Source organism: Perna viridis, chromosome 12, assembly GCF_037379345.1.
Source record: "Perna viridis isolate PV_CMFRI_1.1 ecotype Kerala chromosome 12, ASM3737934v1, whole genome shotgun sequence".
Lineage (NCBI taxonomy): Eukaryota > Metazoa > Mollusca > Bivalvia > Mytilida > Mytilidae > Perna > Perna viridis.
Window position 1 is genome coordinate 18,844,113 of NC_142456.1, and position 144,179 is coordinate 18,988,291.

Below are 144,179 nucleotides of genomic sequence, written 5' to 3' on the forward strand. Positions count from 1 at the left end.
GTTGATGCTCTGGCCTACTCCCAGACCCCACGTGGGTCCGAGAGCGTTTCCCCACTCTAACTATTTGGGAGTACGTCAACGTGTAGAGATCAGCTAAATGACTTATTTGTATTTTATTTATTTGTAATCTGTCAATGTTCTCAACTTTACTTTATGATATTTACTGCTGCCATTGTGTTAGCTACAGTTAATAGATATTATAGGGATGACACAATAGTTATATCCTAAAAGATGAATGGTGCACATGTCTCTAGTCTAGTTTGCAATAGTTTGACTGCTTAAACAGTTACCGGCAATACAGATGCAGATTTGGTGCTCAGGATTTAAGTCTCTCTTATTTATATTGGATAAAACAGGACTCTTATAACAACATGTTAGCTAATGCATTATCATATTGTTTATTTGAATACATATAGCTCTACCGTACCTTATTTGAATACATATAGCTCTGTCCTTCATAGGCAAAGACTAAAATCATATTACATTGCAGTAAATTTCCAAACTACCGTATCAATATTGTTTATGAAATAAATTACACAGTAACTATATTTTGTAGATTTTTAATGGCACATATTGGTGGGTATTATTTTTAGCAGTTCAAAATATATCTGGCTTTAAATACTTTTAATGGTGCTAAAATTTCATTTAGTGGATGCTTCTCTTGTGTTTGTTCTGTCCACCATGAAATTAGCAAAAATCAGTACATCATTTAAATTAATAAACATTGTATATAATAATGTTGCATAAAGTTTATGACTGATGTCTGACACTTTTAGCTGCCTAATATCATGATATCCTTTCTGAATAAGTAACTGCATAATATATTTTTCATTAAGTTTTAAAAATAATTGAATGAATTATTGCAACTTTGTAAAGGGTATTATATGATTTTATTAGTACATATAATAGTTTTATGACACCACTATTCAAATGGCCAGTTCACACCAGTTGGTATTTTGATAATGTTTATTTATACGTTTGTGCTTTCTGCTCATTTTCTTAAACATTGAAACCTGTAAACCTGTCTTAAAAAAAACTAAAAAAATTACGAACATGTCTAAATCAGACTTTTTAAAATTCCCTTTATACATGTTATAAGAGTTGGATTATCTATTTTGATTCTGTGTAAACAGCACACCTGTTTAAGGAGGTAGACTTAGGGTAAGGAACATTACTCTAGAAATTAGTGATATGTTTGTATCATATTCAATTTCACCAAAGCCAACCAAGCTTCCATTTGAAATAGAATAAAATCAGTCCAAGTTACTTTGATGCTTACATGAGATTGATGTAAAATGGTGAATACAAACGTTCCAATGATTTCTAAAAATCTTGTCCCTTACCCAAGGTCTACCTCCTTAAACCAAACAAACTAATTAGTAAACAGTCAAAAATAGATTTGGTTAAGAAGGGTTTCACTATTTGTATGTTCATAGTCAAGGAATAAAAACAAGACTTCCTTAGCTTTTGGTAAAATGGGTTATAATTTCATTGGAATGCATTGAAATGTATCAGAAGCCACAATATTTTAATTTTTGAAAAAATATCCTACATACCCAATGATAAAAACATCAAATAAAGATGATTTAAAATGGAGAAGACTACTTTGAGTGAAGGTATATTGTCAGATTGGCATGTTTTATATTTTTTCCCATTTTGCCTGATTCTAACTTAGACTTGTACTTTATTGACTATTTAGTATAAAAACAGTGCAATATATATTTTTTTGTATGTCATTGTTTGGTTGCATTTCTATATTAATTTAGCTTTAAAGAACATATTAACCTCATTTCATGATTGTGATTGTTCATGTTAGTTGTTTGACATCATTTTGGTATAATCATATCATGTGTATATCTAAGATATTTACGAACAATATAATGCTGTAACTAAGTTGCAACAAGAATACTAATGTATTTTTATTTTGGAGATTACCGCCCTTGTCTTTGAAGTGTGGGAGTCATTTTATAATTTAGTATGTAGATGGTATGTGTTTACCACAATATAACTCCTTGGAGTTTTCCTTATTTAAAATCCTACTCTTTTAAATCTCATCATACATGACTTTCTTGAATGTCACAAAAATACACCTGTTGACCAATTTGATTGTGTTATGTTGTCTAAATCTTATGTTACCTTTTAAACTAGTCGTAAATTCTTGATTTGAGAAAGAACAGTTTCAAGATTACAGAAGTCTTTAAATTCTTTAATAAAAAATGATCAAGTAGTAATTATAATCTTATTTTCTATGTATGAAAAACCTCACGACATTTATTCCAGCTTATATGACGTACCAAAGAGATAGATCAGGACTTTTGAGTAGCTTATGTTCACACACCCGAATACAAATAACAATAAAATAAAATATGTTAAACCTTTGAAAATAAACAATTATCAGCGTGGATTGTATATATGAATTAGGTTAATACAAAATGACACAGAATATTGAAGTCCAAGTGAAAAACAAGCACTTTTTGCGGATGTTATGGACTTGATTTCTAGTATATACATCCTGTGGAAAATAAGAAAATAATTCACGACTAAGTCCTCCTTATGGTTAAATATGGATATCGAGGAAACAATTTCATGAAACTATTATGCGGAAATTTTGCTGTTCGAATTCAAAATGATAAGATATTTATGTTCTATGAGTTGAGTTGTGTGATTTGTAATTTAATCAATGGTGTTTTGTATTTCAAAAGAAAAAATAACATGGATCAATGTACAATTGCATTCACTGTACTTAGGTTTACGGTGACAGTATTTCTTTACCAAAAAGGTATGTATTTAGGAATTCAGTTTGATAGACTTTTTCATTTTCGTGTTTGGCATTGTAATTTCTAAAATGGGACAGCTTGGGTAACAAGTCTGAAAGGGTAGAAAATTAATCTGGATTTGAAGTTACTCGGGTTCAAACGTAAGTGGGATATAAACCTCTTCTCCACCAGTTGCAACCACGTGGTATGTAAGGAAGAGTAATCAAAGGAACCAAGATTCCAGTAGAAATTAAAAGAACAAGAATGAACCAGATGTCCCGTTAGGGTCTGCGTCCTCTGCTTTTCTAGAGACACCCGCTGAGTTGTTCATAAAAGGTTAAGTCCAGGGTAGACGAAAGAGGAAAGGAAAACTATTACACGTTGAACAAAATCAGTTTTCATGGTGCAGATGGATACATCGTAACGATCCAAGAGTTCATGATGGCGACAATGAATCTTCTGTAGTGATGACTTCTATCTTGTAGCAACATAACCCTGTTCTTGAAGGATAATTGTAGAAGTCTAGCGCGATACAAAAAGTCTGCGTAGTTACATCAAGCTCCGGTAGCATAACGTATGAGTTGCGATATGAAAACTCCGTACGCAGGTGCTGACGGGATGTTGCCACAGATGAAAAGAAAGTTGACAAGAGAAAGAATGACGCGTTCTTGGCTTTGAGTGAATCAGAATATTGTCTTAATACGTTCAAGTTGAGTGACACACCCACAACCAAGCTGTTGCTTCATTAAAGTTCAGCTCAACGTATCGCTTTTGGTGTAAAGCAAGGTCTTTCCGACTTAAGTTTTTAACGTGCTCACCAATGAACATATGAGAACATTAGTCAATGTTCATATTTTTCTGTATGTTAATGTTGTAATGTAATTTTCTCTGCACTGCAGTTACGCTGTTTGCTAAAATGATTTGACAAATAGTACTATGCTCATTACTGTCTAGAATTTTTAGCATGCAATTCTCACTGTGTTCAAAAGGTGATACATGTAGCCATAGGTTTGAGAATGAAAGTCGAAAATATTATGATTTTCGACTGCGCATTCCTCGTCGTCGGGCCATTCTATACTCCGAAATAGGTCGATCTCATGGAGCGAGGTACTAAAGTAATAGTTGTTTTAATAATTAATTATTGTAATCATGTAATCACTGCAGATTTCTTGCGCCTATCCACATTCATATGTTTGTCATTAATGAGTCTTTGTGTCGTTATATAACTTTTTAGTTTGTTATCGTTCAGTTAACGCGGACTTTATTACTTTGTTGTCGGGACCTTTAGAGCTTACTTAAAGATGTGTTTACACTTTTTGGAGACCTTTTGGTGATCTCTGAAAGTATTTATTATTACCTATTTAGGCTTTGCGTAGGTGCAATTGTTACGTTTCACCATCATATCCGTTCCTTTTTTTTTCTGTAAGTGACGTCACACCTCAATCGATCACGGTGACACCTAGATTGGCGCGGGAAATTCAAATAAATTCCCTTATAATAAATGATTGCGATTAGTTAGTAAAAAAATCAAATACTGAAGTCTTCAAAGTCGCTAATCGTCAAATATTCTCTGCCACTGATTTTGGTTTGCCTCAACATCCGAAATGGCACGAATGCGATATGCTCAAGAAACTGTAAACGTCAATTGTGGATCACAGCCCTTTTTGTGACCTTTTTTTAAATGTATCGTTGATGGACAGATGACAGAAATGTCAATAACATGACTTTTTGTATTTTTTTAAAATTCTGTAATAGTTTTAAGTTTTCTTGTATGTAGTTATTTTATCCAACGGTTTACGAGACAGAATTTACAACATCAACAAAAACAAAAAAGTCAGTTTCTTTAATTTCACAAAATAATTAGAAATATATATACATGTATGTGGACTGAATTTTATTTATTAATCGATGTCATTGGTATACACGTTGCGCATATTAATTCATTCAAATGCATACTGACTAAGATTGAACTAGTACCTATTTTTTTAATGATATACGGTTTTAAGTGTCCTAAAACATTATTCTAATTGTCACGGTCTGAAAAGTCTGGATCGGAATGTCCGCCGGCATTCACAAGGAATTATGGGTTGTCATGGTCTGAAATTTTTCGAGTCGAATTGTCCGGCATAGGTAAATATGGATCTTATAAACTGCGAAACGTCTTAAAAGATTTATTTCATTTAATTTCGTTTCATTCTGTTTCGATTTGTGTTGTTTAAATTTGTTTTTATTTTGTTCTGATCAATTATTTCGTATTGTTCCGTTGATTCTTTTTTTTTATCGATTCTTTTCGTTTCGTATTGTTTCGCAATTTATAAGTACCCAAGAATTATGAATAATATTGATGAAGTAATTTTCGTGAATATCTGGATGCCAGCCATACTGCAGACTATTTTGGCCAAACCTATCTTGGAAAAGCTATGATTCGATTCATATTTAATCATCCAATCTAGCGAATATTTTCCGAGACTGGTTTAGTTTTCAATCGCATTTACAAAGTATACGCAAAAGAAGCTGCCATGTTGCTATTTTTCAGCTTCTGAAAATGAATGTACACACCGGATATTGTAAAGAAATATGATTAGTTACTAGAGAAATAAATCACGGAATTTCCATTTTATCATTGTTTGACAATTGGCTGACCATTTATGGCGATATTTTTTCTCTAGCTGTCACTCGGGCATTCAGGAGTAAAAATGCGGCATAAATGGCCAGCCCGTGGTAAAACAGTGATAAAATGGACATTCCGTGATTTATTTTGATTCTAATAAGACAAGTATTAGCTTTCCAAAAAGGCTTGCAAAATATTTAATAAATATGTTAGCTCACATATATAATGTGTAGGTCAAGATAATTAGAAGTTTGCATATTGGTAAACATATAATTTAGGTTGGTACAGAATCTTTTAGCAATGAATTTTATACGCAACTAGACATCGATAAGATGGCCACCTTTTCTATGGGCCCGCGAAGGAGGACCAACTCTCTATTTGCCTTTGTCACATGCATACCATTAATTGTAGATAGTGGATAAGTGTGTGAGGAAATATTTTGAAAATAAAAAAGAAATAGAAAATAAAATAATTTGACCTTCAGGTCAAAAAGCCTCTCATATAAGACAACAAATGTTACAGCCGGAACAAGAAATTACTAGTAAAAATCAATAATTCAATGTCAACGTCCAAGGACATCATCAATGGTAGGAGACACTATGCTTTGAGGTGATCTACCCACATGCCAAATATCAAAAGACTATCTCATACGACAAAAAAGTTACAGATCGGACAAGAAATTACCATGCAAAAATCAATAATTTAACCTCAAGGTCAACGTTCAAGGCCGATCGTCATCATTAATGGTGCACGACAACTTGTCCTTAAGTGATCTATCCACATGCAAAATATCAAAATCATATCTCATAAGACAAATGAATTACAGCTCAGAAAAGAAATTACCATTTAAAATCAGTAATTTATCCTCAAGGTCAAAGGTCATAAGCGATGGTACGCGACACCGTCTTGAGGTGATCTAACCACATGCCAAATATCAATACCTATCTAAAAAGACGAAAGAGTTACAATCAGGACAAGCTTTTGTAACAGACGGACGGACAGGGCAATAACTATCTGGCGACTGCCACTTTTTGTGGCGGGCCCTAATAATTCTGTAAAATACTTGGTTGCTGCTCTCATCTGGTCTACGAAGTATGTTTTATACTATTTTGAGAGGAAATATTCAAAGTAAGGTTGATGTGGTAGTTCATTTCTTCTCCATGTAAACAATTTGCCTAGTCTGAACTTTGACTCTGTGAATAAAGTGTTATTGGTAGGTCATTTAGGTGGGATGTTGACAGACTTATCAATTCAGATATGTCGGGAGCATACCTAATATCTGAGAAACCAGGTAGGACATTAAAAGGATGAACATTTGGTTATCTGATTCCAATTTTTCAGTATATCTGTACATTTTTATGCTTAGGTGTATAACAAATATTGTAGAATTTTTTGTTTGTAAGAACTTTTATACTTAATACCATAATGAATTAAAAGTTTGTGTTTGAAATACAAACTTAAAGTTTGCGGAACCTTTGTAGGTCAAAGTTATCTCTCTTTATGGGATGCTAACATTCTATTTTAGCTGGGATTGCATCTTGGAAATTCAAGTTTGATGTTTTTAACAAGGGTGAATATATTTTAAGCTTGATATTTAGGTCAAATCGACCCTTTTTTGTTTGATAGTTATTTCACAGTATATGATGGCAGTGCGCCTATTATCTGAGAAATCAAGTCAGATGTAATACTGTTCCTATAGCATTACATTTTACATACGTGTAAATTAAAAACCATTTCACCTTAAAATATAGGTCTTGTGACTTCAATATGGGGACAATGTTGGCCAGTCTACGAAAGATATATATATATATCAATCAGCAAAAAATTACTATGGCATTGTCACTTGTTTGTAACGGTGGTTTCACATCTTGCTACTGCGTGTGGTTTCACGCGTTGACGACCTAGTGACAACCGTCAATTGAATTTTCGTTGTATTTTCTGCGATGTTGGTCGCTTTCGCTACATTTCACATTTTTAGTATTTAAGCGTTTATTATCTGTAGAAAACACATATGTACATATACACATATCTAGATGGAGATTTCCAGGGAAGATGTGTCGCCTGCTTTCTATGTATTCAGTGAACAAAAAGTAGATGAGCCACCTTCATGAAAACGGTACTATATGATAAAACATCCTGTAAAATTTTCCATAAAACACCTAAGCGTAAAATACATAAGTATTCCGTAAACATAAAGTAGATGAGTGACAGCCATGAAAATGTTATACACGCCATAGAACTATGGGATAAAACATTCTGTAAACTATATAAGCTCTACTGTATGTGGCTGCTGAGAAAACTGCGATGAAAATTTTGTACATGTGTAAAATAGCTAGGTGTATTCAAGTGGTATTTGACCAGTGAAGTGGACGCGGGAATTGTAAACTATGTAATGCCAACAATGAAATCACGGCCACAAAAGTACTTTGCATAACTTGACCATACCTTGATGTATATTTCCCTAAAAACTCGCATCTTACCTATTCTTTCTTCTTAAATTTATGCATTTGATGCAAACAATCTTGAAGCCGATTGAAAAGGGCTGGTCTGATGGAACCGAATTACTTGACAGAAGAATCAAGGGAACCAAGGTTATAGCGGTAATCAAAAGAATGTAATCCAGGGACAAAGACCAGACATAGAAAACAGACATACACAACAAAGAACATGAAGTAACTAAAATCATACACACAAAGTAACAAAAGCAAATGAGTAACTCGGACTCCACTAAAAACTGTTAGAGCGAGATGGCGTCCTTGGTTTTTATATACTTTTCGCTTCTAAGCCGGTGGTGCCGATTCACCTTCAGCCTGGTCACACGATCGAGTTCGGTTTAGGTATTACTCATGTGTCGTCATAGGATTCTGTGAACTTTGAATTGGTTTTACATATCTTTGATGAGATCAGTACCAGTTTGATTACTGGTTTACAAATTCTTGCACGTCTCTTGCTATAAATTATTTTGCCAGGGAACAGATCAAAACCGGAAGTCGTGTTAAATCTTAGATATGTCGCCTTGACGCCAGGCAATTACGGTACTTTTTTTTTTTTACATTTTCCTGACCTATTACAGTAACCTTAGACCTGCCATATTTGGCTGCATACTTAAAGCTATGTCAGCTGAAATGGTTGGTAAGGAAACGTGGTACCGGTACAACGCATGGACTGAAACGTTCCATTCATTTTCAATTATTATTGTTTTTTTTTCATACAGCCATGATGGCGCACTTGACGCATGAAAATCAAACATAGTTGTGGTCTCAAAAGACGTCATACTAGAATTTTCAATTATACCTTAATTGTAATTGTAATCATTTTTTGCTTATATGCTGAATGAAATAATTAAATGTTCACGGAATCAGAACACACAATTCGTATATAATTATAAACATTCAAAAAGTTTTTTTTTTTAATTTAATTGGTGCTAATCATCATAGCAGAACAGAATTATATATGAATACTAGGCAAATGCTTTTTGGAATATGAGTTAAAAACAAAAAATGAAGTAATTGTGTACTTTTTGTAATTGTTTTTTTTTTCTTGTTTGGATTTAGTTCTTAATATGTACTGAATGTTTCTGTTAGTAGGTAACTCTTTGAAATTGATGTACAGCATACCGGAATTTTCAATATTAATATAATTGAATATTTGTGTTTAAACATAATCTCATTCTATTTAGTTCAAGCTTCAACCAGTTCCAGGACAGTATTTGTCAAGCCAGGGACAACTGCACTTCTTCATTGTCCAGACAGAACAATCGGTATACCTACCTTTTGGTTAAGTGATAAGTATAAATGGCCAGTAGCGGATGGACAAACAGTGTCGAGCTATTCCCGTGAGGGGAAGTTTAAAGTAGAAGGCAATTTTTCCCAAGGTGAATACAATCTTGTAATAACAAATGTGGCAGCAGAGGATGTCGGAAAGTTCACTTGTGTAATTTCAAGAAATGGAAATCCAAGGCAATATGATATACACCTTGATCTCTTGGGTATGTACAACTGTTATTTTTAATCGTGTTTTACGTAGTTTCAGTTCCATTAAAATTATTATTTTGCTGTCAATTTTGTTTATCTGAAGTACAAATTTCGACGAAATTACCAAAATGGCTGTACAAGAATATTTTATTTGGTATTCCAATGACACTAAATTACATGAAGGTCAAAATAAAAGACGCATTTTTGAAAAAAAAATACTAATAAACTAAAAATTAGCTAATTGATGGTTTTTGTGTCAAACATTTTGTGTTATTTCTATAGAAACAATATTTTCATATACAATGTAACCTTCCAAGACCCTGAATAATCAGAAATTTGTTTAAATTTTAAAGTCCTTTCGTATCATTTTAAACTTGAAACTTGCTAAAAACCGAAACAGTTTTAGCAAGCTCCGAAGCAGTGTCTGACGTTCGAAGTTCATTCGCCCCGTGAAGGTCCAGGTGTCAAAAGAATAGGCCTGCAGCAGCGCTAAGCTTGTCGTAAAAGGCGACTAAATAGTGCTCAGGAACCTAGCCAGGGGCTAGGCGCTCTGCCCACAGAGCAGCTGGGTTGTGTGTCCCAGGTGGTGGAATGGGGTACCCCTGGCGTGTTACATGCTTGGGTGTCAGGCTATAATACGGAAAACCTGACCGCAAACCATAGTGGTGCACCGTATTGGGAAAGATGCCACGTTCCTCGCACGTTAAAGAACCCTGCTGTGGTATTCGATAGGAGTAGGAACCTTTGCGCTCCGCCACAGGAGTCTAAATTGCCCGACCTTACCCATCCCTCACTTTTTCTAGTGGCAATCAAAAGTTGTCGACCCTTTTATCCTTGTGTCCCATCCCATTTTTCATTTCATCATCATTTCATGTTCATTTTGTCATCCATTTCATGTTCATCGTCTGAATATAGCTGAAATACTGCTGCTCGGACGTTAAACACCAACAATCAATCAATCAATCAATCAATCAATCAATCAATCAATCGAAGTTCATTCTGATAAGAGAGGAAACAAACGACTACCGCTGCGTGGAGTTTGCAGTCTTATTTAGATGCCAAAAAGGAATTTGGGTTAGACAGGTTTGACTATCTAGTAACGTACTTTTTATTTACAACACACGTATGCAATACACACACACACACACACACACACACACACACACACACACACACACATATTTGTTTGTGGGTGTGGGTGTGTGAATTATACATGTATAATCGTTCCTATAGATAACTTACATTTTTTTCTGTTTTCTTGTAAAATTATACAGACATAAATATACCCATAGTGGTTTAACATTTTTTCGATGTGATATTTTGTAACGAACAGCAGGGGCCTGCGCGTGTTGAGCATACGTCATCATGTCAGATCAAGAGGTGTTTATCAATATATTCAAATCAGCTCAACATTCCATACATGGTATATTATACTTTTTGTAAGTTCGTCATTGCGATTTACTGTATACCCTAAAATTCCTTGTATGCATTAAAAAATTAACTTATATTTCAAAAACATAATTGATCAATGGGCTACTATGAAGGGGGCCCGGGTAAGAGGCATTTCTCACAAAAAAATCAGGGTTTCTCGAAGCTATATTAGGGATAAGACGTGTCCTAAGACTATTTTAGGATTCGTCTCTGTCCTAAGTCGTGTTCTCGAAGCCATCATAAGTTAAGACGAGTCGCAATTTTCATCCTAACTTTAGGACGACTAAATTGGTGTCTTAAGATCATATTATCGAAAAAATTACCACAGAATGACCGGCATGCGTCGGTTCAAACATATTTTAAAGGAATGTGCATGATTTTAAACTTTCACCTGAATGTTTTACGATTCAGTGACACTTTATTAAAAAAAATTCTGTTTCTAATACATGTATGTAACAATCGGTTTTTAAATCCACTCGCATGCATATGATTAGGAAGCAATCATTTGATTTTTTTGTCCACAAAAAAATGTGAAACAAAACTTTCTTGGAAAAAAAATCCATAGCTGCCGACGCCTCCCCCTCAATAATCAAATGGTTTTTGCCTTATCATATATGAATTTTTGTTTATTTGATATAACAATACCAACCATTTACCCGTATTTGATTTTTTTAAATAAAAATATGATAAAAATAATAATTTAAACATTTCACAAAATATACTTATGATGTCTTTATGACGTCTTAACTTTAGACATGTCTGAGATAGCTTCCACACACAACCTAACATTGTCATATTATGTTCCTACCTCCATTCTAAAGTTGGTCTTAGGACGTGACTTAGAACATATCTTAAGACAGCTTCGAGAACTCCACCCCAGATGATAATTAAATGCGCGCATGATCAAGAATTTCACCAGACACAGGATAAACAAAAACAGTAATGACGATTGATGACGTTATCATTCATTCATTCCAAAAGTAGGTCGGCACTTACTATCATGATATTTTTCTTCGACATTTAATAGATGAATGTCAAGGCTACGTGTGTATAAAGCCAGGTCATATCAATTGTTATTTTTGAATTTGTATCGAAGGCTTAATATTTTACCACCATTTTGAAATTCTATATACGAGTTTATGAATAGTTTGCAAAATAGTGAAAATTCCCTATATAATTGATGTAAGATGTTGTAAAAATTGTCCTTACTAAGTGTCAGTCTCTGTAAGAATCAGGCAGTGGGTGAAATATGGTATGAAAAAAATCTCATTTTTATGTAATTTGAATATTTGCACCATCATTATGAAGGAAAATAGAAAATATTTTCCATATCATGTTGGTGCATTGAGTTATAGTTCATTGAAATGCACTGATAATGAAAAATTCAAGGGCAGATAACTCCTCATTTTTCTAACATTCTATTGAAAATTTTCTGAGCGAAGCCAGTGATGCAGAGATTAAATAATGGTCTTTTCTAATAGGGAAAGTATCCCTGAGTTTTTTTATATTGTCTGATCGGTAGGGTTTTGACATTCTTGTTTCTGATTTTCTCATTTTGCCTGATTCTTACAAACACTTACACTTAACAGTCAATTATCTCAAAATCAAGTTTGATGACCTATTATTCATAAGTATGTTCATTCAGGGTAATCTTTGAGGAAAATAGGATAAATATTAGGTATGATTCACCTTAATTGTAGTGGCGCCGTCTAGAATGACAATCTCACACACCCAGAAGAGCAAATTATATAGCAAGGAAGGAAGTACACTGATACTAGCGTGCAAGGTTCACAGTGGACGACCATTAGAAACATTGTCGTGGATTCACGATGACAAAATTATATTTTCTGGGGGACCGGGGAGACTTGACCTCTCCCTATTAGCCAGTAGGTCACATCATCTGAAAAATTACACATGTTTGGCAAATAATTCAGCCTTTACTGAACCACTAAAGGAAACTGTTACGCTTGTAATTGCTTGTAAGTATAGGTTATTTAAGAGTAAAACTTCCAAGCTAGTTTCCATTGGAGTTGTGACTTGAACCGTTTAGAAATTAGGGGCCAAAGAGGGACCAGAAACAGGCATTTTCATGATATCCAGGCAATAACTTTATTATTAGTGAATTGATCTCGTTGAAATTGTGCGATGTCCCAAACAACAAAAAGAAGACTTTCTGTTGTTATGACCTATTCTCGTGAAAGAGTAATCAAGGGGACCAAGATTCTAGCGGAAATAAAAAGAATGTAATCCAGGGACAAAAACCAAACACGGAAAACAGACAAACACAATAAAGAACTTACAATGACCAAAATAAGACGTACAAAGCAACAAAAGTAAATGGGCAACTCGAACTCCAATAAAAAACTAGGAGCATGGACCAGAAGTACAGGTAGAGTAAGCATCCTCTGCTTTTTCTACAATAAACAAAACCAAGTCCAGTGTATATTTACACGACACATGACGAAACGTAATGTAGTAGGGTTAGAAACAGGGCAATACACAAAAATAAAACACTGTAGTGCATTCATTGGGTCACTTTCCGTCAACTTGTTTGATAAATGTCCGGAAAGTGAATAACATTATAAATGATAACACATAAAAGTATTCACACCATAAGACGCATAACAGAGTTCACATGGAACAACATTGCACTACATTTAAAAGAAATTGAAAGAAACTATATGCGTCTTGTGAGTAGTACATGTATCAACACTGCAAAAATGAATATAGTACATTTTGATTAGACTCTGATTCTCAAAAATACAGATGAACTACTAGATCAACTTTGCACTGTTCCACTCTTCCAGAATTTATATGATCCGGACGGCTTAAATGACTACGCAGTTCAAAATATAGAAAATTTAAAATACAATAATTCGGTCAAACTAACTTAGTAATTACAGTGTACTTTGTAAATTGATACAAAGGCTTTTGTGCGTCCCCAAATCACAAACAGGTGGTGTCAAACACTCGTACCTACATCGTCTGAATATAGCTGAAATATTGCTGCTCGGACGTTAAATCCCAACAAACAAACGTACCTACAGTACAGTATGAAAATCGTAACATAGTGCTACAGGAAGCATAAGCTATTATATCAGATTTATAAATGAATACAGTTTTAATTTTGCATTTTACACAATACGTTAGCACATATGTTTTAGTAAATCAGAATTTAGATATTTTGTCTTTTAAAAAACCGCAATTGGTTTTGTTTACAATAAATTGTGTTAAAGATATTTTTACCAACTAGCGCTCGTCAGATACTCGCTCCGATTGCACATCTGTACAAAACCATTCATTCCTATACTTACGCTAAAATCGTGAACTTTAGAGCTAGACAATTAAATAATTAGTCAAGAGAATGGAACACCAACCGACGATACTGGAAACTAAATAATGGAAAGGAACTAAATTCTACCAAATTTCACGATCACAACCAAAGCTCAAAAACCTCGACACATCTGGGTAGCCCAAACTTTGAATTGCCTCTGACAAGATTCCTGCCGAATAGTATCAATCTGAACTCAATAAAAATCGATACATAATACACCTGAGAAATGTCACAGCTGAACGAACCTGAACTACCTGAATCTACCCTAGTATAAATATACCTCGAATAAAATAAAATGACACACTACAATACAAATATAATCTATACTGAACTGTAAAATAATAAACACAACGAAAATGCACAAGTAAACATACATACAAAAATACCACCTTATCACACCCCAGCTGAAAAATGACGTCCCATCATTATAGGTAGTGTGGATGGATGACGTCTAGTGCTGAAAGGGCTGCTTTTCTGCTAAACCAGTGTCTACTAACAGAAGTTTCTGTGCTAAAGTTGTCAGATATTTAGTTTGTCAGATGTATGCCGCCACTATGGTTAACTAGCTCGACAGTATAGCTGCAATGCTGGTTTCAAACTGTCCAGAGCGAAACCAGGCTGGTTGTCTTTGCATCCTACCAGACCGTCCGTCATGTGTGTGGGATGTCTGTTCTGACTCCAGTATCATCACCAGAACTCTATCACCCTTCTGAATGGCGGCACTTCTAATGCGGATATCATATCCTTCCTCCTGGGTTGCCTGCGCCTTTCGTTATAACTCTGCTGCCAGTTGATAAGCCTAGGCTAATCTGTCACATGGATTCTGCACATACTTTGTCATTGGCGTCTTCTTGTTCTTGTATTGACCAAAACAAGGTCTAGTTGGAGGCGATGATATTGTCGAAACATAAGAAAATATGGTGCAGCTCCTGTGGACTCATGACAAGTACAGTTATAGGTCTGGACCATGGGTGCGATGTAATCCCTCCAGCTGGACTTCTGAAGCGGCTCAAGGGTACCCATCATGTTCATCAGGGTCCTCTTGAATCTCTCCAACATTCTGTTACCCATAGGATGGTATGGTCTTATTCTTGACGTCTTCATTCCAAGTAAAGCAGATAATTCCTGAATAACTTCGCTTTGGTCTGAATGATGTTTCCTTGGAATGCCGTAGTAGACGATAAGTCAAAAAGTGCCTTTGCAGTGGTTCTCGCTGTCTTATTCTTTGTTGGAATAGCATGAGCATAACTGGTAGTGTTCGGTTATAATAAGGAGGTGCTCACATCTACCCTTGGAACGCTCTAACTGTAAAAAATCAATACAGATAAGCTCAAGTTGAACAGTGGACTAGACACTGACTGTCACCAGACTGTGGCAAACGTCAAAGTCCATTTGCGTCTCCGTTCTTCTTACCAGGAAGGTACAAGGTGTCGAAGTTAAAAGCAGCGAGAGCAGCAAGCCATCTGTGTCATGTTGCGTCCAGTTTGGCTGTAGTAAGTACATACATCATAGGTTTGTTTTCAGTGAGTACTCTGAAGTCGCTCGCACACAAGTATTCCACTTCAAGACCAGGAATTCCAACTTAAGTGGTGGGTATCGCTTTTCAGACTCCTGCTCAATAGCTGATGACTCTCTTTACCCCTGTTGTTCCTGGTACAATACAGGTCCCAAACTAACTGACTCCCGAGGCATCGGTATGTACTTCATAAAGCAAGTCAGTACTGGCATATCCAAGAATGAGTGCAAACACAAGGAGTTCCTTCAAGTACTAGATGGCATGATCTTGCACTGGTACCTATTGCCATGGTTTCTGCTGATGCTTCTTCCATCTTTTGGATACAGGTGCTGACATCAGGTCAGTTAATTCTCTGTTCACTTTGATGTTACCAATGTTGATGTCGTCAAAACCATTAATTTCTAAACGTGAATATGAGTAACAAAGCTTATACGTCTACTGACCTATTTCACAGAATAAAGTCCTACAACTCCTATAAGATCTTTCCTTGTCAATACCAAACACTAATGAAACAAGAAGTATCATAGATATTTGTGACAGGGTATGATGATAAAAGATGTTAGTGCAGGTTGTTACTTCCCAAGGATTGTCAAGTGCACAACTCTATCACAACAACCACAATTATACATTAAACGTAGCTTTTATTATAAAGTTTATGTATCAATGTCAGAAACTTGTAATATGTTTAGTGACCCTCAATGTAATCTAACTTTTAAAATGCAGCACTGTACAATAAATCATCATAAGTACACATACATAAACAAAGAAAAACTATAGAAGTGACAGTAAACATATATACATACAAATGACATATACTAACACATACAAGTAATAAAGCTACCACATATTAACAAAAGAAAATCTGGTAAGGACTATGTGTGTCCATACTATACTCCGAGTAAGCAATGCGTAACTGCAACCTGGTTTTACAAACAATCAGTCATTAAAAAACAGATAAAGTCCAACTAAGACAAAAATGTATAGAATTTTTAACAAAAATATGCATAAGTGTGTGTGTGTATAGTTGACACTATCTGGTACTTCCGGTTGACCTTGACATCAGTGGAAACGCATCAAAAAGAAAACCGGGAAAGGGGGTAATTCAGGTATGAGGTCTATTAACAAACAGATAATTTCAACAATAACTCATCATAGTAACAATATCAATCATGTTTTACATAAATACCACAGATAGGCAGTTATAAATTTCAAACTTATTATGCAAAACTTTCAAAGTATTTTCTCAAAACTCAATTCATATTCCAGCACAAATATACCATGACAAAATAAAATAAGACTCTGCAACACAAATATAGTCTGCACTGAAATATAAGAAAATCAACACAATGAAAATACACAAGTAAACATACTAACCACAATACATCCTTACCACATTAATACAAGTCCTACATTTTTATTTGCAGACAACATCACATTATATATTGTCTTACCGGTAAATACATTTTTATATTGGCTGAATTGTCTAAATCTTACATGTAATATTCGTTTTTAATGACCGCGGCTGCACATCGTCTTATCATTTAATAGATAAACCAACTGTAGTTATCCTTGGCAATGATGTTCAAAAGGTAATAGAGGGATCCAGGGTGACACTTGAATGCAGTGTAGAAAGTAATCCAGCGGCGACACTTGTTGTTTGGAAGCGTGAAATCGACGATGGTTTTAACACTAAACTCAACAATATGTCTGTGCTAGATTTACTGTTGATTAATAGAAGAGATGCCGGAAATTATGTATGTGAATCTTTAAACAGCATTGGTAAAGGCTGGGACAGGATAAAACTAGATGTTCTATGTAGGTTTACATTATACCTATAAAATAACAATATTTTGGGGAAGTAAATGTGTGTAATTAATGTTCTTGTTTCAACATCTAGAGAAAAATTAATGATGAACCATTAATTAAATAAATAAATCCTTGCATGTCTGATGACACTGTTAATAAGGTATATCAATTTGGCTTTAACTAAAGAGCACACGAAAATTATCAAATTAAAATGATTAACATCAATACGAAATAACGACAGTTTCGAGATCTAGACAGAAAATATCAAAGCGAGCCTGATGATGTTCTGTTACGTAATATTGTCATACAAAACTGCCGATATGTTTTAGTATTACGGCATAAGAAACCATAGAAAATTAATTAAGTTGCCGATTACTTCTAAAAAATGACGTCCTTATAATGTAAAAAATATCTTACCATATATACCTTCCCATAGGCGATTCAAATGTATAGCATTTTTTTGTAATAAAAGATAAGAAATAATTTATGTTAGGTACGGTGTTCTCATTTACAAACGAGTTGGCCTTTATGTACGTGTTTTATATATTGTAACGCTCGGTATACAATTGTCGAATATAGAGACCCGGCCAATGTGTAAATGAGTATAACGCCATACGCTTGATTAAAAAAAGTACTATATAGATAGTAGCCACTTTCAGATTCACGTAGCTGTGTCCTACTATACTTACTGCGTCGAACGAGTAGGGAGGCAAACGTGAAAAGGCAATGACTATGCACACACACACAGGCAAATAATACTAGAACAAATCTACATATTGATAAAATAAATAAGGTTTTTCTAAATAGCAACACTCTGGACTGCATCAATCGAGATGCATTATTTTTTTCTCAAAAATACCATGTAAATTATTTAATACAAATAGCCAATGCACTGCGGATTGCCGGTTCAATTCAGTTTCGTCTAATGTTTTTCTCCGGTGATCTACCGCTTATGTATGTCCTTTTTTATTTTATCTTTCAGTTGATTAATTGCCTTTTCTGAATAAACGAGAACTTGAGTTACCCTTATCTATATCCACGACAATCGTTCATCCTCACGTGCAAAATCTTTGTTTTCCTAAAACAATCCTACTATTTTCAGTGTATGTTAGTTACTAGTATTACACGGCCAAATGTGCCACATATGATTATCATATGGTGCTCGATTTATGATAATCATATGGTAGTCGTATGACAATTATATGATATTTAACATTATGTAGTCATATGATTATCATATGATTCTCATATGATAATATGGGCTTGAAAAGATATGATAATCATATATTTGTGAAAAACACGTGATTTTAATATGATAACCATGCGATTATCATCTGTTAACTGAAACATATGATTATCATATGGTGCTCGATTCATGTGAATTTATATGATGCAAGCCATATGATTTTCATGTGTGGTACAATTGCCTGTGTAGACATGTCATGTTTATTTTATTCGAATACCAATATAAGCAACTTAAAATTCTTATGCAAATTTGTGTTGTTTTCTGACAAAATCACTACAAAAATATTCTGTCACTGCATTGGGTAACATACACTGAATTCCACTAAATAGTTGTGTAAACACGATTAATACGAATACAATTTTTATAGATCCCCCAGAAATTTCTTTCGTCTACCAGAACTATTCTACTTTCGACGAGATAAAACAAATAACTTGCCTACCTGCTGGAAACCCACAGAACTATACATTCTATAAGTGGGAGCACACATCGGAATTTGGAGAACATATTCGGTTTTTGAAGGGGAATGACGAAGGTGTTCTTAGTCTAGAAAATAGTTTACCAGGCAACTACTGGTACCAAGACTCCGGTTTCTACAAATGTTCAGTCAGCAATGGAATACCAGATATCAATGGCGTCTTTAACCAGTCAAAATCTGTGTTCCTGTCCATTTATGGTATGGTTATTTTTACATAAATTTTTCTCGCAATAAGTGTTTCAATTAAATAATATTTTTATTGAATTCCTTTTATTTTTCTTAAAATTGCTGCTCTTTTGGTAGACATGTAAATTTTACTGGGTTCGGAAAATTGGATTCAGCAACATCCGGCACAATGATATAATTATACCACTTAACTTTGGACAGTACATAACATTAGATATTAACGTGGAGAGACCGAGGTGTTCTTAGTATAGTCAACTTGTACAAAAATACCTGGCAACCCCTGAATGGTGCCAGTTTTTATATTTGATGAAATTGTAATGAAAGACCAGACACACATGCTTTCTGTAGTTCTGTTGAACACGCATACACCACAAATTAAATATAATAAGATTCGTATAAACAATATGAGTCATGATGACTTATATAATGTTTTAAGAAATCTAAAAACACTGTATCTACATTTTAAGTAGGGCAATATAAGTGACGCTAGCAGCATTACAGCATAATTGGTTATTTTTTTTCTAGGAAAGCCGATTATTTTGTCATTCCCAAACACTATCTATGGTATCATTGGTGAACTATTGACAGTTTTCCTTGACATATTGAGTGCACCAATGCTCGATGAGGTTTATATTGACAATCTGACATCTACACAATATTATACTAATGTCAACTTCAAAGCCCCGAGAGTCGTCTTGAAAGCTAAATTTCACAATGTGTCGACTAGAGCAACTGGGTATAGAGTTTCTATCGAAATTCTAAATTTGACCAGCGACTGGTTTAAGAAGACTATTATTGGAGTAAAAAACACTTTTGGAAAATCAGAGAATGTCATTGAAGTTAAAGAAGCTAGTACGTTTATTATTTTAGTTTTCTTAATATAAATCTTGAAAACGGATATTTTTGTGAGAAATTGATTGTACATGTTTTTTTTGAAATAAAGAAATCCTGCGTCGTATTCACAAATCAATTGAAGGGAAAATATATTTTACAAATTTTACAAGTAATACTCTAGCTAAAAATCATGCAAAAGGTGATACATATTTGGAACGCTTGCATGTTTTTATTTTTGATATCTTGATAAAACAGAATACAGAACTTAGTAAACAGAAATTAAATGTGGCTTTTCATATAACCCTTGGTCGAAGGTTTCTTTAAGTAATAATTATAGAATAAACAATGAAGGGAGATAACTCTGTACTGCAAATGACATTGAAATACAGTAAAAACCATATTTGGTTTTCTATGAGAATAATGTCCTTAGAATAGAGTGGTTGGGATGAATGATAAAAATAATAGTATCACAAATTTAGAATTTGCATGACTCGTACAAAGATTGCTACATAACTTGTTCAGTGACAGAAACTTTAACCCCTTGAAGTTCTATAAAACAAGTTTTAAAAACCTGATTCCAGAATCTTTTTTAATACTATATTAAATAAATAATTTTTGAATAACGTTCTTACCACACGAACTGTTTTATGCAAACAATAATGTGGCGTTATTCGACGTCTTAATCGTTTTTTTATCGTCTTTTTCAACGAAAATGTTTTTTTCTTATTTTCAAAGCAATTCCGGAAGAACCATTAAGCGTCAATGTTTCAGCCAAAGATATTAATCTAGTGGTCAAATGGCAACGAAACTTTGACGGTGGACTAAAACAGTCATTCTACATTGAATATAAGATCAAAACCAACGATCAATGGTCAATAATCAAATCTCTAAATAAGTCAACATCAGAAATATTGTCATGGACCATTAATGGGTTAAGACACGATCAATGGTACACTGTCCGTATGTTTTCTAGAAATAAACTTGGAGAAAGCAACAGGACTGAGGAAATCTACATCAAAACTAAAGGTATATTGTATAACCTATTTTTGCTGATTTACGGAATTCCAATTTTAGAACACATGTTGAAAAGAGTGCACGTCGTAAAATTGAATAACAGCAAAATTGAATTGACAACTTGAAGCGCAAAATATAATAATTGCTAACTGTTGATGTGGGCTAATACTATATACTATTTGAATGCCACGTGCTTAAATTAATGTATATACCTATATAATAAGACTAAACAAAATTACGTAAAGAGTCGAACCATTATATATCGTATAAGGTGTGATCTATTCAGAAAAAATTGACAAAAGAATTTGTGAAATTTGAATTTTGGTTAGCGATCACATTTAAACTTTTGTATGGAGTGCTGAACATATCAACAATACTTCTTGCTAATGTCCATTATTGCATTTGCATATGCCACAGTAATGAACATTTGGACAAAATATATACGCACATCAAATAAATTCTCGTGACATATTTATTTTCCAGGAAAATGGAATAGGATAACAATAACTATTATCATCACCGGATCTGCTGTAGCAGGACTGATTGTTCTTTTAGTTGTTATGTTTTGCTGCAGCAAATGTCAAATGCAAGGAAATCAAACGTTATCAAATCGCATAATCTCTCCTTCACAAGCTGATGACATTGACGAACATGTTTACCATGAAATTCAGGATGACTTAGTCCTACCAGCAGCAGATATAACTAGTTTGACTATACCGATAAGAAACCTATCTGGAATTTCCAAGCTAAAGACATTGCGTCAAGATACACATTCTGGTTATTTGACTCCGGACCCCTGCGCCAGAAAATCTGCCGAAAATGGAAACGAACATGAAATACCAAACAATACGGAAATTACGGAAGTAAACATATTAAGGAAGCTCCTGGCACATTCTAACAACCGGACTAACTCCGACTCATTTTCCGATGCAAGCATTAACGAAAAAGACAACAAACCACCCACCTATAACTCTTTGACACCTGACTGGAAAAACGAACCAAAGAAGGATGAATACTTGTACATATCCTAAAATTGTTATATCATTTTTTCCCTTTTAAATTGTACTTTGTTAGAGGTGGCTCTCGTTCATGACAGGCATGATTGTTGTCCTTGTGATTTTGTGACTCTGTAGAACAATGACAATAGTTTTACTCAATTTTATTATCAGCGATTGTTTGTTTGTATTTGTTAGAAAAAAAATCATATATAGATTTGTCAATTTCAAAATGCACAGTAAACTTCCAGTTTATGGACAAATGGGTAATGCTGATTTGGGGAATATAATTTTGGAAAGCCACTCATTGGTTATAAACGCTTCGTGTTGTATATAAATATAAAATGTCTACAATTAATAAAGAAACCATTAACTCTTTTCAGAAGATAAAGTTGTAAACTATCTAATAATTAAGCTTATTGGCCAGTGGGGAATGTGACAGGGAATGGAGAAAGTTAAAATAAAGTTGGTGCGAAGACGACTGTACAACGCCTGTAGCATGTGTAGTGATGATATCAGCAAACTTAAGGCAAAACAAACTTCAAAGATTATATGATAGGATTTATGCTCCTGAAGTTCCGTTTATAGATCCCAGGCACGACAGTTACACATCAACTGTGAAATATATTCATCATCAAACGTCCGGTATCCTCTATATATAGGTTAAGTTGTCTCTACAATTTAGAATTAATTTCTGTATAACAGATATGTGTAATCCTTCAAAGACGTATTATTCAAGTTGAAAGATAATACATCAACTAGAAAGTTGTCACTCTTTTCAGTTTTTCTGTAGTAGCCCTCTCAACATTTAGCCTCATGCAAATACAGAAACACAACGTCCAAAAGTGGTTCAAAATTTGTTTTCATAATTATTCCAATGCTCTGCTGAAACACCTGTTCTCCAAATTCGACAAAAATATTGTTCACTAGAAATACAAACATTTTAACAGTATCAGATTATACTAAGGATATCTTTTAGAAACAGTTTCGTTTTTCACAAAATAAGCTTTTTGTCTACTTTATACTAGATTGATAAGTTTTTACACGAGTTTCAATTGAAGATCTGGGATTTCGTCTACGAATGCGAGAAATTCCCTCTTTTTACGTTTGAAGTGCAGCGGAACGAGTGAAAAGACGAATTATTTCTCACATGGGTGAAAGAAATCCCATCTCTTCAACAGATAACGAGAGTAATAACGCATTTCTTCCGATTTACAGCCAAAAGCTGTGGAATAGCAATAAAGATCAATGAGTTATTTGCATAAAATATTTGTCGTATTACTGGGCGCGATTAACAGTTATCTCGAACATACCGTTTCATAGCAATTAATTCTTAAGGGTTTTTTTGTATAATTTGAATCTTTCAACATACACTGTCAGACAATGATGTGGACTTGCGTCCATAAAGTTTGATTAATTTATTCATGAACTTTCGGACTCTACTGGACTACTTGAAGTTTGCGAATTGCGATTGGCTATTTTACCAATGATAGACACGATCGCATGCACCTGTCTGTCATGGGCTGTCTGTCATAGAAAAACAACGAAAACGGAAAAAGAGCATATTTTCTAGACACCTGTCTTGTAGTTCACACTGAACTTGCTTCAGATTAGCAATCGTATTTTTTTAATACGCAAAATACAAATCACACTAACAGTGCGAATTTCGATATAAGGGACGACTTCTCATAAGCAGCATTAGAAAAAAAAATAGACGATTTAAATCCAAGTATTAATTCAATACAAGAAATACCAGAACAAGATATGTCGAAGTAGGAAGCCAAATTCTGTCCCAAGAGGTTCGACCAAGTGCAATACAATGAACAAATCCTTAGTGTTTTGGGAATTTTGATTTTGTAATACTGCTAAATACGATGAACAATATATGATATTTTGAATGATTTCTAATGATGGCTAGACAAAGTAGACAAATCATAATGTTATAAAAAGAAAGGCTATTACAAAAATGACAAGCCGTCTTTTGAATTTTTAAGAATCATCATATTCTAGTGTTCCCTGCAGCTTTTGATAAACGAAATGTGATCCTGGAAAAAAAGGTTTTTCTAGCATGATAGAGGGAAATTGAATGGCATATCATGCATTACATTCTATTTGGAGTAAATTATAATAAAATGGAAAGACGTGCTTAAAATAGTTCAAAAGGGAAAGGGCGCCCTCCTTAAACTTATATAGGGAGCACTAAAATCACACCTCTTGCAGTGAAAGCTTTATTGCTTCATTGTTAAATCTTTAAATTATGTTTTTTTTTTAAATTTTATTCTAATATTGACACTTTTGTTAATAAATTAAATATCAAGTAACCTTTTTACATTATGTCCTTCTTCCTGTCAATACTTGTTATCTTGACATTTGCACGAAGACCTTTTTCTTTGACATTTTATGATTTATTTTCACTAAATTACGTTGGACGTCTTCTTATCGATACTTTTGTCCGAGAAAAAAACTGAGCGTGCTTATCAGTTACTTTGGATTTTGATCTAGCTTTCATAGAGTGAGTTGGTTACAGCTTGTTGTCTTTTGTTTAAGTGTTTGTATTCTGTATCGATCTTAAATCCGAATTCCTCAGATTTTTATAGTTTTAATGTTGTATTTTTCGACCACTGTTCAAGGTTTTGGGGAGGGTTCAGCGATCACAAACATACTTTATGTGCCTGTCCCAAGCCAGGAACCTGTATTTTAGTGGTTGTCGTTGTTTTTAACGTTCATGGTTTTCCGATTGACGTTTTGTCTTTAGATTCGGTCGATTTTCGTAATTGTGGAATAGTAGGACGAAAACATTCTTCTCACTTCTTTCACTTGTTGACAAGAGTGAAAGATAGTGAATTTCATATTTCCTCGTTATCTACCCCGGACTTGACTTTTTATGAGCAACTCGGTGGGTGTTTCTAGAAAAGCAGAGGATGCTTACCCTGCCGGTGCACCTGGTCCATGCTCCCAGTTTTTAGTGGAGTCCGAGTTGCTCATTTACTTTTGTTACTTTGTATGTATGATTTTAGTTACTTTATGTTCTTTGGTGTGTATGTCTGTTTTCCTTGTCTGGTCTTTGTCCCTGGATTACATTCTTTTGATTACCGCTATAACCTTGGTTCCCTTGATTACTATTTGGTTTGTTTCAAGACGTATTGATTGATATTGATTTAAATATAGATTATTTTGTTCAAGTATTCGTTTTTACGATGAAGGTATTTTCTTTAAGTAAGCTAATTTAAATTAAGCAAAGTTGAATTTAACTCATTTATTTATTTATTTATTTATTTTTTGGTAACTAGTATTTAAATACATGAAAGACTGCTCAAAGTAAGTGTCCTTGTTAATGTTTTATTTATGCTTAATGTTTGAAGACTAAATGTATAGATATATGTATTGTAACTTTTATTAATCACTTTATTGTATATTTGGACATAGCTGCTGACAAGATTAAAGAGTAACTTAGGGATCCAAGGTTGTAGTGGTAATTAAAAGAATCTAATCCAGGTACAAAGACCAGACATGGAAAACAGACATACTCAACAAAGAACATAAAGTTACTAAAATCATACATACAAAGTTACAAACGCAAACGAGCAACTCAGACTCCAGTAAACACTAGGAGCATGACCCAGGTGCAAAAATGTAATATTAAAGTGAAGTTAGTTTGTTTAAGTCCCTTTCCATCGAATCCCTGTGAAAATGAAAGCAAGATAAACAGAAATAACAAAATTATGTAAAAGCGATACTTGAGATACGAAGATTCGAAGCACAGCATTATAGTAGTATAAGGAGTTTTGAAAGTGGCTTAGTTGTACATATGACAGACCTATCTATATACCTCTGATTGTCAGGACTAAGAGAACTAATTATATATTGTACATCGTGAGGTTTTTGTTGTTGCACCTATCGTTTTATAGTGATAATATGAGTTCTAATAACAAATAAAATATCAAATCCCTTGAAACACTTTTTATAAACAAATTCAAACTTTGTGTAATAAATACAAGTTGAAGACACCATTTTTCAGAAATTAATAAGTGAAGGAAATGTCTCTATCCACCGACAGCACAGCAGCAGCTAAAATGCGATTGACATACTCCGAAGGGACGACCCGTCAATCTGCAATGACGGTCACAAAATGCATTAGTCCATTCACAAGAAGGAATATAATCGCACGGCCCTGTAAGAAAAATTCACATAAAATAAACCTTTAATTTTCTAAAATAGTACAGAGATAATTAATTTGTAAAATTTAAAAGGTTCGTAGAAAAAATAAGTAACATTTGTATGAAAAAGTTAAAACGATTTTTATTTCTTAATGAATTGAAATAGTTCTTTCCTGATATATCAAATAAATTCGTGCAGGAATTTAAAATGAGGAAACAATTCTGAAAGCTAAGAACGTCTTATAGGATATTATTCAGTTTTGTTATGAGTATAAAATGCTCGGAAATAATGCACGAGTCTTTATTGCAGTGCAAAACTGTACTGGACAAGCCGCACATTCAAAAATAATACAGGATGTATAATAGAAAGCATTGAATTTTAAAAAAAATGAAACATAGTTATTCCATTTCACTGTGCTTGAATGGAAAAGAGACTCATTAAAATGTATTTGATACATTTAGTTTGAATCATTACAACCACTGGTACTCTCTATAGTGTATGGTAACATAATACTTAAATAAATATTAAGAAAGATGTGGTAAACCTACCAAGACCTTGGGTATTTGACAAAGACACTGCAACAACAAGTAGAAGTAGAACAGCAACAAGTTTCATACTGAGGTGTTGAGTCTGCAAAACAGAGGAAACAAAATTAAATGCAAACTTATTATGGATGAATATTTTTTCAGCCCTTAAGAATTTTGTTAAGCCAAATTATAATCATTAGTCGAAACAGAATTAAAGGTGGAAGGAAAAGGATGGAAAAAAATATGCAACAAGGTAGGCTCTTTCGTTTCATTGTTTGATCCTTGTTCGTCGTTGGTCTTTGATTGTATTGATTGTTCCTTTCTCGATGTTACTGTCATTTTAAATGATTCCGGTAACAATTAGATATTTATTTTAAATGAAAATTATCAGCCATATTCGCTCAGATAAAATTACTATATACAGATGCAAATTCTATATTTTTTCGCCCAAATTGTAATGGATATTTAACTGCATTAACTAAAATTGAAATTGATATTAAATACCTTTATATGTGGTTGCACACATTGCCTTTATAATGTTTAAATCAACTGTAGCTTGTGCAAATATTCTTTTTTTTTTATTTTGGTTATGTAATGAAATATATGAAATATTAAACTCCAAGAAAAATAAATAAAGCTTAGAAATAATGGGCAACAAGTAACATTTTAAATTTTCCTCCATAATACTGATTTTTATTATATTTTCAATGAAATCGAAATGAGTTGAACCTTCGTTTCTGTTGTAATTGTAGCCATTCATCATAACAAAACAAACGATCCGTATTCGTACGTCCAATCGGTCTTCCATTTAGTGGGAATCTCTATTATCCATCTCCGCGACAAACTAGGGCAATGAACACAAGTTTTTGAAAGAGCAATCAAGGGAAGTAAAGTTATAGCGGTATTCAAAAGAACCTAATCCAGGAACAAAGATCAGAAATGGAAAACAAAAAAAAAAAAGAACATAAAGTAACTAAAATCATACATACAAAGTAACAAAAGCAGATGAGCAATTCGGACTCCACTAAAAACTTGGAGCATGGACCAGGTGCACCGATAGGGTAAGAAGGTTTCAGGTTTTACCTGTATACGTATGTTTGTTTCATATGATATCAATATTATAATTACAAAGCGATATCATTAGCCATACTACCAATTATCAAATCTTCTTTTTATGCTTGAGTAAGAATGATATCTTGGATGCCATGTTCGTCATCCGTTTGAACTAAACAATGATTCGTCTGGGAACGGTGCGCTAAGATGTTCTACGGTCGAGGCATCTGGCATTTTGTTTCAACTTAGGTTTTTAAACATGTCTAAAATGTTGCACACAAAGATAGGTATAATGAAGCTATCTGGGAGATTTGTTTCGTGAAGAATATTATTGTCATAACGAGAACGTAGAATTCCGTAGAATAAATGCATCAAATATATACAAACAAAATATAAATTGTACTCTTTTCTCAAATAGTTAAACGAATAGGTATAGACTGTTGTAGGGCATAATTTGGTCGATGAAATGGAGATTTAAGTCGCCAAGAATTTTTAAAAATGGTTTTAAAGTCACCAATTCGTGTATTTTCAAGAGAAGTGAAGTCGCTGTGCAATGTGACCAAAGACAGATAACTCTGCCACTTAGGGTCATAAACAACCTTGCAAAATGGCGGCGAATTCGGTAGCGAAGAGAAAATTAAAACTAGCATAAGCTCACTAAATTTGCATCAATTTCAAGCAATCAAGGGAATAATATTTCACTCCTTTTGACAACTTGGATAATAAAAAAACCCAGCAAAACCTTTTTGAAAGAAACATATTCAACTTAAGAATTCGAAATTTGTGTTGAAATAATCATAAAAGATAAGGTGCATTTTTTGTACAGCTCACAGAAAAATGTATTACATCCCTTTCAGAGGCGGAATTTTTTTTCTTTGCTATAACTTGAGTTGACTGTGCATTCAAATTCATGTTTCCATGATTTACAATTAATGTAATGGATAATTTTAATGGAAAAGTCGAATAATTAGAAAATGATCTCCATTGCCGAAGAACGTCAGGATTTAACGAGTGGTGGAACTTGTTGGGACGTTTTGGTGGAGTAAAGTCCGAGAGTGTTATTACCAAATCAATTTCACATTTGAATTCAGACAATTTATAAACAAGGAACATTTGATAAAGTATTGTGATCTATATAATAAGATATTTTCCTACCTGAACGATTTATGTGACTGGTTTTAGTCAAGATGTGGATATGTCTGATACACTCATATACTATTTATACTTTTCGCGCCCATTGGTTCTATCAATCCATCAAAAACTTTCCAGAAAATGCAAAAATTGTATTCTCTTTACATTAATGTTGTCATAAATAATGATAAGAAATGTCCTAATAAAATGTGCAAAACAAATAATTTTTTAGGGTATACATTTAACACTTTACCACAACTGTCTTTTAAATATTTAACACCTTACCACAATTGTCTTTTATTTTGCAAAACTAAGATAGATAGCATATTCTTTATGAGTAATTCATTATACTTAGAATACCAGAATCTGTAGTCTAGTGGTTGTTGTTAGTTATGTTCATTGTTATTTGTTTTACGTTTTTTTCTTTAGATTAGGTCGATTTTTGTCATTTATAAATAGTTTTACATCATTTATTTTAAGGCGTTTTACAGCCTGCTTAATGGTAGGGGTTTCGCTCTTCATTGAGTACCGTATGTGAACCTGTCGAAATTTAATTGTTCTTTGCTTGGCATTTTGTGGGTGACTATCTCATTGCCAATCATACCACATCTATTTTCTGTTTTACAGTTTAAATAAATATTTTAAAATCGTCTGTTCACCATACCGTTGCACTTAGTCCATATCCACAAGTATGTTATAAAAAACATAACAATGTCAAAATTTTCTAAAACACTCTTATAAATATATTCGTGATCGATTCCAATCAAATTAAGAATTTTTTCTTCATCAGTACGTTATTTTGGTTACGTTTGAAACTTGGACTGTGGAGCAACCGACAGTGCCAACAAAGGTGTAGTGTGTTTAGAAAAAGAACAGAGATTTTATTGTATTATCAAAGTACCTATACCTCAAAATCCCCCGAAGTAACCATAGAAGTGTTTTTAAGGTTTGCCTTTTAAGATATTGTACCATCAAATTAATTTGATATGTGCTATGGAAAAATAGGGGGCAAATTTTCCAAACTTTTTCAAATACAAGCAATCAAAAAATATCTTCGTCACATAGCTTTTCGTTTGTTTTCTAGATGTAGTGAATATACTAGAGGAAAACAAGACCAAATTGAGGAAAATAATGTGCTATCCACTGTCTGGCTCTTACTTAGAATGATACTTAAGTGCTGCAAGTGCAAATAAAATTTTGAATTGTAATTTTTTACATTAAACATGATATATATGTATTGTCTCGTTAATAACGAACCAAAGAATCCGTGATATATTGTTGAAATGATAAAAAGTTAAGACTATATTTTAGTAAACAGGTGATCACTAATTTTTATACATCTCAATTACATAATAAGCTAGAGATCACAGAACAATGCATAACGATGCATTTAAGTATCAGTGTTTGCAAAAATCAGACAGGAGGTGATTCATGCATGTAAAAAAACCCACTAAATTCAAGTTTATTTCTTGTTCAGAAACCGCTATAGATCACATAACCAGTGATTGTTTTTCATTTGGGTGTTGCGCTTTTGAGATAAAATTTATATAGATTGTACATGAAATTAGTACTTTGCGAGAGTTATCGTTCTTATTTTGTTCGATTAGGTTGATTTCAATGGGAGATAGATGTATGATTTTCTCAAAAGTACAGATCTGAATATGGAAAAGACAACTTTCACGTAAAAAATAGAGCATATGTAGATTGAAAAAAGCATTGTCAGATTGGTGGGTTTTTCTTCATCGTGAATCACCTTAATACAGACAGTGTCTGAATTTTATAAAGACTGGTAATTAGTGTTTACAACATGCATTAATTCTCTTGATTTTAAAAGATATTTATTCCTTTTCTTGTTTGTAACCAGCTAACATCAACAAACTATTATTTCAAAGTATAAAAAAAGGTGAATTACTGTACTTTTTCCTATTTAAAAAATCATACATGACAACTTCGGCAAAAGCATCAAAGCATCAAATACGTGTAGAATAACAATAAAGTGATATTAAAATCTAAGTACAAGTCCAAAAGCGTGAAAACAGAAGACGGTCTTCATGATTTCAAGCGATCTCTAAACTTATGAACAGAAAAAAATAACAATAACCCTTTTGGGTTATATTTACCAGTCTGTCCTGGCCGTTTAAAACTGCTAAATATTTTGGTATTTTGGAAGGCACCCAAAATTTGTCATAAATACTGGTAAATTTATTTTTGTTACCAATGCTAGATGGTTTAATAACATCATACATAGGGATATCTATCATTTTTATTGTTTTTATCATGTAAGGATTTGAAATGTCGATAGACAAATGTTGTTTATGAATGGTTTTTTTCCGACAAATGGATAAAATATTCTCTGTAGGTCAACGTTTACCTTAGCACACCCTTCGTTGCTGTCACATACAAGTAGATACAATCCGGAAGGCGTCAAATTTAGTTGGTTGTCAATTTGTAAAAGAGGTAACCTTTCATGTATCATATAAGGGATATACACTTCAAATTGTGTTTTCGTCTTTTATTTAAATAAATTGACTAATATATACCTACACGGAAGAAATTGAACGATGTGTAGTCCTTCAACTGCTTGCTTGGTTTGTTAAAGTTCGATTGTTATCAGCAGTACCATCAACTCAAAGGAACTAGAAAAAACACTAAGGAGGCTATTTGGGGGAATACCATTCTGCAGGATGCCTTTCATAACATATATTATTAATCTCAATATAATATTAGATTTAAAACTGTATATTTTACTTCCACCAGAAAAGGGGAATATATTTATATTGAACGTATTTATTGTACGTTTAATGATTTTCGCTTAGCAATAAATCATTTACTACCTTATTTAATTTAATGTTTTAATTTATTCTTCAAACAAACGTGTTTTGAAAACAAATAGAAACTTGATAAAAAACAAGAGATAAAGGCACATTTATCAGGTCACGTGTCTTTAGTGAAATGCGTATTATGTAGTTTATATATTTATTAACCATTAGTCAATTTTTTAATTACAAAACTAATTACATGGTTGATATAATCTATAATAAAATCACTTTTTACCTATACAAGGAATATATATTATGGGTATCTATCATTATATATTCGTGTTATTTCAACTTTTGAAACAGTTGAGTATGTATGTGGAGGACACTCTTAAACTCGTAGAATGAGTTTAGAGTTACTTTGAAATATAATTCTGATTTTAGATTGTTAACTACTAACTTTGCTAAATCCTTGAGTAAAATTTTATGAAGTAATATTTGTCGTTCTACGAAATATTGCGGACAATAAAGATATAACGGTTCTTCATTTTCGTTTTTCTTTTGGTTTGTTTTTGGTTGTTTGTTTCTTTGGTTGTTTTGTTTTTGTTTTGGTTTGTTCCTGGTCCATTATCGTTACTAGATATTTTTGTGTTCTGCAATGTGACGATCTGGAATTTACATATCACAATATATCATTTTTTAGTATTACGCATTTGAGACATTTCAGTGGGATTCAAGGGAACATAAGTTATAATCGACTATTACAAATAATTTATAGATGATACAGATATCAAGGAAAAAATTAAGATAGTCTTATGTTCGAGATATATTTCCACAAAAATAATACTGTTCTTGTAGCCTTCAAATTCTTTATCTAGTATAAAACCGTAAATCAGTTGTCATCAGAATGGGCGTGAATGTCGAATGTAAAAGTCGTGTATTGAAAACATTGGAATATGCTGGACTATTTTGGGAAAATGATGTTTTGCAAGTATTTAAAACGAATTGTGTTGAATCGCAAATATTACAAAATTTAAGCATCAGTATATTGGAAGATATTTCTTTCGTTGAAGACAAAAATAACTACGATAATTGATAGTTGATAATTTTGGAATTTGTCAATGGTTTTCAATGGTTTCAATTTTTTTCAATAAAATTAGAAAACTTGTGAATATCACACTTGGTGATCCTCCCACTTCCCTCCACAGTAATTATAGTTGAAACCTGAAAGTCAATGAGACAAGGAAAACAAAACAGGAGTAGCACAATGGTACAAATTATCTTGCGATAAAATGAGTATTTCACTCAGTGATTTGGGAGGAAATGCGGATTAATTTTAGAGCTAGGTACGGACAAACAGACGGACAGCATGATCACTATATACTTTCCACTTTAAAAAAGCATTTTATTGAAAAACAAGATGATGGCGATGTACCCCCGGAAATCATTGATAACGAGTTAAGTTGTACCGTACGATACGTTTCAACAGATCGGTAACCCTACTTTATTTAGATTTCAACTCTACATGAGTTATCAGTTTTTGGTAAATATTGCATGTAACTAACCAATCGAGTTATGTTGTGCTTGTATTATTTCCATGTGGTTTTGCATTACAATGTTTCAAACAAAGGTATAACTAGTCTTCATTGTCAACTATCATGCGTACTCAAAGGATAATATAATGTACCCTTAAAGAGGTCGGGAGTTCAACTATTTAAGGACAATTGATTACCTATACACGTATAGGTGACGACCACTTAGGACCTTCCAATCAAGTGAATGAGATACCTGAATACGCCATAATTGCATGTTTACAATAAGTTGCTATCATTTCTTTTAAAATTATATTTTTTTGTACATTTTCATTTTTTACAATTTTAATATCTATGCGTCACGACTTTCATTATTGCCTCGTTATTGGCATCTAATATTAAAAGTAATTTCCATGAACCGATTAACCGTCAATTCATTATTTAGTTAATGACAAGTCTCGGAAGGAAGCATACGCCTCCGTAGAAAATGCTTTATCAAGTAATTACTCAAAAGTACAATCCTTACAGCGAGATTAAATTTCCATATTTGTCTTATGTGAGTAAGATAATCATATAAACCCAGTATGTATTTGAAATTAGAGTCGAAACTGGAACATAGTAATGGACAATTGTAATTAAAGCGATTGGTCATATGACACCATGTGAACGGAGTCTCTTGTTTTGGTCCTTATTTGGGCCAAAAGGCGTGACATTCTTAAGTACGTCATAATTCTTGTAGTCCTGACCTGTTTAATACTTTTGAATACGCGGTAAACAAATTATTGAGCAAATACAAGCGTTAAATTTAGATTGTTACTAAATTTGATTTATAATCTTATATACACGTACTTGTGACTTTGTAAGAATGAGTAACAAAGAAAACATTATGGTTCTTTCTTTGTATCAAACATCATTTTATAAAAAAGATCTACTTAATATAATTCATACAAAAATGTAATGTTAATAGCCAAATTAATGTTTTTTAATTTAGTTTTTTATTTTACTTCATTCTTATTATGCCATAGAGCTATTGAAGATATGTATTATAACTGTAAAAACACGTTTAGTAGTTGACACATATTTATTATTTCTTGCTACACATCATTCAAATATTTACTGTTGCACTTGCTTACCTAGTATCGAGAGAATGTCGGGAGTTTGCAAAAAGTTGTTTGTTTATCACCACATTTTGGTAGTGTTGTCGACCTGTTTAGTAGCAAATCCTTTTAGTAAATTTCAATTCATTTACTGTTGAATGCGATGTATTTTAAAACAACTGTTGGGAATTTGTTTTTATCTCTTTTTTTGACAAACAAGGAAATCGCAATTAAACACCGTCCTGATTCAACAATGCCCAGATGTACACGTGTTCTCTTTGCACAGTGAAATCATATAAACCAAATCCTGAAATCGTAATCAAACATTTTTAAAAGTTTGATATCAGCTAAACTGTATTTTGAAACTTTATAAACCGAGGCCTTTTTAAGTTGCTTTACGGATCCGCCGACCCAATATTTGTCAAAAGTGGCAGACAGTTAAGATTTCAAAATTTCATATTTTTTTTAAACACCGACCGTGTTTTCTTTTTGTAAATAAAAAAAATTGTCAATCCTTAAAACGCATGTCTTAAAATGATACTGATGACAGCATTTCAATGACGTAGATCGCAAAAGGCAGTTTTATTCGTTTCTCTGCCTTGTAATTCAATTCCCGTAGATGATATTGACCACGAAAGCAGCAGACGTTATTTATCCTCAAATGGTTCTATTGATACAGTTGCTTCGTTTTGTTTTTCTTATATAAAAGAGCTGCACCGGAATAAATAAACAGAGTTTATGGGTAGGACTCAACTTTTAACAGTTTCGGAAATAACAAATCCTCAATTGGATTATCATACATGAATTGGATGATGCTTCCAATCAAGGTTACAGTAGAAAATTTGTTCATTGTCAGAAGCATAAAAGAATATAGTAGACCTGATATTTACATTATCTTTTGTCACAAGATCTGTCAAATAATATGATTTAATCTGAAGAAACTGGACATCTTAAAAGAAATTGAGCTTTGCTTAAATTACTATCTATTCACAGATTTTTTTAATAAACCTTATACTAAAAATTGACATGAATGTATAATGATATAGGCGAATAAATTAACCAATCTACTAAAGGATAGTCTCCCAGTACAGTTATAATACACTATTTTACTGTTTATTTCAAACCTATCAAAATACATTATACTAGTCAGAAAAAAGAAAGAATTTTATATGTAGATGACACAATTCAAAAACTTGGTTTATTTTACTGGAACTACCCTAAACCAATTCAATATTAAACTTTTGAATGAAATATTCCAGATGAAGTGGACACAAATGTTGTATTGGTGAATTTACGGGTAATCTCATAACCAGCCCCTATCGAAACTTGAAACCAAGTCAGTTGAAATGACCAATAAAAAGAAAAACATATAAAGAGGTACTCCCACTAATAAGGACCTTACGCACAAGAGTCGAAATTACAATAGCCCATTCAGAAATGAGACTAACCTATTCCAAATAATTTTGCCGTCTTGGGAGGCAGAATCTTATTTTGTTAGGTCGCCTCCCTTCGAAGCATCAATGTCAGAATTATAAACATGCCTAACCGAACGTCGTGATTATCTGGATTAAGACTAGCTGAAATAATGAATGTTAGAACATGCAATCCAATGAACTTGAGCTTGAGAGGCTTTGGTGAAATTGAATATATTACAAATATATCACTGATTTCATGAGTTATGTCCCTTACCCTAGCTCTACCTCCTTAAGTATCGAGGAATTTGTAGACAAAGCGGGGAAAAAAAGGCCAAATGGAAAATCACTATAATTCAACACCAAAAGTATTTATACACAAGGAACCAAGCAGCAGCAAACTACTTTTATATAATAAAAAGTGTATTTATGTCTGATGTCAAATATTCTAATAATATAGTGTTGATGTGTATTTTTTTAAATATCCTTTCATTATATCCTGCGGAACTACACAGGCAGACATTTTTCACATGAAATTCATCTTAATCGAGCTTCACATGAAATTGACATGATTTTCACGTGAAATTTACTTAACATGAATTGCATGTGGACAACTTGTGTGAATATCACGTGAAGGCTCCATTCACATGAATTTCACGTGAACTCTGACATAAAATTTATTTGCTCAGTTCCGGTGAAAACTATGTGAAATTTATGTGAAAAGCATGTGAAATAAATTTTCCTGTGTATTTATTGTACCTAAATGGCACTTCCTAAATTAACTATTAAAATGTGACAGCCATTTTTTTCTTTACCTCCTCCTACCAGAAACTTATAATGTCCATAAACCAACACATAAAAAAGGTCCGAATTTTAAACCGAAAAGGGGATTCGGTTAAAACTGGTTTCACTATTTTTTTAATTGATGATTTAAAATTTTGTTTTGGTTATCACATACAGTTGATTTATGTTGGCAAAAAATCATGAAATCGTTTTTTATTTGCTTGGAACTAACATTTCATGATTGCTTTCATTTACAATTTGATAAATTACCAGTAAATTTGCGCTGTTTAATCTCCCATATTATTTATTGTTTTACACGGAAAAGTAAACTAGTTTTACTGTTTTTTTTTCTATTTTCAAAGAAAATATTTGTTTACTTCACGATTTGTCAAATGATGTTAAATGATTGCTCATAGTGATTGAAAGTAAAATGTGAACTTAAAAGTACATGCAATCTTAGTGTGGTTTTGGTTTGCCATCGATGAATAATTTAATTCAAAATGTAACAAATTTTCAAATTGGATTTAAAAAACATTGCGTCCTTCATCTTATTGACCAAATTTTGTTATGTGACTGTAATGTCATCAACCTTTTTAATGATTTACTCGTTAAATTTTTGTACTTCAATCTATTTATTAGACATGACTTTTACATTTCATCAACCTGTTTGGTGTCAGTCTTGTATTCTTTCCCATATAGGCTTCTATAGTAAACCTTAAATTTTCATGATTTTTTAAAAAATAGACAAGGAGCTTCAGTTTAACTTTTGACCATGTTTTTCAAATATTTATTTATCCTTTCTAGAAAAAGGCTTCTTCTACTTTCACTTTTGTGTTGAATTCATAAATAGACCCCTTTTCTGAAGCATCATTTTTATTGAAATTTTGTTTTTTCCAAAAAAAAAAAACAAAGTTTTTTGTGTCATAACTTGATATTGACCCTGCACCTTTGATGTAAATGATAATCATTTGCGTAAAAGCAAATCAAGAAAAGGCAAAAAGAAAGCGCACTACATTGTTCGGCCTCCATGTTTTGGCGTACAGCCGCTCCGGAATATGCAATACAAGACTGATACTATTGGAAATAACCCCTACGCATGTTATATAGTGTGCATCACGTGATTAAGGTTATGTCATCATAGAATTTATGTATAAATTCTCTTTGAAATAACCTCAATGCCCGCGGTGTGCACGCTCTACAAAATAAACTACGCAGGTTATTTAGTGTGCATCACGTGACTGAGGCTATGTCTTCATAGACTAAAATATGTAACAGTCATTCGTATATATATGTCGTACATATTGTAGTTTATAACAATTTCGCCCGCCTTCGATTGAACTTCTAAATATATGAAAAATTCTTTTTGAATATATATAGCATAGCTGGCCGTGTGGTCTAGGGCGCTGGACTTTGTACAGGCGGTGTTGACATAGATGTCACAGCGGGACTCGAACTCGTACCGCTGTGACAATTTGATCCGATGGAGTCGTCACATTCTGAGACGTATATATGAAGGTCTGAAAAATTTCAAACGATGTTATAACTGTCAAGTTTGCACAAATTCCAGCGCCCTAGACCACTCGGCCAGCTAGGCTATATAAAAAATATAGCTTTCGCTGGCCGGGTCATTCCTCCTCGTAGAATTAATCTGATTAATCTAGGGCTCTAACTTAGTACACGATGTATGGTAGTACGGGACAGTTCATCTAGTTGTAATTATGTAGGATAGAGGACCAAATTAAGGATGCATGTCACAACAAATCAATATTATACAAACGTCTCTATTCACTACAGTGATCCCTTGGATTAAATTGATACAGGGAAAATAACGAAAATTTATAGAAGGTTCTGAAAAATTCTCAATGATGTTAGAACTGTCAAATTTGCAAAGCAAATTTTTGGTCTTTCCCTCCGCGGGACAGTTCTAACATCGTTGGGAATTTTTCAAACCGTTCTATATATATATATATATATATATATATATATATATATATATATATATATATATACATATAAATATAGTCCCATAAGGACTAAGTCGTACATTGTCTTCATGTCAGTTTATCGGAACAAAATCTTACGGGGTGTGTTTCGAACTTACTAACCAATGCCGCGGACCGTGAATCTTAAAATTGTATGACTACTTAAAGGAGAAATCCAAGGTTTAAAAAAAGTATACATGTCAATGACAATATATAGAAAATAGACACAAATAACAAATAAAATGAATTTACTTAAATAAGAGTATCATGTTAAAAAAAAAATGAGCAAACCGGACTCCACTAAAAACAAACTGGGAACATAAACCAGGTACACCGGAGTACCGATAAGTGAAGGAGAAGTTGAGAATTCTTTCGGATTTATACATTAATACCCATAAATTATAATTAAGGATTATAACTAGATATGAAATATGAATATATTATCTTGTATAAAGAACTTTGGTTCGATTTACCCAGAAAAAACCGCGAAGATCTTGAAACAAGATAATATATTAGTTACATTCCTTATAATTGAATATTGTGGCAAAAACTGTGATAAATTCCTATTTATTTATTCCAATACACACTGTCTTTTTTCAGACAGAATTATGCATTGGTAAAAGTAGAGCGGTTAAGAATGACGTGTTAGAAAGTTCATGACTTTTCTTATTGATCAGGTGATAGGAAAATTTAGTATCCAAGACAAAATAAAAACGACGGCCTCTTTTCTAACAGTAAATATGGTCATACTAAGTATAAATTATTGAAAATTATATTGCAATGCACAATGCAACAATAATTTGTTTTTCGTGGTTTTCAAGTTAACAATGGTGGTTGATAGAGTAGTCAAAGGAACCAAAATTCTAGCGGAAATGAACAGAATGTAATCCAGTGACATAGACCAGATATGGGAAACGGACACATAACAAAGAACATGAAATACCAAAAGAAATAAGTACAAAGCCTCAAAAGTAAATGGGCAACTCGGACTCCACTTAAACTGGCAGCATGGACCAGGTGCACAGGGAGGGTAAGCGACAATGCTTTTCTATAAACACCCACTCATAAAAAGTCAAGTCCGAATTAACGGTGCAATATACATTCTACGAGTATTCACGAAATAACCATTTTATTGTATACCGATATAATTCAGTCCTATTTAAAATGAACTTCCGTCACCGATAACGTCACACATTTTTACTATATTTGCACTAATGCAATGTGGAAATTTATTGCACGCTGACGTTGTATTACTTTCTTTGGGGAAAATAATATTTCTATACAATAGTAGCGCTTATCATATACAGCTAAAATGAACACGTATTAAAGTTCTCCGTTTACAGACAAACTTTCTTCCCAGGATAGAAGAAAGAGTGAAGCTGAAAAAGTTATCTTTTTTTCATAACTTGTGTGAAAAAATCTTTAAATGACACATACATTATACTTACTTACATGAATAATAATAGATTGTATAAGTAGATATTTTTAAGACATCATGTACTACAAAATACAAGACATCTAGTTTTATGCCCTTCATGAGGACAAATAATTATATGTAGACCCATATAATTATAACAAGTTTAAAAACTGTAAGATTTGCTTTTGTTATAGAATCATTACATACCTGCACGTATTTCACTTTCAAAAAAATCACGTTTTGCTCTTCAAAAACAATGTACGTTTCCGTTTGTAGATGTCTATTTAAAAATCGAACTTCAGTTTGTTCGTATAATTTTGCAAAAGCCTTTTACAATGCCTTTAAATAATACGGCGTAGTACAACATGTTATACCTAATATAGTAATTATAGTGCTGGAGTAAAAACTTGGTTGTTTTTCTACAACAGAATTATCAACACAATTACCAAGGAAAGAAACTCATTTAGTATAAGTTCTTGTGAAAATCAAAATTCGCATGTCAATACCTAATCGACCTAAAATATATTTTCAATCAAAGATTCTTTCTGTATTTGACAATATTTGTATTTGATCTGTATCTTTGCATCACTGGGTTTGCTCAGAAATATTTCATTAGAATGTAAATGAGTTATCTGCCCTTGAAAATGTTCCTTTTCAGTGCATTTCAATAAACTGCTAACTCAATTTACCAAAATGATATAGAAAATCTTGTCTTTTTTTCTTTATTCTGATGGTGCAAATAGTCAAATCAAACTTGGAAGTGTATTTTTGTTATCCAAATAAAGCAAATGTATTATATCTGACGTGCATTAAGAATGCATTGAATTATATGCTGTCATGTAGCATTTATCTTGTATCATTACACCTTTTTTTCATTGTAATTGCTTTATTTCATTACTCTGGTATGAATGCATTGTAACTTCTGTATGAAACCGACTGATGTAACTGTTTCATTGGAGTGGTCAATGAAATATAAAGCTAAAATGGTTTGTTTGTTTGATAGAAATATGAAAGTGTATTAAAGTAAGAATATTTTCCCCACACTTGTAGGACGTGAATTCCCTTCCCTTCCCTACCTGATATAACTCTCGATTGTTTTTTCTTATATGTATATTGCTAGTGCTTAATGCGTTTGTGTTCTGTCTTCCTTCTATTCCTGCACTTTTATGAGGCTGAATTTGTAGTGATCTGATCCGAAAGAAAGAATATCGTGTGGCTAGATCCTTTAATCTCAGTTTCGCTATATAGATGACGTATTATCGTTAAACAATCCTAATTTTTGGGATTTGATACAACACATCTACCCCAAAGAACTTCAGATAAAGGATACTACAGAAACTGCGAAGTCAGCCTCATATCTTGACATACACTTAGATATCGATGGCAAAGGGAAACTATTGACCAAACTTCATGACAAACGTGATGACTTTTCATTCAAAATTATCAACTTTCCTTTCATCTGTGGCAACATCCCTTCAGCACCTGCGTATGGCGTGTTCATATCACAACTCACACGTAATGCCAGAGCTTGTCGAGACTACGCAGACTTTTTGTATCGCCCAAGAATTCTAACAAATAGGCTTCTGGCGCAGGGTTATGTTGCTACAAGATTGAAGTCATCACTACAAAAGTTTTATGGTCGTCATCATGAACTCCTAGATTATTACGGTGTATCCATCTGCGCTATGAAAACTAATTTGTTCGACGTGTCATAGTTTTCCTTTCCTCTTTCGTCTAACCCGGATTTGGCTTTTTATGATCAACTCGGCTCATAAAAGGAGGACAGACGACGCTTACCCTACCGGTGCACCTGGTCCATGTTCCCAGTTTTAGTGGAGTCCGAGTTGCTCATTTGCTTTTTTTACTTTGTACGTATGATTTAATTACTTTGTTGTGTATGTCTGTTTTCTATGTCTAGTCTTTGTCCCTGGATTACATTCTTTTGATTACCGCTATAACCTTGGTTCCCTTGATTACTCTTTCCATATCTTTAGTTTTTTAAAGAAGTTATGGAAGATGTGGCAAGGAATATCTCGGATCGTAAAACGCATAATGACACATTTCACTTCCGGTTTTTGTGAGAGTTCATATGGCTAGTGCTTTAGTGTCTTTGTTTGACATATTGTTTCCCATATCTTCAGTTTGTATGTGCAGACCCGTGCAGGTCCGAGTGTCAAAAGAATAGGCCTGCAGCAGCGCTAAGCTTGTCGTAAAAGGCGACTAAATAGTGCTCAGAACCCTAGCCGGGGGGCTAGTGCGCTATGCCCACAGAGCAACTGGGTTGTGTGCCCCAGGTGGTGGAATGGGGGTACCCCTGGCGTGTTACATGCTGGGGTTGTCAGGCTATAATACGGAAAACCTGACCGCAAACCATAGTGGTGCACCGTGTTGGGAAAGATGCCACGTTCCTCGCACCTTAAAGAACCCTACTGTGGTATTCTCCCGGAGTAGGAACCTTAGGGCTCCGCCACAGGAGGCTAAATTGCCCGACCCTACCCACCTCTCCCTATTTCCAGTGGCAATGAAAATTTGTCGACCCCGTTATCCTTGTGTCCCATCCCTTTTTCATTTCATCATCATTTCATGTTCATTTTATCATTCTTTCATGTTCATCGTCTGAATATAACTGAAATATTGCTACTCGGACGTTAAACCCCAACAATCAATCAATCAATTGTATGTCCAATCTTCTTTTTTTCATTTCGCTACATTATGTATGTAGATTGTCTTGTTTCTTGTGTTTACGTTTAAACCATGGTTTTAGAGTTTGACGTATTTGAATTGGTGACAAACTGCTGACGGTTCGATATTTTCCTCTGACGTTCTGTATTTGTGTATATTTTTCTTCGAATAATACGTACTTAAACAAAAACTACTACTAATGTACTATTGAAATGAGTATTTGGTGAAAACAGAGTTAATATGGGGCAGGTGAAACCTGTAAGAAGACGAAATTCAATATATTGATATTTATGTAGTTTTACAAATAGGATTTAATTTTCTTAATAAGATGAGGGCAAAATTTTGTTTTGTTAAAGATACGAAACAAGGAAACATCCTTACTCAGTATTAATGGTTAACTTCCTGTCAGAGTGAAATCGGGCTACCAGTACTTCTTAGGTCAAAAGTTAAATTCGTATTAATTACCATTATGAGGACTCTATAACCCAAACGACACAGATATGCTCTATTAGTTTATTCACCTTTTATTATGGTTTATTTTTAAGACTAGCCTTATGTTAAACTGAAAAGTGATATTGAAAACCTTGTTGCCAGTAACTCCGAGAAGTGTGAAGTACATGTCAGCAGATGTTAGAAGTATTATAGTTTTTGTGTTATCCTTCGAGTTACAGTGTTTTCTTGCATCTGAAATTCTAACAAAAACGTATATACTGTATTTTTGAATGCTTTTACAGGTTAACAAGCGAAATAAACGTTTTGAAATATAAAACTGAAGAGTAAAGTTGAATGGTTTAACGGCTAAGATCAGAAAAAAATACACGCATTGCTTCGTGAAAAATTATACGGTTGGTGGGTTTAATGTTTTATGTTTTTTTCTCAAAACTTACAAAGATTCAAAAAGCTTGTACAACAAAACTCGATGATTTCATATGTGATAGTTTTGTTCACTGTAATCTAAAGAAATATGATGTATTGGAAATATCTGTTATAGATACACAAGACAAATGATAAAAAATAACAATGTACTCGGATGACAATAATGTCTTCAATACATATTCAGTTAAATGGTAGTTGTCGAATCAATGGCTATAAATGCACATCGCATACATCAACAGCTGTAATGTACAAAACTGTTACAGTGTAAATTAGTTCAAGTGGAATATCATACAATAAAACACGCACAGAACATGGAATATATTGATGTAAAAAAACTAAAACTCACGTATTGCTTTTCAAAATCAATTTTTCAACTGAAAACCCGACTTAGCACAAAATGAACTGTGTTGTACTTGTTGCGTTAATTGTAAAATTTTCATTTGCTCTCACTATTGATGAGAATATTCCAGGCCATTTGAAACCTCTCGGACATCATGGAATACCAGTGAAAGACGGCATCGACGAATTGGTCAATTTTCCAATACCAAATGAGTTCTACAAAAATTATGCTGCCAACAGTAAACCGTTCATTGTAAGAGGTGTATTGCCATCTATCAATTTTCCTGCATACAAAAGATGGAATGACAAATACTTAAGGTACTGTATCAATGTTGTTTCCCGTGGAACATTATTTCTGTTATTTAGATAATTCCAGTGATTTTGACTTTTCCCTTTTTCAAATGCTGCTTATTATATAATCTTTGATTGATTGAATTGGATTGTGGTTAACCTATGATAGACAATTCATTAATTTCAATGCTTTGCGATAGTCCGACAAGCTAAGCCAGAGTTTATCTCGGAGAAACAAAAGCCAACATGTCAGTATGTTTTCCCTATGATACACGTATAATTATGACTAAGGACCCACCAGTTGTCACTCTATCTCTTATTCGCCGCATACGTGGTCGAGCAACAGCGATTGCAAATTTTAAAGTCTTTGGAATGTTCTCGCGTAATATCATATTTGCGATTTGGGAATATTTCATACGAACAAAGAGGTATAGCGTGAAGTTTTGTTCTGTAATAACTGCCTGTTTTTATTTTCATTCACAAATGTCTATAACAAAAATATATCTTTTACCCGGTATACGATATGATTGTTAAATGTTTCTTTAGTATCAGCTGTGTTCAAACATATTGTAAATTGGGAACTTTTTATATCGTATGTAGCGAATACAAAATTTAGAATACTTAAGTAGAAGACTTTAATAAAATCAGACAAAAGGTGATTCATGCATGTCAAAAACCTACCAAATTTACCGTAGCAGGGGACTTTTCAGGGCTGTTCCAGCAAAGGTACTTCTCGGGCCGAGCCGCATACTGCTTGATCTATCAAACATTTACAGACCACATAACCAGTCTTAGTTTGTCATTTAGGTGTTGTACTTTCGAGATAGAAATCATATCGATTATGTATGAAATTGGCATTTTGCAGGCGTTATCGTTCTTGATTTTTTTTTGAGTTCGTTGATTGAAGTGGGAGATGAATGTATGATTTTTTTTTCCAAAAAATCAGATCAAAATACAGGAAGGACTATCAATAGATAACAATATAGCATATGTAGACCGGAAAAGCATAATTTATTTGGTTTTTTGCTTCTAAACATTGAATCCCCTCTACTAAAGGTAGTGTCTGAATTTTATATGGACTAATACTTAAACAGTTGACGCTGTTGAGCTAGAGTTTATTCTTCTGTCTATTTTGTCATACTGGACACTTTCCTTTCAGAAAATCTACGTTTATCGCAGCATTTGAGCACGCTTCCACGAGATCACCGATGAGGGACTTATTAACACTTTGTCGCCTATCAATTTTCTCATCGATCAAAAAGCAAATGTCACGTTATTTCCAAAACACATGGTCAAACATTTATCATAAATCACGTGGTATGGGTACCAATGACAATATACGGGCTTTCTATGGCATATAAGTGTTTTGGCCTCATATATAGTCAAATGACTTTTCGATCTGTTTTTCGTCGTATCATTCTATATACAGTTGTATCATATAAGGTTTTATTTGAATTGTTTTCTTATTTCTTTATGGAAGAGAAAAGTATGGTAATGTGAATGTCAATGTCGAGGAAGGAAAGCGAGACATCCGGAGCAAAGATACGTATCAAATGCCGATGTCTAAGTATTTAGAAATTTACAAACAGGCCAAAATGTATATGGTACATTCTACAAAGGATATATTGAAAGGTAGAAATTCCAAATTATGTCTGAAAATACTATAAAAATGTCTCTATACATATCAGGATGTAGAGTTGTTAAATGTGAAAAAAAAACGTTTGTAATGTAAAATCCGGTGTTCGGATTTGTCATAAAACTAAATTCATGATATTTTGATACACAACAAGCTATATATGATCGATTCCATTGAGAAGAACGAACTTCTTTTCCATTAACCAGTACAAATCAGCATCACATATTGTTCTACTGGTTCGTTTGACACATTCTTGGTCAGTTGAGCCGATTCTAAGCTGAAAGACATGTCGTAATACAAGTCTGTGGATCAATAAACCCTTTCGGGTTAACTACGGTAAGCCGATGAGCATGCGTAATGTCTAATCCCGGAAGGTATATCTGGATACAACATGGGTATTTTCCTCGAGGAAGTGTATTTAAACGTGATCGCTGATTACTCCCCCTTTAACACGAAATGGTCTTGCATTAGCCAAAAATAAAAAACAACAACTCGGGTCGTCGTGAAAATAAGACAGTTCATTGAACCTGATTAAATTACTCATCACTGTGAGTCTATAAAAGAATTTTTTTTTTGACAATCAATTCAGAAACTAAAATGAACAGTACATATTTGCCATTTCGGTACTGTATGCAAGTCATTATTATAGTGCACTACAAATGACTTTCGGTGGCACATTGATCTCCAAATTGTGACATTTCCCAATTATTCAACTTGTAATGAGAAACAGAATTGATCAATGGTGGTACAGGAGTTTATCATTATTTAGAATGGATTAGTGAATTTCGTCATTATAATTTAAAATCATTATGTCTGTTTCTTAAGAAGAAATAATTTTGGGAACTAGATTCGAGTATTAATCAAATAGATACATTCCAAGGTTAAAGATTAGAAAAAAAAACACAAACACACAAGAAAGAACATGAAATAACTAAAATGACGTAACACAAACTAAAAGTAAACAAGCAACTCGGACTTCACTAAAATCTAGGACCATGAACCAGGTGCACCATGCAGTCAAGTAGGGTAAGCGTCCTTTGCTTTACAAGGAAAACTCACCGTTGTTGCTCATGTATTGTCACGGTCTGCAGAAGCGAAAGAGGAAAGGAAAATTACAACATGGTGAACATATGGTTTCTTATGGTGCAGATGGGTACACAATAACAGTTCACGAGTTCATAATGACGTCCATTAAACTTTTGTAGCCATAACTTTAATCTTTAAGCATCATAACCCAGTTTCAGATGCTTTTATTGTGAGACGTCTATCACAAATACCTTTAAATAGTTTTTAGGAATACATTGTAGTCACAAGCTTTGAAAGTAACATTTTTTAAAAGAATAGAAACTTAGGATTTATTCAACAATAAAAATGCAACGTTACATAAATGTATCTAAGAATTAAAATGAATTGCGGTAAACAATTTCAGATGATATTACGTTACCAATATCACTACAATGTGGTGGACTGCAGAACGCCGTTTCTGACGTCATTGTCTGGTTCAGTAATGGCGGAACCAAATCGAGTCTGCACTTAGATGAATATGAAAACATTAACTGTTTGTTGGATGGACAGAAAATGTTTGTCATGATCGATAAGGTAAAAAATGTCAAAGGTTAAAATGTACTGTTATTACAAATCTTTAAACTAAAAACAAAAAACGGAAACACCGGCCACATTGTACATTTAATACAGGTTCTTCTTATCACATATCATTTTTGTTAATGATCTTTGCAGAATAAATGTATCTCGTATGTCAAAAAGGTTACTTGACAACCATTTAAATAATGAAGGAGTAGAGGAGAAAAAATACTTGTGGAATAGGAAATATTTGGAAAGTACTTTGCTAGACATTTAAACAGAATAAAACTAAACTGTTCTGACTGTTATTTCTAATTTCCCAACCTAACATGCATCTCTTATGGGTAGTTTAGTGTAACGTAACTTTCTAAATGATATTAGGTTGTTTAGAAGGTTTATAAAAATGTAGCAGTTTTTGATAAGCTGTTGTGTCTGTGTTTGTTTGTTTGCTTATATTATTATTGTTATTTTTTTAGGAAGAGCTTTGTGTTTGTTTGTTTGTTTTGTTTGCTTGTTTCTGTTTTTATTGGCATGTGGCACAAACAAAAATGATGTTACTACCATTTGTTTTCTTTAATTGATTTATCTTCAACAATTTTTGACTGTTTAATCCCTTTAACCCCTTTTCCTATTACTATTGTTATAAATTCTACATCATTTTTAAAACGCAAATCCGCCAAACAATACCAATTCTTGATTGATATTAATTGACAACAACAGTATAAAGTCAAATGCATAATTCCTATTGAAGACTTATGTCCTTGGAAAATATTTGGGATATTACAATATTTGTGGTTTTCATATTTACCTATGTTTCATCCTTTACAGTGTTAGCAAGGATATATCCTCTTAGAGTCAACGAAGAATCTCTTTTAAAGTGTCGTGACCGTCATTGCGAACTGTAGGCATATCTTTCTAAAATAAGGTATATGCAATCAAAACTCAAAACCAAAGTATTGACATAGGATCCAAATCAAACACCAATATTTGTTATTGTAGCTACCATATTTAATACAAAGACAAGATTCAGTGTTTATGGCTTTCAAATGTAATTGTTTAATTCAAATTAACACTATATAAAACCGTTATTTCAGAAATACAGACCTGAAGTAGAATCACAATATTATAGTTCTATTGAATCAAAAAGTGAGGTTGATATTGATTCAGTTGACCTAGTTAAGTTCCCATGGTTACGTGAAGTTCCTTGGTTTCAAGTCAATTTAACGAAAGGAGATTGCCTGTACATACCAATACGGTAAATTCCGAAACATACTACTTTAATTCTTAGTTATCTCCCTTTGGTTTGTTTTCACCATACGTCTCCAACTAGTACAATTGTTAAGAATTCTTATTTCATACCATTAGGTAGATTTTCATCACTGTACGCACTGATAACTAATTTATTTGTGTGGATTCATTTTTTTTTCGCGTTTTGAAGAATGCCAAACCGATTTTGCATTTTACGGCCTCTTAACCGTGTCACTAACAGTCCCTCAGAGATTTATTTATTTTTGCGAATTTACTTCCTTACGAAAATAAATCGCTTGTAAAAAATGTACACAGTAACTGGCCAATGTCAATATATTGTTTTAAAAATTGGCATAAAATGGCACAACATTTTGAAATATTCAAATCTACTATATTTAGATATGGTATCTGGTATTAATTTAAGTATTTATCTCTTTACAGATGGTACCACTATGTCTATTCACCACCTGGGCGTAACTTAGCAATAAACTTTTGGTCACAAAATCTCCGATGGTTCAATGACACAGACTGTTGGGCTAAAGAGGAAAATTTAAAACCCCTTCCTCTCCAAAAACTCGAGATAAAGGGCGAAAACAATGCTAGCGATCAAGAATACTACCGGTAAGTAATTAAGGGCATATTAGCTTCTTACTTTCTTCTCAGGATAAGAACATATGTATAAATCAGGCAGAGGTACGTCATTATTTTTTAACTCGCTTTAGGCATTGGACATATCAGCACAATTTCTTTTGACAAAACCGATTTTCCTGAAAGGTAATTATTAGATATAGGAAATGGAAAAGGTAGAAAAAAATTTCAGTCCAGTTTTAACTTTTTTAAAACTACTTTTATGTCCAAGTCAATCTAGATCTACACTATGAAATGTATCTGAAACATCATAGTGGTTCATTGATCAGCTTTAAAACAGGTTTTAAGTAGCTGTCTTTGTAAGAATCATGCAAAATCTGAAAAATGTGATACACCCCAAAAAAGGCTACATATTTTTATTTTTGTAATTAAGTTGTTTTATGGGTCTATATTATGAAATGTGTAATTATTCATTCAAGTCTGCCTGCTCTTAGGAGATAATCAACACTGAGAATCCAATAGATTCTATTGTATTTGAGTGTCATTCACAGAGTTATCTCCCTTAATTTTGAATTCTACAGTGCATTCTATACAATTTTTATCTCCCATGAACACAGGTTATATGAAAAACCAAATGTTATTTTTTGTTAATTAAAGCATTTTAAACAAAATATCAAAAATAAAAATATGTAGGCTTTCCAGCCATGTATCACATTTTGCATGATTCTTAGCTGGAGTGCCATTTAAAACATCCCTAAAAATGAATTATATTTGTAAGACTCAGATGCATGTGTGGTTCCACAAAGGTGTCCGATTTCACAAGTAAGTCCGATCTTATTATGACGTCAATTTTTCAAATATGAAAACATCTTATATATGCATTGTACTATGACTATCACTCCACAAACCTGAATTCGATCGCATAAATATCAAACCCAACCGTAATGTCGTCTTTCGAGATAACCCTACACCCGAAGCTAATAATGCTGACGGGATATTACAACTACGCGGCACCGCTAAACTTTGTTCCATCGTCGGAAACACTATACTCCGCCGTCTTTCTGAGCATCTGACAATGTTTATTTATCGCGACAATGAAGTCAGCGTTTCTGGTTTTGAAACGTATTATCGGACACGTTTGTGAAATCGGGCATGTTTGTGGAACCGACCGGGCACATTTGTGAATCCTATCTTTATAACCTATAAACGCTATACAAGTCACCTATCTGTCAGAAATGCCTGTTCCAATTCCCGGTACATACAATGTCATTTCGATTTGTTGTTTGAACTTCCCTTTTTGTTTTGATATTGCCTATCGTCAATATCTTTGGTTATTTATTTTTTATTACCTTTAAATTGATTATAGGCGTTAACATTGCCCCATAATCACATTTATTTCTTACACAATATGTGAATTCATATCAGCAACTTCAGAAAGTCATAATGCCAGTACTTTTACGGTTAAATTAAGACTACTGTCAATAATTCTTCTAGAATTTGTTTTTGTAATTGCAGTGAATTATTCTTGAAAATATTTGAGGACGAAGAGACAGTGAGTCAATCCAACTTCATGTCAAGAATGCGAAAATATGCAGCCGGGGATATCACAGACATAATTCTTAGTGAGGTACATATAGTTAACTTGTATTTGTTTACAGTAACACATGTACATGTAAGGACGCAAACTGCACAACACAAAACATACAATACTGTAAAAAGAAAAAAGAAACAAATGAACTCGGGTATAGCGACCTAAATTGTATTCCTTCTTCTTTCTTGCAAGACTTGCTTAAACCTCGGTTAAATAAGGATTGATTATTGAATATATTTTTCTCTCTTCAATTGTCTCCCATCTAATAGAAAATAATCAGCTGTCGATTTCACAAATTATCGAAAGTGTAAAACTAGTCGTTTGTTTTTTTTTCGTTATAACAGAAAACATCATCCCTAGTAAACCACTTACTGTGGACGAATTCCACATAAGTTTCTTATTAGGCTGAAATATTGATTACATTATCCTGCATGGAGAAATGTAAGATCAAAAAAAGTTATTGTTTTTATTATTCATTTTAGGTATTTGAAATTATAGATGTTAATCACGATATGATTTTATCTATGTATGAGTTTTATGTTTGTGATACGGCTGCATTAGAAGAAATAGTTCCTGACGGAGAAATCGACAACCTGTTTGAAGGTCTATTTTCAAATGACGATGATTATCCAAGAAGTACTCAAATAATTATTACAAACAATGATGACGTGTCGTTTTTAATTAAAGAAAAGAATCACACCCAAAAATCGGAAACCAACAAACCAGACAACAATATAACTGATGACGTCACAAATAGGAAGTTGAAAGGCGAAACAAAAAAGGAACAAGGAGATATAAAAGAAGAGCTGTGATTAATATAGATATCAGATTTCCATACTGAAACTACAACAAACATGACATGCCAAACTTTTTCGTATTACTCTATGTTAGAATAAGGCAGTGTGTGAAATATGGTATAAACCCCACCATTTTCAAAGCGCAATTTTACTATTTGTAGAATAAAAAAATACAACATTTTCCATATCATTTTGACAAACTGAGTTACAAGTTCATTGAAAACGAATATTCCAAGGGCAGATAACTTTGTCACAAACCTCGTTTTTTCTCCAACATTCTATTTAGAAAATTTCTTGGCAAATCCAGTGATGCAGAAATCAAGTTTTTTCACATAGAGTAAGCATTCTTGGATGAAACTATAAAGTCAGATCAGTGGGTTTTTGACATGCATGCAAATCTCTGAGGTTTCCCATTTTGCCTGATTCTTTCAAGAAGTTATATGTACGCTTTCAAATATAAGTATATAGTAATTTTATTTGGAGTCATTACAATAGATTTCATTATATTAATATTATATTAATAAAATTTAATTTGATAAACCTAAACAGAAAAGGTAAGGCTTGTCTTAATTTACTCTTAATTATTGATTTATTATTCTGTTGTTATTTTTTTCTTATTCATAGGACAAGTGGCAGATTATAAACGCCATTATTATTCAACTTGTTATCTTATTTAAAGCAAGTTAAACTCGCCATTGATATTAGACTTTGTACTCATCCTTATAATAAAGGTACAATCACATGTGAATTTTAAAACAGTTCTTAACAGAATTATTATTATTTCTCTTATTAATGAAATGATGCAACGTTTAGCTAACAACAAGCATCATTAAACAAATTGATTGTAAGATACTTGATAATTCATATTAATTCTGGTAAGTTAACAATTCATATAACTTATGTTAATTTTACTATTCATATGACTTCTGGTAAGTTGACATGTCATATAACTTCTGGCAATTTGATTATTTATATAACTTCTGATAAGTTGACGTATTATATAACTTCTGGTAAGTTGACATGTCATATAACTTCTGGTAACTTGATAATTCATACAACTTCTGGTAAGTTGACGTATCATATAACTTCTGGTAAGTTGACATGTCATATAACTTCTGGTAAGTTGACATGTCATATAACTTCTGGTAACTTGATAATTCATACAACTTCTGGTAAGTTGACGTATCATATACCTTCTGGTAACTTGATAATTCATATAACTTCTTGTATTTATATAATTCAAATAAATATGGGCGGGTGGGTTGGCATACGGGAAATGGGTATGTTGCCTGAAAATGGTCATTTTTCGCGCTTGTTTGTCATTTACACCGGATGTGGTGCTCACCAGGAGTAAGACAGTATCCAAAGTGCATTTTTCCTAAAGCTTGTTCCCTCTGATCGTAATCAAAGCCAAATATTGTTCATTACAGTCGTAAGTGGAAGGTCAGGGGTCTCCAGAGGGGTCACTCATGAGAAAAACATAGGCTTTTTTGCAATTGTTGGCCTCAGATTGGCCTACAACCATAAGTGGTTAGTATATAGGGTTGACATCGTGGGAGTGGTGAGAGACATCATTATTCTATAGAAACCACATAAAATGAAGCACTATGGATCCATTCTGTTGTTGTAACAGGCCGAGAATTGAGCCATACACTTAACAAAATCACACCTTTTTGTGGCCTTCTTAACTCATGACCTCTTGTTCAGCTTTCAAGTCCTTATCTGTTATAAAACTCTGTATAAAATAGCCTCATTTCAAAGAACATTCACTCTTCTTGCATATGAAATGAAATTGTGGTTTTCAAAATTAAAAATGATATTGCCAGAACACAAAAATCGGAAAAAAAACCGTGAACGTACATATACGGTTCCCGCATGGTAAGGTTAGAAACGCTACTTTTTTTCCATAAAAAAGACATTGAGAGGTCATTATATAGGACATTCCGATATTTCAGAAACTTGATGGCCAGGAATTAGAAAATATGTATGGGCATAATACATGATAATATGTAGAAAAATGAAACGATATGTTCTGTGTTGCCACTGTAAAACAAAAGTCAACATTTCCCCCAATTCTTTTGTGTTTTCACAAATTGTTTTTGCTTTTTCAGGAAATAGTTTTTTATCTTCACAAAACTTGGCACACGTATATATCAATATTAGATGAATGCAATACATGTTTTGAAATATTACAGGCGACCGCCAATTGAAAATGGCTGTACTTCAAGATGTGACCCCAATATGAAAATAGTTCTAATTTAGTGGATTAAATGTTTTTTTTCTGCACGAGGTAACATGAATGAATTTACTGCACTAGGTAACACTAAAATGGCAAAAATAAAGTTAAAGTAGAAAACATGCAATTTGGGTGACTTGCTTCTATACTCGTTTATACACGTGTGTATTTTGCTGTGTATTTTGTTGTGTATGTCTGGTTTTCATGTCTGGTCTTTGTCCCTGTATTATATTCTTTTGATTACCGCTATAACCTTGGTTCCCTTGATTTCGTTATATAGACATATCTGTTTCATTTGTGTGCATGTGTATATGGATCGTCCCTATTTCTTGTTTTCACACTGTGCCCACGTGACTGGGTTCTGACGTCTCTAATGATTAAAAACAAATGAAAAAAAAGGTAAATTGAAAGAACTCTTCACTCTCATTATAATTTATCCGATCTTAATCCAGTTGACCTCAGTTGACCTTAATGTACATAAATAACTTATCAGAAATGAAAGTGAATGCAATCTCGCTTATCTGAATTCTTCATTTTCTAGTGTAACCAAAGTTAAGACTGAGACATTCTACAGACGCCAACAAACCTGATGTTTAAAGTATTTAAATTTAAATTATGAGAACATAAGTGAAAGTAGTAATTTGTAAAACTGTCCTTCAAATGACTACTCTTGTTCTCATTTTATCCATCGGAATGTTATCTTTCGAATAATAATCCATGAAGGTACATGTAAATCTAAATGTCTTGTAAAGGAAGTATACAAAAGATTAATTCAATGACAACGATAAATCATTGGATTAGTTTTTAAGTCAGTTGTGTGAAAAGAATTGAGTGATTGGTTTGTGTAAATCATCGAGTACATCTGTATCCTAGATATGCAGGTATTTGAGGAAATTTTAAAACACTTAAATTAAATATTCGAAACTTCCCGTGATTATCTGAATACACGTTCGATCAAAAGCTTCAACAAAGTAAATAGGATATGCTTATAAAACCCAGTTTTGACCCATCATATCAGGTTGTAAGATAGAAATCAAGTGAACTTGGATATGTGTAAAACTACTATGGTACGTAATATTGACCAAAAACTATAAATGTATAATTTCCACTGCAAAAATGTATGTTTAATTAAGTATGCGACCTTTTTATTAATGATACACGAAAAATTTATTATGAACTTATAATTATATGAACAGATGTAAAAAATATTCTTATGTATCATTTTTTTCAATGCTTGTTATTATTATTATTATTATTATTGTTATTATTATTTGATTCGACACTTTTTCATTGGTAACGAGCGAAGCAGCGCTTGAAATCATAACAAATGTATGGTGACTTTTTATTTCATTTTGATAAATAAAATACAAAGAGACATGGATGTTTCGGATGTACTTAAATTTTATTTTCTGTATTTGCCTTTTTTTTGCATGTTTTGAGAACTATCCACATTTTTACATATAGTTTCTATTTTTCAGGAACTTGTTGCTTATATAGTTATAAGTTGTATTTCTCTGGCATGGTCTCATACCGGATTTGAATGTTACTGTAATCTTAACCATCCTGAAGCATTTATTTTTAACTGTCCAAACAATCAAGGATATCCCATAGCTGCTTTGAGGATCCCGTATCCACTTTTAAGTGTTTTAATGAAAGATGTAGACTTACAATCACCATATTGTGTGCCAAAGCTTGCTAACATACAACCGCAAGGCTCATGGGTGCCGGTCTACATACAAGATCAGGTATGTGTCAATGCATTTTAGTTGTGATATGGAGCACTGTATTTCAAAACAGTTCCTTCTCGATACGTAAATCTTATTTTGTTTACTTACCTTTTTCTTTTTTTTTTTCTTGATTTTTTTTGTTTTTGTTTTTGTTTTTTGTTTTTTGTTGTTTTTGCTTTGATCTTTAGGTTTTTTTCATGTCGTTGGGTTTTACCAATGAAGAGGACTATTTAACCTATTTTACGGTTGTGTGTTTGTTTTGTTTAGTTTTTTTGGCTTCTTTATGAAATCTATTGTGTTTTCGTTTTGTTGTTCATTTTAAAACACTTTTAGGACACATGATGGGTAGAGCCAGATGAATTATTGCATTCGCACTCTTCTTCATCGTTCTTGTCACAAATTTTCTTTAAAAATAGAATAACATTAAGGTTATCTTCTTTTTGGCCGTGACTATAAAGAATTTAAAAAAAACATTAGCTGAACGTAGGGGTAAGAACGTCAATTTCAACATACACCTATATCTGTACTTCTATATTTATAAGAGCTTGAAAATATTTAGAAACGTCTTCACTGAGTTGAAATTATATTGGGTCTCCCAATTACATGTCATTTTTGGTCTTTCCTTTTTAGTTTAATTCCATGTGGATCCTGAAAAATTCGAAAGATCTTTTGGAGACAATCAGCTAAAGACTATTATCTGAATATAATAGCATTACAACCTATGATTTTTCAACACTGTATACTTCTATTCCCCATACGCAGTTAAAATCCCGACTTAAAAACATTGTACATCGTTGTTTTTTTGTTTTTTTTGTTTTTTTTTTCAAAAAAGATGGTACACCTAGATACAAATATATAGTTCTTGGTAGAGATTCCTCATACTTTGTAAGAAATAATTCCAAATCATCTTCCAAATATACAGAGGAAGATGTTCACAAAATGCTGGAATTTTTAATCGACAACATATTTGTCCAGTGTGATGGATGTGTTTTTCAACAAACGGTCGGCATTCCAATTGGAACAAATTGTGCTGACCTATTCCTTCACTTTTATGAATCTGACTTTATAGCTGAACTGATCCGAAAAAAGAATATCGTATGGCTAGATCCTTTAATCTCAGTTTCCGCTATATAGATGACGTATTATCTTCAAACAATCCTAATTTCGGGGATTTGATACATTGCATCTACCCCAAAGAACTTGAGATAAAGGATACTACAGACACTTTGAGGTCAGCCTCATATCTTTACCTACACTTAGAAATCGATGGTAAAGGAAAACTATTGACCAAACTTTACGACAAACGTGATGACTTTTCATTCAAATTTGTCAACTTTCCTTTCATTTGTGGCAACATCCCTTCAGCACCTGCGTATGGAGTGTTCATATCACAACTCATACGTTATGCCAGAGCTTGCCGAAACTACGCAGACTTTTTGTATCACGCTAGAACTCTAACAAATAGGCTTCTGGAAGAGGGTTATGTTGCTACAAGATTGAAGTCATCACTACAGAAGTTTTGTGGTCGTAATCATGAACTCGTGGATCGTTATGGTGTATTCATCTGCACCATTAGAACTGATTTATTCAACGGGTCATAGTTTTCCTTTCCTCGTTTGTCTACCCCGGACTTGACTTTTTATTAGCAATTAAGCGGGTGTTTCTAGAAAAGCAGAGGACGCTTACCCTACCGGTGCACCTAGTCTATGCTCCAAGTTTTATGGGAGTCCGAGTTGCTCATTTGCTTTAGTTACTTTGTATGTATGATTTTAGTCACTTTATGTTCTTTGTTGTGTATGTCTGTTTTCCATGTCTGGTCTTTGTCCCTTGATTACATTCTATTGATTACGCTATAACCTTGGTTTCCTTGATTACTCTTTCCTAATCTTGTCAAAACCTAAATAAATAGAAATAAAGACATTTTTTTCATTGTTGAAATTCTGATAAGACAACATATTACTGAAATCTGTTACTTTCCATCGAAAGAAAAAAACAACAATTCTGATACAGACAGAAACTTTTTGCCCTATGACGAAGCGTACAAAAATTTTCTGAAAGTTACAGAAAAATCCGGAACAAAAGCAATTGCTCATGATTTTTTTTATAAAACCATATGGGTATGTGTTTACATTTAAAAAAACTAAAATAGAAAGTATGAAATTTCTATTTGATATTTTTTAGCATTGTTATGCCTAAAAAGACCAAATAAGTCCAAATAACGTGCAATTTTTTACAAGAGTTGTTGCCCTTTGTGGAACAGAAACTAGACAGGTTATCAAATGAAACGCAGTGGAGCCGAAAGTAGCATTTTCAAATTTTTGATTAATTGAAAATTTTAAAACGAAACATGATTTTTTTTTTTTACAGCCAGGATATCTGGGTTATCTGGACAAAGATTCCGGATTTGAGCTAAAAACATGCCCAGGATATATGTCATTTAACCCAAGTAAGAAATTAACTGACAAGAAATAGTATATATTGATGTACGTATACATTTTAAATGTTTTAAACTGTTTAAATAAATATTATGGATTTCGGAAAAAGAAAAACTAACAACGAAAAACCACTTCGTTTTAAAACTTAATTTCTAATGCAAAATCTTCAATTTGAAAAAGAAAGAGATTGAATCTTGAATATCGTCATTTTCAAATTGTGTTACTCGAAAAATGATGTAAAATTTCATTTCAAAAGTCTTTTATTCACACAAGTCAAGCGTTTCGCAAAAGATTGAATACAATATTATGTAATACGGCTGTTTAATTATAATTATTGAAATTAGTAATCGTTACTAATAGTGATTTTCCCATTTTTCGAGAGGTCGCAATGTTCATAGAAGAAGAATATTATCTTTTTATCCAGTCCTGATTACATAATACGCTTACCCTACCGGTGCACCTGGTCCATGCTCCTAGTTTTAAGTGGCGTCCAAGTTGCTTATTTACTTGTCCTACTGTGTATGTGTTATTTCAGTTATTTTATGTTCTTTGTTGTGTGTGTCTATTATACATGTCTGGTATTTGTCCCTGGACTACATTTTGTTGATATCCGCTAGAATCTTAGTTCCCTTGTTTATTATTTTAAATCATATCTTAATTATCTATTGTAAAATTTAAATTCTACGCAAGTACGTACAAGGCCTTTAGTAACTAAAATGTCACTAGGTTGAGTAAACAATAAATATGAATATTTTCCTTTTGGAGAAAAATTATGCTAACTATTCTGATTATTTGACTATGAGTAATGTCCGTCATTTAATTTTGCAGAGTACACATATTCATACCAATCATTATGGTGTATTCATACGCACCATTTCAACAGATGTATGGTTAGGGTTCGCTTGATTTTCTGGAAATTTCATAAATTTCCCATCGGCGGGAAACTAAAAGGCAAAACGATGACGTGTGAAATTTCCAGAAAATCAAGCGAACCCTAACCATACCGGTACTCCTGTTCAATACTCCCATGCTCACATTTTTATGTGGCTCATTAATCTTTTTATCTATGTGTGTGTTTTTTTTTATTATATATATATATGTGTGTATTCTTTGTTAATTGTGTTTATTTTCCTTATGCTTGAATCATGTTTTTAATACCGTTCAAATACTTATTCCCTTAATTTCCTGTAATAAATATATCAAATTAAAAATTTACATTTTTTTATTGCCATAATTTCTGTGTTAAAACGAAAGCAATTTTGTTTATTTCACAGTGCCTTTCTTATATGTAATACTTGTACGTTTATAGAAAAAGGATTTTTGAATTAAAAATTCGATGAACCATTTCTCTTTTCTCCATCGCTAACTTTCAAGCCGATGTAATGTAAACCAGGATAATGCATGTACCCGTAAAAATGCTTCACTCTCTATAACTCTAGTGCGTGACTGGTAGTATTTTGTTTTTTTTTCTCTTTTCCTATTATGTTGAACACTTCAAAAATATAAGACATATCTAATTGTAATCATGAACTTGTGGGTAATTACTGTTCATCCATCTGCACTATGATAACGATTTATACACCGTGTCATAGCTATCCTAACCATTGTCGTCTTCCCCGGCTTTGACTTTTTATGAACAATTCGTCGGGTGTTTCTAGAAAAGCAAAGGACTCTTATCCTACCAGTGCATTTTGTCAATGCCCCCAGTTTTTAGAGGAGTCCGAGTTGCTCATTTACATTTGTTTCTTTGTACGTATTATTTTGGTTATTTCATGTTCTTTGTTGTTCGTGTTTGTTTTCCATGTCTAGTTTTTTATCCCTGGATTGCATTCTTTTAATTTTTCCTTGAATTATGGTTCCTTTAATTACTCGTACACTGTATTCATTGATGTATTATAACGATAGACATTAGCTTAATGCTTGAACCATGTGTTTTAGTAGCAGTCTTTATACAAATCAGACAGAAGGTGATTCGTGCGTGTCAAAAAAACCACCGAATTCACTTTTATTTCATATTTAGAATCAGTTACAGACCAAATGACCAATCATAGATTTTCATTTGAGTGTTGCGCTTTTGAGGTAAAATTTATACAGATTTACATGAAATTAGCACTTTACAAGAGCTACCGTTCTTGATTTCGTTCGATTTGGTTGATTTTAGTTGGAGATAAATGTATAGTTTTCTCAGAAGTAAAGATCTGAATATGGAAAAGACAACTATTTCGTAAAAATATAGCATATGTAAATTGAAAAAGCATTGTTTGTTTGGTGGGTTTTTCGTCACTATGAATTATTTTAATATGCACTTTTTTCGTAATTGTATATGGATTGGTACTTAAATAACACTCCTGATAAAAATCATGCAAAATGTGATACATGGCTGGAATATCGAATTTTTTATTTTTGATATTTAGTTTGAAATCTCATAGTAAACAAAAAGTAATATCTGCCTTTTCATATTACACTTATTACTGGGAGTTAAACAATATATAGAATGTACTGACGAATTCAAAATTAAGAACAGAAAGATTGGAAAGAATAATTATACACTTCATTATATAGACCTTTAAAGCAACTTCGAACAAAATATAGAAAAGTGTGACCTTTTTCGGAACGTATTACATATTACATAATTAGCATGATTCTTACACAGACTGCTACATAATACACTATTTTATTTTCAAGTCGTCATTAGTATAATAGATATGATTTAAATTATTCACACTAGCCGTTTGTTTATTTTTTTTCTTTTTTCAGACACTATGGTGAAATCTAATCTATGTAACCACAATATAACAAATACTCCAGGTATCGTTTATCATTATTGAGTAATTTTATTTTGTATAGCTATCCGCCAATGATTATCAATATTCATTCGTGCTTACTGTAATTCCATTCAGCAATTTGTTTCTTGATTTAAAATGACAACAGAAATGTACATAAATACAGAAAAAAAATAGGTCCCGCAAGTTGTTTTAAGTATCACTTGCCTCATGTTAAAACTTAATTACTGTTGATAATTTGTATTTGTCGGAAGGATTAGATTACTTGTTTCATTTAAAAAGAAACATAAATTACTTTTCTGTTTAGGTTTGATTGTGACAAAACCACAGGTAATGACAACACAAAGTCACAAGACAACAAAACCACAAGTGTGGATGCCACTAACTAGACCGCAAAGTCTGTCAACGAATAAACTACAATGGATTCCTCTAACTAGACCAGGGATGGCATCAAAGACAACAGTTTCACCTTGGCTTCAAATTACACACCCCAAAAAGCAGTGGATTCCCGTAAAACATTCAACAAGTATGTTTCCGAATTATTTGCGAATAAATTATTCTTGAAATCCATTTTATTAGACGAAAACATTAAACAATATTGAGGTTTCATAAATGCAAAACTTTAAAAAAAAAAAAAACCAAAAAAACTATTGTACTTTAATTCATAAACGTGTTCCTTCTTATTTAAAGCACATGTACATGGATATTATTTATGGAGGTAGATCTACGGTAAGTGACATAACTCTTGAAATCAGTGATCTGCTTATATAATTATCACCTTCACCAAAGCCTAGCAAGCTTTCATTTTATACCGAATAAAATTAGTTTAAGTTATTGTAATATTTATACGAGATTGATGTAAAATGCTGAATACAACGTTCCAATGATTTGTAAAAGTTGTGTCCCTTACCCTAGGTGTACCACCTTAAGCGTAGGGTACGAGTTGTTAAGCCCTATTTTCTTTTTCTTTCTTTTCTTCTTCATATTTGCTCAGTTCTAAAAGAAAATCGTTTTTGTCACCCTTTAAATGAATGTCCTTTTATCTAAACGTAACGTATTTGAACATTGGCTACATAACATTGTAGCTTCTTATTTCACAATATAGACATAATTGACATTTAAAATTATTCCTACTTTAAGCAAGATGTTATGGGCCTGATGTGGAAAGAGATATTAAGAAAAAACAAACAGTGTTCTTCCATTTAACACGGTCGTGTCCAGGGTCAGGCGCTGGTGCGGATGAAGTTACAGCAGCTGTTTATTGTAGTGCACCGCTTCCGATGAACTGGAAACCTGGGATTAAGGTAGGATTTTACTGTTTATTATCCAAATATCAGTTTAAATAATGATTTACAGCATATAGAAATTTGCAAAACTTTTTGGTACTTTTGTATTTAAAATAACCACTGGGTCGATGACACTGCTGATGGACCAAATGTATCAGAGGGTGTTCACCAACCCAGTGGTTAGATTTATCATATATAATCATTTCATATATGTTTAATCGGAATTTGCATTAATAAAAGCTTTATAAAACACCAAGGTGGCATTCCTTGTATTGCACATTATAAAACTTCTTGGTGCTGTATTTGGCTGTCTATTTCCATACCTAAGAATTTGAGAATTTATTGGGGATTTATATCTTCTTTTATATTGGCTCTTTTCACTGCTGATGAGGGGTTACTACTTGACACACGTGCACAGCATACCAAAATTTGCAATTTTATATGATTAGTTTTTTCTATTGAGATAATTTAAGAAATTAAGTTGGAACATTACCATTCCCCAGCCTTGATACGGGTTTTTGTTTAACTGGAGGAACCAAACTTTGATCTTTAAACTTGGTTTGGTTTAGGATTTTTTGGCTCCAATATACATTTCAATTGATTATTAAGAGATATCAAATAGAGTCTAGTTGAGAAATCTATTCGGATTATTTAGGGTTCGATTTGGACAGGGTTTTATTTCTTTACCATTTTCGTCCATTTTCAGGTTAATGGGAATTGTAACTCAATAAAAAAGTATACACCTGTATCTATTTTTAATGGAGGTCTTACAAATGGTGACGGCACGGCCATATTCATTGAATGTACACCTTTTGGAAAAATCAAGGTAAGTTTTAATGTTAAAACGGAGTTGTGGGGATCTTATCTTATACATTCAAACAGTTTGAAACTCATGCCTTGCTAACAGCCGCATTTGATTACATATAGATAGTAAAAATTTTGATTATCAATACAAAAATATATGTGATCAGTTCTTTATATTTTTTGTTTTGTTGTTTTGTAGGTGTTATTGTCTGTATTTGACACAAAGAAACACTTACAATGTCAATTGGTATTATATTTAAAGGCAGAAGAAATAACAATGCCTATACAGACGAGGATAAAATAATGGGGAAAAAAGGACAACATAAGACAAAGACATCACACAGAACAAATGAACTGAAAAGTACATAAAAAAAATATTTACATAACTTATAAAGTGAAAAATAATTGAATAAAGACGAAATAGTAAATATCAAATAATATATTATAAACAAAGATAAAGTAATTTTTATATTGATTGAAATATTGCAGGTTGTTCGTCAAACTTGTAAAAGCAGCACTTTAGAGATGGTAGAAATTGTTTCAACCCCAGACCTATATGTTGCTATGTGGTAACGGGTATCAGCGGTACACCATTTGTACATGTCTGGACGAAAAATGAATTTTATTTACGTTAAATAATAAAATAACAGTTTTTATTTGTGAAATATCAATAGAAGTACGCTCTGATTTAACATTAGAGGAGAGTCGATCCGTGTATGCAATCATGCTAATAAAATATCTCTTTTTGGTACATTCATGTATCATAACAATGATAATAACATCTGTTGAAATGAACTGTAGTAGTCCGTCCTTAATGGAATGACAAATACATAAGGTACAGTGAGACGTTTCTAAACTAAACCCAGTCTAAACTAGAAAATTTTTAAGTCCCTTTATATCAATTTAAATTTAATTCGAACCATTGTAAACCGAACTCCTGTCTAAACCGAACATCCAAAAGAGTTCTATTAAAACAGGTTTTTAAATGATAAGAATAATAAGTGATCCATAGTAGGTAGTAGTCTTTGTAGGAATAATGCAGTCTGTAAAATGTGATAAACCTAAAAAATGGTTTCATATTTTTGTTGTTGTTTTAAAGTTATAGGTCTATATGATGAAATGTATAATTATTCAACCCAATCTGTTCTTTTGGTTAAATCACTGACAAAACGTTATCTATGTAACGAGCAATGGGATAAAAGCACAAGTCCTTTCTTCTTTTTCTTTGCTCAAAGGTTTTCTAGTTTTTAATTACCATTAATATAATCTTTAAAAGGTAAATAAATAAACGTTGGTAAGATTATATTAGTTTACACGTTGAAAAAATGTTCACATTATAATTCGATCAAAGTGGGTTTATTACTATACTGGTATAGGAAATATATAGCATGATTCTCTAGTTTACAGCAATTTTATTTGTTGACGAGCAAGATGGCAGCAGGTGGTAAAGGTGTTATTTGTTCGCTAGTATTTTTTACGTTTTTGAACAATCAGCTCCTTTCTTTTGACAAAAAAGATGATCAGATATTTGGATATTCAAAGAAAGATAGTTTACAAGCTGATTTGACCAAATGTGTATCAATTAACAACAAAAACTTTTCATTGTCCTCGATTATGACCCTGATGAGTGTAAACAAACCAATATTGAAATCATCGTACAATAATAAGATAAACATTAACTTGTCATACAAAGAACCTTCGATAAAACTTTTTATGATTATAACGCTGCTAAAAAGTGGGGATATTCACCCGCAGCCCGGCCCAGCTTCAAAAAGTCAGACGAAAAAATCCAGAATACCAAAATTCCCTTGTTCCATTTGTCAGAAGGGGGTAATTGCTACAAGTAAGGCAGTACCCTGTGTCAGATGTAAACAAAAGATACACTTAAAGTGTACTAAATCGATTTCTTTGAGCCAGTATGAACAACTGGTAAAAAAACAACGTATCGATTAACTATGAATGCAACAAGTGCACATTATCGAACCTTCCTTTCGACGGATCAGATATCGAATTAGAAGATGATATAGTTAGTAATGAATCACACGGCATCACTAGCAGTCCTTCAAGAGAAGACAATGAATGCTATAATTCCTTTAAATCAAAAGGACTTCACTTCATTCACTGTAACACAAGATCGTTACTCCCAAAAATTTCTGAATTGAGAATTATTGCAGAAAAAACACGAGCTGCGACTATATCAATTACTGAGTCGTGGCTAGATAATTCCATTACGAATACCGAAATACACATAGACGGATACAGCTTAATTCGTTCTGACAGAAATAGAAATGGCGGTGGCGTTTGCATTTACATCAGGTCAAACCTTGCCTTTTCTGATAGAAATGACTTACATTCCGACAATATTGAGGCCATCTGGGTTGATATCCTCCTTCCACGATCTAAGCTAATTGTTATCGGCTGTGTTTATAGTCCTCCAAAGCAGAATGATTTTTGGAACAATTTGATGCAATCCTAAATAAACTTAACCCACAACATGAAATTTACATATTTGGAGATTTCAATATATGCTGGTTGCAAAATAACTCCAATGGGTACAAAAACTATAACAGTGTCCTCAGCCTACATAATATGAAACAGACTATTGATGAACCTACTAGAATAACAGACAAACATTCATCATTGTTAGATCACATTATCTGTAATATAAAAGAAAATATAAGCCAATCTGGTGTCACCCATTGGTTTAAGTGATCATTTATTGACATATTGTACAAGAAAGATATATAAAAAAAAAGTGACATTACTTTTGTGGACAACTCAATTAAGATTAGATCTACAAAACATTATGATAAAGATATTTTCACAGAGTTGCTGACCAAAGTAGACTGGTCAAAATTATATCTTTGTAGAAATGTTAACAAAGCTTGGAGCATTTTCAAAGATTTATTTTTATCTACATTAGATGAGGTAGCTCCGATAAGAGAAATAAAGGTTAAAAAGAAAACTGAATCTTGGATAACATCAGAAATACTTGAGTTAATATCAGAGAGAGATCAGTATTTTTCTATTTTTAAAAGATCAGGTTGTGATCAGGACTACTCAAATTACTGTAAACTGAGGAACAAGGTGCAAAGAATGATAAATAGTGTAAAATCTTGTTATTTTGAAAATAAGATAGAAGAGAATAAAAATAACCCCAAAAAATTATGGGAACAATTTAGAAATCTGGGTTATAGTAATAAGCAAAATGATACTTCAAAAATTGTTTTAAATATTGAAAACAGTAGCTGTCATGATTCTCGCACAATTGCCAATCATTTTAACAACTTCTTCACTACTGTAGCTGAAAAACTAGTTGTAAAACTGCCATCAGCTAAAGGGTTTTAAAATTACAGCTCAAATATTTTATAAAATTTTTATAGAAAGGTTTTCATGAATAATTTATGTTTAGAACTGTCTCCTGTTACGGAGGAATTTGTTTTTAAAGAACTACAATCTCTGAATATTACAAAGAGTACGGGTCTGGATGGTATTCCCTCACGATTTCTTAAAGACGGAGCACACGTTTTGAATAAACCTATTACATTTATTATAAACTTGTCTATTACCAGTGGCATGGTCCCTGATGACATGAAACAAGCACGTGTCTGTCCAATCTATAAGAAAAACAGCAGGTTGGATGTCGGTAATTACAGTCCTGTAAGCATACTAGTTGTGATATCAAAAATACTAGAAAAATCCATATATTCACAACTGGAGAGATATTTGGTAAAACATAACCTATTATACGACCTACAGTCAGATCTAACTACTCAACCGACACATGTCTAATACACCTACTAGACCATATAAAACACAAACATCTCATGGTTTATACACAGGAATGATTATGCTCGAACTACAAAAAGCATTCGACACAGTGGACCACAACATTCTCTGCCACAAATTAAAATCTCTTGGTGTCTCTTCCACAAAATGGTTTCAATCGTACTTATCAGATCGAAAACAAAAAGTCGTCATAAACAGAACAGAATCTGAATTTTTGAATGTAACCTGTGGCGTACCTCAGGGTAGTATATTAGGCCCTCTTTTATTTCTGTGCTATGTCAATGATATGACAACCAGTATCAGCTCACAATGCAAACTTTTATTATACGCTGATGACAGTGCAATCTTATACTCACATAGAGATCCCGGTATTATATCATCCAGACTGGGCCAGGAACTCCAGTCTTGTAGTCGATGGCTGGTGGACAATAAACTGTCGTTGCATTTGGGTAAGACAGAATGCATTATGTTTGGCTCCAAAAGAAAGTTAAAGAAACTTACCCGGTTTAGTGTAAAATGCAACGACCATACAATAGATTCACAGACAAGCCTAAAATATTTGGGTTTAAACATAGATCAATACTTGTCTGGGGAGTCTATAAATAAAAATATTGTCCAAAAGTCTAGCTCAAGACTGGGGTTCCTGTACCGAAATGCTAAATGTCTATCAGAGGAGTCCAGGAAGTCACTGAGTGTGGCACTTATTCAGTGCCACTTCGACTATGCATGTTCATCTTGGTATGCTGGTCTCAATAAAAAATTAAAAAATAAACTTCAGGTTGTTCAAAACAAAGTCATTCGATTTATTAAAAACCTGGACTCTAGACATAGCATAGATTTTAATATATTTAAAGACGTTGGTATTCTTAATGTGGAAAACAGGGTACGACAAATGAGGTTAAACCATGTTTATAAAATATTTAATAAAAAATCACCATCTTATATGAATTGTAATTTCACAAGAATTCGAGATTGTCATAACCATTTTACCAGATCTAGTGAAAATAATTTTTATGTTCCAATTATAAAGGGGCCAACTGTTCAATCTTTTTATTATAATGCAATTAAAGACAGGAACAATTTACCAGCAAATTTAAAGAGTTTAAAAAATTCAGATGCGTTCAAACTAGGAGTAAAAGATTTCTTATTTGATCAATTGAAGCAAGCTCGGCATAAATAGTTTCATTATGATATTGTAATACAGTGGTTTTTACTGTACGTCAGTACTTTGAGTGTTTGAAGATGAGTACTGGATGAGGATCATTATTACTGTTGCAGAGTGGCGCTTGCCGCCTGGACACTACCTTTGGTCAACAGCCATGAACTCTTCTTTGGACACTTAAAGTTTTTTAGATTTTATTTATAATACTAGTGATTTGTTTCCTTTTAAGATACCCTGCCAAAGTTTTGAATTGTTATACTTTTTGTTCACCTCTAAGATTTTTACTCTATGAGGACCCCATTGTAAATAAGCTATTTAGCTTTCATGGGTCATCCTTGATTAGATATCAACGTCTTGGGTTCTATATTTTTGACAGTTCAATTCTTTTATACTTTTAAAATTTTATAGACAATATATATTTGTATTTTATATTGTGTATATGTATGTTGTAAATTGTGTAACACATGTAATATGTTGATATTTAGTCGAAATAAATCATATCATATCATAACTAGATCAAATGGGATAAGGACTCTATACCGACCGATGCACCCAATCCATGCTCGCAAGTTGTAGTGCTATCCGGGGTTATCACTTGTACGTGCTGTTTGGTTATTTCAAGTTCTTTGTTGGGTGTGTCTATTCCCCCTGGTAGTCGCTATCCATGGATTATATTCTTTTGATTATTCTTTGATCCCCGTTCACTTGGTTTTTAATACAAACAAGTCTTCTTTGATTGATTATATCAGCGGGAAAATGCCAAGTGATTGCGACCCTCGATTGATATGGCCATACGGTTATCTCAAGTTTCATGAAAAATTGTACATCTTGAACAACATAAAAATGTTTCCACTACTACGTTAGGAAGTAAACTATTATTATAAAGTATTGACGAGAAAACATTAATTAATATGCATTCTAATATTATTACATACAAGACCAGATGAAAATTTATATATATAGTATATTTATATGTAGCCAAAATGCAATTTGTAATCCGGAGAGCACTAGAATAGACAGGTTTTAGAACAAAACCATCTTAAAATTACTCTAGATGTTTTTCAGTGTTTCATGTCGGTCTGTCTAATGGTGACAGATATCAACATTTCAGTATTTTGCTCGTTCTTCCATTGCAATCTTTTATCATTTAAATGTAGGAATTAACAACCGAAAACTCTCAGAAACCATAGTCGTGTATCATAATCTAAAAAGAAAGAACCATTGAAATCAATTTTAGGAAGGTGATTGCATACAAGTTCTGCGAGGGAAATGCAACTTTCATTGTAAGATATGGACTAGGTCTGGCAGTAGTTTTCGGGAATCGATATTATTGATTAGTTGAATAGTTCATATGATGTGTGCGACCTGAGGTGGTGCTGAGGAGATGTTGTTGAGCTCCACCCAATGATAATGTAGAAAGTAATAGATTGAATTCTTCGTCTGAAATTTTTTATTTATACTGGTGGTGGTGGTTGTGGTTGTGGAACCGGGTCCGGGTCTATTGGTGAAGGTGCTATTGTCGGGATGGAAGGTGTAGTTCTTGCAGTTCCTCCGGTAACTATGGGGGTCGCTGACGCATGAATTGTTGAAACAGATTGTGGATTCGAATTTAAAGTCCTTATGGAATCTGCAACTAACAATGATTATACTAACATTTATGTCGAATAAAATTCTTTATAAATAGTATATGCATTGTATGCCTATATTTTTGACTTAATTATTTCATACTATTTTGAATTTCAGTCTATCACAAATTAACATTAAAAATAAATCAGAATTTAATTTTTGTCAAATATAGAATATAGGAACAAACAATAAACGGAGTTTAAATTATAGTTCTAACAAATTCTCGCTATTGCAATTACAACCACAGAATAAAAAATCAATTTCAAAGGCATTAAATATCTGTTAGATATTGAAGTAGATCATGCATTCACAACTTTAAAGTGGTTTGGAATTTAGGTAGCTGTTTCTGTAAGAATCATGCAAAATCTGAAAAATGTGATTTACCCCACAAAAAAAGGCTACATATTTTTATTTTTGTAATTACGTTGTTTTATGGGTCTTTATTATGAAATGCGTAATTATTTTTTTCCAATCTGTCTGCTTTTAGGGGATAATTAACATTGAAATTCTAATAAATTGTATTTGAGTGTCATTTGCAGAGTTATCTCCCTTAATTTAGAAATCTACAGTGCTTTCTATATAATGTTTATCTCCTAAGAACACGGGATATAAGAAAAAACTGTATGTTAATTTCTGTTTACTATGGCGATTCAAACGCAATATCAAAAATAAAAATATGTAGGTTTTTCACCCATGCATCACATTTTGCACAATTCGAAGCTTGAGTGCTACCTAGGTCCTCCAATATCTGATGACATGAATCACCAAACAAGAGACTAAAAAATATAGCGTATTAACAGTGAAACTTTTTAAATCTCTTTTAAAATTTCCAATTCGTTCGGTTTAGACAGAAGTTCAGTTTCAGTTTCCAATTTCCAATTACATTTTATTTGATTAAATTAAATCTGATCGTTTATACTTCATCTGGCAAGATAGTTTATTTTCCACAAGTCCGCAATTCAAATAATGCCAAACTAAATTAGGCTTTAATGAAGGGACAATTCCTAGTTTTCGATAGAACATTAAATCATAAGAACTGTTTTGAATTTTTGACTAGGTAAAATGCTAGTATAATCAACTTTGGGTCAGTTAACGCTTGTTCATAAACCGCTTCAAGGTTCATGATGCGTAAACTGCTCAAAAGTTGGTTATTTTGCTAAACCTGGTTAAAAATTAAAAAAAAACAATTCTTAAATAAAAGGCTTACACTGATACATGCATTATTCGTGACTCGGTTTAGACATGTTTCTCGATACATTTGAACTTACATATCAATAAGTAGAACCATACAAAATAAAGAAAAAATTCCGTGAGTCTAACTTCTGAATCACTCTCTCCATTACCGCCTTGTTCAAACAATAGCATCCTTATGTCTTCTTGGCAGGATACATGCATACACGTTTTCATCAAGAGCAGAATGAGAACAGTCATGGTCACCATCTGTCAAGCGTAATAAGAAATATTATTATTTCAGTCAAATTAATTTTTTCGAAATAGATCAATGGAGGGGTTGTCTCTCATTCAGCATATTCAATGCTCATGATCATCTCAGGTTGTGATACAATAATCGAACCCTGTCGAACGAGAATGCTACGAATGATTCAATGTTTTGAATGAGGTGAGTATTATTTGACTAGATAAAACATTTATTAATAACTTTAATCAAGTACCAATCCATGTAAAATTCAGACTCTGCCGATGGTAAAGTGTTTCATAGTGTAGAAAACCCCACAAAAACGATGCTTTTTAAGTGCATGTATGCTATACTTTAACATAACGGTAATCATTTCTGCATTCAGATCTGCTCTTGTTAGAAAATCATACAATTGTCTAACACTAAAATAAACCAAATCAAGCCAAATCATGAAGGATAACTTTTGCGAAGTGACAATTTCATGTACAATCAATATAAGTTTTATCTCAAATGCGTAACAAACAAATAAAAAACTACGACTTGTTATGTGATCAGTAACTGTTTCTGAACAAAATATAAAACTTAATTCGATGGGGTTTTGACATACATGCTTGATTTTTATAAAGACTGATAATTAATTACACAGGGTACACTAAACGAAATACACACAATTGTACACAAACGTGAAAGTCTGTACAGAAAAAAATACAGCTTAGAGCCTAATTAAACCAGTATATATTCAGATGCTTCTGTCAACTCCGTGCCAAGATTATAATATTTGCAGTGGCTGTATTATTACTTTTCATCCCTTCATTATATATTAATTATCGGTACATCTTTTCTACAACAATCACATACACATTGATTACTCTTAAATATAAACTTCTACAATGTTTTTGATACATTAAATCTGTCCAAACTGACCCAAAATTGTTCCGTAAACTGGGCGGCCAGTGAAACCAAACACTTTTAACACTCCTTTTTTATCGTTTCAATGTATTTAGACCCTTAGTAAACCAAACGTTTGTCTGAACCAAGCCAATTTTAAAGTCCTTATGTATATTTTTGTAAGAATCAGCCAAATGGGAAAGATCAAAATCATTCATATCTGAAGCCACCGATCTGGAAATATAATTTCACTTAGGGATGCTTCTAATGCTCTAATTAAAAAAAAAACATTATTCGATCTCTGCATCACTGGCTTTTCTTTGACATTTTTCAATAGAAAGTTAGAAAAATGTGTTTTTTGACAGAGTTATCTGAGTTTGCAATGTTCATTTTCAGTGCATTTCAATAAACTTATAACACAATTTACCAAAATAATATGAAATTTCTTATCTGTTTTCCTTGATTCTAATGGTGCAGATAGTCAAATAAACTTTCAAAAAGGTGATTTCAATCATATCATGTTTCACCCACTGCCTGATTCTTACAGAGACTGGCACTTAAGTTTTCGATTTAGCTAGGTTTTACTGTATTTGTTAAGTACATATTCACATTCAAATTCAAAGTACAGAAAAATCAATTAAAATGTACTTGCGTTTAGTTTTCATAAGGATACCAAACTGAAATGATCGACACTAAAAAAAGGGACTCTCGGAATTAAAAAAAACATTTTTTAAACAAACAAATTGCTAGACAATTTATGAGTCTCAGTTGTAATAAGTCTCACATTTCAAACAGCCGATTTTTTAAAGAATATTTACATGCTATTACTTTCATCTTGTGACAATCTCCCCTAGTAGTCCAGGGACAACTAATTAGGGGTCCCCTGTAAAATGATTGATTGATTGATTGATTGATTGATTGATTGTTGGGGGTTTAACGCTCGAGCAGCAATATTTCAGCTTTATCCAGGCGATTAACATGAAATGGGTGATAAAATGAACATAAAATGATGATGAAATGAAAAATGGGAAGGGACACAAGGATAATGGGGTCGACAAATATAGATTGGAACTGGAAATAGTGAGGTGGGTAGGGTCAGGCAATTTAGCTTATTGCTGCGGAGAACCAATGGTTCCTACTCCGATAGAATACAACAGAAGGGTTCTTTAACTTGTGAGAAACATGGCATCTTTCCCATCACGTTGCACCACTATGGTTTGCGGTCAGGTTTTCTGTATTAAAGCCAAACAACCCCAGCATGTAACATGCCAAAGGTACCCCATTCCACCCCTGGGGTAAACAACCCAGTTGCTCTGTGGGCAGAGCGCCCTGACCCCTGGTCAGGGTACTGAGCATTTTTTCTTGCCTTTTGCGGCAAGCTGAGCGTTGCTGCGGGCCTATTATTTTGACACCCAGACCCGCACTGTACCCCCTGTAATATGAAAATCGTCATTCACAGGGTAAATGAGGTAACACTCATAATAAAAACTAGTTTAAACATATTTACACTGTAATTTGTAATTTCCATAGACATACAAATTTGAAATATCCGTTAACTATTCATGCGTCACAGAATGAATTTGAAGCCCACGTGTTTACACTCATTTAATGACGTGTATTATTAATGAATCAGCATGATAACATAAACAATAATGGATGCTTACCTTACCGGTGCACCTGGTCCATGCCCCCATTTTGTTTTTGTGTTTGTTTTTTCCTCCAGAACCTTGGTTCCCTTGAGTACTCTTTCATAATACATGTCATTTAAAATAATCATACACACATGCCTGTAGTTAAAAGCTAAATGAACAAGTAAAAACGAACAAAAACAGCTCAACAAACTAGTAATGTTGTATTTACATGGAAGTATATGAATAATCTAATCATTATATATTACCATCAGTATAGTTAACTTTCGATAAGAAATTAAACTCAAATTTGAAATATGATCTCCACCTATTAAGTAACCCAAGCTGATCGTACGTAACTCTATTGAAGTTGATGTTATTAATTAAATTTCCAAATTACTCATTATTTAAATAAATGGGATTCCATGTGATTCTCTCCTTGTACATTTTTTTCATTTTGAAATTTCTACATTTTGACATACTTTATTTGATTTTCTTTATAAAAAAAAGGGTGAGATATATCTTCTTCGTGCAATTCTTTTGTAGTCTTACCTCTGTATACAGTATATTATGCAAATATTTCCACTGAAATTGTTTTATCTTTTTTTCTATGGGGATTTTTTTAAAGATTCAACCATATTTCAGTCCAATCCGAGAAACCATCTATGAACATGTTTTCCCACTTTAAATGGCATTTCGGTTTAACATCTTTTAGAAACATCTCTTGGAGTGTCTTCAATCTGAACTCCCTCGGTTTAATCACTTTTTTTGTTAAAATTCACTATGTGTTCATGTTACGTGTTTCTATTTTAATACATTTATAAACATTCTTTGAATCGCATGTTTTACTTTTGAATATTCGGAAATGTAGCTTCTTTTATCGATTAAATTCTGATAAGTCACTTGACATTCTTTGAAAGAGTAATCAAGGGAACCAATGTTCTAGGGGTAACCCTGACTGTAATGCTTAAATCGAATCATAGCTTTTCTAAGATAGGAAAGACAATCATATTTGGAATTTTTGTAAAGCTGCCAGTTGCGTTTTAGTCCCAGGTTATGTGTAAAATATTCCAACCACCCGCGGAGAATTGTTATCATTCCGGACTTTATACATATTCTGGATTTGCCCTGCTAAATCTTAAAATTATGTGGCCTGAGCTGCTCATAAAGTTAAATGGTCAGGTTCACGAGGTTTGAAAGAGTAATCAAGATTATAATGGAAATCAAAAGAATATATTCCAAGGACAAGGAGCAGACATGGAAAATAGACATACACAACAAAGAATATAAAATAGGTAAAATAATACATATAAACTAAGAAAAGTAAATGAGTAACTCGAACTCAACTTAAAACTGGGATCATGGGCCAGGTGCACCGGTAGGGTAAGCATCCTCTGCTTTTCTAGAAAAGGTTGAATCTATTCGTGCTCACTTCATTGACGTTTTATATGACTACACAAATAAACATGTTACATAGTTGACAAAATAAAAGTCATGTAATTAGATATAAGTACTTTAAGATACCATTTGCTGTTTGTCCTTGATCTAGCATAAGACCTCGATCAAGATTAAGTACCACTCTAGCTAACAATCATGCAAAATGTGATACATGTTTGAAAAGCCTACGTAATTATATTTTCAATATTGTGTTTGAGATGCTTACGGAAATAGAATATAACATGGGGATTTTCATTAAACTCTTGTTCATAAGAAATATTCGTTATATATAATGTACTGTAGAATTCAAAATAAAGGGAAATGACTCTGTAAATGACACTAAAATACAGTAGAAACCAGAAACCATTGGATTTTCAATGTTAATTATCTCCTTGGAGCAGACAGACTGGATTGAATGATTCTTCGGTTAATCATATAAACCTATAAAGCAATTTAATAACAAAAATAAAAATGTGTAGCCATTTTGGGGTGTAACACATATTACCGAATTTGCATGATTCTTCCCAAGACTGATACTTAACATGTCAATTCACTGAGGCGATACTGAACATCTTGTAACGTGACATTTTCTGACAAATAATTAACATCACGAGACATAATGGTACAAGATATCGTAAATTTTCATTTCATATTTGATAAAATGGGTTAAATATTTTTTCTTCTTCCCTTTTTGGTCAAAATCGTCCTATCGGGGGTGACTCAAAGCGGAAATGACATATACAGTTAGGAAATGATTGTTTGAACTTTTAACACATATGCATTATGCATTTTACAGAAAGTCTCAGGTGAACCCATCGGTCGAAATATCATAGAAATAGGCTAGAATTATATCATACAGTCAAACCTGTCATAGCAATCATCTTTATTTAACAACTACCTGTTTTAATAGGCTATGATTGAAATATCCATAAGAACCTGTACAACGATACCACATGTGATTATGATTTTGTTATTCCATTATTATTCGTCCCTTCATATTTTTGTGAGTAGTTGTGTAAAGGCTGGATCAAACTGTCAAAGAATAAAATATACTCAGATAACGTTAACGACAATTTGCTACATAGAATAGCATTCAATGTTCTCAAGAACGAAAGTTTAAGAGCCATTCCCTGTAAAGATCTAATTTTTGTGGAAACTTCAAACCTTCAAACTTCTTAATAATGACTAAAATTAGTCTATATCTGTATATGACATATTAACATCGTGATTAGCAGATATTTCTATTTGGCAAAACTGTTGCTTTTGAAACCAACATATAATATTTACCCATAAAATTCACTCGCTACCATGGAAACCACTAATACAGACATTATACATTTATGCTTTAGATAGTTTGACAGCTTCATAAAATTAATTTAGCCAGTTTTTAACCGTTGTCACAGCCGTAATTCACATAGTAGGGAATTAAAAGGGTTTATAAATGTTCCTGTTTCATTTTCAAAATCCTATTTTATTTGATTTCCAATACAGTACAAAAGAGTAAAGGTTATAGCGGTAATCAAAAGAATGTAATCCAGGGACAAAGACCAGACATGGAAAATAGACATACACAACAAAGAACATAAAGTAACTAAAGTCATACATACAAAGTAACAAAAGCAAATGAGCAACTCGGACTCCACTAAAAACTGGGAGCATGGACCAGGTGCACCGGTAGGGTAAGCGTCCTCTGCCTTTCTAGAAACACCCGCCGAATTGCTCATAAAAAGTCAAGTCCGGGGTAGACAAACGAGGAAAAGAAAAATATGGCCCGTTGAATAAATCAGTTTTCATGGTGCTGATGGATACACCATAACGATCCATGATGACGACCATAAAACGTCTGTAGTGATGACTTCAATCTTGTAGCAATATAACCCTGTTCCAGAAGTCTATTTGTTAGAGTTCTAGCGCAATACAAAAAGTCTGCGTAGTTTTGGCAAGCTCTGGCACAACGAATGAGTTGTGATTTGAACACTCTATACGCAGGTGCTGAAGGGATGTTGCCACAGCTGAAAGGAAAGTTGACAATTCTGAATGAAAAGTCATCGCTTTTGTCGTAAAGTTTGGTCAATAGTTTTCCTTTACCATCGATTTCTAAGTGTAGGTCAAGATATGAATTTCACCCGTACGTTGATATGTTTATACTTTTCAAAACTGGATAGAACGGTACTTGCACAAGAAAATGATGGAAAACAAGAGATGCTGTTTTTTTTATGGGGAATGCGAAAAGAAAAACGGTATCCATGATATGATATGGATATAAATTTGATAATATACCGGAAAACGTCCAGAAATTCATGTTTTTGCTTTTTCCCATGATAACAATATTCTATGTCAGTTTTCTCAAGAATAGAACAAAACAACATCTGTCTAATTTTCTCTGATATTTTAGAGTTAAGTTTATGTTTTATAACATTTAAAGGAATTTCTTATCAATAGGTGCAATTGTTTGTAGTTACAAATTGACAATATCTGAAAGTTCTTATAACGCAAAAATGATATTTTTTTAAACGAAATGTTATACCCTTGTATTAACAAGAATTGTTATAGCAATATTGAAACTATGACAAATAAGTATATATGATTTTAAAATTCAGGTGTTAACAAATGCACGAAGTAGTCGTTAAATAAATTCAGTAATGGTTAACATGGACCAAAAACACTTAAAAAAGTCATGTAATGACATTTCTAGCAGTAGAGAGGAATTTCTTTCATAGTTATCATAGCAACGGAGTTACAAAAAATTTTAAAAATCTGTCATTGTCTTCCACATTTATATGCCAGGATGATTTCATACATTAAGGAGTATTGGACACTGTTTTTTTTTTCAAACTTTATTATAAAAAGATCACCTTTAAAACATAATTTATACATCATTCGAAAACATTGTTAAAATTAGTTCATCTATACGATTCATTCAATCTTTTTTAAAACTTTTGGTACATAGCGCGTTTCCATATGCCATTTAAAAAGAAATATTCATGTGATACGATTAGCAGATAATTGTCCAAATATTTCACCTATTGCAAAACCAAATCAAGTTTAAAACCAGATAATGTGTCTAATGTTTAGATATACAAGTTCCACGCAGCGGCAGAAGTTCGTTCCGTCTCTTCCTGACCGTTGCAGACATGCCTTTCGAAATTCTTGACATTTTTCAAAAAAAAATATCGTATGACAATCGGACAACGTCGCGTAAAATCATTCACTTTTTCCCGAATTTTCCAGATTCTTGCATTTTTTGAAATGGCTGGCCTCAGCGTCTTCAATGAATTTCGAACATCAGGCGCTGTTTTGGTGCTTGTTAAACATGCTTAAACTAAAACAAAGCTCAAATTACGGTATTAGCTTTGTTTGATCAAATATTAAACAATATATTTATGATTTGTTTATGGAACAGAAAACACAAATAATTCATTATAAATTTCTTACCTTTTTACCCTTCTATATGCAATTGTTACCTCTTAATTTACGTATGTCATCGGTTGTTGTAATGTGTGAAGATTATCAGGTCGAGGAAAGTAACCGTTTATTGAACTTATGTTCCAGAAATCTCCTTTTGGCAAATGTTTTATGTTATGTTTAGTTATATGGGATATCCGCTCAAGTACATGTTTCACTGTATGGCGTATTTTTCGTGAAGGATTAAAGTCCCCTTTAAGTAAGGTCAGCAAATATGTGACCTTTACGCTATTTAAAGGCATACAATGTAATCCAAAAAACTCAAGTAAACTTACGGTTTTAAGTCTGTATATAACATAACAATAATAACAAGGAATGTTTTTTTTTTAATATTTCAAATTGAATGAGATATATTTAAATAAAATCATATGTAAAGACATTTATAGAGAAATTGAACATCTCCTTAGTAGATCCGTTATGTTTGCGCTTCGTGATACATGCTTCTTACTCCACTTTTATGATTTTTATGAATACTCATATTTTAATTATAATGCATGAATCAATGTTCCTATCTTATTCATTGTGTCCTAACAACAAGTTTTGTCATGTTAACCTTTCGATGGACCACTATAGGGTTGTAAGTATTGTCACTTGACTCCATAAGTTTACAAAAATAGTCATAATCTACCATTCAAATGCATTAAAATCTTGTAATATACAGAGCGTTGAATTCAGTATTAAGAATTAAACATCTACTTGTGTTAAAATGCCGATATAAATGACAAATGATTCTACATCATCAAGTGTCATGAAAAGCAATAATGCAACGCAGCGTTTGGAGATTACGGAGGTAAACAATAGAATGCAAATAGTTCTCAATTGTTGAATATGGTTGAAATATGATATGTTTTGCATGTAATCTGAAAATGGGTTCCTATTTGATATGCTGGAGATGTGGATCTATACCAGGCCACCTGACAGGTGTGGAAAAATTCATTTTATATTAAAATGAAAATTGATGGTGTGCAAATGTTTTCTTTACAAATATCACTTAATTATGATTAAAAGTTATGAAAACAAATTTTTACCTGCTAAAACCACCAATTTCTATGGAAAACAGCCTATAAAGGGCACATCACTATGGCAACATGCCTTAAACAATTTAACTTTTCACGTAAATGCCCATTGATTTGAATGTGCTATTTACATGCAGTATAATCCATTAATTTCAAATGAATAATGTGTCTTTTAAAAATTATGGGGCATTCGTGCGAAGTCTTAAAATAACCGTTTGAAATTTGCCACTTTTTTTTACTTTCAATATGGATACGAGTTATCTTTCTTGCAAAGTTATCTCCCTTCACAGAACTCTCTATTGGTTGAAAGAAAGCAAAAAGTAAACAACAATGTGACGTCTGAATCATGTCTTGTAATTTTTCCAAATCAGGGACAGTAGATTGTTCTGGCAGTCTGTTTCAAGTGTCTTCACTATCATCAAAGAATCAGACAATCATTTTGAACAAATAAGAAAAAATAAAACCAACGGTTGATGATTTTTTTTATGATTTTGAGAAAAAAAAAACAACTTTGAAATGATTTTATCGGATACATATGCCGTATTATGTTATCTCCGTGGAACAAATTACGTAAAACTAAATGCTTATTCAATACCAAAATTATTTAGAATAATTCATTTACCTGTACTTATATCTTTCCGAGTGCTTTTTATTGTCCCTGAGGCGCTTCTTATAATTTCTTGGGTGTTTTTGTCTCTTCGTGGGCGCTTTTTAGTATGACCGTGATTACCGTGTGCATGCTTTCAACATGTATCGTGTACTTTTAGCGTATATCATGCAACGTGTAAATGTCAATTCATCGTGAAACATTCAATGATTTACATATTTAATTTAAACAAATTTTAAATGTATATGGTTTTCAGGACTGTCAAGCCTCAAATGATATCTTTTTACACACAGTAAAACACAAAAATTACTGGCTTTCATTGCCACCCCACCCAACCACCCAACAACCCTTAAGGTTTGGACATAAGGAAAAATCTTCAAATAACACCTTACTCATTGCAATAGCCAATTCTTATATGACTGCCAACACACAAACTTTAAGACGTCAACTGTTGTCCATTGCAGCAAATGTATATAGGTATGCTGAAGTAAAATTATTTATCCCAACTTTAACTAAATACCAGTTTTATTGTGCAAAGAAGCATGCCGAAAACATTGGTGTCGGAATCCCATTAGAAATGATAAGGGATGGACATTTAAGGTCAATAAGCCGATAACGAACTTAACTGAATAACAAAACGCTTTTTTGACTGATAAATTCAATGTTGCAAAGAAAACTGTGAGGAAAGAAGATACTTCTACAGTTGCAGAGGAAATGAGGCTTACAAAAAAGGATGACATCAATAGATTTAGTCGGGCACAGTTTCTCACCACACAACAAGTGTCTAGCTATTTCTCGAGACTAGAACAAAAAGCATAAAAGGACAAAAAAAATGGATGAATCAGACTTAATAGCAGCCTTATTAGACATGACTGTTCCAAGTTAAAAAGTGAAGTCATGAAGGAATGCTCAATTTGAGCTATTACAAGAACTCTTTTGGATTTTTATACCCCAACTCCAAAGGTATACTGTTTTACCCTCGTGTGTGTCTGTCCATGCATCTGAAATAAATAAAAAGTTCTGTTGCACTTTTCGCAACAACTTCTTTTCACAGCGTCTTGAAACTTGGTATGCTTCATCTATAGGTGTTCAAATATGGTGGGATAGGTTTCCAGGTCTGCTGCACTTCAGGTCTTTGCCGACCTAGTGAATTGTTGAGCTTTTGCAGTAAAATTGGGTAAATTTTTGTCACACTCTTCTCAGAAAGTATAAATTACAGCCAATAGATACTTGGTATGTAGCATCTAGAGAGGGGGTGTCATGAGTAAGCTGCCACGCACAGATTTCTTGTCTCATTTAAATATTGCCCTTACCTGTTCCTGGCCTAGAGGAATTATTTTGGTGCCAACCATAGTCTGATCTTAGATATTTTTATTTTATTCAGGATTTTTATTTTATTATACTTAAGTAAATCAATTTATTTTTTTTGCAGACTCAGACTCATTAACGTTCTGTTTACTGAAAACTTAGGAGCAGGCAACATGTGTCTTCCATGGAAGACCCCATGTACATGCAGTTTATGGAGTAGTGCTCATTGGAACGTTTGAAATATACTTGTAATAATAAATCATCATATTATGTATTGGTATGCAGCAAAAATAAATCAATGCATGTTGTTGTTTGCATTAAGGGAAAATTGTATGTTTTTATTATGAGAAAACAAATTTCTTTGGTGTATGTATCCATCTGCATTAGCCGTGATTGTTTTATCTCAGGAATACAATATCAAAAGACCAATCTTTCCATGCAAAAAAGCAAATCTGAAATTTGTCAAAGATGTTATCACAGCCTGGGAAAACAATGGTTCCAACTTGGTGCAGGCATTTCAAACAAAAGTACAAGGCGATCAAAATTGTATCGATAGACAAATTGGAAAGTCCAGCGTCAATAACAAAAACCATAAAACAGACATACACAAAACAAACCACATGAAGTAACAAAATTATAACACACAAAAACTAAAAAAATTAATTAATCCACAAAAAAACTTGGAGTATGTAACACAAGAAAAGAAAAACTACAAGAAACAATTATTAATCATGCTTTAAGAAGCAACATAATATCTTTGGACCAAAAATTGATATTTGAAAGAATTAAGTAGGATGCCTTTTTAGACATGTTTCCCAGTGCTCTTAAAATATTTGTTATGCATATGTTTTTGCATTCATTGAAATCAGAGTAATTGTTAATTGCTCTAGCGTAGGAAATCAATTGGGGCAATATAAACATCACAGTTGGTATGTGACACATTGCTTTAATGTGTTCTACCTTCATACTAAATACCAGAACCCTAGGTCAAAAGATAAAATATTTCTAGCCTGGACAAGACATTTACTATGTAAAATCCATTATTTGACCTTGAGGTCAAATGTCAATGTCAAATATCTCTAAATATGGTATGCGACACGTCACATTCATATACATTACCCACATGCCAAATTTCAAAAGCCTAGGTCAAAAAATAAAAAAGTTCTAGCCTGGTCTTGAAAATGGTCTTGTAAAATGAAATATTTGACCTTGGGGTCAAAGGTCAAGATTGAAGGTCATCTATTATAACATAAAACACATCAACCTCATATATTCTACCCACATGCCATATATCAAAAGCCTAGGTCAAAAGGTAAAAAACTTCTAGTCTGGACAAAAAATTTTCTTTGTGAATAAAAAATTTGACCTTGAGATCAAAGATCAAGGTCAAAGGTCACCAAATTTGATATTTGAAAAATTGCCTTCATGTTATCTACCTACAAAACAAATTTCAAAGGTCAATGTCTAATATCAAAAATGTTATGGTCTGGGTACGATTTTTGAAAATATTGCTGAATCAGCATTCTTTGATAATTAAGAATCTTTATGTTTCAATCATGCTGGAATTTCCCATTGATTTTTTATGCTAATTTATTAGATGAAGGTATGTTCTTTCCATTACAACTAATGTTTTCTTGCAGATCATCGGGTATCAGGCTGACAAAAATCATTTTTTATCATCAATTTTAGCCAAATTCAAAATTGTGGCTTACTGCCAAGATCTTGATTTATATTGCACAGCAGTACTTCATCAACAATAAAAAAAATCATTGAAAAAATTCGTTGAATATAATCTAAATATATGAAAGTTATTAAGGAAAAACAGCATTCAACGGTAAATATTAACTGAAATAGTAGGTAGTTCCTGCAAAAATGAGTAAAAATGACATTTTTTGCCCCTTTTTTATTGGATGCACAACCTGAAATAAAGATATGGCCGTTACATGGCAACATCAATACAGAATTATTTTTTACCAGATAGTTGTATGACACTATAGGATAACTATCTACAAAAAGTTTTGAGACATTTAGAGAGGTAGTGTGGCCAACTAGTTTTATGAATCAAAAATCCCAGAGGGAAAATGAAACTAGATCTGGGCTTGCAAAGCCTATTGTGTACAACGAAATGTGATATGTAGTCTGGTTTTCCTTTGATTGAGTGTCGATACAGTTTGCAAGTTGTATAAAAATTTTATAAGTTTCTATTTTTACGCTATCAGTTAACAATTATATTTTATGTTCTTTCATGTTGTATTGGATTTTTAACAAAAGTGCCAATGAAATCTATTAAATTAGTTGCATATCTACTGGTGGTTAACTGGTTTATAGTTTTAGAATGCAATTCTAAATCACAACGGACTGATATGTTCGACTAGACATGTAAATTGGACTGGTACACACAAAACTTCATTAAAAATTCACACTCAGAAACAATCGGGTAAAACCTAACAAATGATAATGTGATTGGTTGATTCAAAGATATTAAACGTGTTGTAGCTGTTTAGATTTTACGCAAAATTAGAACTTGCCCATCATTAGTAAGAATCAGGCGGTGGGTGAAAAATAGAAGGAACAAAAACACAATTTAGAAAGTTTAATTTGACTATTTGCACCATCAGAAACAAGGGAAAAAACAAGAACTTCCATATCATTTTGGTGCACAGAGTCATAATTTCATTGGTTCTACCTTGTTTGTCGATATGTTTGTCTTTTTTTCATGACTACCGAGGCAAATGACAATTATTTCATGATGAAGTATCGCTTTAGTGTTATGTAGAAATAAATTTAGGCTTTTTCCTGAGATCAATTTCACATATTGTTCACATGAAATCAATGTGAACTGAGATTCCTATGAAATTGGTGCGCCATGACGAAATTGACATAACTTTTGCTTAATAGCATGTAAACAAAATTTATTTTCTCACTTCAGGTGGTAATCATGAAGAAAAAAAATTGTGAAAAATCATGTCCAAAGATTTTGCCCTCATTCATATCTCGAACAATAAAACTTGTGTCATTCTAGGCTTTGTCATTTTTTATGAAAAAAAGTTTCGAGAGTATATTCATAGTAACAACTGATGGAAATATATCTTTTGATTGACAAAACACAGAGTATTTGGTACAATATTAATGTGTCTCAAATATACGTCACCCAATCTTTATGTAAATATATGTGTATACAAATTATAATTTAAGTGTATATTTTAAATACATAGAAAACACTCAATATATAGATTTTGCCGTGTAGGACCTATATTTCATGTCTTTTCCGGGCGTGGGGTTTCCTTGTCATTCACTGAAGACCAATGGGTGGCCTGGAGCTGACAATTTTCATCCCGATGAGGTAGTTGTCTCTTTGACATATTCACCATATCCATTTTCGTTATATTTACTACAAGTGACTTGATAAAAGATAAAAGTAACAATGGTTTACTTTTATTGTTCGTAATCGATAACTGCTTCAAATAAATCCACCATAAAATTAAAGCATTACCAATTCATGAGTATGGTCATTTCCATCTTTTTACATTGTGAAGAATTCGTTTGTACATCTATAATTATTGCATCTTATACCGTCTTAGTTGTTCAATGAAAATAAACTAAAAGCAAATTGCTCGTAAGATAAGCAGAAATGACAGTTTTCCATTGGCATAGTTATTATTATTTCGAAAAAATATATAAAACTTCAATATATAGAAAAATAAAAGAGTAAATCTTCGCTACTGCTGTTAAATCTCGGCTACATAATGTTATGTCATAAATGTTAGCCTAGCATAGAAAACATGGAAAGAACAACAACAATATCGCAACCGTAAGAAAATACATAAGAATCAGATAAAGTATATAGGTAGAACGGTATTATTTCTCATTATTTAAGGTTGGACTTTCATGTACCCTACTTAAGTAAATACTGTGATTGGACAAATTGTGCTGATATACAAATGTTTTATTTATTCCAGACTCTAACATTATTATACTTAAAAAATGCATCATACTTTTTGAAAAACATTTTATATAAATATGATTTTTTAAGATATGTGTGCCTTTCACAAAAAAGGGGGTACTTTGACCACGAAATTATCTGTTTAAAATACCAAAAAATCGAGACTATTATGCTATGGCTTCTCTCACATTTTAATTAGGGGAACGAAGATATGGCAGGAAAAAAGGCAGTTTATAGCTCTGTCACTGTTTTAAAGGGGTGAATTTTGCAACAAAAATGCTATTGACGCCAGTGTGGAATTAAATAGTACCGTTCTACCTATACAGTCATCATTCATTTAAAATATTTAAAAATACTTCATTCATGGTCCATACCATACTGCTTCCGATCTCGGTTAATAGCGGGTCTAACAGAATATGGAATTATTAAAGGTTATTTTTTATATATAAAACTCCATTTAGCCCATTTTCGTAGACTAAAAAATTATTATTTGCCCTCAAATAAAAACAAATAATAAAAGGATTTTCGCGATATTACGCGTGACTTTCACTTAATATTGCAATACTTTTGCGTAATAATGTGAAACTTTCGACTAAAAATACGACATTTGCGCGTATTAACACGAGACTTTCTCGAAATAATGTTGGTTTTGTTTTTTTATAAAAGGAAAAGAAAACGAAAGAAATGTCCATTTGCTCTGCACACTATGACATTATTGTTTTTTCTAGAATTTTATATTTTCACTTTTGTTCTAATATAAAGAACTATTTATATTTTTTCATGTAAGGTCAAATAAAGTAATTTATGAAACTATAACATGTTGAATCAAAATAGGACGACAACAAAATCTGAATACAGCAGGAGTAATAACTATCTTTGGTGCGACGGGAAACCGTAAGAAACCCCCTAAGATACTAACAATACTTATGAAGAATTGTTCATTTTATTAATAACAGAACAGACATACAATTGTGTATTGAAAATATTCCCACTTGAGTTGCAAAAGCATCTTCTACATTGAGTAGATGTGTTTTCCTCCAAAATAAATACAAACAACATATATTGATAACACAATCTTAAGAAATAATTAAAAAAGATATAAAGTTTGTATTGTTCCGTGGGCAACGAAATGTAATGTTTTTCCTACAACCACGGAAATTAATTACACACGCAGATAAATGAAACCACAGTATTATATTTAGCAGAAGCATGCTAATTCTCCAGCGGACATCTCATTATTATATAGAGATCAATTCAAAATGCTTTCACTTTTCAAGGACACATATGAGCACCATAACAACGAGGAAACCCTTTGCGTCGTATATAGTTCAAATAAATGCGGTACATTATAAAGAAAATGATAAAATCTGGGTCTCTATCTATTTTTGCACAAGTAGTTTAATGATGAATGCGTGTTTTCGTTGATATATATCAAATATTTTTGCGCTTATTCGCGATACAATCGCGTCATTTTGCCAAAGTATTGCATTATTATACGATAGCATCACTATATTACACGAAAATACCGCGTTATTACACATTACAAGAAACTAAAGCGTTAAGTAGCGAAAGTTTTGTGTTAATACATAAAGTTACTCATTATTTATTATATATTATTATAACTATATTTTTCGTCTACAACCATAAGTTTTCGTACTTTTTCATACCATAGACAAAGTAATTTGAAGAAAACGAGTTATGGAATGTAGATGTAACGGAGTACGAAAATTGCCATTCTATTCGTGATACTGCTAGGTTCATATCAAATTTTCAGTATACATTTTGTTGTTGTAGAAAGTCAAATCCAAAGACAATATGTGTAAGCAACAACATTTTACGAATCTACTTTGTATCTTGAAGGCATTTTTAATGCACAGCACGAAAGGCAAATGTAGCTGTTACGTACTTCGACATACCCAGTGACATAATGTCTTTTCATTTATTAACTCTTTTCTTCATACTAACTATTTTAGAAATGAGTTACTACTTCCTCTTCAACTTCATAGAGGTTTTTTTCATTCCTTCAATACCTCTCCAGTTATACCACATCATCGAACTCCATGCATTTGTCCCAGGGGTCCATAGACCATTCATGTTCACCCAGGTGCAATAGTCAAACCACCAACCTGATTGCCGTTCCTGTGGGCAACCAAAACCTCTAATGTCTTTGTCGTATGTACTGAATTGCCAGCCATTGTTGTAAGAAAATCCGGTGTCGTCTCCTTAATTAAAGGAACATGAAAAACAAATTTAGAAAACACACTATTTCTTTTGCCGTTCAACCTTTTTGCTAAAATTTGCCTGAAAACTTATATATTTACTACACGCTTTATATGTTCTCCTTAAAATCAGCACAATTCACACAAACAACCGGGTTTGGCTCTAAAAACGGACCTAGTTACTATGTTTGCACATATTGTCCTGCTCATAACAAAATTGTATATTCAACATATATTAGTGTTTCAGTGGAGCATTTTACGTGCAATGAGTCCATGCTATAATGTGGCGGAGGGGTTGGGGTGGGTTTTTTTCTTGGTTGCTAGCTTTCGCTTTTGACTCTGACCGTCAATGTCAGTGTGTTAACCCAGCTTGATTTTACATTGGAAAAAACGAAGATGACTATAGCGCAGATAAATACACCGTAATGATCCACGAGTTCATGATGACGACCATACAACTTCTGTAGTGATGACTTCAATCTTGTAGCAACATAACCCTGTTACAGATGACTACTTGTTGGTATTCTAACGTGATACAAAAAGTCTGCGTAGATTCGGCAAGCTCTGGCATAACGTATGAGTTGTGATATGAACTCTCCATACACTGGTGCTGAAGGAATGTTGCCACAGATGAAAGGAAAGGACAATACTGAATGAAAAGTCATCAGGTTTGTCATAAAGTTTAGTCTATAGCTTTGCTTTACCATCGATTTCTAAGTGTAGGTCAAAATATAAGGCTGACTTCACATAGTCTGCACTATCCTTTATCTCAAGTTCTTTGGTTGTAGATGCAATGTATCAAATCTCCAAAATTCAGTAAATTTGAAGTAACCCATATTATTCTTGTGTTCATGATGATTGTATAAAATGTAGCATTACCTGCATTTCCCGAGTATTGACCAATTGTTATTCTGTATTTATCTTCCTCGTCACCAATGATAAAGGTCCCAAATTCAGCATACCGTATGTTACCATAGTTATCTTCAAGATCAACACGGACCTTGTACTTATTTTGTTTGGTAAGCTTATGTAGGTTGTCGTTTCCTTAAAGGAGGAATTTCAAGATAAAATCATGAATAGAAAATTGTCGAAAAGAGCAGGTTGTTTCAAGCTCCATTCTTATCAGACAGCCCCCTTCAAAATTGCAATCTTGAAATATTGGGGAAAAGTTAATGTCAAAACACGATGTTATCCGACATCTTATATAGTTGAATAATGGAAGAAAACATTCAAAACGCTTGTCTGTAGCGTTGGTTCGAGATGGACGCGAACGTTTTCACAGCCTGGAGCTTGGAGATATGTGTCACAAAAAAAATAATAATAATAAAACAATCATATATATTACAAATTTCGATATGCTGCAACGTGTTTCAGGTAATAAAATCTCATCAGCATCATTGGCAAGTGGATTGGGAACGGAGGAAATGCAAGGCTGATATTGTATATGTATTTCTTACGAATGTACCAACAAAAGTTTTCTTCGTCTACCAACAATTTGTAGACAACTTCTTTAAACATATTAGATCTAGTAGCTCAGCAACGTTCTACAGTTAAGGGGATTTTTTTTTCATTTTCACGGCAATCATTAGTTGTCAATTTTGATTGCCCGGTTTCCCGTAACATCAAAAACACGTTTATGAAATTAACTTTTTTTATATTATGCATTTTTATGTTCATTTATTGCAAGATATCCAGAAAATAACATGTAAATAATTAAGCACGTCTATTACTACTCATTGTAGAACGATGAATATCTTTTCGCTTTATTTATGCATGACGACAAAATTGGGGGGGTTGGTGTAGATCCTTACCGTTTGTGTAAATCGTTTTGTATCTCGTTTACTTATTTATTGAAATAGATTACTGCAATCAGTACTTTGTCTAAACATTATAGGAACGTATATATATAGTCACGCACAACACTTTTTTTCACAAAGTATTTAACGTATAGCAGACCTTATTTTGATGTTGCTAGCTTTGTTTTTGGAAGAAATTAAATCGTTTTTATTGCCTCATTATATTGGTAATTATTGTATAATGGCTTTCAAAAAAGCTTTGAATATTTGTTGATGCGATAGAGGGGTGAACGCTCGGAAAAGCCTTTCGTCCTCCAGCTTCCACGCTTTTTACATAAAAAGCCCATATAAGACATTCCATGCATTGATACTATATACAAATAACTAACCTATCCAAAATTCACCATTTAGCGTTCCAAAACCATTTTTGTAGTCGTTCCAGTTCCGATAAAAGTTAATTGAGCCATTATGCCTTTTTTGAATTACCTGAAAGATATGTATACGTTAATTCTTGTTTGGGTTATACATTTCAAGGTAAGCGTGCATGTATTCTACAACGAAGCAGTTATATGTACAAGTCATGTTTATGTTGATTTTATCTATGGTTGGGAATCCTACATATTTTTATGTTTTTGTATTTTGTTTAAACGATAATAGAAATTAACATGTGATTTTCCATGTAACCCATCCTCTTAGGAGATAAAAAAATATGTAGAACGTACTGTAGAATTCAAATTAAGGGAGATAACTCTGTAAATCAGACTAAAATACAATAGAAACTATTAATTTTCAATATGGATTATCTCCTTAGAGCAGAAAATTTGGAATGAACGATGATACGTTTCATCATATAGTCCCACAAAACAACTTAATAACAAAACTAAATATGTGAAGCCTTTTTCAGGTGTATCATGTATTACAGAATTTGCATAATTCTTACAGAAATTGCTACTTAAATAGCTTCCCATATTTAAGGATATGAAACTATGTGATACATTTATTCCCTGGTCTTGTAAGGATTATGGAGTGTTCGTATCAAAACTCATTCGTTATGCCAGAGCTTGCCGAAACTATGTGATACATTTATTCCCTGGTCTTGTAAGAAGACGCTTACCCTACCGGTGCACCTGGTCCATGCTCACATGTCTTCTGTAGATAAATGGTTTTATTTTGTATCATATTTCGGTGGTAATACATGGCAATGATAAAATCAATGTGAATACGCCGGGTCGAAATATACACACAGTTTCATTTAAAACATAAAAATCCTTCCCGGTAATTTCCGCAAATTTAAGCAAATACTGTTAGTCGGAAGTCTTTCAGGCCTTCAACATGAATTAAACCTTCGCAAAAGTTTTATTTTTTTTACGTTACAGGTGTCAGTTTCACAAATAGTCGTAAGTGTAAAATTGATCGTAAGTAATGACGTCATAAATTAAAATAGCATTGTGACGTCATGATTTACGATCAATTTCACACTTACGACTTTTTGTGAAACTGACACCAGGTCTTTACGCGAACATGATTGTTTTGCCTATGCAGTAGGTTGGTACCAAGCAAAATGCATTCGACTTTAATTGCAAAAAAAAGATCTTGACGAGAATACAGTCGATATAATTTCTTGTATCATTCCGTTTATTTCTTTCCATTAAAGAACTTACTATTCCAGGATTAGTTGTGCTCATATCACAATACACTTGTATTTCGCTGATAGGATTCTCTGAGTTGATTGTGTACACACCACTAGGCAAGCCGCATGCCTTCAAGTCGTAGCAATCAACAACAGTGCCGTCTGAAAATATATTATGCTTCCGACTTTGGGGTAGAATGAATGATTACTTTAAAGCTTCGCAAATGATTTCAAGAAAAAATACTATTCTTATATATTGGAAATTGTGATATGCTGTACACGTATATTTAGGTGTAACCTCTTATTAGCAGCAATAAAATATATGGGAGGATTTAAGTCTAGAATTTAAGTACTTGAAGACCACAATTATCGAAATAAGAAGCAGTAGAAGTTCTACTACGTGCAATGCAAGGAATAAGAGTAATAAATAAGTGACTGACCAATAAGTACGTTTAAAAGGTAAAACGGAACTTACAAATAAAATAGTGATAAAACGTAAAACAATAAAGAAAATGGGCCCAAATTATCGGCCTTACGGCCTTCGTCAGGAGCAAAAGTATTGAAATGAAAACCGACCAACACCACAAGGTGCCCTTCAATATTGATCTTGATCATTGTGAAGAAGCGTCAAGTTCAAGATGAAAAAATTATAAAATTGAAAACCAGTTGAAAACCGGGATATGGTGACTGAATAATGCGTGTCTTGACATTCATTCCAAAGGGGTGGGCAATCCTAAGAAACATGATGATACGTTGTTCTGGGCAGTTTCGTTGTTTTTCGCCTTAACATGTGTCCAAAATGACAGTTACTATTATGTCGTTGACACTGTGCTCTGTCTCCAGAAATTATTCACCGATGGGATAATCTTTTCCATTGGTGATGGTTAATATGTTTTCTACAAAACGATCACCCCACCTCCTATATGTTTCGCCCATGTGAACCATTTTACAATGGTTGCAAACCACAGCGTAAACGACGTTTTTCGAGGTACAGGTGAATCATCTTTTAACTTAAACACGTTAGCTGGCCCGACGACCTTGTCAGTTCCCAAGTAAAAGCACGGTCACTTACAATGTCGTGTGGCTTGGTAACTAGCAGTTTGGTGTCCAGTGGCACTCTAGAAAGAACTCGTAACAAGGAGCGGTTTCAGACTCTTTCCTTTTCAATACGCAGTAATTGGAAGCAAATCATTGAATATTGACGAAATGTATTCGTCTCCAAGAACTACGGATTTAAAGGTGTAAATCATGTTATTCTGGATTGCAACATTGTGCGGATGATATGTCAAGACCACAGAACACGGTCACCGGTGCTTCTCAACCTCTTTTCCGAAGACTCAGATTTCTTAACTTGGGAAACTGATGTAATTGCTCGATCAACACACGGAATGAAGCCTCATATTGTTTACGTATTTTGATATTTGTAAAACTGCAAATCTGGATAAATATGATAAATAAAATCCAAAAAATTTCGGGGTCAGACAAATCGGCCTACTTGGTATGTAAATACCTTCGGGTACCTATATAAAATAAACTACCCTTAACTTAAGTTTTTTTGCTGTTGTCAAATTTCTTGTAAATCCCATGTGGTTACAAGTGAACTTTATATGAAAAAATAAAATTGTCTGCTTTAGTACATGAATTTCAATTAATATGAACGTCATCTGAAATATTCATGTGAACTTTGTGAAAGACTTCGATATCATTAGTGTCACATACCTTATAGTGAGTAATTTGCGCGAGATTCAAATTTTCGCTATATTTGCGAAGATCTAGAAATTGTGGATTTAAAAACTCCTCAAATTTACTCCCCAAAGTTGCTCATACTTATCTCTAGTACACCGTATGTCTGAGCGCGGGCAAAAAAGACTGCAAAAATATAACCTTCTAATTCAATGAGCAAACAGCAAAATTTGGCTCCCACAAACATTACCCGCTATACGATCAAATCTGTCACAAAAGTATATTTGCTGATAATTCAGATAAAAGTCGTGGGCTTCAAAACAGTAATTACATTATCTGCGATATAAATTTGCATGATATTACTTAAAAAGGTGTTTAGACTAATATCAATATTACAGAGGTCCATATATCTTTTATAACATTAATAATAAATGTTTAAAAAAAACAGTTTGTACACGAAGACAAAACAGTACGTGAAGAAAAATTTGATCTTATTAGAATGATAAAATTTTAAAATGTAATTTTGTAAGTACTCATTAAAATGAATACTTAATGCATATTATACTTCAAAAATCAATTTAGAGTATTATTACAAACAAAGTCAATTAAAAAAACAAACTTGGTTTATTAAAATGATTGCACATTTTAAAAACCCCGGAAAGACAAACATCCAATTTTTTTGTTAGACAATATAAACTTTAAACGTGGTTTAGGTGAATAAACATTTGTACTGTGTATGTGTGTGTATTGTGCCATTTCCTTCATTATTGTAAAGTCACTTTTTACGAGTGATTTATTTTTGCTAATTTCCCGGGCAACACCACATCGCGACAATAATTCGCTGCAATAGGTACCTTCATAATGGAATTCACGTTTCAAGTGTTAGTAACGAATTTAAGAAGTATTACATTTGAATTCTGATATCCCGTAATTCTTAACAGGTATCTACGAGAATAAGTTGGTTTATAGTAATTAAGTGTCAGTCTCCGTAAGAATCAGGCAGTGGGTGAAACATGGTATGAAAAAAACCACCATTTTGAAAGTTTCATTTTACTATTTGCACCATCAGAATCAAGGAAAAAAGACAATGTTGGTGCTTTGTGTAACCATTTCATTGAAATGCTTTGAAAATGAACAATTCAAAGGCAAATAACTCTGTCAAACATCTAATTTTTCTAACATTCTATCGTCAATGGCCTTGCAAAACTTAATTGTTCTAGTTTCATTCTCGTTAAAGGAATTTCCCTCGTAGAAAGTTGTGAAATTCGAATACTGATCTACAGTTTATTGTGTTCGTCAACAAGACGCATTACCATGAACAATCTTATGTTCAGTGTTTTTCTTAACAATTTTTTTTCATGTAGAAATAGATATTTTTCATTTTTCATTGATATTGTTACACAGAAAGATGTTTTGCTTTAAAAACTGAATTTAATGCTCAGTAAATGAAAAAGAAATTCATATTCATGCATTTGAATTATAGATTGACACCCATTCTTGTCAAATTACAGACTCCCGTGATGAGACTTGAATAGACTATATAGATTGAATGTCATAAAATAAGAGAAGCCAAATAATTCCCACCATTTCTATACTTGTTAACAAACCTTTTTCATAATAATTCGATCCTGGATCATATTGAGGATTCGTGCTGCAAGTGCTGAATGTTTGTCCATAACAAGTACACTTGTCATCACTGTACGTTAAACTAAGACTATTCTGTAGTCTAGCACATTCTGTAGCACAAAGTAGGAGGGTTGTGTGGGTGATATACAAAATACTAGTGTCGAACTGTTTATCTTTGTTTGATGTTTTAATCTTCCAGTTATTCAATTTCACGGTTCCAAGAACGCTACCTTAAATCAAACAAACAAAGGTAAGATCAGATGAATTAGATGTTTACTTATTAGGTGTGAATTTAAGTAATTGAAACTCTCATACTACAATCTACAAAAAGCTAATTATAGTAGTGTAGATTGTTAAAGAGTAATCAAAGGCTATATATAGAAAACAGACAAACACAACAAAGAAGACAAAGCAACCAAAATCATACATACAAAGTAACAAAAGTAAATAAGCAACTACACTCCACTAAAAACTGGGAGCATGGACCAGGTGCACCGGTAGGGTAAGCGTCCTCTGCTTTTCTAGAAACACCCGCCGAGATGCTCATAAAAAAATCAAATCCGGGGTAGACAAACGAGGAAAGGAAAACTATGACCCGTTGAATAAATCATTTTTCATGGTGCTGATAGATACACCATAACGATCCACGAGTTCATGGTGACGACCATAAAACATCTGTAGTGATAACTTCAATCTTCTAGCAACATAACCTTGTTCCAGAAGCCTATTTGTTAGAGTTCTAGCGCGATACAAAAAGTTTGCGTAGTTTCGGCAAGCTCTGGCATAAAAAAAATTAAAAGAGTTTATCCGAAGTTATCCGATTGTCAACCGTATCCTTGTTTTGTTTTGTTTTGTTTTTTTGGTTTTTTTTGTTTTTGTTTGTTTGTTTTTTTTTTTTTTGTTATTGTTTTTATTTTGTTTTATGAATTAAATAATTTTGTTTCGCTAAAACGTTTTGTTAATCGCGTGTTTGCTCTTTGAACTGTTTCAAATACAATTATAATTTCATTCAGATAATAGCAATGTATTCTACAACGGAAAGCCTTGTATTTTAGTTTTACATTTTTTTTTAATTTTCCATTACAAAATCAGTAAACTCATTCAATGTATACATAAGTACGTACATAAAGTCAGATGTAATGAATAAATCCCAAAACACAAATATTTAGTTGACATTTTGACAGAAACTATAAGGAGAATTATTCTAAACTCCACTTATTCAAAATCCCTAGATATTATACTTGGCATCATACTGTACTTAAATTTCATCACTATAAAACATTGATCGATACCGATACGAGGAAAGCTACTTACCTTTTACATCGTCAATATCGACTTTTTTAAAAACTTATTTATTTTTAATATGGATTCCTACTTGTTTTTGGTAAATAGTATTTTCATTTCTACATGAACAAATCAGTATTTTAATACGTACTAGTAGGAGTTTTATCCCATGGATTTATTTTTCAATGTAAATATGCATACAGCGGAGACAAGGAAGACCGAAGTATTTGCTGCAAGAAAAACACCATCGAATAAGTCGGAGAGTTTTCAAGGCGGGATTGGTCGATACATTGAATAGATCTTGTATACTAGTCCGAAACATTACGCTCTAAATAAAAAAAACCTACAGCATTACAATAATTTCTGCATGAACAAATTAGAATTTTAATATGTACTGGTAGGATTTTTATCTCATGGATTTAGTTTTCAATGTATATATGCATATAGCGGAGACAAGGAATACCGAAGTTTTTACTGCAAAAAACACAAAGAGTTGCAAATCTAATACGATGCTATTAACTTTCGGCATGTAAAGTTCAGTAATCTAATCTGTCGGGCACCTGATGACGCTTTGACCATGTCTTTTATTTTCAATGCGTCGTTGTTTTGTCCAGATATAATTTGAAATTTCATCCCGAGCACATAAATCAATAATATTTGTGACTATGCCTTGAAAGAGTATGTCGAAAACCTTACTTATTGTAGATTTACTCTAACTTGATTTGCGTACAGTTGATTTTTCTACCTTTTTTTGTTCTCTCTTTGTGTTTATTAATTTTTTTAGGGTGGTTCAGCACCTATATATAGATTTTACATATCTCGATTTATACGTAAAGTCAGAGCAGGCTAATTTTTTATGGGCACCTCGGCAGGTATTTCTTGAAAGACTAATCAAGTGAACCAAGGTTATATCGGTAATCAAAAGAATGTAATCCAGGGACAGAAGACGAGGACGCTTACCACTCAGGTGGACCTGTTCCATTTTCCTAGGTTTTTTTCTTTTTGGAATCCAAGTTGCTCATTTACTTTTGTTGCTTTCTACGTATCAGGTTCGCTTATGTTCTTTGTTGTGCTTGTCTGTTTTCATGGTCTGGTCTTTAACCCTTGTTGACATTCTTTCAATTTTCGCCAGAATCTTCGTTCCTTTGATTACACTTTAACTGAAACAAGATGACTAAACTTTGGTTTTTCACTCAGTCATGTCAACCGTAAAAGAGGAGTAGATGGCAAAGTGTTCATATATTACTCGGTCGATTACAATCACTTCACGGCTGGAACTTAAACATTGAAATTGGAGTTAAATGAAGTTATTCAATACTAATAATTCGTTCAATACTAGCCACCTGCACATCATGCTTATTTAAAGTCCCTTTTTTACAGTATACGGTACTTTTCCACCTTCACTTTGCTGTTGTCAACTATTTAATTAATTGAAGTTGGTTCGTTCTTTTCCTAAAGTTTTGACTAGTTCTGCTCTGCTCAAAAGATAGGCGAGTTCATGTTCTGTCATTTTATTTTTGTTTAAAATCTACCCATCAGACAGAAAAGCAATTATGACTGCAGTAAGTACTGTGTCACTGATGCTATTCGCTTTTCTTGATTTCCTGGATGCCCTTTTTAATTATCTGTGTGTTCTTACTTGAATGCTAATTATTTGGAAACTGCTTGTAGTTATTATTTACTTGTTTTCCTACATTTGCAACTTTGACATTATATTAATATTATAATGTTATGCCACTCATGTTTTGTGTGCAAGTTCTTAAGACTCCAGCCACAGCCAAGAACTGTCTTATATCTTCATATTATTACTTGCTATTTGAAAAAAGGTTGCCTCCCTTTAGTACCATTTATTTTAGATATGTCCTAGTTCAAAGACCTAGAAAAACGACGATTTGAATAACATTAATTTGCAAGAATTATTTATACAAAGGTAACATCAGTTTGCTCTTAGATATGTATTGATGTTTAACTTGTATACTTTAATACACCACAATTATCAAGCACGGTATGAAACTAAGACACTATTTGTCCCTGTAGTTAATCTAGCTCAGTTATCTTGGTCATGCTTACTTAACGCTTTAAGACTACAATCCATTAATGTTACTTTCCAGTGGTAAGTTCAATGTGTTTTGAGATTCTACCCTAAGTTTAACCTGAAGAAGACTATATATCACCTAGCAGCTGCATCTTTACACTAATAGCCCTGAAAATATCATGTGGGTTTTACTTCCTTGCAGTGTGACACTGGCTCCTAGAAGGCAATGACTTAAAAACAGAATGGAAATTTATGTAATTTCTGTAGTTGTTAATAAATATACTCTAATTTGACAACGCTTTCTCAAATAATCTTGTTGTCATTCAAACTGACAGTGAAATATCACTTTTTACAGAAAGGAAGATTAAAATTCAACGTAGATGTTAGTAAAATTCTTTTTATTTCAACAGAATCAAAAATAGTTTTGATATGTAAATGTGTGTACGTGTTATTCATAAGTGTTGATATAAATTGAAGCCAAAAATTAAAGAAACGGATCTTTAAGGCCGATTTATATTGAAAAATAACCTTGATTGCTCTTTAAAAGCGTTTCGTGCAAAACGAATATTTATTATTTTTTTCTTTCATTGCAGTAAGTAGTAAGTACCTACAAAACAGCTATGATACAAAGCAAGGAGAAAGTACACTCTTAGATTTTAGAAATAACTGTTGAAATAATCAGGCCATGAAGCTGTCAATATATTATCAGCAGTGATGCTATCATTAAATATCGAAAATGGGGTGCTTTTCGTATGATAATCATTTAAAGAAAATTCTGATAACAAGGGTTCTCGTAAAGTTATAACAACAGTTTGAATGTGTTTATTCATTTTAAACGATATGAAGTTGGTACGCAAAGCTTGAAAAACATCGGAGCATCGGTTCCCGTTTTTGGTGTGGTCCGACTTGCTCATTTGGTTTTGTTTCTTCGTAGTTATTATTTTGGTTATTTTATTTTCTTTGTTGTGTGCCTGATTTCTTTGTCTGATTTTTATTCTTGGATTATTTTCTTTTTTATTTTCTGCTCGAATTTTGGTTCCTTTGATTATTCTTTTCAATTGCTAATGCTGCAGTATGTGCGTGTGTGTGTGTGTGTGGTTACCTTACCTTCGGTGTTAATATATAATTGTATTTAGTTCTGTATATTTCATTGTGTATGTAGATAGACTCTCTTTCCTGTTTTCACATTAAATCCATATACTTGTTGGTGTATCTGAATTGTTTTATAATTGAATCCTTGGTTTTTTTTCTGATATATATACTTAACAAACAGCTTATGGTTGTTCAAATGTTATTTTACGTGGAAAAATTATTACGCTAAAAAAAGGCTACGGACACAAGAATAGTCGATATAAAATATTACACATTATCGAAATAATGATGCAAAGGCGATTTATCTTCGCTAGGAAGATAACTTCATTTGGGTGCAAGCTATATTTTAACTTTTCTGTTATATTGTTACTGTTAAACTACTTTAAATCAATTTCATTGTATTTTTGGAAACAAATAAAAAGGCAAGTAACGGTTCAGAATATGAATTGCTGTTAATATCATATATTTATTTAAGCATGATGCCGTATAAGAATCATGCAAAACAGAGACGCAATCGTGCATGAATATTGTTGCACAAAATATTTTGGCTGGAACTTTTTCAATTATGAAAGTGAAACTAATAGTACGATTTGGTAGATACCAACATTGAAGTAAAGTTGAAATAAGCTCAATCTCAGAAAAAGCTTTGTTCATAGTGTAAGTTGTTATATTACCATTTGTTCAACGTACATATAAAAATAACGGGAAAGTCTAAACTATAGTTATATACAGCATTCCTTACATGTTGAAATTAGAATGATCATTGAAAATTTTATTGAAGTTGCAGTCTTTAACAAACCGAATAGGATGCGCTTCAAAAGTTTACCAAATTAATTTTTATTTAGAATTCAGAAACAGTTACAGACCATATACTCAGTCTTAGTTTTTATACGCTGTTGCACTTTCGAGATATAAAAGAAATTATTTTATGTGCCTAAAATTTACAATTTCTAATGGTGATTGGTTTTGTTTGTTTTTTTTTCTTCAAAAATCAGATCTGTATTCAGCTATGACCATAGATGCATTACATCGACATACCGATAAAGCATTGTTTGTTCGGAAGGTCTTTCTGTACAGTAAATCATCTTAATTTTACATAGGTTGGATCCTGCTAAATCTACGCTATTTTGGATCATAGCTGTACTGGATCACGTTCTACTTGTTTTTTAGGTAGAATCATACTTAGCTACTAAAAACAAAAAGAATCTCATATCCAAACTGTCTCACTTATTTCCTGGTAACACTTCATGAAAAACTGAAACATTTACAAAACAAAAAACAACATCCCAAATAATTATATAGAAGAATTAATATGTCAAAGAGACAACAACTCTGCTGGGATGAATAAATGTCAGCTTACAAGATTGCTTTATCAACGCGCTATGTAAAATCCGGCAGTAGGGGGAAAATGGTAGGGAATTTGTACCGAATAAAGTCAACATCTTCCATAGCATTTTGCTCTTATAAGTTATAACGCAATTGAAATACACGGCAAATAATTATTTAAAGAACAGATAACTCTATCGCAAAGCTTAATAATCAAACTTTCCAGCGAAAATTTCCAGACGTACATAGTGATGCAGAGATCAATCGATGATAATTTCAAATAGGGAAGACCTCTTTGAATGCAATTATACTGTCAGTCATGTGTTTTTTACCAGCATGTCTCAGATTTCTCTTGTTCTTCTTTGTCTTATTCTTAGCAGACTTTTATTCCTAAATGCAATATACTATAATCACGTCCATGCATTAAGCAGTTTGTCGATGCATGTATAAGACTTTGTAAAATATTTAGAAATACAATTATAACAATAATGAATACTTAATTCAGACATTTTCAAGTGAGTAAGTACAACTGATTTATCGACACTTCAAACATTCAAACAATATTGGTTTTCACTTCTGGACTTTATATTTGTAATTATGTCATTTTATCGGCGTAGTTATGTATTTATTTATTAACTTTTGCATAATTTTCTGTAAAACATCTATGGTCTGGTTTACCTAATTTTAAAATGAAATATTTGGGTGGGACTATTTACGCATAGGTTTAGTTTTATATTTGTTTATATAAGGTTATAATGCTACTTTGCAAGGGCAAATATTCACCAATATCAATGCAATAACCCTTATATAATATTTATATGATATAATGATAAATATTCCAGTGTTTCAGCTGAGGTGTAATTTTTACACACTGTTTTTATATTTCATTTGGTCCGATAGATTAATGTTAGCACTAGTGCAATATGACTGTAGTTTTCCTTTGGCAGTGTTTATTTTCAATAAATGTGTATTATGTTTTTAAATCATTTCATTATATTATTTTACTTGATATTTGATAAATGAACTCATTTTCCCTTTATCATGTAAACCGTATAAGATGAGTCGATAGATTAGTCAATGGCAAAATGTTCCTATACTTTCTCGATCGGTTACAATCACCTCAAGGCTAAAACATTAATCAAACAATTGAAATGTTAGCTAAATATAATTATTTAATCCGAATAATTGCCCGAATAAGTCGTTTCAAGTTCGACGAAGTTTAATACCAGCCACCTGTACATCATGTTTAAAGTCCCTTTAAATTTACGGTTGCTTACTTTATCCACTGATCTATAAAACCGTCACTTTGTTTTGTAAACTATTTAATTAATTGACTTTGGTTCGTTCTATTTTCAAGGGTTTGACTACTTGTACTCTGCTCAAAGATTAGGCTATATCATGTTCCGCCATTTTATTTTGTTTACCAAGCGACAGGTACACAATATGGAAATCGACATTTGGATGTTCTCCGTTTTTTTCGGGAATATATATCTAAAACGAGCGATAAACGGAGTGAAATATCGGCGAATATTGCACTTCCAATTTCTGTCGAATTGAATAGACAAACAATAACTACTATGTAATTACGCCTTTTACAATATAAAATGTGTACTCAAAGAATAGAGAGAAAATGCCAATCAGATCAAACAGCAAAGTACTTTTCGGATCGTTATGATGTATCCATCAGCACCATGAAAACTGATTTATTCAACGGGTCATAGTTTACCTTTCCTCGTTTGTCTACCCCGGACTTGACTTTTTATGAGCAACTCGGCGGGTGTTTCTAGAAAAGCATAGGGCGCTTACCCTACCGGTGCACCTGGTCCATGCTCCCAGTTTTTAGTGGAGTCCGAGTTGCTCATTTACTGTTGTTACTTTGTATGTATGATTTTAGTTACTTTATGTTCTTTGGTGTGTGTGTCTGTTTTCCATGTCTGGTCTTTGTCCCTGGATTACGTTCTTTTGATTACCGCTATAACCTTGGTTCCCTTGATTACTCTTGATTACTCTTTCGCATCTCGTGTTTTTCCTATATGCCTTTATCTATTCTCTGTTCTTATTTGAAAACTAAGTATCTGGTAGCAGTTTGTAGTTCTTTTTATTGACTTGTTTTCCTGCATTTACAATTTTAATATTATATTAATGTTGTATTTCGTGACACTAAAGTTGTGTTGTGTGCTAGCTCGTATAACTCCAGCAACAATAAAAAGATCAATAGACTTTGACACTTTCTAGTATGATGTATTCAAGATCAAAGTTCCAAGACCTAAAAATTACGATTTGTACATATTGATTAATTTACAATAACGTGATTTTGCTATTTTTCATACAAAGGGAACATCAGTTTGCTCTTAGTTATGTATTGATGTTGAATTTGAAGTAATTTCATCTTCACGTATTGTACTACAGTTACCACACACAGTGTGACAACTTGTAGATGGTGTTTGCCTGGCAGTTCATCTAGTTGTGTTGGTCATGTACAATATATATATATGTCCAACAATATTCAACATTTTCATAAATCATAAGCATACTTTACTCAGTAATATACCGCTATAACCTTGGTTCCCTTGATTACTCTGGACATACCCTATGAACTACAATACAAATGGCCGATTTTCTTACTCCAAATAAATTCTAAATCGGCATGTGTTCCGAGGAAGACGCAAACCAATATTGTGTAATAGCAAATGTTTTTAACATTTAAAGCGTCCCGCACTGCGCCGACAGTTGGGGCTAGACTAATTTCAAGTTTTCAACATAGAAATTAGAGTAAAAGGAATCTTTAGTCATTACGAAATTGTCAATTTTCCACATGTGAATGGGGCTTAAGACTGGTTATGTGGTCCGTACCTATTTCTGAAAATAGTAAATGCGGTGGGTTTTTGACATATATGAACATTCACCAGTCTGATTTTTATAAAGACTGTTACCTTAGTTGTTTCATATAATATGAATACCTAATTACTATGTATAAACTATTATTTTAATTTAGCCTTTGAATAAATGTCATTTTCAAGATAATTTTTGTGAAATTCAACCGAAGCAAATATAAATTTTTTTTCTAAATTCTAGCGGAAATCAACAGAATGCAATCTAGGGAAAGAATTCAGGCAGGAAAAACAGACAAACACAATAAAAAACATGATATAACCAAAACAATACGTACAAAGAAACAAAAGTAAATGAGCAACTCAGTTTCCACTACAAACAAGGAGCATGGACCAGGTTCGCCGATAAAATTTTTCTGGAAACACCAGCTGAGTTGCTCATAAAAAGTCAAGTCCAGATAAGATGAAAGAGAAAAGAAAACTATAAATAACAAGTTGAACAAATTTGTTCTCATGGAACAAATGGATACACCGCAACGATCCCCAAGTTCATGATGACGACCATAAAACGTCTGAGGTAATGACCAATCTTGTAGCAACATTATCCTGTTGAAGCGTTTCATTTATTTCTACTGTTTGGTTCAAATCATGTTTTGTAATAATGGAGACGTGACAGAAAAAATATTATTTTATAAACGTTTATATTTATAAAAAATATTATAGTATATTTAGATACTAGTGTCACAAACGTTTTCTCATCAGGTTAGCGCTGAATAAAGTAGAACTGATTTATTTGCGTTTTCCCGAGGACTTAATTAATATACATAAATGAAAACCGGAAGTAACGCTCAATTACCATATATGGAAGTTCTACGTCATTGGTTCTTAACCTCCATTTGGGTACATTAAAAAATGTATACACGTTCCCGAAAAAAATTAATAATTCTTCGAAAATAGCTTGTACATATGATGCAGAGTGGTCCACTGATCTGTGTATGGGTGCAATAATCGTGTTCAGAAAGTAAGAAGACTTATATACTTCTCGTTTTCTGTCAGTTTTACATCTTTGTTAGTCATACATCCCCACGTGGTAAATACACAACTACTTTGCACACTATTATTAGAACTTGAATTGGATGGTACAGCTAAAATAGTGACACTCTGTGTATTGTTCTTCCTTTGCTGCTGGGTTATATCAATAAACAAGCCCGGTTGACTTAATTATGACCAAGAGGAAGATAGTGTGGGTGGTTTCTTTTATCTTTACATGGTTCGGCGACCCATGACACAGGTGTCGACGCAGGTGTGTGACTTCGATAATAATTGAAATTTAATTAAATTTCTTTTGTCTTACAGATTTTGAAGTAAAACAATTTACTTTGAGAATTTGACATAATACACAGTATATAATAAATGACCCTCGGTTTGTTTGAGGGAGCCTTTCTGGTACGGACAATATTTTTATAGGTCAGTTAAAATATATAATTTTAGGTTACAGACCACCAATTCAACCAATGAGCATTTGGAACGTACGCAAAAATAGTCCTACGCAGAAATTACCCCTGTTCCTCATAGTGCTGTGAAAAAAGTTCTCATCTTATTTAAAAAATTTAAACAGTTTCTGAAAGGAAAAACATTTCTGTACATTTTATAGGTGCATTTTGCTTCTTGTGATGTGAAGCCTAATCTCCATAATGATTTTTAAATATACCCCTATCTTGTGAAAACACTGGGATTTCCCATGCTATTTATAGACCCTTCACTTCCGGTGACCAGTACTGCACTGCAAGTCTGCTAACCCCACATGCCATTCTGAGGATTGTGAGCTGACATATGTAGAATCATGCTGATATATAGTCATCTGCAGGTTAAAGTTAAGGTAAAGTCCAGAGAAGCCATTGAATATTGTGAAATTAGCATAGAAGCCTATGGGAAGTGGAATTAGTGGTTTTTAGCCTTAAGTTGAAGCCATGGCAAAATGAAAAGTTTCTTGAAATAGCTTTAAACTACTTGAAGATCTTGTTAACTTTGCCATGAGAGGAATACACTACAAAAATCCTTCAAAATATGCATTTTTTTAAGTTATAGGTCCAAATTATGGAAAATTGGTCTTTTTGGCTGATTTTTATGTCCTATCTTGTAAAAAGTGTAGAAAATTTAGTAAAAATATCAAATATTAAACTTTGAGGGCTATATTTACCTAAATATGGTAGTAATAAGCACTTGAAATCAAGTTTTGTGTAGATTTGAGCAAAAATTAGGTTAGAAATGAGGAAAAACTGACTTTCATTACTGCGGTTAAGGCCATATAAGCATTCCCCTATGGCAACATGGAAAATCCATTATTGAGCACTTTTTTTGCTTTAGGTGCCCTTTACTGGTCATGTTTTAATGTGAAAACACTGTATTTACAAATTTAAAGCCAAATATATCACCTTTTGTGAAAATTTAAAGATTTAGGATTTTTGACATGTGATCAAGAAAAAGGGGGAGGCATGTCAGAAATAAATTTTTAAAAATAGACCAATTTCTCAGAAAATGATTACTTTTAAAACTATTTCTTCATTAATATTGTTAAAAAACAAGTTGTGATTGATATTTTTTATTTGAAAAGTCAGAAAAAGTTCTTTGCAAATATTTAATGCATTTCAGTATGGTAGAATATTTTCACTTTTTTGCTGGCACAACTTGGTTACCCTATATTTAAAAATCAAATATTTAAAAGTGCTTGTCACATTTCACTGAAACTTTGCAAATGCATTCAGTATGTGTGTAGGAAGATACCTGTATAGTTATTTATTTTTTCTAAGACAAAAAGTGACTGTTTAGGTTACAGACCACCAATTCAACCAATGAGCATTTGGAACGTACGCAAAAATAGTCCTACGCAGAAATTACCCCTGTTCCTCATAGTGCTGTGAAAAAAGTTCTCATCTTATTTAAAAAATTTAAACAGTTTCTGAAAGGAAAAACATTTCTGTACATTTTATAGGTGCATTTTGCTTCTTGTGATGTGAAGCCTAATCTCCATAATGATTTTTAAATATACCCCTATCTTGTGAAAACACTGGGATTTCCCATGCTATTTATAGACCCTTCACTTCCGGTGACCAGTACTGCACTGCAAGTCTGCTAACCCCACATGCCATTCTGAGGATTGTGAGCTGACATATGTAGAATCATGCTGATATATAGTCATCTGCAGGTTAAAGTTAAGGTAAAGTCCAGAGAAGCCATTGAATATTGTGAAATTAGCATAGAAGCCTATGGGAAGTGGAATTAGTGGTTTTTAGCCTTTAGCAAAAAAGGATTAGAATACGAGGACGCTTCAGCACGAAACCCGTATATGAGTTATCAAATAAAATTATCAAAAACCAATAAAAGATTAACATGTTCATTGTATCCACCGTACTTGCAGGGACTTCATATTACAGTCCCCATTACTAGTACACTTGTCAAGAGTTACGTTCCGTAAAAAAACGGTGAAATCAATATTTTCATTGAAGATCGAGATCTGAACAGTTTAAATCTTAGAATATGAATTTAATTTACTTTATGTAAGAAGTTCTTGCATGACAACACACAATGAAATATTTCTATGTAATCTATGAACATAAATGTGGATAGTCTAGTCCTCATACATGTAATATTTCTGACATTATTAACAATTTTCTTCTCGAACTGATACAACTGTATCGTATGTATTCGCTGGCAAACTAAATCTTTCAATATTTTCACTCTCAGTTGTGGAAAGTAGAAATTATGTAAAAATGCAGACGCCCCGCGCATTTCAACCATTTGATCTACGAATTGAGAACCAATGACGTAACACGGTCACGTGACCACGTGGCTAATTAAAATTCGTATGGCGTGGGTCATCGTCGATTATGAATCAATTTATCTCCAATTAAACGGCGTAAGTAACTACAAGGGGTGTCTTAACTATATATATTATCAAATAAACAAAAATTATTATTATTATTATTATTATTTTTTTTTTTGCTTAAATATAGGCTACCAGAATATCGTAAGCAATAGTTGACCAGTAAATAAAACAGTAATAATGATATGGAGTAGGCATAGCCTAAAATATCACACCATATTTAACAGTATCTGGTTTCATTGTAACTGACGAATAGCTGCAGGGATATACGGTATATGATATTGTTTTTCTTCGGAACTGAATAAAGAACGAAAGTAAAAATGGTGAAATTGAATGCAATGTGTTGTTCTTATGAAACAGCGTTGGTAATTTCAATCCTTTAATTTGCTGTCTAAGTTAGATTTGTAGGCTTTCATGACATCGTTTTTCATTTTGAAATTGGCATTGGAAACTATGATTATTATTTTATATATTACAATCGTATTATAGATGTGTACTCCTCATTTTGTTCCCTAAGTTGCAATGCATGCTGTCGTAGACCTCTCTGATATCGCTTCTTCGTGCTATTATTTGCGTGAAGCGGTGAATAAAGAACTAAAAGAAATCCTACATATTCTTACCATCATATGATCGATATTTTTACGCTAATTGTTCTGTTTCCCTTGTCTAATCTCTATACGATGAATTCCGCTCAAATCGTGCTTCACTAGATTCCTTTTTCGAATACATATGGAAATAAATATAATTTTATAATGCATCTAATGGATTTTCTGTGTATAAAAACGGCTGATTTCATGTTTTATGACATGACATAAACATTGAAGACATAACAAATCAAAACGAATGACAGTAAATAAGAAGCATTTGTTGTTCATTTTGTTTTAATTTAAATGCAAAACTCTTGGAATGCTGTACAAGTGTTTTGAGGAATTACTTATAAACATCAGCATTTGAACCAAATACTTAAGAATGTCAAGATTCTAAAGTAAATTATACACAAGAAACATTCTTGACTACAAATTTCGAAATAAGAAGCCAAATCAAACCCTGATAAGTACCAATACAGTATGGCAAGGGAGCTACTTTATTGTGTTCACATGTTTATTACAAGAAACGACGCTGTAGTATTTTATATTAGGTGCTTAAATTATATGCGACGACAAATTTCACTACATATTATGTGATATGTATTAAGACAGTTACATTGAAAGAGTAATCAAGGGAAACAAGTTTATAGCGGTAATCAAAAGAATGCAATCCAGGGACAAAGACCAGACATGGAAAACAGACATACACAACAGAGAACATAAAGCAACTCGGACTCCACCAAAAACTGGGAGCATGGACCAGGTGCACCGGTAGGGTAAACGTCCTCTGCTTTTCTAGAAACACCCGCCGAGTTGCTCATAAAAATCAAATCCGGGATAGACAAATGAGGAAAGGAAAACTATGACCCGTTGAATAAATCAGTTTTCATGGTGCAGATGGATACACCATAACGATCCACGAGTTCATGATGAAGACCATAAAACTTCTGTAGTGATGACTTCAATCTTGTAGTAACATAATCCTGTTCCAGAAGCCTACTTGTTTGAGTTCAAGCGCGATACAAAAAGTCTGCGTAGTTTTGGCAAGCTCTGGCATATTATATAAGTTGTGATATGAACACTCCATACGCAGGTGCTGAAGGGATGGTTGCCACAGATGAAAGGAAAGTTGATAATTCTGAATGAAAAGCCATCACGTTTGTCGTAAAGTTTGGTCAATAGTTTTCCTTTACCATCGATTTCTAAGTGTAGTTCAATATATGAGGCTGACCTTACAGTATCTGTAGTTTCCTTTATCTCAAATTTTTTGGGGTAGATGCGATGTATCAAATCCCCAAAATTAGGATTGTGGAAATAAAGATACACGAATGTTTTTTTTTAAGAAATGTTGAGGTGTCAGTCTTAATTTGACTGTCACAAACAACCGTTTAATCTCAATTCCTGACCATCAAACTCTCGATTGAAGTCACTAAATATTGAAATAGATAAAGGTAACCTAGATCAAAAGTTTAAATACTACTTAGGTTCGCAAAATATAAAATATGAAATACACTCAGTCGCCTGAACATGAAGAACTGTAGATGTAACCACAAAGTGTACTTGAAATTAATGTTGTTATTTCTGATACTACAATATCAAAAGTTTAAAAACAGTGTACTTGTTAAATAAATTTTTAATTATAAATGGACATATCAATGTTAAAATCAAAGAAGCTTCGCTTCAATGTGTCTTCAATAGTTCACAGAAAATGGGAGACATACTACGGAAATGAGTAATTAAAGTAATATTATTCAACGTATTATGCATACTTTGGAAAAGCAATCAGCTTACAAAACAAAAGTGAATAGGTTCTATGCAACAACCAAACAATTTGACTATTCACGCACTGTTTAGTCATTTCAAGGATGGAACCAGACTAAATACGGATTATACTATGGTGCATTGGTTGTGTTTCATCATTTCTGTTCCTTTTCCTATTACATCTATTATTATGCAATACAAAAGGCTATTATTAAACCAATATCGTGCAATACAATAGTTGATGGATTTTAACAATTGGATATTTACATCGTTTGAAACACACTTCAAATTGAAGATCGCATTGATGGAATGATGTTCGAATATGAATTAGATTTCCAAACCATTCACCATTAATTACTGTGAAATTCTATCCTTTAAATTCACGTATAATCTTCATTTATCAAAATATATTTAATTGCAATGCATTAAATATCATGTTTACCTTGTTCTTTAATTTTCATTTTCAAGCTTTTTTGCCATTGAAATCTGATGAAAAATGTTCACTTAGTTTTATTCCTATTTATGTTTACATGTTGTAATCATGTGGTTCAAATTTCTTTTGTTTTAAATTTCAACTTTATAGCTCGTCAATTTCTCTCAATCAATCCAACACATTTTATTAAATAATATTTTTTTAGATATTTCAATATGAATCAGTATTAATAAGAATCAATTAGGAGCTAAGAAAACATCATGCACTATTTTTTTTAATCCTCATGTGATCGATAGTTGGTCAGGTTTTAACAGCCACTGATATTGGTGCAGTTAAACAAAGCCTGCATGAATTTTATTGCTTTTTTCTACTGATAGCAACATTCAATGTTAACTTGAAATTACAGTTTACTTCCGCCATAATTTAAATAATTTAAGCTGAGCGATGCCATGTGCACGTAAGGAAACACATCCTAGAATTTAAACATTTTGCAGAGTGGTATATTCAAATGCGAAGGTTTTGCTTGCCTACTACTTTTCAGTTTTTTAATTAATGTTTCTATTATTCATTGCCTATGATTCTGTGCGCTCATGTTATTCGTTTTATTCCTTTTTCGAGGGTTGAAAATTTCGCATTTTCGTTTGTTGATTATTTAACTTCGCATAATTCTATTTTTGCGATATCGGAATATATGAAAATGCATGAAGAAAACCGCAAAATATTGGGTGTAATACCATATTTTGGCGTGTCTTCATTTTCCAATCCCGATGTCTACCGCTAATCACGGCAAAACATCTCTAATACAATTGATTTACAGGTATATATTTTCAGGGATACGCATTCCTAACATTTGAACTTGTAAATTGTGTTATACAGAACAAATCTCGTTAGTAACACATAGTAATCGAGGAGACTAAGATTCTAGCGGAAATCAAAAGAACACAATCTAGGGAAAAAGACCAGACAGGGAAATCTGACTCGAGCAACAAAGAACTTAACGCTTGAATTATGTGGATGATGGGGTGACTGGCAGACGGATGGACGGAAGGGCGGACACTAAAATTACAGTATACTGCTGTAAAGCCTGTGCTGGAGTGAATATCGTCAGGATTCATCTAAGCATAGCAAGCTTTAGCCTTTATTGTGTTGTGAGAGTAAATATCTTTGAGGCTCTTGAAACCTGTGTCTAAAAACGAGAAAAATTGAAACATTACATAAACTTCGAACTTCACCTAAAAGATCAATTAATTTGGTAAAAGAGAGACAACCCTGGTGTATTTTAAATGTCGTAGATATACGTCAATTAATGTTGTCTTTCTAATCAAAGTGCTGTTAGCTATGGGTTTTTTTTTATTCTTATGAAAATTGTAGCTATATCATACATTTGCATTTCCAAAAGTGCTTAGAACTGTTTTTCCTAGTATGTATAGATTGAATGTCAATCAACTGCTGATTTCTGAAGTAAAAGATGTAATCGATATTTAAACAGTATCCAACTTCTCACACATTTACAAATCTTGCTCTATTTTACCTTTTTCCCATTTTTCAAATTTGTTCACATGTTAATTTGCGAACAAAATCAAACGTATTTCAACAGAGTAATATCCTTAATTGTAATTATACTCAAGTGGAACTAATTTCAGCTTTAGATAACAATCAATTTCCTTGATCAACATATTAAGATTTTAAAAACTAGACATTTTTATCATATTGCATGGGATGGGAGGGTCCACCGTGCACCCCCCCCCCAACACACACACTCATCAACTTCATTGTAATTTTTAGGTATACCTTCATACCTCCCATTACCGAATCAATTTGTCGCCAAAGAATATTCTCGGATTCAGTATAAGCCTATATTTGTATCACACTGGGTCAAAAAGCTTTTTGCGACTCAATTGTCGGAGCGCCTTAGCCTACCTGGGTTAGCATGTGTGAACAAACTAAACAAGTGTTGGTATCATCGTATATCCCATGTCTCATCTTTACAATGGTACCAAGAAAGTTGCGGTTACACTTAGGGTTTCGCGGAAAAATGAAAATTGATCAAATATATTACACACTTCATTATCATAATTATGAATACCTAAATTATTAGTTCTACGGTGTCGATATGCTGTGTATGAGAATTCTGTTTGATACTGAGTTTTCCATGGGTAGGGGTAATATTGTTAACATTTTTTGAAAATTCCTTCTTGAAAATTAGTTTTTCGTGGTTCATTTATGTAGAAAATTAAATTATTTATCGAATGATACCAAATTTTAGACGTTTTAAGTGAGCAATAACTTATAGAGTCGAATTTATTTGAATTTTGACCGAAAAATCGAAAGTCCCATTTTTCTCATTTTATTTATAAATCTTGACTACGAAAATCGTCGCCAAAATTCATCAAAAGAACCCCAGAAGTATAAATTGTGATAATACTAACACAATACCAAATAAGCCATTTTTTACTGAAGCATAAACACTCTAGGGGTTTTGATGTTGAAAAATATGTCAATTTAAGCGATGTTTCGTCAGGGTAGGAGTACATTGTTTTTCGTTTTACCGCAAAACACTTAGTATTACCGCAATTTTCTTGGTATCATTGTAAAGGTGAAACATTGGGCTACATGTTGATACATATATACAACAGTTTTTGTCGTTCTTAAGAAAGGAGAAGTTCGTAGGATAAAAAAAACTTAAAAAATGGATTTTTGCCTCATTGAGGTATACAAAGTAGCCGAAAAATACAGAAATGCTTCAGATAATGTTTTGGCGACAAAAAGATTCATAAATAGGAGGCATAAGGGTACCTGAAAATCACATTTTGGTTGATAAGTGGGGGATGCACGGGGGATTATCTCAACCCACGTACTATCATTTTAAATTTTCCCGCCAATTATACTTGGTTAAAATCATTGCTCTTTCACTTCGTGTTTATTAATCAATAAATATTGTAAAAACGCTTTGGAAATTGTATTATAATATGGCATCAAACCTTCAAGATTTGGAGAGATTCACAACAAATGAAACTACTAAAACCATGTAATTAAATTAAAAGCATGGATCTGTTTGGGTCTCCAAATTAACTTAAACTTAAACTAAGAGCAATACTCACCACGTAGTTTATACCCCCACTCCCAAAAATGACAACATGCACCTTTTAACCTCCATTCTGTTATGAACAAAATCTGAAATAAATGGTGCACAATTGGAACATATAAAAAGATTTTGTAAAAGTTCCATTCAATCCAAGTCAATGGTATAAGAGGAGTAACGGCTGAGAAATAGGTATAATGGAAGGAAGGACGGACGGACAACATATCACTATGTACCCCTACTTTGCAAAGGAGGTAACGGTCTGAAGGACGGATGAACACCCTAATCATACACCCCCACTTTAAAGTAGTATAACAAGATTAAATCATGACAACATTCAATAGTTTCTCCACAATTTTGGGCGACAATTAAGATTTCCCGGCAATATTAAAAGTTTTACAACTGTCGAAAATGAAGCTTCACACGGCAAACATCTGCACAGTCTATAAGTTGAAATTCGAATTTATTGTGACGGGTGTTTCAATGATTTCACGGTTACAATATTTTTTCAAACAAATCCAATTGATGACAAGCAGCGTCAAAATAAATTCATGTAACAAATTCAAAGATTTAGTATTGCAGAGTGGAAAACCAGACATCTGTGCTATCCTCTAGCAATGATTGTGATTTTCCGTCTACGTACTGAATTCCAAAACTACACAAGAATCCTTGCAAACAACGCTACATAGCTGTATCTGCAAACTGTACCACCAAATCTCTTTCATTTTTTTTAAATATACTCACAGCTGTTAAGGAGTTGTAACAGTTTTATCTCGACACTTCTTACTCCCGTAGTGGTATTAAGTCAATGTGGAGCCTGAAAAATTGGAAAGTTCTTCTGGAGTCCCTCAATTCAAGATTGTTATTAGAATACAATAACATTAAAATCTATGATTTTTCAACTCATTTTACCTCTATTCCCCATACTCAGTTTTAATCCATTCTAAAAAATACATCGTAGTTACTCCAAAAAGATGGTACACCTAGATACAAATTTGTAATTCTTGGTAGAGACTCCTCACACTTTGTATAAAAACAATTCCAAATCATCTTCCAAATATACCGAAGATGTTTTCAAAATGCTGGAATTTTGTATCGACAACATATTTTTTCCAGGGTGGTGGATGCGTTTTTGTGCTGACCTTTTCCTTGACTTTAATTAGGCTGATAATAAAGCTGATCTGATCCAAAAGAAGAGCCATCGCTTAGCAAGATCCTCTGATCTCAGTTTCAGCTATACAAATGACGTATTATCATTAAATAATCTTCGTTTCGGGGATATTATACATCGCATCTATCCAAATGAACTTGAGATAAAGGATACTACAAACACTATGAAGTCAGCCTCATATCTTAACCTACACTAATAGATTGATGGTAAAGAAAAAATATTGACCAAACTAAACGATAAACGTGATGAGTTTTCATTCTGCAATGTCAACTTTCCTTATATATGTGGCAAAATCCCTTCAAGACCGGCGTATGGAGTAATCATATCACAACTCATATGTTATGCCAGAGCTTGCCGTTACTACGCAGAGCTTGCCGTTTCTACGCAGACTTTTTGTATCACGCTAGACTTCTTACAAGTAGGCTTCTGGAACAGGGCTATGTTGCTTCAAGATTGAAGTCATCACTACATTAGTTTTATGGTCGACATCATGAACACAAAAATCGTTACGGCGTAACCATCTGTACCATAAAAACTGATTTGTTCAATGTATCATAGGTTTCCAGCCCTCTTTTGTCTTCCCCGAACTTGAATTTTTATGAGCAACTCGGTGGATGTTTCTAGAAAAGCAGAGGACGCTACCGATGCACCTGGTCCATGCTCCCAGTTTTTATGTGGAGTCCGAGTTGCTCATTCAGTTTTGTTACTTTGTATGTATTATTTGGTTATTTTATGCTCTTTACTGTGTGTTTCTATTTTCCATCTCTATTCTTTGTCCCTGAATTACATTATTTTGATTTCTGCTAGAATCATAGTTCACTTAATTACTCTTTAACAGCTGACTAATATATTTTATTTGAAAAAAATGACCCTATGCCTGTTGATAAATTAGGATATCAAAAACAAATCTGGGGTATATTCTTTTTTAGAATTCATCGTATTGTACTGTAACACATTTGTAATCTATTGTGGTGAAATGTTTTCTTAACTTGTTTTGTGTGCTTCATCAGAAATATTCAGAAAGTTCCTTTCAAGTTGAATCCACTACATACACATTGTTGAACGTGTAATTCTTCTTCTTGCCTTGGAAACCGCACCAATTTTTTTAATTATCCGAACAGAAATACTTAATTGTCATCTTCGTTGAGACGAAAGCACGATATTTATTGTCAATTTTTAATTGCAGTCATTTACTCTAAATCTTTTAGATAAAACCCCCGTCCAACGCTCACTTGCAATAAAAGACAATTCCTTGATTAATGTACGAGTTTGAAAATGTTATTACGAACACCGAAGCGGAAGAAAAAATGGTTTTTAGATAAAATAAAAATAAAAGATATTGAATCTACGATTAGATATTGTATCACTTAAGACATCGGTTAACCAGCTTTGTTGATTTCTTGTTTGTTTGTTGGGGTTTAACGTCCGAGCAGCAATATTTCAGCTATATTCAGACAATGTTGATTGCTAAATTTGATAATAAAGTAAGTGATAAACATTGGAGTCTGTTGTGTTCGGAACTCTTTGGACTACAATAGAAGCATGATGTTTAGATAGCCATAAATCCAGTTTGTCCACCATTTCACTTGTACTTGCCTGTATCAAGGCTGGACCATGGTGTCTTTCATTTTTCCGGTTTATTTCATTCATTATTACCGATTAGCATTATAAAAATGGTAATTTTATTATTATCTTTTTTAACTCTGACGTTTTAATGTAAACGCAATGTAGAGAACAATGTATTTGTAAATAGCAAATAGCAAGACCAAATACCTTATTGAATAAATCAACACATTTTAATTTTAAGTCCACAATATCGTACAAGTGAGGAAACCAGTTGCCAAATCCTTTGACGTACCCACGAGCTGTAGTATGATCAATATGTTACGCCTTAAGATGTACTAGATCCTGTCTGACATTTTGGTGACATGTGACTTTTCATTCAAAATTGTCAACTTTCCTTTCATCTGTGGCAAGTACCATCGGGCGATGCGTATGGAGTGTTCATATCACAACGCAGCCTCTTTATTTTACGCTAGAATTCTAACAAATAGGCTTCTGGAACAGGGTTATTTTGCTACAAGATTGAAGTCATCACTACAGAAGTTTTATGGTCGTCATCACGAACTCGTGAATCGTTACGGTGTATCCATCTGAGCCATGAAAACTGATTTGTGCAACGTTTCATAGCTTTCCTTTCCTCTTTCGTCTACCCTGGACTTGACTTTTTATGAGCAACTCTGCGGGTGTTTCTAGAAAAACAGAGGACGCTTACCCCACCAATGCAACTGGTCCACGCTCCCAGAGTCCGAGTTGCTCATTCATACTGTTGTAACTTTGTATGTATGATTTTAGTGACTTTATGTTCTTTGTTGTGTATGTCTGTTTTCCATGTCTGGTCTTTGTCCCTGGATTACATTCTTTTGATTACTGCCATAAACTGTGTTCCCTTGATTATTTTTTCATTTTACGTCACCCACCTGACGAGTGTGCTTGACCTCATTTTTTTTTAATTTCGATTTATAAAACATATAATTAAAGTGTATACGTTAATTAAGTATATTTAAAGCAAAAACCTATTTTATATTTTTTGGCATGTTATATATGTTCAGTATGTATCTAATACGTATTTGTTTGAAAATTCCTTTTATTACTACAAATTTACTTGATCACAGATAAAAACAACAATGGTTTACTTTCACCGTAGTTAATTGATATCTGCGTCAGAAAATACCACCTTCAAATTAAAGCATTGCCCATTCTTGAGTATGGTCATTCATATTTTTATACCACAATCGTTCTGTTTGAGCAACCAAAATATTTTGACTGTATATTAATTGGTGATATACTGTCACTGACAGTATATAACACATAGGCCTCGTCTACATTCCTACCCTTGCATGAACTACCTATTTATCGTAGCCTCACAATCGTGGCCACAAGTAGGGAAGAAATGTATAAAAAAAAACATAAAAAAAAACTTGCCTAAAATGATAAGGATTGCAGTATTAAGAAAATAACTGTATATTGACTTGAAAGAAAAACGATGTACGAATTCGGCATTGTGAATGATTCGTTTGTACATCTATAATTATTGCATATCACTTACGGAATACCGTCTTAGTTTTTCAATGCGCAAAAACTAAAAACAAACAGATTGTAAGATAAGCAAAAAATAAAAGTTATTCATTGGGACAGTTATTATCATTTCGAATAAATAGGTACGAACGTTAATATACTGATAAATAAAAGAGTAAATTTTCGTTACTACGGTTATAGTTTAGATACAAACATAATGTTACGTCGTAAAAATTATCCTAGCAAAAATGACATGTGAAGAGAAACATTAATATCGCAAACAAATAAGAAAATACATAAGAGTAATCAAGGGAACCAAGGTTATAGCGGTAATCAAAAGAATTAATCTGTCTGGGACAAAGACCAGACATGGAAAACAGCCATACAAAACAAAGACCATAAAGTAACTAAAATCATACATACAAAGTAACAAAAGCAACTTGGACTCCACTAAAAAATGGGAGCATGGACCAGGTGCAACGGTAGGGTAAGTTTCCGCTACTTTTCTACAAACACTCGCAGAGTTGCTCATAAAAAATCAACTCCGGGGTAGACGAAAGAGAAACGGAAAACTATGACACGTTGAACAAATTAGTTTTCATTGCGCAAACGGATACATCGTAACGATCCACGAGTTCATGATGACGACCATAAAACTTCCGTACTGATGACGGCAATAAAACTTCTGTAGTGATGACTTCAATCCTGTAGCAACATAACCCTGTTCCAAAAGCCTATTTATTAGAATTATAGTGCTACACAAAAAGTCTGCGTAGTTTCGGCAAGCTCTGTCATAACGTACGAGTTGTGATATGAACACTGCTTATACGCAGTTGCTGAAGGGATGTTGCCAGAGATGAAAGGAAAGTTGACAATTCTGAATGAAAAGCCAACACGTTTGTCGTAAAGTTTGGTCCATATTTTTCCTTTACCATCGATTTTTAAGTGCAGGTCAAGATATGAGGTTGACTTCACAGTGTCTGTAGTATACCTTATCTCAAGTTCTTCGCGTAGATGCGATGTATCAAACCGCCGATATTAGGATTGTTTAAAGATAATACGTCATCTATATAGAGATTAAAGGGTCTAGCTAAACGATATTCTCTCTTTCAGATCAGATCAGCTATAAATTCAGCCTCATAAGAGTGAAGGAATAGGTCAGCAAATAAAGGTGCACAAATTGTTCCCATTGGAATGCCGACCGTTTGTTGAAGAGTAATCAAGGGAACCATGGTTATAGCGGTAATAAAACGAATGCAATCTAGGGACAAGACCAGACATGGAAAACAGACATACACAACAAAGAACACAAAGTAACTAATATCATACATACAAAGTAACAAAAGCAAATGAGCAACTCGGACTCCACTAAAAAACGCGTCCACCACACTGGACAAACAAGTTGTCGATTAAAAAGTCCAGCATTTTGTAAACATCTTCTTTTGTATATTTGGAAGATGATTTGGAATTATTTTTTCCAATGTATGAGGAATCTCTACCAAGAACTATATACCATATCTACTATAAGTACCATATTTTTGACAAAACAACGATGTATTATGTTTTTAAGTCGGGGTTTTAACTGAGTATGTGGAATTGAAGTATACAGTGTTGAACAATTATAGGTTTTATGCTATTATATTCTGATAATAGTCTTGGTCTGATTGCCTCCAAAGGATATTTCGAATTTTTCAGGATCCACATTGAATTAGTACCACTATAGGAGTAACAAGTGTTGTGGTAGGACTTCAGACCCTCTTTGACAGCTGTGAGTATAGAAGTTAAAAGTTTTGAAAGAGGTCTGGTTGTACATTTTGCAGATAAGAAGCATATAAAGCATGTGGAAATAGCTTTCATTTGTAATATTTTAAAATGTTTCAGTTATGATCCATTCCATACTGCTACTGCTTCCGGTCTCCTTACATATCGAGACTAATAGAATATGGTATATATAAGTAAAAGTATGTATATGTATAATGCACCCATGGAAAGAAGAACCAATACGTATCTACCTAATGGGAATAACACATCTCAATATCCGGTACGTAAAATGTACATATGCTGAAAATCCATGTAACTCATTTAAAAAAAAAACAAAATTATTTGCGTTCAAACGCAAGATTTTTGCGATATTACACATAACTTACAAATAATATGGCAATACTTTTGCGTAAAAACGTGATACTTTCGAATAATAATGCCACATTTGCCCGTGTTAACACGATACTTTTCCGACTTAATGTTGGTATTGTAAGAAGAAAACGAAAGAAGTGTCAATTTAATCTTCACACTTGGACTATCTTATTGTTTTGTTTTGTTTTGTTTTTTAATTTTCATTTTTTTCTTGATATAAAAAAGTATTTATGTTTTTTATGTAGGGTCAAATAAAGCCATTTTTGAGACAATAACATCTTGAATGAAAATAGGACAACACCAAAACCTGAATACATGTGTAACAATTCTCTTTGGTGCGACAGAAAACCGTAAGAAATCATAGCCCCTAAGATACTAATATAATTATGAAGCATTGCTCGTTTCATCAATATGAGTTTAGACATAAAATTGTGTATTGAAAAATATCCTCACTTGAGTTGGAAAAACATCTTCCACATTGAGTAGATGCCTCCAAAACAAATGCAAATAACATGTATTGATAACAAAACCTTACAAAACAAAAACATTGTACTTGGTCACAAGCCTTTAGGTGTTAGGTAACAAAAACAGTGTTTCATTTTTATTCATTGGATACTTATTTTCCTGGTTTTCGTGCGAAGAGTTGAACCACAAAATTAAAAAAAAATAATAATTTCTGTGGATGAATGTTTGCTCAGTTTAATCTCTGTATTTTCAAGTTACAAGAGGGAGAAGCCATATCCAGAGGTTGACTTTCTTTTAATTAATTAAACAGGATATCAATTGTTTTATAGCCCCATGTGGCTTTGTGGCTACATGTGACTGTTTTGTGGCCTGTCAGTGTTCACAAAGACGTAAATCGTAAGTGTGACGTTCAGTATTGTCTTGTGCCTGATACCAGTCGGTGAACTCAAGGTTTTACCACTTCCTACTTATCATACAATTATCAATGGTGCCTGAAGTTTTTATTTGCAAGAAATTTCCCTTGTCGGAATTTTTTCCCGTAATCTGAAAAATGAAAACAAGAGTCTAGATTCCCTGACGGATGTTTCATATATACTTCATTCGTACCGTAATTAAAATAACCTATCATGCATCAAGGCACTAATAGTGCGATAAAACACGTGTCCGAAATTTTGTATTTTTCGAAATGTCCTTTTTCTTACAACAACAAAAATTAATACCCACGCAAATAAATATAACCACAGTATTGTATTTAGCAGAGGCATGCTAATTTCGCTAGAGGACATATCATAATTATATAGAGAATCACCATGAAGCTTTTATATAAATAACTGGGGCTGCTAGATAGGTTCATGACTGTCATCGATTCAAAATGATTTCACTTTCCTGGACACATATGAGCATCACGACAAGGAGTAAACCCTATGATATGTATATAGTCAAACTAAATGTAATAATTCAAAAAAAAAGATGAAATATCGGTCTTTATTCGTTTTCTTGCACAAGTATTTTAATCACTATTTCTTTATCAACTTCATCGACGTTTTTTTCAATCCTTCACTCTCTGTCCAATTATACCACGTCATCGAACTCCATGCGCGTGTTCCAGGTGTCCATAAACCATTCAAGTTTACCCAAGTGCAACCGTCAAACCACCAACCTGATTGCCGAGTCTGTGGGCAGTCAACACCTTTAATATCTTTGTCGTATGTACTGAATTGCCAGCCATTGTTGTAAGAAAATCCTCTGTCGTCCCCTTAATTAAAAGAACATGAAAAATAAATTACGAAAACAAATAATTTCGTTTACCGTTCAACCTTTGTTGCTAAAATTTGCCTAAAATATTTACATTTATCCCACGCTTTATATGATCCTAACAATCAACACGATTCCCACAAATATGCGAGTTGGACTCTAGAAAAGGGCTTAGTTACTATGTTTGCTAGCTATAGCCACACATCGTCCTGTTCATGAAAAATGTTGTATTCAACATATACCAGTGTTTTAGTGGACCACTTTACGTGCAATTGGTCTATGCTTCAATGCGGCGGAGGGTTTTGGGTTGGGTTTATTCGTATGTTGCTTTCTTTGGATCTTGACTCTGACTGCCAATGCCTTAACTGGGCTTGATTTTACATTGAAAAAAAAACGAAGATGACTTAAGACCTTTAGCATTACCTGCATTTCCCGAGTAGTTTCCAATTGTTATTCTATAGTTGTCTATTTCGTAACCGATGATAAAGGTCTTATATTCAGCATACCGTATGTTACCATAGTTATCTTCAAGATCAACACGGACCTTGTACTTCTTTCGTTTTGTAAGCTTATGAAGGTTGTCGTTTCCTTAAAAGAGGAATTTCAAGATAAAATCATGAATAGAAAATTGTCAAAAAGAGCAGGATTTTTCAAGCACCATACTCTTCAGACAACCCCCCTCAAAATTGCAAGAATCTTGAAATGGTGGGAAAAAGTTAATGACAATACACGATGTTATCCAACATCTTATATATTTGAATAATGGAAGAAAAAATCAAAAGAATTGTCTGTAGCGTTGGGTCGAGATTGGAGCGAACGGTTTCCACAGCGTGGAGCTTGGAGGCGTGTGTGTCAAAAAAAAATCAATCATATATATATATTGCAAATTTCAATATGATGCAACGTGTTTCAGCAGAAACCTCTCATCAGCAGCATTAGCATGTGGATTGAGAACGGAGGAAATGCAAAGCTGATATTGTTTATTTATTTATTGCGAATGTACCAACAAAAAATTTCGTCATCTAACTTTTTTTTCATTTTTACGACAATCATTAGTTGTCAATTTCAAGAAAATGTCCTTGAATTATTAATATACTGCATTGCCCTGTTTTCCACACCTTTATGAAATTAACTTTTGTGTTATATTATGCATTGTTATGTTTATTTGTAGCAAGATATCCAGAAAAAATGTGTAGTTTAATAAATAATTGAGCACGTCTGTTATTAATCATTTCGTTTTATACATGACTATAAAATTAGGGACGTGGTATATACCCTTACCTTTTTGTAAATTGTTGTCATTTTCTTATTTATTGATGCAAATTACTGCAATCAGTACTTTTTCCAAATATTATGGGAAATTGTAGATATAGCCACGCACAACATTTCTTTTTTACAAAGTAATTAATGTATAGCAGATCTTATTTTGATTTTGAAAGCTTTATTAAATTTGAAAGAAATATAATCGTTTTTACTCCCTCATTGTATTGTATTGATTGTTGTTGTATAATGTCTTATATAATGAGCTTTGAATGTTTTTTTTTTTTTATACAATAGAGAGGTGTACAGTCGGCGAACCCTTTTGTGTCCTGTTTCGATGCTTTATACATATAAAGTCCATATCGAGAAATTCCTTGCATTGATATTACATTGTATATGCAAAAAACTGACCTATCCAAAATTCCCCATTTAGCGTACCAAAACCATTTTTGTAGTCATTCCAGTTCCGATAAAAGTTAATTGATCCATTATGCCTATTTTGAATTACCTGAAAGATATGTATGTCAATTCTTGTTTGGGTTATACATTTCAAGGTTAGCGTGCATGTGTTCTACAACAAAGCAGTTGTTTGTACAAGTTATTTTTATGTTGATTTTATCGTGAATGTAGGCATGTATGAAAAAACACAGAAAAGGCTTATCACTTGTTAGTAACTTTAAGTTGTTCGCTTTTCTATCTGTAGGTTTTGAGATGCATTTAAAGTACCCTGTACACCCTATGGCTGTAGTACCACATTATAAGTAGCACTCACAGCTAAGAATCATGCAAAATGTAATTCATGGTTGGAAAGCTATATATTTATAAAGCCTAGCAGGCCGAGTGGTCTGGGGCGCTGGATTTTGTGCAGGTGGTGTTGCCATAGATGTTACAGCGGTACGAGTTCGAGTCCCGCGGAGGGAACGACCAAAAAAATTTGCATCGCAAATTTGACAGTTCTAACATCATTGGGAATTTTTCAGACCTTTCTATACGTTAACATATCTTCCCTGTATAAATTTGATCCGATGGAGCAGTGTAGAAAATAGAGTCGTCACATTCTGAGACGTTTGGATAATATTGATTTGTTGCGACATGCATCATTAATTTGATTCCCTATCCTACATAATAACATCTACATGGACTGTCCCGTACTACCATACATTGTGTACTAAGTTACAGCCCTAGATTAATCCTACGATTAGGAATGCCCTGGCCAGCGAAAGCTATATATTTATATAACCTAGCTGGTTGAGTGGTCTAGGGCGCTGAACTTTGTGCAGGCGGTGTTGCCATAGACGTCACAGCGGTACGAGTTCGAGTCCCGCGGAGGGAATGACCAAACAATTTGCATCGCAAATTTGACAGTTCTAACCATCGTTTGGCATTTTAAGTGTAAGTGTAAAGTTGATCGTAAGTAATGACGTCCGAAAAAACACACAGTTTCGGTCAAAGCCAAAACTTCAACTGTTGGTATGTAACTGTATATTCAAGAGCATGCCATCTAGAAATGCCTTTCTAGTGATGCAAGAAAATACTTTGAATACTGTAAACTAAACAATAATTGTTTGCATTGATTATTGCAATTTTATCATTGAAGCCAAACATGTGATTTTAATTTTACGTATTTGAGAGAAAACAATGGCATTAGTTAAAAATATCAATAATGCGAATCGAATTTTTCGAAGGAATAAATCCTTCTCGGTAATTTCCGAATATTTAAGCAAGTACTGTTAATCGGGAGTCTTTTATGCCTTCAACATGTTTTAGAGCAACGATTAATGTATTTTCACACAACTTAATTTTGCGATAGTTTTTCATATCGTATTTCATACTAGTAAAGAATGGCATTCGCAACAGTTTTATTTTTTTACGTAACAAGTCTTTACGGGAAAATGATTTTTTTCCGTATGCAGTAGGTTGGTACCAAGCAAAATGCATTCGACTTGAATTGAAAAAAAAAGATCTTGACGAGAATATAGTCGGTATAATTCCTTGTCTCACTCCGTTTATTTCTTCCCATTAAAGAACTTACTATTCCAGGATTAGTTGTGCTCATATCACAGTACACTTGTATTTCGCTGATAGGATTCTCTGAGTTGATTGTGTACACACCACTAGGCAAGCCGCATGCCTTCAAGTCGTAGCAATCAACAACAGTGCCTGAAAATATATTATGCTTTCGACTTTGGGGTAGACTAAATGATTACTTTAAAGCTTCGCGACTGATTTAAGATTTTTTTTAGAAAAAATACTAATCATGTATATTGCAAATTGCGATATGCTGTACACGTACTTTTAGCAGTAACTTCTCATCAGCAGCATTAAAATATATAGGAAGTACTTAAAATCAAAACTATCGAAATAAGAAGAGTTCTACTACGTGCAATACAAGGAATAAGAATAATAAATTAGTAAAAAATGGACACGTTTAAAAGGTAAAAATGAACTACCTACAAATAAAATAATGATAAAACGTAAACAAAAAACAAAAGAATATTGGCCTAAATTTTCGGTCTTACGGCCTTCGCCGAGAGTAAATTGTATTGAAAAGAAAACTGACAACTGCTTATCCAAACTACAAAGACAAGATGTTCTTCAAAATTGATCTTGATCATTGTGCAGATGCACATTTTAAAAATACTGAAAATATATTTATTAAACCTTTCCTTTATTTAAAATATGACTTCTAGAATGAGAAATATCGCATTGTTTTGCAAAGAAACTTTAAGAATGGTTAAGGTGAATATACATTTGTACTGTGTATGTGTGTGTATTGTGCCATTTCCTTCATTGTTGTAGAATCACTTTTTACCAGTGATTTATTTTCGTTAATTTCCTGGGCAACACCAAATTGCGACAATAATTTGCTGCCATAGGTACCTTCATTATGGAATTCTCGGTTCAAAAGTTAGTAGCGTAAGAAGTATTAAATTCGAACTGATATCCCGTCATGCTTAACAAGCATCTGCAGTTTATAGTAATTAAACATTAATTCAAATATATACATTTTATACTGTTTTCTTGTTTATTCTTGTTTTTTTCCCTGGAAGAAAGTATTGAAATCCGAATACCGATCTGCATTTTATTGTATTATTCAGGGATTTCGGCAATGAAAAATCTTTTGTTTAATGCTTTGCTTTTCTCAACACTTTTTTTATGTAGAAATAGATATTTGTCATGTTTCATTGATGTTGCTACATAGGAAGATGTTTTGTTTTAAAAACTGAATGTAACTCTCTCTAAATGAAAAACAATCATGCATCTCAATTATAGATAGATACCCATTATTGTCAAATTATAGAGTCACGTGACGAGACTTAAATAGCCTAAATAGATTGAATATTATAAAAAAAGGAGCCAAATTAGTCCCACCATTTCTGCACTTGTTAACTAACCTTTTTCATAATAGTTCGAACCTGGATCATATCGAGGATTCGTGGTGCAGGCGTTGAAAGTTTGTCCATAACATGTACACTTATCACCACTGTAGGTAAAACAGAGATTGTTCTGTAGTCGAGCACATTTTGTAGCACAAAGTAAGAGGCTTGTGTGGGTGATATACAAAATACTAGTGTCGAACTGTTTATCTTTGTTTGATGTTTTAATCATCCAATAAATTTCACGGTTCCAAGGACACCACCTTAAATCAAACAAATAAACAGAGGTAAGATCAGATGAAAGAGTAATCAAGGGAACTAAGGCTATAGTGGTAATAAAAAAAAGTAATCCAGGGACAAAGACCAGACATGGAAAACAGACATATACGAAAAAGAACATAAAGTAACTAAAATCATACATACAAAGTAACAACAGTATGAATGAGCAACTCGGACTCTGGGAGTGTGGACCAGTTGCATTGGTGGGGTAAGCGTCCTCACTAAAACATTAGATGCTTACTTATTAGGTGTAAATTTAAGTAATAGATACTTCAATGCAACAATCAAATTGATTTTTAATTTAAAAAAAAAGAAAAAAAAATGTAATTGACATGTATGCTTTTAGGGTTTTTGTAATTATTTCTGAAAAAAGTTGGTAACATTTGGATGGCACCGACTTGATATTTAAAACAAAACTGACAATTATCACAAGAGATCGAGAGAAGAGGGATGATAACATTCCTTAACAGTTAGATGTGTCAATTTGGAGTGTTGTAGAATGATTCATTTTTTTTATTTCTGAAAAAAAGTTGATAACATTTGGATGGCATCGACTTGACCATTTCGATGACATCTCATATTCGCATTTAGTGAGATGTGTTTAATTTTTTTTTTTGCGTTTCTTTAGCATTTCAACTAATATAAGTTTTACACTAAAGCTATTTCAAGGGAAAATATCTGATGGAATTTGTCAGAAATATGAAGAAAGAAAACCTAAAACAGAAAACAGCAACGACAAAACGAAATTTTTACCAAACAAACAAAAATAGCATATGGCTTCGTGTGTTTTACCCACTTCATACCACTTTAGTAAAATGTCCATTCTAATTTCGTCAATAAAACATTTTCTTGCAAACTCAAAATACTAATCTTTTAACAATGTACACTACTAAAATAATAAGCTTTATTTTTTAGCCGGAATGACATAACAAAGGTTTAAACATTTTACAAACAACTATGAAACCATGGTGAAGATTGAACTGTTCTAACCCCTTTTTATTTTCGTCCATTTATTGATAACAATGTCTGACATTCACTATAGATAGTTCCGTCAGGGTTTTTGGAAAATATAAGAATCCTGTCAAGGCGGAAAAAGTGAATGATTTTATAGGAAGTTATCCGATTGTCAACCGTAAAAAAAATAAATATTTAGTTGACATTTCGGCAACATCAATGCTAGAAGCTATAAAGATATTTTTTGAATATTTTGTTAATTGCGTTTTCACTCTTTAAACTGTTTCAAATACATTTTTGTTTCATTTTTCATTTAATTAAAAGCAATGTATTCTACAAATGAATGCCTAGTACTTTAGTTTTTCAATGAAATTTCTTACATTTTTTTTCAAAAATTAAGCATAACCACCACAATAATCCCACCAAGTTTTTTTTGTTTTTTTAAATTTTTCATTACAATGTAAGTAAAGTCAATTAATGTATACATAAGTACGTACATAAAATCAGATGTAATGAATAAATCCAAAAAAATAGATATTCTTTTGACATTTCGACAACATCAGTGCTCTGATAGGCTTATCCAAAATCAATAGACAGTATTTAAGGAATCTTACTGTACATAAATGTCATCGTTATAAAACATTGATGGGTTGTGCGAGAATAGCTACTTACTTTTTACATCGTCAATATCGACTTTTTTCAAAACTACATTATTTTACTTTTAACATGGATTGATAAAAATAATTCCACTTTCTACATGAAGAAATCAGAATTATAATACATTGCGGAAGGAGTGTTTCTCTTTTGACTTTCAATGAATTTAAGCATACAGCGAAGACAATGAAGACTGCTGTATTGGATGCAAAAACAAAACACAATCGATAGTGTTAGAGAGACAATGGATTCAAGCAAGCTACAAATAATACAAAAACAAGTATATGCTGCTAGACTCTTACCGGATTTGCGCACAGCTGATGTTTCTCCCTTTTTTTGTTCTCTTTTTTTTGGGGGGGGGGGGGTTCCGCTCCTGCGTATAGATTTTTCATATTACAATTGATACCTTATGTCAGAGCTTGCCGTTAATGCGCAGACATTTTTTACCGTGACCGACATCTAACAAATACTTTTCCTTTCCTCTTTCCCCGGACTTTTTTATGAGCAATTCGGCAGGTCTTCCTACAAAAGCAGAGGACGCTAACCCTACCGGTTCACTTGGTTCATACTCCCAGTTTCTTGTTGATTCCGAGTGACTCGTTTACTTTGTTATTTTCTACGTATTATTTTCAATAGTTCATGTTCTCTGTTGTTTTGTCTGTTTTCCAGGTCTGTTTTTGTCCCTGAAACACATTCTTTTAATTTTCGCTCGAATCTTGGTTCCCTTGAACTGAAACAAGATACATAAACTCATTCAGGCGATAACAATTACTTTATGGTTAAAACTTTGATTGAATATTGAAATTGAAGTTAAATGCAGTTCTTTAATACGAATAGCTGCCTGAATAAGTAGTTTCAAGTTCGACAAAGTTCAAAACCAGTCACCTGTACATAATGTTTAAAACCTTCACTTTGCTTTTGTACACTATTTAATTAATTGACTTTGATTCGTTCTCTTCTCAATGGATTGACTACTTCTACTCTTCTCAAAGTATAGGCGATATCATATTCAGCCATTTTATTTTGTTTACCAAACGACAATGTGAAAATCGAAATTCGGAACTTTTTTTCGGGAATGTTTATCTAAAAAAAGCGATAAACAGAGTAAAATATATGCGAATATTACACTTTCAATTTCTGTTAAATTATATAAACAAAACTTCAATACTATATATATAAAATGTATACTCATAGAATTAAGATAACTGTGTTTTATATGTGTTAAACGATATCATGTTGATTAACAAAGCTTTCTCCCGTTCTACGCGGTTGATTAAACTTTTTAACCACCAAGCATTGATTAAATTTCTGCCATTTTACGTTTTCGTGCTTTCTTCAGATTTCATGGAAGAAACTAATTCTCATTCAGCCTATTCTTGATTTAAATCATTTCTCCCCTCTCTATGATAAAATTAAGATTTATTATGCTAGTTCAAGCTCGCGTGTTGACAGTTTTCATTTTACCATCTCGAGTGGAGAAATAATTCACTTATTATAAAATAGGAAGTCAAATAAGTCCCACCATTTCTGCACTTGTTAACTAACCTTTTTCATAATAGTTCGAACCTGGATCATATCGAGGATTCGTGCTGCAAGTGCTGAATGTTTGTCCATAACATGTACACTTATCACCACTGTAGGTAAAACTGAGACTGTTCTGTAGTCGAGCTCATTTTGTAGCACAAAGTAAGAGGCTTGTGTGGGTGATATACAAAATACTAGTGTCGAACTGTTTATCTTTGTTTGATGTTTTAATCATCCAATAATTAAATTTCACGGTTCCAAGGACACCACCTTAAATCAACAAATAAACAGAGGTAAGATCAGATGAAAGAGTAATCAAGGGGACTAAGGCTATAGTGGTAATCAAAAGAACGTAATCCAGGGACAAAGACCAGACATGGAAAACAGACATATACAACAAAGAACATAAAGTAACTAAAATCATACATACAAAGTAAAAAAAGCAAATGAGCAACTCGGACTGCACTAAAACATTAGATGCTTACTTATTAGGTGTAAATTTAAGTAATAGAAACTTCAATGCAACAATCAAATTGATTTTTAATTTAAAAAAAAAGAAAAAAAAATGTAATTGACATGTATGTTTTTAGGGGTTTTGTAATTATTTCTGAAAAAAGTTGGTAACATTTGGATGGCACCGACTTGATATTTAAAACAAAACTGACAATTATCACAAGAGATCGAGAGACGAGGGATAATAACATTCCTTAACAGTTAGATGTGTCAATTTGGAGTGTTGTAGAATGATTTATTAATTTTTATTATTATTATTTTTTTTTGGTAATTCCACCCTTCAAGCTCGTTTTTTTTTTTTTGTTTGTTTTATTTTTGTTCAGCTACAGTAATACAAACAATGAAACTTTAGTTTCAACGTACAAATGACTGCATCAATTTTTTGTAACCTTTGTCCTATAAAACATGTTACTTCCTTGCCTATTATTCATTCACATTCAATATTAGTTATGTTAAGACAATAAAGTAAATGTAAAACAATAAACGAAAATGCGATAGAGCAAATTAATCACGGGATTCTGAAACAACAGTTAAGGAGGTAGACCTAGGGTAAGAGACATAAGTCTTGAAATCAGTGATATGTTTGTATCATATTCAATTTCACCAAAGCCTATCAAGCTTTCATTTGAAACAGAATGAAATTAGTCCAAGTTACTTTGATGCTTACATGAAATTGATGTAATATGATCACAACAAATGTTCCAATTATTTGTAAGAGTTGTGTCCCTTATCCTAGGTCAATCTCCTTAAAGTCTTATGCCAATTTGTCTCCTGATTTCAATGCTATCATTGTCATATAGCATAATTTTAGGAAGTAGTGTTTTTGATGCAAAAAGAAAAGGTTAATGTTTGATGCTCGAAAATTTTGCTCAAATAATAATTAAATATTTCCCAAAACCACAAAAGAAGAAACTTTATTATTTAACTTGTTGATTTAAAATACTTGCTCTGTATCTTGAACTGCAGTAAATATTTCAATGTTGTGCTCGTCTAAAATTGCATCTGACGCAAATTTGACGCAATTACATACACAGTCAATATAACGTACAACCGAATGACAAATTAATGCCCCGTTCTCATAGCCAATTATTAAGACAAAATATATCCTAGCCTTTTCCATTAAAACAAAATGGTTGCTTCTCAATTCTTGTAACGGATTGCAATTGTCTCGTAACGGTTATAAAATGCTGCTGAAAAGGAAAATTTGGCGAGAACGTGATACTTTCTGGTCAGACGATGGAACCCGTCGGTTTTTGACGATTTGGAAGGAGAACAGTTTAAAGAGCAATTAAACGATCCCCACTTAAACAATGTCGACATTTACAAGACTAATTCAAATACTTAAAAGTGTTATGAAAATTAGACTGTTTAATGTATAGTTCGAGTGCATACTCTTTAACGAGCATATAGAAAAATATAAATAAGTGGAAAAGGACGAAAGATGAGCTCGAACTAGAAAAGACTAACATGGAGCGTATGAAACTGAATAAACAACAAAATCAATATGATATGTTGACGAAAATGGTCATGTACGTAATGGGACAAGATTTTGTCAGGTACCAGAACAACCGCAAGCTCCAGTTTCATCCGGAAGTTATACAGGTTTGCAAATGACGATTCGTCCTCAAACAGCAGTGGATGTCGCGCTTAATACACCATGCAGAGTTTCATTCATCATATAAATGTATGACTGTTTCTTGATTTTAAACTTTTTTGTTTCATTATATACATGTAAGGAGATGTGTGTATTATTAGTTAAGTACAGTAAAACTACCATTTAATTTGCACAAAGTGATATGTAATTCTTATAAATTAAACTTTTGAAAATCAAATATCGATATGTTTTTTTTTAATTCTATTTTAAACCATTTGATGTACATGTACTTTAAAAGGGTTACAATTCATGGGAAAATGACAAATTAAGGAACCACACATGTCAACTAACAACTAGATTCTTGACCAGGTGTAATGTTCATGCCATGAATTTATATTGAAATAAACTGTATTTGATCTCTCCGATAAAAGAATTCAGTTCGTTTTCCCGGTATGCAGTAAATATTTTAAGTAAGCATACACATGGTTTTGAAAAGATATCAAAAACAAAAAATATAGGTATACATAATGCGAGTACTTGAAATTTGTTCATGGTTTTATGCGAGCAACCTTAATCCATTTTTTATATAAATGTTTCCGAGATAAAAAAAAAATGCATAACCACTTTGTTTTTTAAATCATCAATATATTTGCTAACTGTTATTTTCATTGTGACTAACCTCTCCATTTAAGGTTTTACCAAACTAATGCAAGTCCGTTTTTTTTTTGTGTGTGTACTAATGCACCTGTAGATTCCCTTTTAGTGCTTATATTTGAAGACTTATAACACAGTGTTGAACCTAAAAAGGTAGATGGTACGGAACCCTCTCCTTTTCTTTGGAAAATGCTAATTGCTTGCAAAAATACGCAAATGTTAGCCTGGAACCACCTTTCAAAATCTGTGGATCCGCCCTTGTTACAAGTATGCATTCATAACGAAATCTTTAGGGTTAACGAAATGTTTAATAACAAACAAAATGAGGCATGAGTTCGTTTTATTTGCTTCAAAAATAATTAGCTATGAAAAAAGTTGAAAACAAAGTTCTCAAGACAGCCTCAGTATAGGACATTAGCAAATGCGCCTGTTATGTCATCACGGATGTTTTTTTTTTTTTTTGCGCATGCATAAGTTTCCTGGTTTGTATCCTAGTCGCCAACTTGGTTGTTGTCCATCGTTCATAGTTTTGATTATTTCAATCATCAATATACCTTTCAAGATTAATATTACTGATATTGCAAAGAATCACATTTGTACCGGTGCCTGGTTTTACTGCAACGGACGAATAGTTGTAGGCATATACGGTATATTATATTGTATGTCTTCGGAACTGAGTAAAGAACAAAAGTAAAAAGGGCAAGATTGATTGCGAAGTGTATTTTTATAAATCAAACAGTGTAGATAATTTCAACACTTTTTGCCATATAAGTTATATCTTTAGACTTTCGTGACATCGTTTTACATTCTACAATAATTGTTAGAAAGTGATATTATTATTTTATGTATTATATATTATATATTGTCACATGTTCCCATCATTTTGCTCCCTTCTAATTTGCAAGTGCATGCTGTCGTAGAGCTCTCCGATATGGCTTCTTCGTGCTATTATTTGCAAAAAGCGGTTGAATAAAGAGATAAAAAACACCCTACTTGCTTTTATCATCATATGATCGATATTTTTACGGTGATTGTTTATTCTGTCTAGTCTATATCCCTTAAATATATATTGTTTTAAATTCCGCTGAATCTTGGTTCCCTTGATTTATCTTTCCAATAGATATGGAAATTCATAAAAGTTATAAAGCGTACTATTGGGTTTTCTGCGTACAAAGGCGGCTAATTACATGTTTTGGTGGTTTTGGTATGACATGACATACACATCGAAGACATTACATTGAAACAAATCAATAGGGATGAAAGTAAATAAGAAGAATTTGTAAAGTCTTTTGCTTTTTTTTCGAAATTTAAATACAAACTTTTTATTTGACGATTGCAGTAATCATGTTCACAACTATCTATTCGAAGTTCAAGAATAGCAATCGTAGAGATGCAAATGGTTCGAAGCTGTTCATGTGTTTTGAAGAATTACCTTTCAAAAGCAGAATTTTGTACCAGACACTTAAAAAGTTCAAGATTCTGACGTACATTATTTACAAGGAGCACTCTCGACTACAAATTTCGGAATAGGAAGTTAAATCAAGCACCGATACGTTCCAACAAAGTATGTTAAGGGAGTTACTTTACTGTATTCCAATGTTTGTAACAAGAAATGACGCTGCGGTATATCAATCGTTTCTAATTTTGAGCAACGACAAATTTCACTATATATTATATGATATGCATTAAGGCCGTTGCATTGAAATAGAGATAAATGCATATTTTTCCGAAGCAGACGGTTTCTCCTTTTACTCTTTGATCGTAAAGACGCTCTTCCATGGAAACGCTAGTCACCTAATTGCAATTATGTTTCCTGATTGGTCAAATACTGATAACTTAGTGGCGTTCGAAAAAAATGTACCGAAAATTGAAATTGCGTGCTAGGTATTATTTCCTGAATGAAATGTAGAAAATTATAAGTAAAAAGGACAAATTTTACTGCGTCGGCTATCTTTTTTCAAAGATAGTACTTGTTTTTAATTGTTGAGGCGTCAATCTCGATTTGCCTAACACAAACAACCATTTAACCTCAATCCGTGACCATCAAATTCTCTAATGAAACCACCAAATATTAAAGAAAAATAAATTTGTCTTTGAATCAAAACTTTAAATACTACTGGAGTTCGCAAAATGTAAAATATCAAATACCCTTAATCAACTGAACATGGAGATACATGTGACCACAAAGTGTACTTGAAATTAATCTTATTTCTGGTATTACAATATCAAATGGTTGTGAAAGTTTACAAACAGTGTACTTGTTAAGGAGGTAGACCTAGGGTAAGGGAAACAACTCTTAAAAATCATTGGAACGTTTGCATTCAGCATTTTACATCAATCTCTTGTTAACATCAAAGTAACTTGAATTGATTTCATTCTGTTTCAAATGAAAGCTTGATAGGCTTTGGTGAAATTGAATATGATACAAACACATCACTGATTTCAAGAGTTGTTTCCCTTACCCTAGGTCTACCTCCTTAAATATATTTTAATTATAAATGAACATATTAATGTTGAAATCGAAGAAGCTTTGCGTCAATGTGTCTTCAATGGTTCACTGAAATGGGAGACATACAAGTAATTCAAAGTAAAATTATTCAACGTATTATGCATACTTTCGGAAAGCAATCATTTTATAAAACAAAAGTGAATAGGTTCTATGCAATTTTGCAACAACAATTCAATATTACTTATTTACGCACTGTTTAGTCATGTCAAAGATGAAACAAGTCTAAAATGTGAATTATTCGATGGTGCATTTGTGTGTGTGTGTGTGTGTGTGTGTGTGTGTGTGTGTGTGTGTGTGTGTGTGTGTGTTCTTTTTTCACCATATCTAATCCTTTTCTATTACAAACATGTAATATAAAGAAGGTTATTGTTAAACCAACCTTGTACAATAAAATAGTTGGTGGATTTCAACAATTGGGCAACTTACATCGCTTGAAACATACTTCAAAGTGAAGATAACATTGATGAAATGGATGTCCAAATGTGTAATAGATTTCTAAACCATTCACCATGAACTACTGTGATATTCTATCCTTAAAAGTCAAGTCAATTATCTTACGGCATTGAATATAAAGTTCGTATGCATTAATGTCTTTCTGCAATTTGTTTTGTTTAATGTTTTGTTCTCTTTTCTTTGGATACCTTAACTCTACACTTAACATTTATGTATATTACTGTATATCCTAGTGGTAGAACGCCTTTTAACTAAATTAAATCTGAAAAACACTACGAAATAATTATCTTTGTGATGTTGCTTGTTTTAGTTTCTGTATCTTCTACTACAAATATGTGGACTAAATAATTTCAAACAAAATAAATGAGACCTATGTTACGATCATACAATGGGAAATAAAATTGAGAAAATGAAACAAAATGTCATACAGAACTCTTGCTAACTGAAGTTTTTCTTTGTTACTCGTCTTGATAAAACAAGAACCAAATATTTAGTCAAAAATAAGTATCACATAAAAAAGAACTTAACTATTTGATTTGTGGATTATTGGATGAATGGCAGGCGGATGGACCGACAGACAGAAAGTGATATTACAGTATACTGCTGTTTAGCCTGTGTTATGGTGTGTCCATCTACACCATGAAAACTGATTTATTCAACGGGTCAGTTTTCCTTTCCTCGTTTGTCTACCCCGGACTTGACTTTTTATGAACAACTCGTTGGGTGTTTCTAGAAAAGCAGAGGACGCTTACCCTACCCGTGCATCTAGTCCATGCTCCCAGTTTTTAGTGGAGTCCGAGTTGCTCATTTGCTTTTGTTACTTTGTATGTATGATTTTAGTTACTTTATGTTCTTTGTTGTGTTTATTTGCTTTCCATGTCTGGTCTTTGTCCCTGGATTGCATTCTTTTGATTACTACTTTAACCTTGGTTAGTCTTGGAGTGAATATCGACAGGTTTTATCTAAGTATAGCAAGCTTAGGCCTTTATTGTGTCGTTAGAGTAAATATCTCTGCTGCTCTTGAAACTTGCGTCTAGAGCAACATCAAAGAGAAACAGAGGACTGAACCTAAAAAATCAAAGCATTGGTAAAAGAGAGACAACCTAGATGTATTTCATTGAACAAACAGTAAATGTCGTAGATATAAGTCAATCAATGGCACATTTTACAAAAAAAGGTTTGTTATCATAATTACGTGATTGTTTTAATTGGCGATGAAGCAAACAAAAACGAATTAATATTGTAAATTTATAATAAAAAATATTATGCATCTGGATACAAAATAAGCGATAAATCTCATCAATACATTCAATCTCATTACTCAATACATACAGTATTGTAAATCTTGCTAATGTGATTTTAAAAAACATATTATTACGTATATCAGAGTTTCAAAGAGAGGGTTGAGATTGATTTATTTTTTTTAAAAACTAATCTGACATTAACGATGAAATCGTTTTCAAAATATACAACATTCTTCTTTTAATATTAGGCCATGTTAAATTTTAGAGTATTATTAAACTACATGAAACAAATATACAATAATATAAAAAATAACAGTTTTAACTGTGGTAGAAGTCAATACTATATAATTCAATTTGATAATAAAATATTTGATGAAACAAATTGCAAAAGGGGTTCTATAGGGTGGGGATTTTTTTTCATAGGAATGAGTGTGGGGATAATAGGGAGATACATGTTTATGGTGTAAATCGGAAGTTCATACCATTCAAGAGCTGTATTTAGTGTCTGTAAGAATCAGGCAGTGTGTGAAACATGGTATGAAAAAAACGATCATTTTGATAGTTTCATTTAACTGTTTTCACCAACAGAATCAGAGAAAATAGACAAGAGTCTCCATATCATACTGGACCACTGATTTACAATTTCATTGAAATGCACTGAAAATAAACACTTCAGGGGCATATAACTCTGTCAAAAACCTCATTTTTCCAATATTCTATTGAAAAATTTCTGAGCAAAGCCAGTAATGCAGAGATCAAATAACGGTCTTTTCAAATAGAGGAAGTATCCTTGAGTGGTATTATATTTTCAGGTGGATGGGGTTTTGACGTGCATGTTTCTGATTTTTTTCCATTTCGTCTGATTCTTACGAACATTTGCATTTAATACTAGTGAGCTTAAAATACCACAGAAAAAAATCAATGTTTCTCTTGTAAATTCATATTTTGATTGATATCTTAGTAATAAAACTTATAAAACATTCGTATAAACATTACATGTACATGTTTTATAATGAAAGACAATTGATGATATTTCACATGAGCAGTAGGAGACCAACTAGATCAAAATACGGAGACGTTGGTACTACTGTTTATATTTTTTTTTATAAGTATTGACGACTTTCACTTCGCTTCCGTCCCATTAATTCATATCGTAGTCAACTTGGATCAACAGGCGTACGATCGCAGACATGGCAATTAGAGCCATGGATACAGAATCTTGCACCGATCACTACAGAGAATTTTCAAATGTTACATATATTATAAAAGCATTTCAGATATTATTGTTTTGGGGAACGTCTTTCTCCATTTCTGTCCCTGTTCTTGTAAGCATTTAAATCCGATATCCGTACACCAGTTTCAACCAGTTCGACATAAATGGCGAACGTGAAAGTCGACTATTGCACCCTAACAAATAAAGTTGACGACCCACAGTATAAACGAGTGATAAATTTGGAATATCTTTAAAAAAAAAAGAACACACTTGTGGAGATTTTATCTTATTCGTTGATATTATTGCATCTTCGGAATGTTATTTGATAATTAATTTTTTTCATGCACTAAATGGGAGGGTTAATTACATGTACGAGTAGTCATATTACTTATAAGGCATTCGTTACCTTAAATTTACAATATCTGATATTCCCGTAATACGCAAAATTTAATCAAATATAACCATTTTTCGTCTTGTTCTGAAATAACATTAATTTCAATTTGCAATAAAAACTTATTTAATAATTTAAAAAAAAAACTAAATATGAAACAATTAAGAAAAACAATAAATCAGTTAACTTTTTTAGAATTCTACATATTTACAACGATGCACTGATTCGGCAATGAAAACGTCATATTCTGGATATTTTAAGTGTCATGCCATCCTAAACAATACAATCCTTAACATACAACTTGAACATATGAATTATCTACAAATGAAATATCACAATTCAATAATGCCCATGAAACTATATACAAATGAAATTATAGCACTTTTTTCTGCTTTATTTACATAAGATTTGCCCAGACAATCCCGCAGATATCTCTTATTTTTCAACATATTATGTCATCAAAAATGTTATTTCTTCTTTCTTGCTGTTTAATTTGAATTTAGTGCTTCTTATAAAAGGTAAGATGGAGAGAAAACATTCAAGATAAACTTTGATCAAATTGAAATAGATCAAAGTAAAATGTATATATTTCCTCCAGAAGCAAACCTTCACAAACCTTTGTTATAGTTAAAGTAGTTCAATATTCAAGGAGGTAGACCTAAGGTAAGGGGCACAACTCTTAAAAATCATTTGAACGTTTGTATTCAGCATTTTACATCAATCTTATGTAAGCATCTAATTAACTTGGATTCATTTTATTCTGCTTCAAACGAAAGCTTGAGAGGCTTTGGTGAAAATTAATATGATAAATGTACAAACATATCAGTGGTTCCATGAGTTATGTCCCTTATTCTAGGTCTACCTCCTTACGTACCAGTCCACATAAAATTCAGGCACTGCCAATAGTAAAGTGATTCATAGTGAAGAAAAACCCACCAAACAAACGATGCTTTTATAGTCTTCATATGCTATACTGTCGCATAGCAACAATCTTTTCTGCATTCAAATCTGCACTTTTAAGAAAATCATACATTCATCTCCCACTGAAATCAACCAAATCAAGAACAATAACTATTCCAAAGTGCAAATTTCATGTACAACCTATATGGTGTTTATCTCAAAAGCGCAACAACCTAATGAAAAACTAAGACTGGTTATGTGATGAGTAACTGTTTCTGATCAAGAAATATGACTGAATTCGGTGGGTTTTCAACATGCATAAATCATCTTCTGTCTGATTTTTATAAAGACTGCTACTTAAATATGAATCTTTGGTGCTCTATCTAAAGTTTATTTGTTGGTCATTATGCGTCCGAGTTGTATAAATTATTATTGTATCCAGCAGGAGTTTTTCTAAGATCTATATTTGTGTCCATGTTAACGACCACATCATCAAGGTCTGACGCCTGATCCTTCACACTTACAAATTCTTCATATACGTTTGGTCCCACATCAATCTGTAATGAACCACTGTCCAAAGATCCAAGGCTATCTGTTACATCATCAAGGTCTGCGTAGTGGTTGAAGGAGTTATCTCCCGTTGCTGGCGATGGGTTATCTCCCATTCCGGCTGGCGAATTGTCTATCTTGTCAACATTTCCACATTCATCGTATTGATGTTTTGCATTCTCCAGCTGTTCATTCATAGCATTTGACGATGTTTCATTTTCTTGGACTGTATCATAAACGTTTTTACTGTATGTACAGGCATCCAAATATGCAGTTTTATCATTAAACCCAAGTTTACTTTTTGCAATATTACATTTTTCGTACTCAGAATTTGTATATTTCGGAAGGTATACCATTAATTTGTCTGCCACTTTTGCTTCTGTAATTTCAGAATAATGACTAGGTTCTTTCGATGACGTACAAACGTCAGCTGGAGGAGATGTGGGACAACAAGTATTGGGATCAGCATACACGTTTTGGGAGCCAGTCTGAACTTGGTTATTTAAATGGCGCTCCTGTCGACTCATTCCGGAACCAGAAAACATACTTCTGACAGTGTAAGTCAAGTTGTCGAAATGCATGGCCAAAGAGTCTTCTTTGGTATCCTTCCTTCTACTACAAAAGATACAAATATTAAAACTTAATATCATATCAAAATTAGAAGGATCTATTAATTTCCAAAACCTGTTTTTCAGAAGAGCATTCGTCTGATATATCAATCATAACTCTATAAATCAATCGCATTTAAGGAGGTAGACCTAAGGTAAGGGACATAACTCTAAATATCAGTGATATGTTTGCATCATATTCAATTTCACAAAAACCTATCAAGCTATCGTTTGAAGCAGAATTAAATCAATCCAAGTTACTTTGATGCTTCCATGAGATTGATGAACGATGCTGAATACAAACATTCCAATGATTTGTAACAGTTGTGTCCCTTACCTTAGGTCTACCTCCTTAATATTAAACTATAAAAAAAATCTCAAAAAGAGATCAATCTGGGTGCAAATCCACTGAAGAAGCGACTAACGAAGCCATTACTTCACATATCGGTTGTCCTTCTTGTATTTCAAGTCAATAAATTTAAGAAAGATAACTCTCGTTGTAACCATTTTTGGGTAAGAAATAATTTATTCCTCAAACAGATCAACTGACTGTTTAAATAATGCGGTTATGGGAGCTTATGACATTTTTGTACGATTTTGCTGATCTATATTAGGGGGGAATAAATCAATCTTCGTGTCGAACTATATTTCTATGATGTTTTTTTTTCTTTCGGAAATAATTCAGTGGTTACTAGGTGAACTCTAATTTTGTCTTGGCCTCAAGGTCAAACGTATACAATGGCCGGTGGCGTGATTGAACTGTCTACGTCAAAGTGCTCACCTAGCGTGCGTCGTTTTATTGACAGAGCAAAATTCATCTCAACGTCATTTTGCAACTATTCAATGGTGGTTAGGTTTTCCTTTTATCGTAATTTGCATACTGTTCATTCATATTTTTGATCAATGACGGATGGCATTTTCTTCATTTGTACATTGCTGCTTCGGTTATTTGGCCAAATGGTTTTATCCAATCACGAGTGGTCAACATAAAGCAAAATCGTACAGAAATAATTTTAACAGTCGTGGCTTTTTCTCGAACTAGTATAGTCAGTGGTATATTCACCCTTATCAAGATCGATCGCTTTTTTGTGATGCACGTTGGAAAAGACGTGCTGGTAACGTTTTGTTAGGCTTAGTTACAAGTAAAACAATGTATTTTTCGACGTTATTTTTCTTCCTATTGTCTGCAGTGCAATCTGGCACAGCACAAAAAAAACTTTGAAGGTGTGTCAACGTCGTTTTTTTTTTTTTTTTTTTGAAGATGTCATTTCACAAACAAAGAATTTACGTTGACAAAATTTTACAGGCGTTAACAGACACGCCATTTTAATGCCCAATAAAAATCGGTAAGTTAATTCCGGTCTAGATATGTTTTTCCGGACAATCTCAGAAATCAGTATGACTTATACTTACGATCTAAAAAAGCATACTCCTATAAGAAGCAAGAGAGCTACTGATCCTAAAACACAAGCCACAATTACTCCAGTCATTTTTCCTAAAACAAAAAGACAAACTTGTTATACGCCGTTAGCCATCTACAACAGAAATAAATAGATGAGTTATTACACCTCACAAAGACTAAATGTCTTTCCTTCAAGAATATTATTTATCTAGTATGCATTGTGTGATGTGTGCTAACAATCCCATCCACAGACCTACAACCGCTCCCTGATTTATTATCACTCCACTAGTATATAGGCTCTACTACACAGAATGTGAAATATTAAGCAAAGCATGAACAAATCTCATTTACAAATCACTTATCTGTTGAGTTTTACTGTTCTAATTTGCCTAAAATGACCGTATTTAGTGCTTAGTGCGGCAGAGTTAAAATAAGGTTTGAAATAGCATTTATACCCTAGAAGAGGAAGATTGGCGCACTCAAATATGTTATATCTAGTGAGAGATGAGTGTCATAGCATGTGCAGGGCCTAATCTAGAGGGAGAAATAGACAAATACTTCTCCTTGTTTGTGCTCTCTTCTCAAGTGCGTCTCAAAAAGGTGTTTTACCAAATTCATTTTTTTTATATATCAGTCCTTGGTTGAAAAATACTCAGCTTCTTTTAAAATAATGAGTAAAGATTGTTGTTGATTTTTTTTTTTTTTTTTTTTTTTGTAAATTGTTCTTTGTGCTGATGTGACCGATTATGACGCAGTAGCATGCAAATGCTAATTAATCACAACTGGTATATACACGCCGCAATGAAAGAGAGAGTTTCAGCGTGCTGTAAAACCTAGATTTAACCCACTATTTCGTTAAAAAGCCTTTACCAAGTCAGGACCATTGCGGTACCAGCTGCTCCTGAGGTTGTAATATCTATTTTGCCAGATTTATTTGGGATTTGACTTAATTACTGATCGGATTAAGGTTCGGTATTTATGCTGTTATCCTTATTTCTCCCATCTGTCTTTGACAAGGAGAATTTTTTGTAGTTGATTACATACACAAAAATGTTAATATTGGTATTTTTCAAATAGATTTTACAAAAAAAATCGTGTAGATTACGCCCTGATTTGTCATGTGTGGGAAATATTCAAATGATTAAAAACAACTATAGAACTGGAGTATTCGGATTTCATTATTCAATGCATGTATAAATGTATAAAGTCATCGCTGGCATGGTGCAACGAAAATGGAAATTGACCGAAAATATATGTCTTTTTAATAATATAGGGAGCTAAGTAAAAAGTGGAACTTCTCTGGTGTTCCTGTGGATAGCACTGTAAACTGTCGTCTCGAAATTTGCTTAGGTTTTAAATCCTTGATTGGATCTTCATCAGATACAAGAGGATGGGAGGTTAACTGTTTTGTTTTATTTTGCTTATTTATTTTGTTTTTGTTTTTGTTTTTTCTGTTTGTTTAATGTGTCATCTAATGAAAATATTGTCATTATTTTGTGCCAACAAAATATCTAGGGTTAATGACCACTAAAGAACGAACTGATAAATCTGACTCACCTGATCCAACATTATTTGTATCAGTCAGGAAGGCAACATCTGCAAAGATACAACACCTTTATATAACAAATTATAACCAGTTACGTTTTCAAAAATGTGTTCTTCTTTGGTTGGTACGATAAGTAAATAGTGTATACATACGGTGGCCTCTAAAGGAAGTTACTGTTTTCGATGTAGGATATACATGTGTATTCTTGTGCAATCTAATTAAAACTAGACCTATCAGTTGTTCCATTCACTCACTGCATGTAGGATCTAAAGACATTCCTTTCTACTTTCTGTTCTGATGACCTTTTTGACCAGCCAATCAGAATTCATCTTTAAAGATATTTAAAGTATTATTCAAAGGGAAAACCCCCGAGGATTCCAAAAAGGTCATCTGAACAGAGAATAGAATTGAGTGTTCTTAGATCCTACATGTATATGCAGTGACTGAATGAACAACTGACATGTCTTATTTTTATCAGATTTTAAGCTTGTGCATTTGTTGCTTTTCATCCTATCCGTTTCTTTTCCATTACTTCGTATTTGCCAAACATTTATCTATCACTCCTGTATTTTTCTATGTTATTCTTTCTATGACCTGTATTCACTTTTAGGTCATGGAGAGTTGGATAATGATGTTTGTTAATTGTACTTTCTCCACATAAAATCGTATTTCATATTCGAGCTAGAAACTTGTTAAAATTTTCTACTGTTAATTAGCCATGCACAACACCTGTTCAAATTCACAGTGAAAATAATGGTATGTAATATTTAAGAGATATGACCTCGTTCCCTTACAGCACCAACCGCCTCACCGCCGCAGTCCAGCACGCTAAACATTACGCCATCAGTCTTCCCTAAATACGTTATATCTTATATCTTAAGTTATTTAAATGAGATGCACATTTCCCTGCGTCGTGTGCAATACAGCCGTTGATTTACCATGTTAACTAATCGCCCTTTTTGGGGGTGACTGGTGGGGTAATTGTAAGTATGTTGGACTGCGGCGTTGAGGTCATATTCCAGCAATATTTTGTTTTCGAGGATTAGTGCTGTGCAAGTATGAATGGCTTGACATATGAACATATATGTAATTTAATGTTTTTTTCATATTTTTTGGAGAGCTTATAAAAGAACAGAAGTAATACTTGTATTATTTGAGGAGCCAACATGTAAATCTTCCGTTGCGGCTTTCGTAGTTGCACCTGTAGTTGATGGCGTCGTCGTCGTAGACGTCGGTGATGGCGTTGTGGGAGCTTTAGTCGACGTTGTTGTCGTAGTAGTAGTAGCTCGTGTCGTTGTAGTAGAGGTAGTCGATGAAGTAGTTGTTGTCGGCATAGGAGTCGTCGTTGTCGTTGTCGTAGTTGTCGTTGGAGTAGTTGTTGTCGTCGTTGTTGAAGTTGTAGTTGTTGGCGGTTCCATATCTGTAATATAATACCATATAATTTTTAGTACTCTTATTTTTCACTTTCATCATACTTGAATAACCATTTCTAGGTTGCAAAAAGCTTTTTGAAAAAAAAGTTATGTAATTTAGGTCATAAATAATTGTTTTCTGTTTTATCTTCTACAATTGTTGTAAACTGTTTTTAAATGCGTTAATGTTTATAGCCAACTATCAGTTATGTTTTAAAAATAAAGGTGGTGTATGAAATTTCAGTGTCCACTCTAATTTTACATCACATACATTATTCAAATTTCCTCTGATGCCGGAACTATCCTTTTTCCATGGATACTGATATGTTAGGTTGTGCGACATATCAATATTCAAATAAAGAAAAAGGATGTTTGCATGGTCATGGGAAATTCGGACTACACATAACAATACAACCTGATTTACACATAAAAGCACATCAACCCTGAATAATTTTAAACTAGCTTTCCCAATCAAATGATTTATTTTGTTTTTGTCGTCGTTTTACTTGTGTGCATGACATACTTCTACTAAGTAAGAGGTTGAGCTGAAATTCCATTCCTCCAA

The 144,179-nt window shown here is 32.9% G+C and overlaps 6 protein-coding genes and 1 long non-coding RNA gene across 9 annotated transcripts in view; 3 read left to right on the plus strand and 4 right to left on the minus strand.

Moving 5' to 3' along the window:
* Positions 1 to 2,534: 2,534 nt before the first annotated feature.
* LOC148601561 (cell adhesion molecule DSCAM-like) lies at positions 2,535 to 26,168 on the plus strand. Of its 2 annotated transcripts, XM_088555273.1 has the most exons (8): positions 2,536 to 2,779; positions 9,047 to 9,355; positions 12,473 to 12,751; positions 17,171 to 17,437; positions 19,042 to 19,347; positions 19,861 to 20,187; positions 20,905 to 21,195; positions 21,667 to 24,514. In XM_088555273.1, the coding sequence occupies exons 1-8, from the start codon at positions 2,554 to 2,556 to the stop codon at positions 22,212 to 22,214; spliced, it is 2,553 nt and encodes an 850-aa protein (XP_088411399.1). In that variant the 5' UTR covers positions 2,536 to 2,553; the 3' UTR covers positions 22,215 to 24,514. The 2 variants fall into 2 exon arrangements, with proteins under 2 accessions (XP_088411400.1, XP_088411399.1); XM_088555274.1 differs by lacking the exon at positions 19,861 to 20,187 and having other exon boundaries at positions 2,535 to 2,779; positions 21,667 to 26,168.
* A 5-nt stretch (positions 26,169 to 26,173) lies between these two features.
* LOC148601562 (uncharacterized) lies at positions 26,174 to 29,149 on the minus strand. Its single transcript, XR_015917122.1, has 3 exons — positions 29,072 to 29,149; positions 26,885 to 26,966; positions 26,174 to 26,349 (listed from the first exon to the last, which is right to left on the minus strand). It is a non-coding gene; the product is annotated as an uncharacterized LOC148601562 (long non-coding RNA).
* Positions 29,150 to 43,928: 14,779 nt separating this feature from the next.
* Positions 43,929 to 52,096, plus strand: LOC148601563 (bifunctional peptidase and arginyl-hydroxylase JMJD5-like). The gene is made up of 7 exons (XM_088556019.1): positions 43,929 to 44,241; positions 45,695 to 45,846; positions 47,280 to 47,449; positions 48,526 to 48,686; positions 49,121 to 49,300; positions 50,783 to 50,894; positions 51,341 to 52,096. The coding sequence occupies exons 1-7, from the start codon at positions 43,982 to 43,984 to the stop codon at positions 51,668 to 51,670; spliced, it is 1,365 nt and encodes a 454-aa protein (XP_088412145.1). The 5' UTR covers positions 43,929 to 43,981; the 3' UTR covers positions 51,671 to 52,096.
* A 2,724-nt stretch (positions 52,097 to 54,820) lies between these two features.
* Positions 54,821 to 63,677, plus strand: LOC148601564 (uncharacterized). Its single transcript, XM_088556021.1, has 8 exons — positions 54,821 to 54,958; positions 55,370 to 55,636; positions 57,986 to 58,064; positions 60,811 to 60,861; positions 61,144 to 61,362; positions 61,977 to 62,140; positions 62,829 to 62,948; positions 63,416 to 63,677. Exons 1-8 carry the CDS (start codon positions 54,941 to 54,943, stop codon positions 63,497 to 63,499), a joined length of 1,002 nt encoding a protein of 333 aa, XP_088412147.1. The 5' UTR covers positions 54,821 to 54,940; the 3' UTR covers positions 63,500 to 63,677.
* Positions 63,678 to 84,688: 21,011 nt separating this feature from the next.
* Positions 84,689 to 95,435, minus strand: LOC148601565 (microfibril-associated glycoprotein 4-like). Of its 2 annotated transcripts, none has more exons than XM_088555911.1 (6): positions 95,288 to 95,435; positions 94,145 to 94,393; positions 90,886 to 91,016; positions 89,614 to 89,710; positions 88,308 to 88,409; positions 84,689 to 87,431 (listed from the first exon to the last, which is right to left on the minus strand). In XM_088555911.1, exons 1-6 carry the CDS (start codon positions 95,337 to 95,339, stop codon positions 87,193 to 87,195), a joined length of 870 nt encoding a protein of 289 aa, XP_088412037.1. In that variant the 5' UTR covers positions 95,340 to 95,435; the 3' UTR covers positions 84,689 to 87,192. The 2 variants fall into 2 exon arrangements, with proteins under 2 accessions (XP_088412037.1, XP_088412036.1); XM_088555910.1 differs by having other exon boundaries at positions 88,308 to 88,472.
* A 24,905-nt stretch (positions 95,436 to 120,340) lies between these two features.
* LOC148601566 (angiopoietin-related protein 7-like) lies at positions 120,341 to 125,123 on the minus strand. The gene is made up of 5 exons (XM_088556417.1): positions 125,120 to 125,123; positions 123,871 to 123,998; positions 122,250 to 122,346; positions 121,002 to 121,166; positions 120,341 to 120,579 (listed from the first exon to the last, which is right to left on the minus strand). The coding sequence occupies exons 1-5, from the start codon at positions 125,121 to 125,123 to the stop codon at positions 120,341 to 120,343; spliced, it is 633 nt and encodes a 210-aa protein (XP_088412543.1).
* Positions 125,124 to 135,583: 10,460 nt separating this feature from the next.
* LOC148601567 (uncharacterized) overlaps positions 135,584 to 144,179 on the minus strand; it is an 18,980-nt gene continuing 10,384 nt past the window's right edge. The window contains exons 4-7 of the mRNA XM_088555138.1: positions 143,347 to 143,622; positions 142,214 to 142,252; positions 140,668 to 140,749; positions 135,584 to 139,261 (exon numbers count right to left, since the gene is read on the minus strand). Coding sequence (XP_088411264.1) covers positions 138,502 to 139,261; positions 140,668 to 140,749; positions 142,214 to 142,252; positions 143,347 to 143,622 — 1,157 coding nt within the window. The 3' untranslated portion in view covers positions 135,584 to 138,501. The remainder of the gene's footprint in view (positions 139,262 to 140,667; positions 140,750 to 142,213; positions 142,253 to 143,346; positions 143,623 to 144,179) is intronic.

Excerpts from the sequence above, each read along its gene's own strand:
- LOC148601561 (XM_088555273.1), top strand. The coding sequence starts at position 2,554 with ATGGTTAAATATGGATATCGAGGAAACAATTTCATGAAACTATTATGC. Across the intron at positions 2,780-9,046 it reads AGTATTTCTTTACCAAAAAG|TTCAAGCTTCAACCAGTTCC; the intron begins GTATGTATTTAG and ends CATTCTATTTAG. Across the intron at positions 21,196-21,666 it reads AATCTACATCAAAACTAAAG|GAAAATGGAATAGGATAACA; the intron begins GTATATTGTATA and ends TTTATTTTCCAG.
- LOC148601563 (XM_088556019.1), top strand. The coding sequence starts at position 43,982 with ATGAACTGTGTTGTACTTGTTGCGTTAATTGTAAAATTTTCATTTGCT. Across the intron at positions 45,847-47,279 it reads TACAAAGGATATATTGAAAG|ATGATATTACGTTACCAATA; the intron begins GTAGAAATTCCA and ends AAACAATTTCAG. Across the intron at positions 49,301-50,782 it reads AGCGATCAAGAATACTACCG|TGAATTATTCTTGAAAATAT; the intron begins GTAAGTAATTAA and ends TTGTAATTGCAG.
- LOC148601564 (XM_088556021.1), top strand. Across the intron at positions 60,862-61,143 it reads CAATATAACAAATACTCCAG|GTTTGATTGTGACAAAACCA; the intron begins GTATCGTTTATC and ends TTTTCTGTTTAG. Across the intron at positions 62,949-63,415 it reads CACCTTTTGGAAAAATCAAG|GTTGTTCGTCAAACTTGTAA; the intron begins GTAAGTTTTAAT and ends GAAATATTGCAG.
- LOC148601565 (XM_088555910.1), bottom strand. The coding sequence starts at position 95,339 with ATGTCAACTAAATATTTGTGTTTTGGGATTTATTCATTACATCTGACT. Across the intron at positions 94,394-95,287 it reads TTCATTACATCTGACTTTAT|GTAGCGTTCTTGGAACCGTG; the intron begins GTACGTACTTAT and ends GTTTGATTTAAG. Across the intron at positions 91,017-94,144 it reads ATCGAATTATTATGAAAAAG|ACGGCACTGTTGTTGATTGC; the intron begins GTTTGTTAACAA and ends ATATATTTTCAG.
- LOC148601566 (XM_088556417.1), bottom strand. Across the intron at positions 122,347-123,870 it reads GCACAACTAATCCTGGAATA|GTAATTCAAAATAGGCATAA; the intron begins GTAAGTTCTTTA and ends CATATCTTTCAG. Across the intron at positions 121,167-122,249 it reads AAATGGGGAATTTTGGATAG|GAAACGACAACCTTCATAAG; the intron begins GTCAGTTTTTTG and ends TCCTCTTTTAAG.